The sequence below is a fragment of the Strongylocentrotus purpuratus genome, unplaced genomic scaffold (genome assembly GCF_000002235.5).
Source record: "Strongylocentrotus purpuratus isolate Spur 01 unplaced genomic scaffold, Spur_5.0 spur5_scaffold_6, whole genome shotgun sequence".
NCBI lineage: Eukaryota > Metazoa > Echinodermata > Echinoidea > Camarodonta > Strongylocentrotidae > Strongylocentrotus > Strongylocentrotus purpuratus.
Genome location: NW_022145612.1, coordinates 22,233,901 through 22,378,079, shown reverse-complemented (window position 1 = coordinate 22,378,079; position 144,179 = coordinate 22,233,901). Strand labels below are relative to the sequence as shown.

The following is a 144,179-nucleotide window of genomic DNA, read 5'->3' as shown; positions in this document are numbered from 1 at the left end:
GACTTTACGTGAAAACTGAAGTAAAACCAGACAAGAAGTCAAGGGTAATCTGTATTTTCATTTTTATTACACTTCTGAACTTCAAAATATCATATCAAGGCTAACATCAACACAAGTCAATGCAAAGCATAGCATCCCCTCGCGGGTACAAGTGGCCTACAATACGTAAGAACAAGTTACCTCCATAGACTATACTATTATGAGGGGATAATAAATGAAACAAGTTTTCTTTCATATACAGTTTTACTTCACATATAGACTGTTTAATTTTAACTACTAACTTAACCTCCACCAAATCTACATGACAAAAAGGGAAGTAACATGTTAATGTATTGGGAGTACATAATGAATGTACGAATATTGATTTAACCTGAATTGTATGTCATAAGGCAACTAAAAAATGTTCAGATGCTGTCATATTTGGTCCTAAAATACTGCCACTTGCTTAAAATTTAATTTCCAATTACGTTGGTCGAATGTGAACAAAATGTTGGTATACAGGTACAATGCAGTACAGTACCGGGTATTCAATAATAGAACAGAGTAACGTAAGCAAACACCAATTTGCTGTACATAATTTATCTATTTATAAGATGACATTTTTTGGGCTTGATATGGAATAGCATACATGTAAATACAATATTTACTTTAATCCATTTTTTCCCCTCATCAATATGTCTGATAGTGAAAACAGAACACAATGATGAATATTAAAGTCCAAAGATTGTTTCTTTTGATTCAGGCAAAAAGAACAAGATCAGTTTTCAATTTTCTTGATATTTAATGATTTACGCTCTAGTAATCTCTGATCTCAGAGGTGACTTTTCATTGTATCATGCATGTACTGGTATTCACAATCCTGCATACATGCATTTTATTGCACCCTTCTCTTCACTTCCAGACACAAAATAGATATTTACAGTTTTCAGATTTACAGGGGGTAAACAACCGATATAATGTCTGTACCTGGTTTAATTCACAAATAAACATTTGAATTTTAGAAAAGTGAAAATAACTGCAAAATATAGAAATTAGAATTCATTAAATTAAAGCAGCCACTCAACACTATCAAACACTTTTTCTTTTTACTGAAACAGAATTTAATACCCCATGTATGAATGTACTGTTAATCATGTACAGAAATGTATCAATTTAATTGTACCTCGGTTATAAATCTTTACAAAAATCAAAGTACTGTATTATTTCATTAGTAGATTTATACTCAATATATTATCTGAAAATGAAAGAAGGCAACATAAATGGAATAGTATGTCATCTAACTATTGACCTCATCTTAGCTGCTTTCTTACTCCATTATGCAGTGTGCTGAGATCGTACTTATAGACATTAGCATTTTTTTTTTTTTAATTGACACTATAAAAGAACCCAAAATAAATGGGGAGTAGTATGTCATCTAACTATTTGACCTCATCTTAGCTGCTCTTTCAAACTTCAATATGCAGTGTGCTGATATTGTACATACAGGCATTGGCATTAAAAAAACAAATTGACACTAAAGAAGAAGCCAAAATAAATGGAGTAGTATTCATCTAACTATTTGACCTCATCTTAGCTGCTCTTCAAAATTCAATATGCAGTGTGCTTAATATTGTACTTAAAGGCTTGGCATTTCATAAAAAAAATGTTACTATACATATACTTAATGTTCAATAGCAGTGATCTGAAACTTGCTCCGGCGACAATTTCTCTGGACTTTATTTGGTCAGAAGGACATGTATAAGGTTAGGCTAAGGATTACAATTTGATGTCAGGCTACATGTAGGTTCAAGATAAAAGGTTAGGGCGAGGTATATAGGAATCAGTTAGATCATGGAATTACGGCAGTGCAATTGTCACAGGAGCATACATCATACAACCACAATAACATATGAATAATAAATACATTCATATTAGCATATGAAAATGCATACCTTGCAAAATGCATACCTAGGTCCTATCTGAGGGACAACAATGTATATAATTGAAGAGTAATGCCTCATCCAGTAGCACAAATGCTATGATTTGGACTGGAACCCTCTCTGGAAACGTGACCACTGCTGTAATCATTGCACTGTCCTCATCTTCGCACCTTATATTTCCTAAGCCAGTGGCTTTTAATAAAACAATGCCCAAGTGTAAATTCATACATTTCAAGCTTAACATTCAACAATATTGACTTGCACTACATAGACCCAAAAAATTAGAAAAAAAATAAGAAAGAAATAATAATATAGCAGTTAACCGACACCAAATACACACTATTCAAAGACTTGTCACATCTATCACTATGATTTAGATGACAGCTTTTATGGTGAAAAATTCTTTTAGAAATACACAGGAAGTCAGGACATTTTGCTAAAGCAAGAATTGGAAGCACATTAATCTACCTGTAAAATATCAATTGGAAGAGGGAATCATGCTACTTTAACTTTGGTGCTTGTGGCAATGTTGATATCATTTGATAAACAAAAACGTGTGGCATACTTCTAGTAGAAAATGTCACAACTGCATGTAGAAAACTAAAGATACTTAAAAATAAGGTACATGTATATGCCATAATTTTAATCAAATATAATGAATTTTGCATTTTTGCACAAATAATACAGAAGACCTCAAATCATTCAATCTGCAAACATTGAAATTACAATGATTATTTTTCTAATATTTCTCATTTGGAAATAAAGTGTCATCAAAGAAGTTTGCATGCTCTATTAAAAACAGTTCAGCCTTCTGAAACTTCAATTTAAAATTTGTTGCTCACCATATGTAGCTATATAGACCTAAAATACATGCTTAACACATGTATGAGAAACACCTACATCACTGGTTTGCTTCTTTGACATCTTGTTTAATTACAACATTTTAAATTTTCACAAATAGTGACCGACTTGTATCTCTGATTTGCGCTTAAAAACTAAAGCAATTCCAACCAAGTTAAAGGCTTCTGAAATTATACATGTACTGTTAAGGTACTTGAAGACAAAGTTATAATTACACAAGCTATCATGTCTTATCAAAACTCAAAAGATGCCCCCCCCCCATGAAGAAAAAAAATATATATATGTAGAGGTAGATTTCAGAACCAACTAGATCATGTATTGAGCAGAAACTTAAAACAAACAGGTTACAAAACATTGAATGTAAGAGTGTCAAAGTCAAATCAATATTTGAAAGATTAGACATGTCAGTTGACTAGATCAGACACAAATTCACATTCCAAGCGACCCGAGCAAATGTGATACAATACATTACGATCAGGGGCGTACGCAGGATTTTTTCAAGGGGGGGGGGTTTGCTCCCGAAAATTTGAAAATCGCGCCGGCCGAAAAGTCGCTCAGTGGGGGGGGGGGGGGGGGGGGGGGGGGGGGGTAGGCGGACACTTTTTTTTTTTTTTGGGAGTCCAAAAAAAATCGCAACGACTCAGCCAGCCGAAAAGTCGCTCAGGGGGGGGTGGGGGGTAAGCGGACAATTTTTTTTTTTTTTTTTTGGGAGTCCAAAAAAAATCGCAACGACCCAGCCAGCCGAAAAGTCGCTCAGTGGGGGGTGGGGGGGGGGGGGGGGGGAGGGGGGGTAAGCAGTCACTTTTTTTTTTTTTTTTTTGGAGTCCAAAAAAAAAATTGCAACGACTCAGTCAGCCGTAAAGTCGCTCAGTGGGGGGGGGGGGGGGGGGGGGCAAGCGGACACTTTTTTTTTTTTTGGTCTCGAAATTCATAATTTGACATTTTCTTCGTTGGGGGGGGGGGGTAAGGTCACCTTTTTTAGGTTAACCGTGGGTATAATTATTTTTTTTTTTTTTTTTTTTTTTTTTTTAATAATTAAAAAAAAAAAAAAAAAAAAAAAAACCCAAAGGGGGGGGGGGGGGGGGGGGGTTTGGTTTTTTTAGGGGGGTTTACAACATAAAAATACCAAAGGGGGGGGTTTGAACCCCAAAACCCCCCCCCCTGCGTACGCCCCTGCATACGATACAATCGCTGACAAAATGTATCATAATTACAAATTTTTAATGTTGATAGCAGAAATTCTATAAACACTTGAGCGCTTCATCTTTTCAAATGCTCAAAACCAATATCACAAATTTATGGTTGAATCCATATTCATCCCATGTTATATCATTAATTGCATACAATATACTTGACCGGTAGGTCAGGTTTTTTGTTTGGTACCGGATAACAATACATGGCACTTGCCAACCAATATACATGTATGACAAACATACGGTATTACAATCACATTATTCACAAAATAACATCCATTTTAAATTGCAGGAGAGATGCTGCTGTGATGAAATTAATCTCTAAAAAAATGTCAGATGCCAATCTCTCATGATATCAATTTTAATTTCATTTGCATAAACAATAACATGTATATATGTTTATAAGAAAATACACATTTAACTACATTACAGCAACTTCACAATAATTACCACCTGGTTTACATGTACTGCTCACTGCACTGCACCATGGCTTATATTACAATATTTCTATGATTGCCGACTCGGAGCACATCCTTCGAGTGTTACAAAACTTCATCTTCTATAATGATAGTGATACTTTACAAATGCCTCTTGAAAGTAGAAACGAAGTGTAGGTTGTAAATTAAGTATCTTTTAATGACTCATTACACTTCAATAACTTCATAAAATCAACAGTGACATTCATCATCAGTTTTGTATCAGTTGCAAATTAATATACTGTATGTATGTATCAGCAAATTTTAATTTCGTTTGCAGAAGCATTGGGTTCTTCTCTTTCACCTTCTTTTAGGGATAATTCTTCAAAGGAACTTTCGCTTCCACTGCTTGCATCACTTCCATCTGATGATGTCATGGTACTATCATCCGGTATGGCAGATTCATTTCTTTTCCATCACTTTCTTGCAAGCTCTTAGCAATCTCCTCCTTGGCCTTTTTCGCTTCTTCTACGTAAAAATCCTCTTGCTTGGACAAGGTAGCATGTATTGGATCTCATCTCCCGTGTAGACTTCGATGGCTGGATGAGCACATAGCTTACGTTCCCTAGATGAAATAAAGGGGAAGAACAAAAAAACAATAGTGACAGGGGTCTCCTCACTCTCCTCTGATAAAAAATCTCTTAAATTGTTCCATAAGTTCCTTATATCAAAAAGTGTTTCAAGATAATGCGAGTTCGCCGTTTGCATGTATACGTGTAGATATGTATAGGTTTGTAGAACTCTTCTGTAAATGTGACATTAATTAGCATTTTTAATATCAACATGATGTAAAATAATTGCTGAGCAGAATATTTTCTACTAAAAAATTAACAATTGTATGAGTTGATTGTCAAAAGGAATGTAAAAAAAAGAAAAGATATGAATGAATTTTAAAATGGCTTGCACTTAGTACACTATAGTAGTTTTTACTTTGATTTCATACCTAAGTTTAAGATTTAAAGATTAAGTTCTTTCCTATCTCATTTACACAATGAATGTCTATAATTGAAACGTGATTACCTCTATGTATTCTCCTAATTGGGGCCATACTTTGGCAGTTGCAATTATAACTAGACAGGGTCCAGATAAATGGAAATGAGCAAATGACTGCATGGTCTACAGCTGGGAAGTTAGTTAGCTTGAACTCGTGCTCTACAAGTCGAGCTTCTACTTCTTGTCTACTTCACTGGTCCCCTCGCTGAGAATAGTGCCGACTATATAACGCTGGTTGTAAGATTCCCCTGTGGAAAGTTTGGAGAGGAAAAACATGTGTATATAATATTAACTTGATTTTATCAACTTTGAAAAATTCAGATCCTCATCTTCCTAATGTGAATTACTTACATGAATTTAATGAGGATCTTAGATTACAGTCGCTAAACTTCACACGCGCGCATGCCCATCTGCACATGTTCGTCGGTAAGATATGCAATGTGCAGCGGTTTGCCGTGAAACCTGTGAGAAAGTGTATAGGTCTACCGTATTATAATATTCAAGATTAAAGTTTTTTTATTGGACTGGACCTTGGGGAGCACCTATATTGATCATTATTTCATTTGACCGATGATTCTCTGCTTTGACTGACTGGATTCTTGAACTGACTGAGGAAATTTTGGACACATAGGATAAGTTCGGATTTACATTAATCAATTAACATTCGTACTAGACAATGAAGAAGAGCCTTTTTACTTGCACTGTACACTCGGCACTTGACAAACACAAGGTACGATAATACGCCAACGGCGGACTGTACTATACTGGAAGAAGAAGAAGTGCGATCGTGTTGGAACACAATCGAGAAGTCCGCAAAAAGTGAACGAGTGTCTTTGTTTGGGGAAGATACTCCAAAAGAGATAAGAAAATTGACATGAAACAGGAAAGAAACATTACAACTTATAAATTATAACCATTATTGAACAATTGATGAAGATTTAGACGTTTCTAGGCTAGTTCTTTTTTGGTAGACCCCTATATTTTACTTTTAGACTCTAGCTAGACTAGATTCTATTCTAGTTCCACGCCGGAGTTACGGTTCAAACTCTTGATACGAAAGTACATTAGCGCAAAGAAGATCGAGTGAGTCTGACTCTTTATATACCTTCTGTGGATCATCAAAGTACCACCAATGCAGCGCAGATCTGGAGCTAGACTGGCAACCTCTGAGAACATTGGTCCACAATCGCTGTATGGTCCCCTCGCAAACTTGTATGCTACACGTACATTGGCAATGGGAGGTCGGCCAGTGTTTACATCAACCTGCCGGAAGAATGCCTGTGTGCACAACCAGCAACGCGATGGTCAATATCAAAGCTATGACAAGTGCGATAATGCCAAGAAGTAGAGGATCCATGACTTCCTCCTTATCAGTTTGATCTTGATTATATCGTTCTTCAGACGACTGCCCTATGCTTTTTCATAGGTCATACAAGAAAAATGTTTTGTTATTTCTTTTCAGTGAGTTGGATGTAGATCTTAGGGTCTATTGTTGACGAAATAATGAGCTCCCCTGAAACTATACAAATATCCGGTTCGCATTTACGGTGTAGGTATCCGTAGTATTTACCGGTCCTAGTTTACTTCTCAGACCATTAATGGGATTGCGCGCGAGTACAGAAGCTAAATGTAAGATAATATAATTTTTCATTAACTTGTAGTCTTGTGTTTCAAGTAAATGTAGGCAAGCCTCCTTTCAGACTCGGTAATTTTGCTTCTTGTTTTGTTGTATTTTATTTGTTTGTATTTGTAATTTACCAGAGTTATTTGCAAAAAGATGCTCAACACAAAAGGCTGACTTATTACATTTTTATGTCGGTTGTTTTCCGGGGGAAGGTGTAAGCGGAATGTTGTAAGAGTGCAAACTATTTTTTAAAGTGGGAATGGGCGGCAAGCTTGTTAGCTAGAGCTAGGGCTAATGATTTGAAGGGGCAAACAACCTGGAAAGGTAGACAATCGGTAATTTGTACTAGGGGAGCCGGAAGTGGGGGGGGGGCAGGATGGCGATCGCCCCCAAACGAAAAACGTGTGGGGGGGGAAAGCGTTTTTCGCCCCCCCCCCCCAAAAAAAAAAAAAAAATAACAGTGTAAGAATACAAATTATTTGTATTTTTTTAACCGAAAAGAAAGGAAAAAAACACCCTGAATTGAATCACATAAAAAAATATATTCCATTCAAAGAAAAGGAGAGTAAACATGAAATAAATGTCTTAAACATTCGCATGCCCTTATATTTATCAATAGAGGATTTTATGATAGCGATACGCGTATATCAAGGAAAATGTAAAATGTGAAAGCGTGTCTATTTTTTATTATAGGTGTGAAAAGACATGAGCGTTTGTTTGAAAATATAAATTACCAAATTTACAGTTAGGCAAAAAATATGCTCATTTAGAATCCTCCTGTCAGCGCCAGTGAGCTTAGGGGGGCTCTAACCCTTTACCCCACCTAGGGCCCTAAGACGGGCCCCTGAATGCTCATCTGACCATAATTAAATGCCTAAAACCCCTGAGCTTCATGTGGGGAGTAGTGAGCACTATATTTTTTATTTATTTTTTGCTCCCGAAAATTCGCTCAGTGGGGGGGGGGGGGGGAGGGGGGTTGGGGAAGTGAGCACTTTTTTTGGGGTCCGGCCCCCCCCCCCCCCCTGATCCGCCACTGCCCCCAGGCCAATTTACGCTCCACTCGCTTCGCTTGCTTCGTTAATATTCCACAGTGAAAAACGTTCCGCGGGGCCCCTCCATGTAAGAGTGGTGGTGATGCAGATTTTTTCCGTCCCCCAAACGTTTTGGCTGTTTCGCACTGCCCCTGAAAGGTGAGCCCCTGAAATGTCTGCCTCTCCCACTCCCCCCCCCCCCATCCAAAACTGCTTCCGGCGCGCCTGCTGGTACCCCTCCACTCCCCCTCCCCCCCCCCCCCCCCCCCACTTGTTTAGGTTATAAATACTGATCTCGGTATGAAAGAATAGTGAAATGTTATAAAGATTTCCTGGGATAGACAATAAATGTGATCCTGTTTAATTTAGTGCAGGTAATCTTGGTTGGTATGGGTTATAATGCATTTTTCAGGTGTGAATTACTGCTTTGTTTATGCTACCGGAAGAGACTTAGAATGTTAAAAGAAACACAACCGTCCCGAGAAAAAAAAATCTTGATTTGATTCATTTTGATAATAGAGTGCATATTTTTGTTTAAATCACAAAATAATAACTCGCATTCAATAAGCGAGAGTCAAGGTACAAATTGCAAATCTAACTCCAAAACGGGGGGGGGGGGGGGGGGGTGTAGTAGGCCTAGCAAAAATATTATGCATCGTTTTCCTTTCGAGGAGGAGTCGGGCAGTACGTTATACTAAAAAATTCAATGTAATACACTATGTACCGTGGAACAGCGGCATTGTTTCAAGGTTTTACTAACTGGAACTGACGCTCCCACACAACTTTTCGCTCCCCCACCCCCCCCCCCCTCCCACCTGGGGCCTTCCCAATATTAAATTATTCTAAAACCGCACGTGGATATAGGCTCATAATAATTTAATCTCAATTGCCATTCATAAAGCTGAATAAGTTGATCTAGGAAGGAAAGTAAGAAGCAAAATGGAAACATGTCTATCGAAATTGATGGTTAGAGTTCTCTCTCTCTCCTCTGCCATGGCATTTCCTAATACCTCTAACATTTTTACCTCTGGCATTTTTATCCCTGGCTCCTGGAACTGAATTTTGATGGGGTGACACGTGTCCGTGCCCCACCACTCCCCTATGACTATATCCCCGCATTCTGTGGATTAAACGAGATAGAGCATGATAGGCGCGTACGCAGGGGGGGGGGGGGGGTTAACCTCCCCCTTGAGTTTTTTTTATGTGTATGTTTTGTGTACATTTTTGGCAACCCTCCCTTTTGAGTTTTTTTTTATACCAAAGGCTGACCTAAAAAAGGTGACCTTACCCCCCCCCCCCCCCCCCCGCTCATTCGGCGGAAGGCTGAGTCGTTGCGATTTTTTGGGACTCCGAAAAAAAAAGTGTCCTCTTACCCCCCCCCCCCCCCGCTTATTCAACGGCTGGCTGAGTCGTTGCTAATTTTTGGGTCCGATTTTACCCCCCCCCCCCCCTTGAAAAACTCCTGCGTACGCCACTGGAGCATGATATGTTTTGATCTATTCGTTCAATTTACCACAGTTCTTGACTGTAAGGACATGCTACACATCATGTGATACTAAAGGAAGACACTTTTTAAGAATTGAGGATTAACACACTCTTCCGTTTAGGATTTGATTCAGGGACAGTGGCGTAATGAGCAAAAACGTTTTTTTTTTTGGGGGGGGGGGGCTGACACACAAAAATCCGCACCACCCCACTCTTATAAATTATGCAGGCTCCGCTGAACGTTTTTCAAAATGGGGTCTAGCCAAAGCCCCGAAGGGGGTCAAAGGGCGGAACCCCCGAAGCTCAAGGTATGGGCATCAGTGGCGGATCCAGGAATTTCTTACCGGGGGGGGGGGGGGGCACAAAATGGCATGGGGTGAAATATATAAAAACGATAAAGCGACAGAGCGGAGCGACCAAGTGGGTGGGTCCTTACCCCCTCCCAGAGTATTTGCAATTTTAGAACCACTTACACGCATTTTGAGGCACTACTGGAGTAATATGACGTAAAACTGCTTTCTCCTACCCCCTCCAAGAGTAGGGATCTTTTGCAATTTGAGAACCACATTTGAGGGAACATTTGGCGCATCATGTCCAATGGCACTCTCGGAAACAAACGAGGCCTTCTGATTGGTTAGAAGTTAGAGAAAACTGCTTTGTTGCTGCACAAAAAGACGGTGGTCCGGTACTTCACCAGTAGTATCTGCAAGAATTAGAGGTGTTGTGGTCGAGTGGATACGTCACCGGACTGACGATCACAAGGTCCGCGGTTCGAGTCCCGCCGCGGCACTATGTCTTTTGGCAAGATATTGATCTACATTTTGTCACTCTCCACCCAGGTGTTAAATGGGTACCCGGTAGGATGCGAACGCCAATGTGGCATGCTTAGCAATTGAGCCTGCTCTTGTTGGAATGCTCCCCAGGGAGTGGAGAAAGTGCATACATTGTTTAGAAACTCGGATATTCCCGACGTATTAAGCGCTATGTAGTATTTTCCTCATTTCATCTTTCTTCATTTCCAAATTTCATTTGTTACTTTGTAAACCCAATTTGGGAGGACATTGCCCTCTGACTTATGCCAGGCACTGCCACCCTATGTGTCAACAAGTGTCAGCATAATGGCTTCAATGTCCCTGTACCTGGTAATCACCAGTGACTCATTCTCCTTCCCAGAATTTGGTATAAACTCTCTTTGTTTTATCCTGCCTCCCAAGAAGGATGAAAAACAACATCTTCTCTCTAACTTTCTTCACTACTACACTTCTCACAGGGAGGTGAGACTTTACGTCAATATGAGAATGTCACCTCTACCACAATTTGCTCCATGCATACACAAGGAGCAAATCCTTCTACATTATTCTAACCTCCTGCATTTCATTTCGAGAATTCTCTTCTGTGCCTATCACCTCTTGTATGCACATCACTCTTTCTCTGCCGTCTTCAAAGGACGAGCAGTCTTGCAGTGGAACGCTTAAATCAGGACCCAACATGGCACCTGATTCTCCGCTGGGAGCTTTCATTTTCTTCGTTCCGGTAGCTCTATTCACACACGAGCTCGATTCACTGATTGAATGGAAGTTGGCCGGATTCCAGCCGGAAAACCAATTTGAAGAATGTAAAAAGTATAAGGGTCTTAAATTAAAATTTCATTAATGCAACTAAATAAATTATTTATTAACCTGATTTAAACAAAAACGAATAGTTTGCAAAAATAATAAATTATATTATTTTTATATCAAAACTAGAAAAATTAAGGTTAAAATAGACGGTCATTTTCCTATAACTCTCTATGGGTCATTATGGAAAATTTGGAGGGGGGGGGGGGTAACTTTGGATCGGTCCGCTAGCGCTCAGAGAAAATACGTATTAAAGAGATTAATGGAGGTTCAAGATTAAGGTCTCATCTTTCGAAAAAATACTATTTTATCAAAAAGTAGATGGTTCTTCGATAGCGAACTAGTCTTCCTGCAGACAGTCATTTTCATAATTCTTCGTGTATAACATATGGAAAATTGGAGGGGGGGGGGGTAACTTTGGATCGGTCCGCTAGTGCTCAGAGAAAATACATTTAAAGAGATTAATGGAAGTTCAAGATTAAGGTCTCATCTTTCGAAAAAATGCTATTTTATTAAAAGTTAGATGGTTCTTCGATAGCGAACTAGCCTTCCTGCAGACAGTCATTTTCATAAGTCTACGTGTACAACATATGGAAAATTTGAGGGGGGGGGGGGGTAACTTTGGATCGGTCAGCTAGCGCTCAGAGAAAATACATATTAAAGAGATTAATGGAGGTTCAAGAACAAGGTCTAATCTTTCGAAAAAATGCTATTTTATCAAAAGTTAGATGGTTCTTCGATAGCGGACTAGTCTTCCTGCAGACAGTCATTTTCCTATCTCTAAGTGTACAACATATGGAAAATTGGAAGGGGATGGGGGGATAACTTTGGACCGGTCCGCTAGCGCTCAGAGAAAATACATATTAAAGAGATTAATGGAAGTTCAAGATTAAGGTCTCATCTTTCGAAAAAATGCTATTTCATCAAAAGTTAGATGGTTCTTCGATAGCGAACTAGTCTTCCTGCAGACAGTCATTTTCCTAACTCTAAGTGTACAACATATGGAAAATGGAAGGGGATGGGGGGATAACTTTGGATCGGTCTGCTAGCGCTCAGAGAAAATACATATTAAAGAGATTAATGGAGGTTCAAGAACAAGGTCTGATCTTTCGAAAAAATACTATTTTATCAAAAGTTAGATGGTTCTTCGATAGCGAACTAGTCTTCCTGCAGACAGTCATTTTCATAAGTCTACGTGTACAACATATGGAAAATTGGAAGGGGATGGGGGGATAACTTTGGATCGGTCCGCTAGCGCTCAGAGAAAATACGTATTAAAGAGATTAATGGAAGTTCAAGATTAAGGTCTCATCTTTCGAAAAAATGCTATTTTATTAAAAGTTAGATGGTTCTTCGATAGCGGACAAGTCTTCCTGCAAACAGTCATTTTCCTAACTCTACGTGTACAACATATGGAAAATTGGAGGGGGGGGGGGGGGTAACTTTGGATCGGTCCGCTAGCGCTCAGAGAAAATACGTATTAAAGAGATTAATGGAAGTTCAAGATTAAGGTCTCATCTTTCGAAAAAATGCTATTTTATCAAAAGTTAGATGGTTCTTCGATAGCGAACTAGTCTTCCTGCAGACAGTCATTTTCATAAGTCTACGTCTACAACATATGGAAAATTGGAAGGGGGTGGGGGTAACTTTGGATCGGTCCGCTAGTGCTCAGAGAAAATACGTATTAAAGAGATTAATGGAAGTTCAAGATTAAGGTCTGATCTTTCGAAAAAATGCTATTTTATCAAAAGTTAAATGGTTCTTCGATAGCGAACTAGTCTTCCTGCAGACAGTCATTTTCCTAACTCTAAGTGTACAACATATGGAAAATTGGAGGGGGGGGGTAACTTTGGATCGGTCCGCTAGCGCTCAGAGAAAATACGTACTAAAGGGATTAATGGAAGTTCAAGAACAAGGTCTAATCTTTCAAAAAAATGCTATTTTATCAAAAGTTAGATGGTTCTTCGATAGCGGACTAGTCTTCCTGCAGACAGTCATTTTCCTAACTCTAAGTGTACAACATATGGAAAATTGGAAGGGGATGGGGGGATAACTTTGGATCGGTCCGCTAGCGCTCAGAGAAAATACGTATTAAAGAGATTAATGGAAGTTCAAGATTAAGGTCTCATCTTTCGAAAAAATGTTATTTTATCAAAAGTTAGATGGTTCTTCGATAGCGAACTAGTCTTCCTGCAGACAGTCATTTTCCTAACTCTACGTGTACAACATATGGAAAATTGGAAGGGGGGGGGGGGTAACTTTGGATCGGTCCGCTAGCGCTCAGAAAAAATACGTATTAAAGAGATTAATGGAGGTTCAAGATTAAGGTCTGATCTTTCGAAAAAATAATATTTTATCAAAAGTTAGATGGTTCTTCGATAGCGAACTAGTCTTCCTGCAGACAGTCATTTTCATAAGTCTACGTGTACAACATATGGAAAATTTGAGGGGGGGGGGGATAACTTTGGATCGGTCCGCTAGCGCTCAGAGAAAATACGTATTAAAGAGATTAATGGAGGTTCAAGATTAAGGTCTGATCTTTCGAAAAAATACTATTTTATCAAAAGTTAGATGGTTCTTCGATAGCGAACTAGTCTTCCTGCAGACAGTCATTTTCATAAGTCTACGTGTACAACATATGGAAAATTGGAGGGGGGGGGGGATAACTTTGGATCGGTCCGCTAGCGCTCAGAGAAAATACATATTAAAGAGATTAATGGAGGTTCAAGAAAAAGGTCTAATCTTTCGAAAAAATACTATTTTATCAAAAGTTAGATGGTTCTTCGATAGCGAACTAGTCTTCCTGCAGACAGTCATTTCCTAACTCTACGTGTACAACATATGGAAAATTGGAGGGGGGGGGGTAACTTTGGATCGGTCCGCTAGCGCTCAGAGAAAATACATATTAAAGAGATTAATGGAGGTTCAAGAAAAAGGTCTAATCTTTCGAAAAAATACTATTTTATCAAAAGTTAGATGGTTCTTCGATAGCGAACTAGTCTTCCTGCAGACAGTCATTTTCCTAACTCTACGTGTACAACATATGGAAAATTGGGGGGGGGGGGGGGTAACTTTGGATCGGTCCGCTAGCGCTCAGAGAAAATACGTATTAAAGAGATTAATGGAAGTTCAAGAACAAGGTCTAATCTTTCGAAAAAATGCTATTTTATCAAAAGTTAGATGGTTCTTCGATAGCGGACTAGTCTTCCTGCAGACAGTCATTTTCCTATCTCTAAGTGTACAACATATGGAAAATTGGAAGGGGGGGGGGGATAACTTTGGATCGGTCCGCTAGCGCTCAGAGAAAATACATATTAAAGAGATTAATGGAAGTTCAAGATTAAGGTCTCATCTTTCGAAAAAATGCTATTTCATCAAAAGTTAGATGGTTCTTCGATAGCGGACTAGTCTTCCTGCAGACAGTCATTTTCCTAACTCTAAGTGTACAACATATGGAAAATTGGAAGGGGATGGGGGATAACTTTGGATCGGTCCGCTAGCGCTCAGAGAAAATACATATTAAAGAGATTAATGGAGGTTCAAGAACAAGGTCTGATCTTTCGAAAAAATACTATTTTATCAAAAGTTAGATGGTTCTTCGATAGCGAACTAGTCTTCCTGCAGACAGTCATTTTCATAAGTCTACGTGTACAACATATGGAAAATTGGAAGGGGATGGGGGGATAACTTTGGATCGGTCCGCTAGCGCTCAGAGAAAATACGTATTAAAGAGATTAATGGAAGTTCAAGATTAAGGTCTCATCTTTCGAAAAAATGCTATTTTATTAAAAGTTAGATGGTTCTTCGATAGCGGACTAGTCTTCCTGCAGACAGTCATTTTCCTAACTCTACGTGTACAACATATGGAAAATTGGAGGGGGGGGGGGGGTAACTTTGGATCGGTCCGCTAGCGCTCAGAGAAAATACGTATTAAAGAGATTAATGGAAGTTCAAGATTAAGGTCTTATCTTTCGAAAAAATGCTATTTTATCAAAAGTTAGATGGTTCTTCGATAGCGAACTAGTCTTCCTGCAGACAGTCATTTTCATAAGTCTACGTGTACAACATATGGAAAATTGGAAGGGGGTGGGGGTAACTTTGGATCGGTCCGCTAGCGCTCAGAGAAAATACGTATTAAAGAGATTAATGGAAGTTCAAGATTAAGGTCTGATCTTTCGAAAAAATGCTATTTTATCAAAAGTTAGATGGTTCTTCGATAGCGAACTAGTCTTCCTGCAGACAGTCATTTTCCTAACTCTAAGTGTACAACATATGGAAAATTGGAAGGGGATGGGGGGATAACTTTGGATCGGTCCGCTAGCGCTCAGAGAAAATACGTATTAAAGAGATTAATGGAAGTTCAAGATTAAGGTCTCATCTTTCGAAAAAATGTTATTTATCAAAAGTTAGATGGTTCTTCGATAGCGAACTAGTCTTCCTGCAGACAGTCATTTTCCTAACTCTACGTGTACAACATATGGAAAATTGGAAGGGGGGGGGGGTAACTTTGGATCGGTCCGCTAGCGCTCAGAAAAAATACGTATTAAAGAGATTAATGGAAGTTCAAGATTAAGGTCTGATCTTTCGAAAAAATATATTTTATCAAAAGTTAGATGGTTCTTCGATAGCGAACTAGTCTTCCTGCAGACAGTCATTTTCATAAGTCTACGTGTACAACATATGGAAAATTTGAGGGGGGGGGGGGATAACTTTGGATCGGTCCGCTAGCGCTCAGAGAAAATACATATTAAAGAGATTAATGGAAGTTCAAGATTAAGGTCTCATCTTTCGAAAAAATGCTATTTTATCAAAAGTTAGATGGTTCTTCGATAGCGGACTAGTCTTCCTGCAGACAGTCATTTCCTAACTCTAAGTGTACAACATATGGAAAATTGGAAGGGGATGGGGGGATAACTTTGGATCGGTCCGCTAGCGCTCAGAGAAAATACATATTAAAGAGATTAATGGAGGTTCAAGAACAAGGTCTGATCTTTCGAAAAAATACTATTTTATCAAAAGTTAGATGGTTCTTCGATAGCGAACTAGTCTTCCTGCAGACAGTCATTTTCCTAACTCTACGTGTACAACATATGGAAAATTGGAAGGGGATGGGGGGATAACTTTGGATCGGTCCGCTAGCGCTCAGAGAAAATACGTATTAAAGAGATTAATGGAAGTTCAAGATTAAGGTCTCATCTTTCGAAAAAATGCTATTTTATCAAAAGTTAGATGGTTCTTCGATAGCGGACAAGTCTTCCTGCAGACAGTCATTTTCCTAACTCTACGTGTACAACATATGGAAAATTGGAGGGGGGGGGGTAACTTTGGATCGGTCCGCTAGCGCTCAGAGAAAATACGTATTAAAGAGATTAATGGAAGTTCAAGATTAAGGTCTTATCTTTCGAAAAAATGCTATTTTATCAAAAGTTAGATGGTTCTTCGATAGCGAACTAGTCTTCCTGCAGACAGTCATTTTCATAAGTCTACGTGTACAACATATGGAAAATTGGAAGGGGGGGGGGTAACTTTGGATCGGTCCGCTAGCGCTCAGAGAAAATACGTATTAAAGAGATTAATGGAAGTTCAAGATTAAGGTCTGATCTTTCGAAAAATGCTATTTTATCAAAAGTTAGATGGTTCTTCGATAGCGAACTAGTCTTCCTGCAGACAGTCATTTTCCTAACTCTAAGTGTACAACATATGGAAAATTGGAGGGGGGGGGGGGTAACTTTGGATCGGTCCGCTAGCGCTCAGAGAAAATACGTATTAAAGAGATTAATGGAAGTTCAAGAACAAGGTCTAATCTTTCAAAAAAATGCTATTTTATCAAAAGTTAGATGGTTCTTCGATAGCGGACTAGTCTTCCTGCAGACAGTCATTTTCCTAACTCTAAGTGTACAACATATGGAAAATTGGAAGGGGATGGGGGGATAACTTTGGATCGGTCCGCTAGCGCTCAGAGAAAATACGTATTAAAGAGATTAATGGAAGTTCAAGATTAAGGTCTCATCTTTCGAAAAAATGCTATTTTATCAAAAGTTAGATGGTTCTTCGATAGCGAACTAGTCTTCCTGCAGACAGTCATTTTCCTAACTCTACGTGTACAACATATGGAAAATTGGAAGGGGGGGGGGGTAACTTTGGATCGGTCCGCTAGCGCTCAGAGAAAATACGTATTAAAGAGATTAATGGAAGTTCAAGATTAAGGTCTGATCTTTCGAAAAAATAATATTTTATCAAAAGTTAGATGGTTCTTCGATAGCGAACTAGTCTTCCTGCAGACAGTCATTTTCCTAACTCTACGTGTACAACATATGGAAAATTGGAGGGGGGGGGGATAACTTTGGATCGGTCCGCTAGCGCTCAGAGAAAATACGTATTAAAGAGATTAATGGAGGTTCAAGATTAAGGTCTGATCTTTCGAAAAAATACTATTTTATCAAAAGTTAGATGGTTCTTCGATAGCGAACTAGTCTTCCTGCAGACAGTCATTTTCATAAGTCTACGTGTACAACATATGGAAAATTGGAGGGGGAGGGGGATAACTTTGGATCGGTCCGCTAGCGCTCAGAGAAAATACATATTAAAGAGATTAATGGAGGTTCAAGAAAAAGGTCTAATCTTTCGAAAAATACTATTTTATCAAAAGTTAGATGGTTCTTCGATAGCGAACTAGTCTTCCTGCAGACAGTCATTTTCCTAACTCTACGTGTACAACATATGGAAAATTGGAGGGGGGGGGGTAACTTTGGATCGGTCCGCTAGCGCTCAGAGAAAATACGTATTAAAGAGATTAATGGAAGTTCAAGAACAAGGTCTAATCTTTCGAAAAAAATGCTATTTTATCAAAAGTTAGATGGTTCTTCGATAGCGGACTAGTCTTCCTGCAGACAGTCATTTTCCTAACTCTAAGTGTACAACATATGGAAAATTGGAAGGGGATGGGGGGATAACTTTGGATCGGTCCGCTAGCGCTCAGAGAAAATACGTATTAAAGAGATTAATGGAAGTTCAAGATTAAGGTCTATCTTTCGAAAAAATGCTATTTTATCAAAAGTTAGATGGTTCTTCGATAGCGAACTAGTCTTCCTGCAGACAGTCATTTTCCTAACTCTAAGTGTACAACATATGGAAAATTGGAAGGGGATGGGGGGATAACTTTGGATCGGTCCGCTAGCGCTCAGAGAAAATACGTATTAAAGAGATTAATGGAAGTTCAAGATTAAGGTCTGATCTTTCGAAAAAATGCTATTTTATCAAAAGTTAGATGGTTCTTCGATAGCGAACTAGTCTTCCTGCAGACAGTCATTTTCATAAGTCTACGTGTACAACATATGGAAAATTGGAGGGGGGGGGGGATAACTTTGGATCGGTCCGCTAGCGCTCAGAGAAAATACATATTAAAGAGATTAATGGAAGTTCAAGATTAAGGTCTCATCTTTCGAAAAAATGCTATTTCATCAAAAGTTAGATGGTTCTTCGATAGCGACTAGTCTTCCTGCAGACAGTCATTTTCCTAACTCTAAGTGTACAACATATGGAAAATTGGAAGGGGATGGGGGGATAACTTTGGATCGGTCCGCTAGCGCTCAGAGAAAATACATATTAAAGAGATTAATGGAGGTTCAAGAACAAGGTCTGATCTTTCGAAAAAATACTATTTTATCAAAAGTTAGATGGTTCTTCGATAGCGAACTAGTCTTCCTGCAGACAGTCATTTTCATAAGTCTACGTGTACAACATATGGAAAATTGGAAGGGGATGGGGGGATAACTTTGGATCGGTCCGCTAGCGCTCAGAGAAAATACGTATTAAAGAGATTAATGGAAGTTCAAGATTAAGGTCTCATCTTTCGAAAAAATGCTATTTTATTAAAAGTTAGATGGTTCTTCGATAGCGGACTAGTCTTCCTGCAGACAGTCATTTTCCTAACTCTACGTGTACAACATATGGAAAATTGGAGGGGGGGGGGGTAACTTTGGATCGGTCCGCTAGCGCTCAGAGAAAATACGTATTAAAGAGATTAATGGAAGTTCAAGATTAAGGTCTTATCTTTCGAAAAAATGCTATTTTATCAAAAGTTAGATGGTTCTTCGATAGCGAACTAGTCTTCCTGCAGACAGTCATTTTCATAACTCTACGTGTACAACATATGGAAAATTGGAAGGGGGTGGGGGTAACTTTGGATCGGTCCGCTAGCGCTCAGAGAAAATACGTATTAAAGAGATTAATGGAAGTTCAAGATTAAGGTCTGATCTTTCGAAAAAATGCTATTTTATCAAAAGTTAGATGGTTCTTCGATAGCGAACTAGTCTTCCTGCAGACAGTCATTTTCCTAACTCTAAGTGTACAACATATGGAAAATTGGAGGGGGGGGGGGTAACTTTGGATCGGTCCGCTAGCGCTCAGAGAAAATACGTATTAAAGAGATTAATGGAAGTTCAAGAACAAGGTCTAATCTTTCGAAAAAATGCTATTTTATCAAAAGTTAGATGGTTCTTCGATAGCGAACTAGTCTTCCTGCAGACAGTCATTTTCCTAACTCTAAGTGTACAACATATGGAAAATTGGAAGGGGATGGGGGGATAACTTTGGATCGGTCCGCTAGCGCTCAGAGAAAATACGTATTAAAGAGATTAATGGAAGTTCAAGATTAAGGTCTCATCTTTCGAAAAAATGCTATTTTATCAAAAGTTAGATGGTTCTTCGATAGCGAACTAGTCTTCCTGCAGACAGTCATTTTCCTAACTCTACGTGTACAACATATGGAAAATTGGAAGGGGGGGGGTAACTTTGGATCGGTCCGCTAGCGCTCAGAGAAAATACGTATTAAAGAGATTAATGGAAGTTCAAGATTAAGGTCTCATCTTTCGAAAAAATGCTATTTTATTAAAAGTTAGATGGTTCTTCGATAGCGAACTAGTCTTCCTGCAGACAGTCATTTTCATAAGTCTACGTGTACAACATATGGAAAATTGGAGGGGGGGGGGTAACTTTGGATCGGTCCGCTAGCGCTCAGAGAAAATACGTATTAAAGAGATTAATGGAGGTTCAAGATTAAGGTCTGATCTTTCGAAAAAATACTATTTTATCAAAAGTTAGATGGTTCTTCGATAGCGAACTAGTCTTCCTGCAGACAGTCATTTTCCTAAGTCTACGTGTACAACATATGGAAAATTGGAGGGGGAGGGGGATAACTTTGGATCGGTCCGCTAGCGCTCAGAGAAAATACGTATTAAAGAGATTAATGGAGGTTCAAGATTAAGGTCTCATCTTTCGAAAAAATGCTATTTTATCAAAAGTTAGATGGTTCTTCGATAGCGAACTAGTCTTCCTGCAGACAGTCATTTTCCTAACTCTACGTGTACAACATATGGAAAATTGGAGGGGGGGGGGTAACTTTGGATCGGTCCGCTAGCGCTCAGAGAAAATACGTATTAAAGAGATTAATGGAAGTTCAAGAACAAGGTCTAATCTTTCGAAAAAAATGCTATTTTATCAAAAGTTAGATGGTTCTTCGATAGCGAACTAGTCTTCCTGCAGACAGTCATTTTCATAAGTCTACGTGTACAACATATGGAAAATTTGAGGGGGGGGGGGATAACTTTGGATCGGTCCGCTAGCGCTCAGAGAAAATACGTATTAAAGAGATTAATGGAGGTTCAAGATTAAGGTCTCATCTTTCGAAAAAATACTATTTTATCAAAAGTTAGATGGTTCTTCGATAGCGAACTAGTCTTCCTGCAGACAGTCATTTTCATAAGTCTACGTGTACAACATATGGAAAATTGGAGGGGGGGGGGATAACTTTGGATCGGTCCGCTAGCGCTCAGAGAAAATACATATTAAAGAGATTAATGGAGGTTCAAGAAAAAGGTCTAATCTTTCGAAAAAATACTATTTTATCAAAAGTTAGATGGTTCTTCGATAGCGAACTAGTCTTCCTGCAGACAGTCATTTTCCTAACTCTACGTGTACAACATATGGAAAATTGGAGGGGGGGGTAACTTTGGATCGGTCCGCTAGCGCTCAGAGAAAATACGTATTAAAGAGATTAATGGAAGTTCAAGAACAAGGTCTAATCTTTCGAAAAAATGCTATTTTATCAAAAGTTAGATGGTTCTTCGATAGCGGACTAGTCTTCCTGCAGACAGTCATTTTCCTAACTCTAAGTGTACAACATATGGAAAATTGGAAGGGGATGGGGGGATAACTTTGGATCGGTCCGCTAGCGCTCAGAGAAAATACGTATTAAAGAGATTAATGGAAGTTCAAGATTAAGGTCTTATCTTTCGAAAAAATGCTATTTTATCAAAAGTTAGATGGTTCTTCGATAGCGAACTAGTCTTCCTGCAGACAGTCATTTTCCTAACTCTAAGTGTACAACATATGGAAAATTGGAAGGGGATGGGGGGATAACTTTGGATCGGTCCGCTAGCGCTCAGAGAAAATACGTATTAAAGAGATTAATGGAAGTTCAAGATTAAGGTCTTATCTTTCGAAAAAATGCTATTTTATCAAAAGTTAGATGGTTCTTCGATAGCGAACTAGTCTTTCTGCAGACAGTCATTTTCATAAGTCTACGTGTACAACGTATGGAAAATTGGAGGGGGGGGGATAACTTTGGATCGGTCCGCTAGCGCTCAGAGAAAATAAATATTAAAGAGATTAATGGAAGTTCAAGATTAAGGTCTCATCTTTCGAAAAAATGCTATTTTATCAAAAGTTAGATGGTTCTTCGATAGCGAACTAGTCTTCCTGCAGACAGTCATTTTCCTAACTCTAAGTGTACAACATATGGAAAATTATGGATTTGTCTTTGGGCTTTTCTTCGAAAAAAATCACCCAAATGACCCTTAAATGGGAAGGGGTTTCGAGGCTAATATGAGTACACCCCCCCCCCCCCTCTAAAGGAGTAAAAATTGTTTGTATTTTTTAACCAAAAAAAAAAAAAAATAATAATAATACCTGAATTTAATCATATAAAAGTTATATTCCATTCAAAGAAAAGGAAAGTAAACAGGAATTAAAAAAAATTCAAAGCATTCCGCATTCCCCTTTATTTATAAATGAAGGACTATATATATCGTGGAAATATTGTGAGAGGATGGGAAAGCGTGCGTATTTTTTCATTAAAGGGTCGATAAGACATGAGGCCCTATGCACTGGTGTACTGATTTTTCTCATTTTGGGGGTAAATTATGCGTTTTTATGCTTCTGTTTGAAAATTTCAAATTGCCTAACATACAGTCAGGAAAAAAATATGCCTATCGAGAAGCCTACATGTCAGGGACTGCAGAACGGGGGGCTCGGGGCTCGAGCCCCCCCCCCCAACCCCCACACTTAAACAAAAGTATGTTAAAAAGAAAAAGAAACAAAGAGAGAAACTAAGAATAAATGACCTGCCAGTGTCACAAAAAACCCTGAGCTTACGGGGGCTCGGCCCCCTGGACCCTACCAAGGGACTGAGGCGGGCCCCTGGATGCTCATCTGACCGTAATAATAGTACCTAAAGCCTCTGAGCTTCCGGGAGCTCTGCCCCTGGAGGAGGGACCCGGATGCTCATCTGATCGTCATTAAAATAATGCCTAAAATCCCTGAGCTTCATGGGGCTCGGCCCCCTGGACTACCCGCCATTAAGTGACCTGCCAGTGTCACAAAATATGGTATCTGAATATGCTTTACTGACCGTAATGTTATGCCTAAAAACCCTGAGCTTCCGGTGGATCCGTCCCCTGACCCTCGCCAGAGCGAGGCCACAAGCCTATGCAGGCTCGGGTCATTTCGCTCGCTACGCTCTACCGGATCATTAATACTCCACTCTGAAAAACGTTCCGCGTGGCCTGCATGTAACATGTAAGAGTGGTGGTGATGCATATTTTTCTTCTGCCCCCTAACGTTTTCGCTCATTACGCCTGGAAGGTGAGCCCCTCCCCCTGGAATATTTGCCCCCCCCCCCAATCCCAAAGTTCTTCCGGCGCGCCCGGCCATGCCCGCAAACTCAAGGGTATAAGACTTTAAATTACGGTCAGATGGGCAAATTTCTACCACTGTCAGGTCAATAGTTGGCGTGGAGTCCAGGGGGCAGAGCCTCTAGAAGCTCAGGGGTTTTAGGCATAAAATTATGGTCAGTTGAGCATATTTTGATACTTCATTTGTGATATTGGCAGGTCACCTTTCTTTCTTTCTATTTTCTTTAACATACTTTTTCAAAACAGTGAGGGGGGGGGGGGGGCTCGAGTCCCCAGGCACCGCTGTTCTGCGGACCCTGACATGTAGGCTTCGAAATAAGCATACTTTGGGCCTGACTGTACATTTGGGAATTTGTCATTTTCAAACAAACGCATAGAAAGTTTCGGCAACATTAATATTGTAAATCACTATAGTATAAATTGAAAATAAACCTCGATTGAATTTTATTTGAGACAACTGCCCCTGAGGCCTCCTCCCCCCCCCCCCCCATCAGTACGCAAGTGTGTATGTCCTTGTATATTTCGTTTCTTCCAAAATACAGACCAGGGGCCCCGTCTTATTGAGAGTTGTGATTATTTAAATCAATCGCAAGTCCTCCAAACAATCGCAATTTCAACCACTCTTCTGCAAGGTTCTAGATTGCATAAAAGTCAAGAGGTTATTGGTGTCTATTACCTGTAAATCCTGGCAAAGGCTATGCCCCTTATTCCCGTCATATAAGGTCTATGACGGGAATAAGGGGCATAGCCTTTGCCGGGATTTAGGCCCCTGGACCCTACCCGTTAGATTACAAGTGGTTCCCAAGACAACCCTTTATCCTATACAATTATCTTCATGAGAGCATAATTATGGTTGTAAGAGAGAGCGAGAGAGAAAAATAATCCGGTAGGGCCAGTGCAAATGTTGATGGATAGATTTCTATCGCTCAAGACGACTATCTTAAAGGTTCTGAATTGCTAATACTCAAGAGCAATAGCGGCACCGCCCGAAGACCCCTCCCGGAAAGGTTTTAGAGTACCTTGAGATCACACATCTTTGTCCCGTTAGGGATGGGTTAAGCAATTATTTTTTTTAATTTCGAAATGGGAAGGGAGATTTTCTAAATTTTCCTGGGAGAGCCGCCCCCAATTTCACTTGAACCGAAAACCCTGCATTTTGTTGCAAAACCTAGACGCTCTATTGGCAATCTATACCACTCGTGACGGCTATCGGGAAAGGTTATGAATTGTTATAACAGGGGGCTTCGCTCTCGGACCCCAGAAGGGGCTGCAACTCTCCATGGGGCTGCAGGTGGGCCCGCGAAACCCAAGACACTCAAGACAGCTATCATGAAGGTTCTGAATTGCTAAAAATCAAGAGCTTCAGGGGGCTCCATCCACTGGAGCTCCGGAATTGACTCTTCCCCTAATATAGACATGGGTAATAAACTTCTTTTTTTTGGGGGGGGGGGGGTGGGGGAAATGTTAAGCATTATCCAGGGGGAGCCGCCCTCCGTCCCCTTGAATGAATGCTTTATGAAGTTTTTGAAACCGAGAAAAGAGCCATTCCTTCCTTCTTCTTTTCTCCAGTTTTCTTTTCGTTTCTTCTAATTTTCTTTCCTTTTCCTCTCTCCTTTTTCTACCTTTTGTGTGTGTTGTGTGTGTTGTAAAGTTTGAGGGCAGTACGCAAGTTTTACAATTACCATAAACAGTTGGGAAGACCCTAAACCTACGCCCCCACCTCCAACAACCATGGCTTTGTTTCAAAAGAGCCGAACCATCAACAAGGAGAATAAAAAACAGTCCCTTATAGGTATATAGTGAGAGTTTTTTGTTTAAAGGGTTTTAGTATGAGTTTAAAAAACAAATGGCTTAATAAATCAAAGCAAACGAAGTGGAAGAGGGGGTAACCTCGCTATTCGTAAGGACCGCTATTCAAAATATAGGTTTTCGCGTTATGTATAGCGTACAAAGAGGTAATGCGATCCGAATATGAACCAAACATTTACATCCTTTTTGTTGGGATGTGGTTGGGGGTAGTGGACGTGTGGTCAGGGGCGTCGCTAAAAGGGGTGTGAGACACCCCCCTCCCCCTCCCCCCACTTGTCAAGATATTGTCGGTAAAATCGCGCTGCTGTCGGGAAAAATGAGAAAAGGGTAGGGGGAAATGAGAGGGAAAGGGAAAGAAAAGAAAAGAAAAAAAAAGGAAAAGAAAGAAAGGAAGAGAAGAGAAGAATGAAAGAGAAAATAAAACAAGTGGAAGGAGAGAAAACAAAGGAAAAGAAAGAAAAGAAAGAAAAGGAGAAAGGGAAAAAAGAGAAGAAAACAAACGGGGGATGAAAGAGAGGAGAGAGAGAGGAGGGGTGGAAGTAAGAGAGAGAGGGGATGTTTGGTGGAGTCGCCACGTCCAGAGATCAAGAATGATGCATACGCATAGATATGTTGCTGTGTGGGGTCCGCTGTTTCGGTATTAGGGACTTTTAGATTTGCGTGGACTAATACGTGTGACGTCCATTCAAGGCAGTGCTAAATAAGGACGTCGAGCGTAGCATAGACCTATTGTCTTCGTGCGAATCTAAAAGTCCCTATTCTTGCTCGATCCTCGTGTACTATATCAATGCAGAAGTTAATTCGGTGGGATGTATTATGTCGGTCGGCCGGCATTTTTTCCCCCTACGAACTGTGACTTTTCATCGGACAAAGAAACATTTTTGAAAATTCAGACAATGATTAAGAGTCGTGCAACGAATCGTCTTCTTTCTAAAATAATTTAATGAAACGTTAAAGCTTCCGCGCTTTGCGCGGGAGGGGGCAACCGAATTAAGACTAGGATTAGAAGTCGAGAACGGTACAACCAATCGTCTTCTTTCTCAATGATTTAATGAAGCGGCAAAACTTCCGCGCCTCGCGCCGTAGGGGGGAAACTGAATTCAGACAAGGATTAAGAATCGAAAACATTATAACGAATCCTCTTCTTTCTCTAATAATTTAGATAAGATAAGATAAGATAAGATTTTATTCGTCTTTCTTTCAAATGACATACAGAGCATAACATTGGAACATAACACATTTACAATGCAAAATAACAAATTATGGCAATGATAAAACAAAGTTAACTAAAAGAAAGGCGAGGAGACCCTGGTAAAAGCAGAGCTTGTAATTATTAGGGTCCCCTCTGAGCCGGATAAAACATGATGAATAGATATTTGTGACTACCTAAGAATACAATAGGGAAAAGGGGGTATAACAAAACAAGAAGTGTACACACACACAACAACAACAACAAAACGAGAGACGAGACTAGACAAGACGGGAGAAAATAGAAAATATGAGAAATAATAGAAGACTACAGGACATCGACAATAGGCACAGCACACAACGGGCACAAGACAACAGGGGGAGGGAATAAGAGGTTGACAATCTGAAAATATTCAGTTAGACACATATTAATATCAAGAAGAAAATTTACATTTATAGTAATACATAATATATCTTGGCACCATAATAACTACAAAAATGAACTACTCTATGAGTCACAGTATTTATCGAGAAGATAAACCTTAAGTTTACACTTAAATGAAGAGAGACTAACAGATTGCTTAACGCTAGAGCCTAGAGAGTTCCAAAATTTAGGTCCAGTAAAAACCAAAGTATTAAAAGTTAACTTTGTCCTTACTTGGGGTAAGTGAAACGCAGAGGCATTTCGTGTAGCATGGTCATGAACTTGACTATTTTTCTTAAAAATGCTGACTAGAGCCTGTGGAAGGACACCAGAATCGAAGTCGTACATTAAAGAACCCAGTTGAATTTAATGAAATGTCAAAGCTTCGCTCAGGAGGGGGGCAACTGAATTCATGCAGACTAGGATTAAGAGTCGAGAACGGTACAACGAATCGTCTTCTTTCTCTAATAATTTAATGAAATGTCAAAGCTTCAGCGCTTCGTGCGGGAGGGGGGAACTGAATTCAGTCTAGGATTAAGAATCAAGAACGGTACAACGAATCGTCTTCTTTCTCTAATAAATAAAAAAAAACGGCAAGGCGGAAGAGGCCGGGAACTGAATTCAGACAAGGATTAGGAATGGAAAACTGTACAACGAATCGTCTTCTCTTTCTAATAATTTAATGAACTGTCAAAGCTTCAGCGCTTCGCGCGGGAGAGGAGGGGGGGGGGGGTGAATTGAATTCAGACTAGGATTAAGAGTCGAGAACGCTACAACGAATCGTCTTCTTTCTCTAATAATTAAAAAAAGGCAAAGCGGAAGAGGCCGGGAACTGCGATTGAGAATTTCTTTCTCTAATAATTTAATGAAATGTCAAAGCTTCAGCGCTCCGCGTGGGAGGGGGAAAACTAAATTCAGAATAGGATTACGAGTCGGGAAAGGTATAACGAATCGTCTTCTTTCTTTAACAATTTAATGAAATGTCAAAGCTTTCGCACTGAAAAAAAAAAAGTAATGCGCACATATCCACCCCAAGAGAGACTCAAGGCGCCTAACAAGGTAAGTACATTGAACGAAAATAATTTAACATAATCAAATATAATTCAACAACGTTAATTACATCATATTTTGAAATACACTACGTCTTAACTAAGGAACTCAGACATTAGATAGGTTTTCAATTGTTTTTGGAACACATTTTGATTGGCTGACATTTTGATTGAATGGGGTAGGGAGTTCCATAACCGGGGTGCAGCAGCTGTAAAAGCTCTGTCTCCCCAACTCCTCTTTGTTCTTAATTGTGTTAAATTTGTTGAATTAGAGGAACGAATACCTGCACGAGAACTTAAAGAGATATTAAAAAGAGAGAAAATATATTCAGGGACTGATCCATTTAGTGAACGGTAGGTGAGTAGTAGAATTTTATATTTGATACGCTGTTCTATTGGAAGCCAGTGAAGTTTCTTGAGTATTTGAGTAGTATGGGTCGATCGTTTAGATTTAGTGACAAGGCGGGCAGCTGCGTTTTGAACCTTTTGTAGTTTGTGAATTTGGTATTTAGGAAGTCCATAAAGGAGAGAGTTACAGTTATCGAGATGAGATGTTACAAAAGCATGAATCAATTGTTGAGTGGTTTGGGGGGTTAAAAATTTCCTTATAGCGCGAAGATTACGAAGATGATAATTGGCAGCTTTCACACATTTTGAAATATGTGCATCAAGAGACATGCTTGTATCGAAAATGACACCAAGATTTCTTGCCTTATCTGAAGGAGCAATGTGCACAGAACCAACACGTATATGAGTTATAACAATCTTGGAAAGTTGTTGTCTGGAGCCTAACAAGAGAAATTCTGTTTTATCGTCATTTAGTTTGAGATAGCAATCATTCATCCATTTTCGTACATCATGAATACAACTTTCAAGATCTTTGACACGTTAATTTAGCTCTTAGCCCCGTGTTTATAGGGTGAAATGTGTTGATATTGGGACATTGGCATTAGTATATTTGTCGGTAATAATATTGGTGGCTAGTTTTGTCGATAATCGGTGGCCTCTACACCCCCCCCCCTCTCCGTCCCGTTGAAAAAAGGTCTAGCGACGCCTTGTGGTGATGGGTCAGAAGGTTTTGATAAGGTCTAGTGCGAAAAATAAATAAAAATAAATGCCGTGATGAATTTGTTTTTGTTTATAATTGGGGTGGGATATCTAGCCCTCCTCGTAGCAACAAGGGGGCAGGATATAATGATGAATACATAACAAACACACAAAAAAAACGGAATGTAAATACAAATGTGCATGCAGGTTCAGGAAAGTTAATATTAATTAATTCGAGACCTGATAAATCCTAAGCAACAGATAAAATACACGTATTAATTATTCAAATACACGTATGCATCCATACAGGTTCACACACAAAATATAAAGAGTCAATGACATTAAATAGCCAAAACAAAATAAAAAAATACAATAAAGGGAACAAAACAAACGAGGAGTAAGGCTGACGTGAATTGTCATTAAACAAGATAGATCATTATAAAACAAACACATCTACATTATGAAATATTTCCCCTCGCCTTCTACGCTTATGATGACGACTCGGACAGTCAGATGTCAGACATTCATATTTATTTATATGGGCCTGATGAGGTGGTTTGCTTGTAAACTATCTCGTCTTGTCACGAAAGTAAATTTTCATAATGTTTGCGACAAATATTCGGGGCCATGTGTCGCCCCCCCCCCCCAGAGCTACGCCACAGCCAACATTTCCCTTTCTTATCATTTTGTTTGCTATGTGATTTTTATGACTAGCAACCCTCTTCTCGTATTATGAATAGCGACCCTTATTTCGTATTATGAATAGGGACCCTTAGGCCTATGAATTTCGACCCGATTTTGTATTATAGCGAGTACGACCCTCTTCTCATAATTATGATGGCAACCCTCATTTTCGATTATGAATCGGGGTCATTAAATATGAATGATGACCCTTATGAATAATGACCGTTTTCTAAAATTAAGAATCAACAACAATATATCCAAAGAAATCTAAAGAAATCGGGAATACAAATAATAATGTTGATATTAGCAAGCTTGAAGTAAATATCGGAATTAGAAGAAGAACAAATATTAATACGTGCTATTTCTGTTTTTAGAATCCCCACTGTACTACTTGTAGCTAATTGGCCCTCTGGAGAGAAAACAACGCCTAAACGGTGCCCGTTGGTCACCCATGATCCACTTTTTGTTATGTTAATCGAGAGCTGAGTTGATGAGATAGCCACCTGTCAGTGACCACTCTGTGTGGTCTAACCCCCCCCCCCGGCCAAACTAGTACAGACGGGCTTTAACATCCTGACTAAAATGTCGCAAAGTTTTCCACATTATTTTGCGTGGCAGCCCAAAAGAGGCTGACTGAATTTAGAATGATGCAGTGACATTATTTTGTTTAGATCGAATTTGATAATGGTGCATACCGTGCAGGGGCGGCGATTTCCTTTCACGACCGGGGGGGGGGGGGGGCAAAATGCGAGGGACGAGGGAGCAGTGGCGTAATGAGGAAAAACGTTTGGGGGGGGGGCAGAAAAGAACCCGCATCACCATCACTCTTACATGTTACTCAGGTCCTGGCTAAAGTATTTACGATCAGGTAGATCAAGCCGAGCGAAGCAAGTGGACCGTAAGGTCCAGGGGGCAGAGCCCCCGGAAAGTCAGGGAAAATGCCATTTCAGCAACATTTGTAAATCACTGGTATCGAATTAGAAATAAACCACGTTTGAATGATTTTTTTTGAGGGGGGACTTCCCCAAAGCTCCCCCCCCCCCCATCAATATTGCGAGGGAGCATAGTGAATGAGAGGGACTACCCCTTACGGATTTTTGAAGTTTTGGTTTTATTAAAAAATTACATTTCTTAGCAAAACTATAGTATAAAAACAAGCAATAAACTTTTTTCACACTTCGTTTTGCTCAGTAGGCCTATTTACTTATACATTTAGAAGGTTATTATGCAAGGGAGCGTAGCTTCCGAGTGAAAAGATTTTTGCATTTTTATTTGTCTACACGCTGCACTTTTGGGCCCTCCAGAACCTAAGTTTGTTGCAGTCTTTAGTATTTGCTACCTTTTTCGGGGGCACATTTTCAAATTTTGAGGGGGGAGGGACGATCCCCCTTAAAAAAAAATGAGGGGAGACGTGTCCCCCCCAAAAAAAAAAACGTTCCCCGCCTCCACCCCCCCCCCCCCCCCACCGCCCAACGCCCCCCCCCCCCCCCGCCCCTGATACCGTGCATGAAGCCAGGATTTGTTTACTATTACAGCACTCGACCGATGTGTGTTTTGAGTTATTGGCGATTAGTCAGTGATTTGACTATTGTCGCCACAAATCCGAAAAATACTCTAACACTGAAGCAAACAAGAAAGGAAAAATTTAGAAACAAAAATATAATAATGACCCTGGATGAGAGACTACGTAACTTGTCCTGTAAAAAAAAATGAATATACTTCGGATACGTTTTTAGAATACTGCTCTTTCGCACCAGTGGGATTCGCATTCGGCGACAATCTCCATGCCTTTTACACTATAATGAATCGCTAGTTTCATAAAGTCGTCATTAAATTGGCACCGTTAAATTGGCCTTTTTCGGATACCAATAATCTACGTGATTCCGGCCAGGATCAACGCACGGATTCACTGTAGCTCGCCTGAACTTGCATCAACGAGTCCATCTCACTGCAACTCTGATGATTTCACTTCAAAGTCCAGCTCATCGATCCATCAAGCGACCCACTGCTCTTCACGATCACCACTATACCGGCTTTGATGTCTACATTTCAACCTGGGCCTCCGACATCGAGCGACTCACTGCCTTGTCGTCGAGCGCCACATTTCTTCTCTTCTCTTCTCGACCGAGCTCTACATTCATCACCATCATGAGCGTCGGCATCGACATCGCGTTCTTCTCGGTTCTTCAGCCACGTTAACGAGTCACGTCTCCATCATCAAGCCTCCGCACAATCATCGCGTGAGCCCCTTTCTTCGTTTCATCTCTCATCATCTTCATGGACTTTCGACGTCATTTCTACCATTGTCGTAAGCTCTGTTCATTCATCGCATTCAATTTATTCATGTCCATCTCATATGACCATTTAAACTCCGTGCAATATCCACGATCCTCATTAATGTGATTCTTATTCTGAATCATTTATTTGCTTGCATGACTACACTTTGCAAGTGTTGTGTCTGCAAATCAGTACCCAATAAAATAACGAAAAGGGAATACTTTTTATCAGGTATTTTATTGCCAGTGCAACCTTGTTTCCTCGTAGTTAAACTAAAAAGTGAGTTATGTTGTGTGATAAGTGAACACGCCTTTACCATATTCATCCACACACTAATAATTCCATAGCTATATAAGCAATAATATGATTATTATTATAATATTATTATAATATTATTATAATAATATTATTAAGAATTATCTCGAGTGTATAAACTGTGTTGTTATCAGGGGCGTCGCTAGATCTTTTTCAGTGGGGGAGGTGGGGGGGGGGGGGGAATGTAGAGACCACCGATTACCGACAAACCTATTAATGCCAATGTCCCAATGTCTACAAATTAAACCCTATAAACCGGGGCCAGCAGGAAGTAAGTAATTTTGAGTTTTCCCCCTCCCGCGCGAAGCGCGGAAGCTTTGACACTTCATTAGATTATTAGAGAAAGAAGACGATTCGTTGTATCGTGACCTTGTCTAGATTCAGTCCCCTCCCGCGCAAAGCGCGGAAGCTTTGACGTTTAGTTCAATTATTACTCTTAATTCTTGTCTGAAATCATTTCGCCCCTCCCGCGCGTAGCGCGGAAGCTTTCACGTTTCATTGAATTATTTGAGAAAGTAGACGATTCGTTGTACCGTTCTCGATCGACTCTTATTCCTAGTAGTGAGCATAATTTTGTTTCGTTTTTGCCCCCGGAAATTTGAAAATTGCGCAGACTGTTATTTTCGCTCAGTGGGGGCGGGGCGGGATGTGTGATCACTTACTAGAAAAAATATATATATATATATATATATATATATATATATATATATATATATATATATTTAAATTATTATTTAAACAAATATTTTTAAAAGTCGGGGGGGGGGGAGGGCGTGGATCCGCGCCTGGGTAGCTTGTTTTCTCCTGGCAGTGCTTATCGCAGTAGCTTCTGGAAAGGAATTTTCTACTAGTGTTACTGTAAGTTGTCACGAAAGCCCATTAGTGACTATAAAAAACATATGCTCTTCCTGGCTATTTGGGAATGTGTCACTTTGCAACAGAAATGTTGTTGAAAATCATGTGATATCACGAACATTTATAAATCACTTGTATGGAATTGAAAATAAGTCGAGGTTTCTTTTTTTTGGGGGGGGGGGCTAGTGCCCCAAGCCCCCCCCCCCCCCCCCCCCCCCCAACCAGTACGCCAGTGTTCAGGGGTGACGGCTGGGTTGTCTAGGGAGAGTAAGAGGTGGTGTTCGTTAAGAGAAATAATCTTTCTACTAGACAATACCTTTTGGAGTTGTCTACTAAAATCTGACACAATAAAGTAAGATATGGCTAAACGATTGCTAACCGGAGACAGATTTATTTGTTTAATATGCCGCTGCTCATGACTGTATAAAGGACATGTTACACATCATGACTTTTGTGATAATGAAGGAGGACACTTTTTAAGAATTGAGGATTAACACACTCTTCTGTTTAGTATTTCATTCAGGGGTGACAGATAAATTGTCTCGGGAGACCTATAAGTCTAGAGTTGGTGTTCGTTAATAGAAATAATCTTTCTACTAGACAATACCTTTTGGCATTGTCTGCTAAAGTCTGCCACAATGAAGTAAGAAATAAGGCTAAACGACGTTAATGAAGCCAGTGACCTCCCATAAAGGTAAAATGACCGGATGGAGTGGCCCTTTACATTTCGTCTGCTGAGAGCCAGGGCGTGACATCCTGAGGTGTTTTTTTTTTTGGGGGGGGGGGATATTTTGTTTGAACTAGGATGGAGGGAATGGATGAATAATATTATAAAGGAAGCCAGTGATGTTGAAACACCTGAAAATCCATCTCAGAAGTGCACTCTCATCCCAACCGTAATTGTATCTAGAACCATCCAGTAGACTTCATGGTTACAAACCAAACCATTTACAGCGAATGAGTTTTTTTGTTGTTGAAAGACAGGTCATTTCGTATTGATTGACATGACATCCTTGAAACCGTGAAAAGAAGGAAATGAAATTGGGCGGGCCACATCAGCCGTAGAAATTATAATCGCTGGAGTTCAGCAATCACTCACTGGACACCATAAGCAGGCGCGGATCCAGGATTTCTTAGGGGAGGGGGCCCAACTTTTTTTTTTTTTTGCTCCCGAAAATTTGAAAATCGCGCCGGCCGAAAAGTCGCTCAGTGGGGGGGGGGGGGGGGGGGGGGGGGGGCACAATTTTTTTTTTTTTTTTTTTTTTTTTTTTGATCCTCAAAAAAATTTCAATTTGCACCCCCCCCTTGAGCGCCAGGGGGGGGGGGCCAAACCCCCCAAAAAGGTAAAAATCACGTGATTTTACATGATTTTTTTTCTCAAGGGGGGGGGGGGGGCCCGGGCCCCCGGGCCCCCCCCCCTGGATCTGCCACTGACCATAAGTATGATATGAGGGAAAACGAAACAGGGGACGTCAAAGAAAAAGGAGCTGCAACAGTACTGGGGAAAGGTTAATTGGCACCAATAAGCACTAAACAGAGTCATTTGGAGACAGCATGCTGAGGCCTCCATTCTGCTGTGGATCGATAATGGCTGGAAAAAAAAATTAATAAAAAAAGACTGCATTTTCAGCTTCCATACAGTCATATACCCTTGAATGTTAATCCTAATGTTCGAGGATATTTCAGAATAAATCATTCCGGACTTCAGTTTGTATCCAAGGAGGAGGAACCTTATTTGTAGTGCATGGCGAGCCCTTCTTGTCTCGGCCCATGAGACAGACTATTTCGTCATACGGACTCTAATTGGAAGAGTTATGAGGGTTCGTGAGACTGATGGCGGGCCGCAAGACCGTGAGCCCAGGATGTTAACAATACCAGCCTCGCTGGCCTTTTGACAACTTCTCTTCTGGTACAAAAGACTGATACTGTCGGTATAGACTGTCGGTCTACGGGGATCTATCTTATTATCCTTCATTATTGACTTTTTGTTTAGTGCACTGCCGATGTTAGGTGAGAATCTATAGTATTAATATCATGTCATCAACGACGTTTTTACAACAGGTAATTCTTCCTGATTATAACAGAACACAATGGGGCCATCGTTCCTTCAAAAGGCATTAAAGCACTGGAATTGCCTCCCATAGAAGGCAGTGAACGTTATATACAACGCGAGTCAACAAGTTAATCATTCTCTAGTCATTTTGGTAAGATGAAAGAAGGAAAGAGAGATAAACACCTCGTATTTATACGGAGAGACAATGCAGTACAAGAGTGGTCTACACTCTTATTTCCACAGCGTCAAATTTCACTCTAAATGGCGTCAGCTGGGAGTCAACTCTATTCCTAGTTAAAGTGACACGGAAAAGGAGTCATCTTGACTCTGAATTGAGTCAATTCTCAGCTGATGCCACACAATCCGAGTCAAATTGATTCGGAATCCGTGTCACTTTAACTAGGAATAGAGTTGACTCCAAGCTGACGCCATTTAGAGTGAATTTTGACGCCGTGGAAATAAGAGTGTATATTGATAATCAACTCCTTTCAATATGTGCATCAACTGAAGAGAAATCGTGATGCGGTACTAGTTGGGGATTATCATAAAATCCTGATATCAAAGATATCAGGTGGGAAGCTTTCTAGAAATAAATACATGGAAACAAAAGCGAATAAACAAACAACAACAAAAACAAAAGTGTTATTTCACCACGGGCGACGCAACTCGTAAGTTACATACACGAAAATGTTGAGGGGGTGGTCCTTTACAAAATAATATCTCGCCCGTTTAGTTGCAACATTTCGCTGTCTCTCTCTCTCTCTCTCTCCCTCTCTCTGTCTCTGTCTGTGTCTGTGTCTGTCTCTCTCTCACGCTCTATCACCCTTCACACCTGCACCTCCACCGCCACCAGTCATGACATCGAAACCCGGGATATTAACATCAATTATAACAAGTCACATAAGCCATTTCACAGGAGTCCGATATCACTGTCAGCCACCCATTAATCTTTTATTGATCAATTTCATGACCAGAAGCGGATCTAGAGGGGGGGTTGGGGGGGTTGCAACCCCCCCAAAAAAAAAATCCGAGGACCATTTTTTTTAAATCTTATCTTTTTTTTTAAACTTGTAATTTTATTTTATTCTATTTCTTTGTATTTATTTCATTTATTATTATTATTATTATTATTATTATTATTATTATTATTATTATTTCTTTTTGGGGGAGGGGGGGGGGGGTTGGGCGAACAAATGTCACAGAGTCCCTTGCCCTCCCCCCCCCCCCCCCCATCAGCTTTTTTGAGGACACGGGCCACCGCCGAAGTGACAAGCTAGGCCAGCGTTGCCGATTCTCATCCCCAAAATCCCCACATTAAAACAAAAAAAAAAATTGGGGGATTGTTGAAGTCTTTGGGGATGAAAAATAAATATTTGGGAATAAAAATAATATTGAGTTTTATGAAAAACGAATTTGGGGATTTTCTGTCAAAATTTGGCAACTTTGGGGATATTTTAAGTGTCGTTTGGGTGGGGATTTTGTGAAGATTTAACCTGGCAACGCACGCTGAGCTGGGCTGCTCATTATGCTATTTACCTTCCGGTTCCGGAAATGAAAATGCCGATAATAATCTTTTATCATAAACAAAATACTCACAAAATACCAATGCCTAATAATATTTCAGACATATTAGTTCTAATCTAGTTATTTCCTTTTGCTCCATACCGTTCACGGACTGGAGCAAAAGAGATAATCGTTTTCTTAATCACTATCGCCTGAAATAAAAATAAATGGTAATAGACTTACATCTAGTGGCATCCTCCCACAGGCGCGGATCTACGGGGGGGGGGGGGGTTAGGGGGTTTAAACCCCCCTTGGGCGGCCCAAAAAAACAAACAAAAAAAAAAAAAAGGAAAAAAAAAAGGAGAAAAAAAAAAAAAGAAAGAAAGAAGAATGCACGCTGGAGAGAAACCCTTTCAAGCGCAAATATTGTGAGAAGATATTCAACTCATCTGGTAACTTTACCAAACACATGATAACTCTGGTTATAACTGTGTATTTAACTGTTACTTGATTTAAAAAGACGTTATCATGCACTGCTTTTTATGGTCTCCATTGTGTTAATAGATGCCAGGAAAACATCACTTACGAGGTTCAAATAAACACCCCAAAAAAAAATCGGCTCGCCGCTTCGCGGCTCGTGGACGATGCTCCGCATCGTCATTATTTTGGTCAACCCCCCCCCCTTAGCAAAAAGCTAGATCCGCCCCTGATGACGCATCCTAAAAAACATGCATTAAAGTACATTTGAATTCCTATTATCAGATTAGCGTCTATGGACTATTTTTTTATTATTTTATGGACGACTCCCAATGTAGTCTTATTATTAAGCTAACAAAAGTTGATCAGGAAATCTGACATTCTTCCGAGAAATAATAGTTCGGCCTCAGTAACGGCTCAGTAACCATACTATAGCACTGCGCGACTACTGTCTCACCTCCCTGGTTGTACTCATTCGAGCGGCAGAAACCTTCGGGTTATTTCACCCGCCTCTCGCTTGGGCCACAATGGTATGGAAGATATATTCGTCTATCATGGATTGGATAGCGGGTGATATGGTCCTCAAGTAGACTCGGACTAACCCCCTGCAAGTGGGTTTATCTCAAGATTTCCTGTTGGGATTTCCAGCCATCAACGAACAATTCTTTTTTTCATTTTCCTTCCACTCCACTTGGAAATGTTGTCATCTGAAGGAATTAGAATATCAGTCGTGACTTTCGTCATCCTTATTCTGTCTCAGGATTTTATACAGGTCCATTCGGCAGGTAAGTGGCTAGCAGTGTGATTTGTGATTCCTGTTTTTATGTTATTTCACTATTCTTTAAAGAAATACAACTCAAGTATTAGCAACAGCAAGCTTTTCTCTTTAGCCCTAGTGCCATTAAGATACTGGAAAGTCAATAATCGGGCGAGTGGCGTGAGCTACATCCCTCTGGCGAAAAATAATTATGACCCGTGCGGCGAATTATATTTACACCCGGCCCCCCCCCCCCCACTCAGTGTTATTTAGGGTACGCATATGCTCGTTCCCTCTTTTTGAAAGCACCCCCTATCTGAGGACTGCCAACATTTCCGAACCCCCCTTTCGCGGGCTTTTCGCGGGCTTTTCCTGCCCGTTGGAGACCCCCCTAAATCAGGAAAAATGCTCAATGTACCCCCTAAATTCTGAATAACTTCTCAGGAGTCCAAAGAGATGAGAGAAAAAAAGAAAAAAACACCCCTTTTTAAAGAAATCTCCGGGTGAAAAGTCAAATACAACCCTTTTTTTTACAATTCTCGGGCCGGACTTTGTCGCACGAAAAGCACCCTTTACCGGATATTTTGGCAACACGCATGCGGTCATTCGACCCCTGAGTGGGGGGCCGGGTATTTACACAAACCGAAAGAGAAGATGACTGCATGAAAATCAACAAGATAAAGGATGAAATAAAATAATAAGGGATAAACAGAGAGGCATAATCAAAGATAAAAAGGAAAGACAAAAGAAGGAAATCAGTAAAGCATTACATGCTGAACCATAGAAACAGTAGTGCACTGAGAAATCAAATAATTGCATGTAGAACGATGTTTTGAAATGGAAAATGCGCTGTATAGAAAAGGTTTGTCAAAGTAACAGAAAAAATATTAACAGGCAATGGAGGAAGGTTAATCAGGATATAAAAAACAAGGAAACCTTTGCAGATATGTGGATTAGAGAAAAAGAAAAACGAAAGAAGTGAAAAAAAGAAAAGAAAAAAAAAGAAGAAGAGATAAAAGTATGTGTTCATAAGGATACAACATGCATGGGAAGCATTGTGTAGCACTAGCAACCACTGCAGCGGGGAAGGGTATTCGAGTGTACACGAAGTAGAGCCTCTTCTCCGTAATACGAATATTGTGCACCTTTTGGTATAACAATAAATATTTGTCAATAAAACGACACCCTTGGAGTTATATCTTCATTATATTGTTTATGAGGAGAAATTTTTAGCTCTTCAGTAGTTTATAGTTTTAACTACCACATTATTTTTGATGACATAGGCATATGAACATCTGACTTAAAGGTATACATTTGCACTCTCGAATGGATGAGTTAGGCAGCGCTAAATAATCATTAATTTTATCAGACAATATTTGGTGATTTCCCATATTTTTTAAAGGGTTATCCCTTTCGCTCTTCACATGAAGAAAGGCATCCCGCCACTGGTATCGCCAATTCCGCATTTCGAGAAAGCGTAGCGACCGAGTGAGACGACCTTCTATTTTGACATTATAGCGAAACTTGGCAAAGAAACACTTCAGAGCCATGATAATGGGGCGGAGCTTAAGGTCCACTACAAAAAATAACTTACTTTCAATAGAAGCAGAAAAATCAGCCAAACCAACCAAAACAAGTTTAAGAAAGAACGGATAAATTAATAAGAAAGTTATGAATTTTTAATAACATAAAAAACTTTGAAAAATCATTAGACAAATTGGCAGCTCACTCATGAGTCTGTGACGTCATTGCCTCACTACCCGCTAATTGTTTTCGTTATATTGGTAATATAAATTTATAAAATGCACTAATATAGAGTAATAATTTTTCAGTTAAATCATGAAAAATGTGGATTTGATAAACTATTTATATAAAAATCACTGATTATGAATATACGATATTCAGAAAATAGTATCAATTATTCTTCAAAGTTCATAAAATATTTTGTGAAATTTCATGCACGCAATATGATACAAAACATATAAGCTGGGCAAAGGCATGGGGGAATCAAGTTTTTGGTGATAAAAAGGGAAATTAATGGGATCATAATATACATGTAATTATAAAGCAATTTATTAATATAGTGAGGCAATGTCACTAATGACGTCCTAAACTGATAACCAAATTGGCAATTTGTCTAGTGATTTTCTAAGTTCGATAGATTTTCATACTTGGTAACAAAGTCATAACTTCTTTATCCGATTTTACTTAAATTTAATTTGCCCTGTTTCTCTTGGTTTTCTGCATCTGTTCAAAGCAAATTATTTTTGGAGTGGTCTTAACCTTTAAGTCATTGCATTTTTTTCCCTTTATTTCTGGGTAGACGATCTTCCGAACAGGTTCCCCGGAGCGTAGTATATCACATCATTGTATGTGGATATGCATGCTGTGCCATCTGATGAGTTCTCTTGACAAATTAAAATGAGATTAAAATATGTTTAACCCTTGCCACACATGTCATGTCTAACAAAACGTACCAGAAGACATATTAAAAATCTATCAAATTGATGAATTATTTTGTACACAACTTGATGATAACAAAAACTTGCCGAACTGGATTCCTTTAGGAGATGGATTACTGCTCGACTGGAAATTAAGAAATTAAAAATACATGGTACGTTAAACTTCGTTTAATCCGTTATTTAAAAAACTATTAAAAATACTGACACAATTGGATGGTTGATAATGAATGTAAAATCCGGCGTCGATTTTATTTGTGTCGCTTTTTTTTTTTTGCGTAACACAAAGTGGTTGAACAGGGGCGGATCTAGCTTTTTGCTAAGGGGGGGTTGACCAAAATAATGACGATGCGGAGCATCGTCCACGAGCCGCGAAGCGGCGAGCCGATTTTTTTTTGGGTGTTTATTTGAACCTCGTAAGTGATGTTTTCCTGGCATCTATTAACACAATGGAGACCATAAAAAGCAGTGCATGATAACGTCTTTTTAAATCAAGTAACAGTTAAATACACTGTTATAACCAGAGTTATCATGTGTTTGGTTAAGTTACCAGATGAGTTGAATATCTTCTCACAATATTTGCGCTTGAAAGGGTTTCTCTCCAGCGTGCATTCTTTTTTCTTTCTTTTTTTTTTTTTTCTCCTTTTTTTTTTTTTGTTTGTTTTTTGGGCCGCCCAAGGGGGGGGGGGGTTAAACCCCCTAAACCCCCCCCCCGTAGATCCGCGCCTGTGGGAGGATGCCACTAGATGTAAGTCTATTACCATTTATTTTTATTTCAGGCGATAGTGATTAAGAAAACGATTATCTCTTTTGCTCCAGTCCGTGAACGGTATGGAGCAAAAGGAAATAACTAGATTAGAACTAATATGTCTGAAATATTATTAGGCATTGGTATTTTGTGAGTATTTTGTTTATGATAAAAGATTATTATCGGCATTTTCATTTCCGGAACCGGAAGGTAAATAGCATAATGAGCAGCCCAGCTCAGCGTGCGTTGCCAGGTTAAATCTTCACAAAATCCCCACCCAAACGACACTTAAAATATCCCCAAAGTTGCCAAATTTTGACAGAAAATCCCCAAATTCGTTTTTCATAAAACTCAATATTATTTTCATTCCCAAATATTTATTTTTCATCCCCAAAGACTTCAACAATCCCCCAATTTTTTTTTTTTTTTAATGTGGGGATTTTGGGGATGAGAATCGGCAACGCTGGCCTAGCTTGTCACTTCGGCGGTGGCCCGTGTCTTCAAAAAAGCTGATGGGGGGGGGGGGAGGGCAAGCGACTCTGTGACATTTGTTCGCCCAACCCCCCCCCCCCCTCCCCCCAAAAAGAAATAATAATAATAATAATAATAATAATAATAATAATAATAATAATAATAATAATAATAATAAATGAAATAAATACATAGAAATAGAATAAAATAAAATTACAAGTTTAAAAAAAAAGATAAGATTTAAAAAAATGGTCCTCGGATTTTTTTTTTGGGGGGTTGCAACCCCCCAACCCCCCTCTAGATCCGCTTCTGTTGAACGATCAGAGTACGAAAACACATTATCCACATTGATTATCATTATAGGCTCTGGAATTTACTGCATTCGATTCGATAGGATTAAAATAGATTCGTTTAATCTGTTATTTGATACTGATTTACTAAAAAATTGGTAGCTTTGCAAAATTGTAGAAACTCAGTTCGGAAATTTAGTACTAAAAAACGTATGATCCTGTTTATACGAATGTAATTAATCATTACAAAACTTGATTGAATATGGCTAAATTGATTAGACAGTTTAGAAATTGATTTCGTAGGACTCAGAGATTCTTTTTGAGAAAGTTAGGGTTGACTCCACTCAACCAGGTCAACCTTAATCCTCAACTTACTATTGCTTTGTCCATATAGAACAGGGATATAAAATATATTGGCAGGCAAACGCAAACAAGACGGTAACAAAGAATCCGAAGAAATGAACCAGAAAATGATGGTTTTAAAAAAATATGTATATTTTTCATTTCTATGCACTACTTCTAAGATCAAGATGCTGCTTGTAAGTGTCGGCTTGTATGGTGATGTAGATATACAGTAGGCTTGCGGGTGCACCATGTGAGAGAGAGAGACTACACTCCCCCAAGAAAGATTACCCAGTCAGAGTCCTTTCCAGGACTCCTCAACCCTCTCTCTCTCTCTCTCTCTCTCTCTCTCTTTCTCTCTCTCACGTGGTGCACCCGCAAGCCTACTGTATTTCTAAGATCAAGTTCTGTTACGATTTTCTCCCACCGTCATAAGAAAAAAAGGGGTGTAATTTTTGTTATGTAAAGCATAAGTATTGCCTTATGGTTCCAACTTTGATACCGGCATGAAATCCTTTAATACATGTAGTATAATAATTCAGTTTTGCAATCGGATTTAAACCACATGTTGTCATGCATAAAGGAAACAGCTAGTTGTATTCTCTTTCGTAGAATATACACAATTAATCAAGGTGACCCTCGATCTAGGATAAGCCACGTCAAACCTTGTAAACTTCTAAGTTTGGCTAAAGACGAAATATGTCAATATCCTACTTAAATCTAGACCAGACGATGGGTTTAAGCTCGGCCTTAAAATATTGAGTTTAACAAAGGAAGTTATATATAGACCGAGGTGTTCCCCCCCCCCCCCCCCACTCAGTGTTATTTAGGCTTCGCATATGCGTGTTCCCACCACCCCCCCCCCCCCCTTTTCAGCATAAGTCCGGTGTGTAAAGTCAATACGGGTAGACCTTTTTCTTTTGTTACGAGCCGGAGATTTTAGGAACACGCATGCGGTCCCTCCGTTCCCGGAGTGGAGGGGGCGGGGGCGGGGGCGGGGGTGTTGCCTAGTCTAAGTTTCTCCTTTGTTTCTAACTCGAGTCACCATATCGGGTTTAATCAGAAGACATACAGGGGAAAATGCAATCGTTATACAAACATATTTCAGGATTTGTCACCTTTGGTTTTGATAGCGTTCACACGACGTCATGAATAAGGGTTATTATAGTATTGCCAACTAGTTTCCTTCAAGATTTGTCATTTCTTCATGATTTAATTGAACGTACAAATAGCCCTAGTTTAATAAGTGAGGTTATACTATTCTACATTATCATTATCAATACCACTATAACACTGCATTACTTTAAATCAACGTCATTATTTTGATTAAACTGCCTTAAAATTATGTTTCAAATTGATTTGAGATCAATAATTTTTCCTCATTTTCCTCAGCCACTTTTATCGAAAGTCAAGAAGGATGGGCGACTGCCGAGTACTCGAACGTCACGCTATACTGCCGGGTGTTCATCTCTGGCGGAACCAGCCCCCACTTTTCATGTGCTACGATCAGCTTCACCAAGAATGAGACGATTATTGAAGAAAACCTGAAATATCTCCGATCTGGCCCGACTTTTGCCGATAACAAGGTCACTTGCACAATGACAATACTTCGTGTCGAATCGGAAGACTCCGGATTGTATGGTTGTTGCTTAACAGACAAGACAACAGGCTCGTGCTACAAGCATCCCACAAAAATGCTGAACGTCATATCACTTCCCACTACAGGTACTTGACAATTTACCTTTTAAGTTTCAAGTATTTTCTTTCAACTTGAAAAAGGAGTAAGAACTAAAAGAATGCACAATATTATTGTAGAAGTATAGCAGAAATATTGAGATGAAAGGAGAAAGACAGACATTAATATAAATGAGAAATAGTGAATTAAGATATTTGAATCTCCAACTAGTGCATGGGTAAAAATAAAACGGGGCAACTTGTCTCTAAATCTTTTATCAAACCTGACTGGGGTGGATAAGTTCCCTGTTGATGGTTTTAATCTCTTGTATTGATGAATAGATAGCTGTTTTCCATGGAATGCTTCATTAAGTTCACTGGGGAATAATAGGAAGACTTGCGGTCTGGAACGAACGATCCGGGGTTTCAAAGCGATTCCTATGCGCTGGAGGCCTTTAGACAGGATAGAGTAGGATTAAGAGACGTGATTTAATAAGTCGTTTTTCTGATTTAAAAAAAAAGGGGTAAACAAAAAAAGAGAGCTATGCGGACTACTAATAAATTTCAATTGAATAGGCTATGAGTAAGATTAAACCGTATTTGAGAAGTAAATAGCAGAAAAACGTCGAATATTAAGGAAATGGGGAAAATTAGAAAAAGAACTTTAAAGGAATGGCAAATGAAAACTAACATTTATTTATCAAACTTGAAAAAAATGGAAAATTAGGTAACGAAACATGAGGTCTTTATAATTGCAAGAAGATGTCTAACAAACTCTTTGCATACAAGACATAATATCTACCTGATCAAAGAGATATCATCTCGAAACTTAAAATGGTATTTCAATTGGGAAAGGGATACAAATCAGAGTCCCGCAACTCCTTCCTGCATGCCTATTGGATACGTGAACTTGAACAGCTAAATTGCATTCTCACTTGGTCTAAAATAAAGTTGAATATTTAAAATGCACTACTATGTTTTTGTAATAGCAGGTGCAAAAAAATCCTTTGAACGCCAGCACTCATTGAAATATAGGCAGGCGAAATAGTCAAATTTGCCAGAAAGTATATTGAAATATTTGTGTGAAACTATCCCTATAAAGTCTCGTTTCGTTTTAGTTTCTTACCATAAAATTTCTATGCCGCTCTCTTTCAATTCTTTTTAGTTCAAACCACATTAGAAGTTACGTCAACTGATGCAGCAACATCTGTTTCCACTACAACATTATTCACTGACAACCGTGTTAGCTCAGTGGGTGTGACATACAACAAAGTTACAGCCTCACCAGAAAATAATTCATCTTTATCGAGTAAGTATAAAGCGCACCCACACACGCGCACACACGCACACACCACGCACACAATGACCAACGCACATAAAACTCACGCACCCCGCACGTCCAACCCGCTCTGACAGATTCGTAAACATGGATTGTTGTACATGACGTATGTATTATAACGATGTGTGTGGGTGTGTTCGTAAGAGAGGGAGATGAGGGTTGGTGTGCGTGTGAACCTGTGGGCATTATATTATCACAATAGAAATGTAAAGAAAAATTAGAGGAAGGAGGATGAATATTGCTAAAATATTTCTTTTTAAAGCTTATCTGCCGTAGTTTACAGGAGGGATTAGACCGCCCTGCACGGTTACTGAACAGGTGGTTATCTCATTAACTCAGCTCTCAGTTAACATAAGAAAAAGAGGATCATGGGGGACCAATGGTCACCGATTAGGCATTGTTTGTTATATAGAGGGCGCAAGTAGCTATAAGTAGTGCAGTGGGCCTTTAAAGAGTAATAACCACTTTCCTTTGAACTTTAATGATTTTTCAGGATTGATTAGAAATGACGTCAATTTTCTTCTCACAAATAAAATTCATTGACAAATCGACAGGAGAAGCATTGTTACCATTTTTACCTACAGAACACATTGTACATATACGGCTACTATATTTTTGTATCATATAAATCAGAGAGAGAGAGAGAGAGAGAGAGAGAGAGAGAGAGAGAGAGAGAGCAATAGCAAAATGACAATGGCATTGCGCACTATGTGTACAAGTCAACTTTCCCTCATATTAAACTTCTAATAATAGAATGTGAAGATAAACACAGTTTGCCTTTGTCACAATAATATGATACAATTTTTCTTTATCGATCAAAACCTATATTCAATTTTGTTTTACTAAGCTAGTTGTCTTTCAGGGCTTAGGTGGTACCTAGCTAGTTACCATAGTTACCACTTATACGAAGGTAACTACCTCAATAATTAATTGAGAACTTTAGCTATTGTGTGCCTGCTGGTGGAGTAGACATGGGTGGTGAAATTAGAATTAAGTACAACATAGGCTGGAAGTTTACTAATTTACATAAGTCCTTGCGCAGCGCTGCCAGTCTATTTTTGTCAATCGATTTAATGTCAAATAGAGAATAGAATAAAGCGCTCTGGGGTTCCTTTTCTAGCTCTTTCTTTTTTCTGTTTTCCCTTTTTTTCCTATCTATTGTTTTTTTCTTTATTCGAAGAGCTCTATAGCCTTGTTAAAGTGTTTATAACACTACTTGTTGTCTTGTTGTGAATGTATGTTTCGTTGAAAAATGTGCAAGTACATGAATGCACTGTGCAAAATGTTGTTCGATACAAACTCTTCAATGGGGAGAGAGGATGAACAAAGTTGGAAAGGAAATGATTTTCAGAATGGCCACAAAAAGGTCTTTTATTTTTTATTTGGGGTTGAGATGACATTTATCGGGGAATCCGTAGCACTTAACTAGTCTGCATCATTTAGTGTGTCTGTGGGATTCCTCCTATCCTGAAATATATACCCTCTCTCTTCCCTTTTCGTGACAAAATTCTTCCAATTCTATGAGATCCTGACCACTCTTGCCCACAAGTAATGAGTTACCCTTTATCGACTCTAAATTTGGGGAGAGATTTAGTTGCCAACTGACCTAAGTCAGGTTTTATGAATACCAGTTTGATATAGTTGGCAACTAAAGTAGATTTAGTTGACAACTATAGGGGCCATTTAGCTACCAACTAGGATTCATGAACAGGGCCTATAGTTGCAAACTAAACTTAATGAGGTCTTATGATTACCTGCTAATTCTTAGATCACAACTAGAGAGCAATTCAGTTGCCAAATGGGCTTATAATGTTATGTGAATATGGGCCCTTGGTGTATTATTATTAAAACGGTTTATGATTTGATACTTATACAGATCATCGTTGAGACAATGAACGCAATCATTTTTCTTTCACCTTTTTCAGAATCGGAGAATATCGCTCGCGTCCAGCACACCAACGATTCACTCCATAAAACCATATGGCCGGTGCTTTTTGTGGCAGCATTGATTATTGGGGTAAGTAGTATTTTTGTTTTTAAAATAACGCCCAGCACATTTACAGAGAATGACGAGTTGTAGTTAAAGTGATAACTTGTTTGTGAGCGTTCTAATTTTATTATATTTCCGTTCACTATAATTATGTGGAAGACCGTCATTTTTTGCAATGTCAAATTAAACGAAGACTCAAAATTTATTAATGGCGAGAAATAATCTACAAAATAATGTGAATCAAATTTTGATTTTCATGACCTCATCATTTCCACTTTGAAGAGTTTAAACGCCATTTTTTTTCTTAATCAATTATTGTTCCCAATAATTTCAAGATACAGTTTCTTTCACACTTTGGTCACAATGGTCTAGTACTCGGCATGAATTTAATGTGTGCTACTTAGCGTAAAGATGATATAGAAATATGGGTTTAAACCTATCCAGCTGAGGCCATTGTGTATTCGACCAGCTTTTAGGCAATTTAGTATTCACCTTAAGGGATGTTTTGCCATCGCCTTTCACTCCGAATTGAGCAAACATCTACCAAGTTGGACACATAGTTTCCTAAAGGTTGATATGACTGTTGGGCTTTGAACTCGATCATTTTTCTACGTTTTAAAGGTGATGGACTGTGAAAATCGCGAGTCAGTCAGCTAGAGTGTGCGTCTATTCTGTTTTAATAAGCCTTTTAAGATTAAAAAAATAAAAAGACGTGTGTGTGCAATCTTATTCTTTTAACCACTTACCACGTACGATTGGATTTGGATTTTTTCTATAAGATGTAAAGCTAACTGTCTTTCCGGCTCATTGAATTAGATTAGTGTTCAGTGTCCCCCCCCCCCCTACCAACCTCGATCTGCACGGCGCCATTTTTATACAGACGCACATACAACAAAGGAGTTAACACAGGGCCTGACGCGGTATTTTAATCCAGGTAGATTAAAAAAGGAACAGGAAAAAAAGTTGCAAGACAGTGATTAACTTTTAGACGGGGGGGGGGGGGGTTCATGTACCGTACAAAAAAGAAAGAATCTAAGACCATGATGATGAGAACTTTTATAAATCCAAATAAGAGTAGCCGTAAATCAATCTGAAATGGACAACTGCGGATTTGCTCATGACTTTTGTAAGAAATTTGTCAATAATGCACTAAAATCACAGCTCTTAAAGTTGTGGAGTGAGGTCTTTATTTTTGAAGGTTAACTCCCCAGTCGTTTTGAAATTAAGTAAATCATTATGTGGTATATATAGGCTAGATGTAGATCATCCTTTGTCACCCCTAACATTCTTTTGTATTAACAAACATCTAATGGATTAATAATGTCTGAACCAGCTAGGTTACAGACAGTTATACTTAAAATTTTGCAAATTGGGATATAATACATTTGAATTAATGTCTTCGAGGACAGTTGACCGGCTCGTAATTAGCCCATGGTAGAAAAGAACCCCAAAATATTCACGGACCTTGTAAACATGAAGAGGTCCCACTTTGTGAATTTAAGAATAATCACTTTTAGAGTAATGGAGGTGCTCCACGAATAGCTTCGATATTTCCCCCTTTTGAAAAAAAGGTTCTATCACCCGTATACCATGGAATATAGGGGTAGGGCATGAATAAACCGATAATAAACATTAATGAGCACTAATTCAGTATTTTTTTTCAGTTGGTTTGTTAATAGACCGGTTACTAAGATATTCAAATGTATGGATCTTTCTTTCCTGGGGACCTAGTGATGATGAATAAATTACTGGACTGGATTCCAGTATTGTTACAATACTTGGAATCCAGTCCGCATACATTGCATGTTGATACGTCGGGCAAGCCTCGAACAAGCTTGCAGGTTGTCAAGAACAACCTTTGTATGAAAATATTCATAACATTTGAATATGTTGGTTAACCGGTCTGCATGTGCTTAGATTGTATTTCCAAACTGGCCTCTTGCGCACACTTTCCCTCACGCAGTTTACCCAAACAGGCCATGAATGACTCGTTGCGGAGAAGATGAAACTGGGCGTATTTTTATCCTCTTAACTTCTTATCAGGCTTACGCTATACTTAATAGTTCGTAAGCATATCAAGAATACAATACGTGGTAAAATATGTTGGGAGTTAGAATTGACAACGTTGAAAGGGGGCATATCCGTGATTATGATTAAATTATTCACAGGATCATGATTTAGGAAACCCCATTAGCCTTCTCAAGGGGGCCGTTACTCGAAACGGTCATAAGTCGAAGGGTACGTTTATCAACTCCTTTCTAGCATAATAACTCAGCGTTTTCAAACGTAATTCCGGCAAATTTGCATGTTGATAAACGCAGACACATTTAGGCATACGTCTTTATATAATTATGTGCATATTGAAACGCCGAAAAAGTGCGTTTTGATACCTACTATGAGCTAGAATGACGTTTCTGAGAGATGATTAAACGCAAAGCTGTTCAATATGTTTCGGACCTTCCCAGGCTAATTTCCGGTTCGGAGAAAAAGCGCGCGCCATGCGCTGTGTTGTATGCTTACGTCCATTGTTAACGTTTGTTTACGTATAATGCGATTCAATTCAATTCAATTTTATTTCTGTTTCCAACAAAATATTACAAATCAATTATAATCTTTACAACAATTAAGGAATGATTCAACTATATTGAGTGTATTGTCATCGCGTGCACATGCCAGCTATACGCTTAAAACTACAAGAAGATCGAAAAATCACGTTCGTTTACTGTGTTTCTATATACTTCATAATTATATGTATAGAAATGCTGTTTTTGAGTGGCAAAGTTGATAAACGCACCCTTAGTTCGTGGACTTCCCATAGAAACGCGTGTTTGTAAAATATTCTATAACACACATATCAATGGGAAGTCCAAGAAGTTAGAACTTTATGGGTTTCAAGTAACGGCCCACAGGCTCTCTCTGTTGGGTGAGAGAAAACACAATCACATAAGAATCCGCATATTTGCATTCAATAATTGGCTTCTGTATATAGTGCTCATAATTATCATCCACCACAAGAGGTATCAGAAGCCCTCTAATCTGACACTGGCTTACGACAAGCTACCGATATAAGTGCTCACAATATTCATAGAACTTCTTTATTACACCGTGGGGAAGAGTGGCAGATGGACATTAATGTCTTGCAAAAGGACATTAGTGCCGTACTGGGGCTCGAACCAACGACTTTACATAATCTATTCAAGTGTGACGACTATACGATTGACACCTCTACAGTTTTTGCTCTCGGGTTTATTACAAGCATGGACCTAGGTTTTTAAGTCCAAGGTTAAAGTTTGATTTCGGATATAAAGGACTGCGGGGGAGGGCAGTCATCTTGCCGTCTGCTATTCATAGAAAGAACATTAATTGTCCCACCAGAGATAAGAACGGTCGGCATCAATGACCATCAGACAGCACTTTGAGAATTCGGAACAACCAGGGAGGTCATCTTCCTGGAACGACACAACAGTGCGTGAGTAATATCATAGTCTTGGGTATCCCTTTATGCCCAAGTGGAGACGAATAAAGGGAGGCAGGGATAGGAGAGGGGACCCGTACAAAGGAAGAGTGAATAGTTACATAATCTAACTGGATCGACCAAATCAATTGATTCATAATATATGTATATGCAATATTTTTTCCCGTAACGTGAGAGTAATTTTAATAGTTTCATACTATTAATTAAATGTATTGTTAACTGTAACTGTATAATTGTTTTAAATGGGGGCACGCTACAAGAGTCCTATCTCGCACCCCGGGGCAACGTGTCTGACACGGCCGGTTGTAGCAACTACTCCGAAGATCAAGATTACAGTAATCTTGATCTAAGGAGACACGAACGAACGATTATATCCCCATCCCATTCCATGATTGACATGGGCATTCAATAGAATGTGTCCAAGCAGTTGTTTTCAAGATTCTAAGGATATTATGGTGATCTTACTCAGTGGCATACTAGTGTGGGAACATGTAGACTTATATTAAAGAGGCACCGGCACCTTGGTGGGGTGGTCTTCTTTGTGTGGATGATATGTAAATTAGAAGTTCATTCATTTATAAGGGTGGGGTGGTGTATAAAGGAGGTCATAGTGTCTTCTTTTCAGGTTCATTTTCTCTTTTAATCTCCCTTTTTTCTTTCTTCTTTTTTTTGTTGTTGTTGGGGGGGGGGTAGTTTGTGAGGGCTTAGTTCCCCTGCCCCTTTAACTACCTCAATGATCTTACTTTGTTTCGATCAGGATAGCCTGCCATGAGTGAATATCTTTTTTCGTGAAGAGAGCCTAAGTCCACTTTTATTCTCAGAATGATAAAAATGGCAACATTAGGGATTCATTCTGTAGGACCCTTCACAATCTGAGAGTTTCAAGGAGGATCGACAAAATGCTTAGAAACTTTGTGCATGTGTCAATAATTCCTTTCATTCTATAGTGCATCTCTTATCTTTTAAGTAATCCTGACGCCATTTACAAGTAAATATGAGGTTTGCACGTGTACGTTTTGCATGTGCGCCCAATAAATTAGACACATTTCCAAACGGAATCAATAATATGCCCAAGGAGATACATTAAAATGTACATGTTTCCTTCTGTGTCATAGAACATGCACACTGTTTAAAAAATGATGCGACAAAAATATAAAGTTTAAGGTAATAATGGATCACACTAATTTTTTGCAAATGCACGCCTACTTTATGCCAAACTCAAAGAAGAAGATATTTTGCCATTTTGTAGTACCATTAAGTAAACGATCATTATTATTAAGTTGGTCACAATCATAATTGCTTAAGTTGATCGGAAAAAACAGTTATAATTGTACTGGATACTTTCACGAATATTTTTTTTAACAATATATCAATAATATTCTGGGTTTATAAAGCGCTTAAAAGTAAAGATCAGTTTTGGAAACGCCCCCCTCTCAAAAAATAAATGGAAGCTCTTATTACCAATCATGTGAATGAATATGTTTTGACTAATAAGTGACGATAACATTTTGCCGGGAAACCGCCTACTAATTGATAAAATGGGTACATTATTATATAAATCCGGACTGGATAGATATAGGGTAGTCCCATATACATCTTTCTGTGTACAGTACAAGGGCGTCAATCAGGGGGGGGGGGGGGGGGAAAGGGGGACACGACCCCCACGATTTTTCCAAGGGGGACATCGTATCAAACGTCCTCGATGTTTTGTCAGAACAGAAGGGAGACCACCCATTTTGACCCCCATTTTGATTTTGATTTTGATTTTTTGTTTAACTTAGTGCTCACATTTACCCCCCCCCCCCCCCCCCCCCGCTTATTCATCGGCTGGCTGATTCCCCACTAAATATTTTCTCATTTTCTCACGAACTGGATAAAGAAAAGAAGAAAAAAAATAGTGCTCACTCTCCCCCCCCCCCCCGCTTAAACAAATTTGACTACTACTACTAATAATAATAATAATAATAATAGTGGGTTCTTGTATAGCGCTCATGTCAGTCAGATTTGACCCTCCTGGCGCTCCCGATTATTACCCTGGCTTTAGCACGGCTACCATACTCTAGCATTTCAAGGAATAAATTCCTACCAGGTACCCAGTTACTTCACCTGGATGGAGTGGGGCAAATGTAGATCAATGTCTTGCCAAAGGACATTAGTGCGGCAGTGGGACTCGAACCGCGGACCTTGTGATCGACAGTCCGGCGACGTATCCACTCGACCACAGCACCTCTACAACTAATTAGTTAATCAATAATAATAATAATATGAACAAAAACCCTGAAACAGAGTGCGTATACTTATATGAACAACAAACATTCCTAGGACCTACGCCACCTACCCTTCCCATCCCCTAGCTTAATTTAATTGTAGTTTTATTGATTGAAGGGTCCATTTTCATAAAATAAAATATACTTATAATACAGATTACAGTTAGACCTTTAAACTACATGATACATTTACTATTTTCTTGGTATATGGATTCATTGTTTACCAGGCGCGTAGCCAGGGGGCGGTGGGGGCGGTCGCCCCCCCCCCCCAAAAAAAAAAAAAAAAAACGCCGGCCAAAAAAAAAAAGAGAGAAAAAAAGAAGAAAGGAAGAGGACGTAGGAAGAAAAAGGATTAAGAGTCGAGAACGGTAGGCCTACAACGAATCGTCTTCTTTCTCTAATAATTTATGAAACGTCAAAGCTGGCCGCGGGAGGGGAGGGGGGGGGGGGAACTGAATTCAGACAAGGATTAAGAGTCGATCGAGAATGGTACAACGAATCTTCTTCTTTCTTTAATAATCTAATAAAACTTCAGAGCTTCCGTGCTACAGCTTCCGCGGAGGAAGGGGAACTTGATACAAAAAAAAGGATTAAGAGTCGAGGACGGTACAGCGAATCGTCTTCTTTCTCTAATGAAACGTCAAAAGAAACTGAAGGATTAAGAGTCGAGAATGGTACAACGAATCGTCTTCTTTCTTTAATAATCTAATAAAACTTCAGAGCTTCCGCGCTACGCGCGGAGGCAGGGGAACTTGATTCAAACAAAGATTAAGAGTCGAGGACGGTACAGCGAATCGTCTTCTTTCCCTAATGAAACGTCAACAGAAACTGAATTTACTAGGATTAAGATTCGAGAACGGTCCAACGAATCGTCTTCTTTCTCTTATAATTTGATGAAACCTCAAAGCTTTCGCGCTTCGCGCGGGAGGGGGGAAACTCCCTGCACCCTCCCCCTAGGGAGCGCGCTACGCGCGCTCTGTAAGTGATTCGCACGCTTCGCGTGCTCACTACCGCCCTCCCTAAAATGAAATCCTGGCTACGCGCTTGTTGTTTACTTCTTTGTTAAACAATCCAAAGTTATTTTCGAACATTAAAGGGCAAGTGATTATATAAATTTACCACCACGATATAGAAAAGTACGTTTGCAATTATGTGTATTCAGCCCAAAATATAGGTAGGTTCACCTTGATTATCTTTAGCAGCTTTCTTATCATTTAAAAATAATTTTCTCCTGCAAATAATGTACAGCATCATCGTGCAGAATGTTGTACATTAAATGAGATTAAGTATCCCACCCTAGAATATCATGAATTTCGTGCAAAGATCTATGTTCTAAAACACTTATTTTCCAAATAAGTGTTGTGTTGGGATCGGTTTATTTGTTATTGGCAGTAGGAGAGGTACATGAAATGAAGCAGCGAGGAGAGACTTGTAATTCCGGAGTCATATGAGAGTATTTATCATCTCCAACCTTTGGAGAATCAAATCAGTCACATCATTATGAACTTCCAAATTATGTAAAACACAAGATGAAGAGAGAGCTAGCTAGATAGAAAATCGTGCGGGCCGATATTTTGCTCAGTGGGTGGGGGGGGGGGGGGGGGAGGAGGGTGTGAGAACAATTTTTGTTTTTTTGAGGAGGGGTTAACCCCTAAAACACTCCCTGCTAAAGGTACAAAGACATGTGTGAGGGCCACCATCACAAAGGCATAAAGGATCCCGCCAGAAAATGGACTACTTGATAGTTTTATCTATGGGGCTTAAACATAATAGAGGTGGTCTTTCCTGAGAAGTGGATAGTGAATGCACTTGGTCTTTCTATGACGAAGGATTATACAGATATAAACTTGGCTTTTAAGTGCATCTCAAACTGGGCAGCTTGGCAGGGTATAAATAATTATGAGGGTACTCCATTTCCTAAATACTATCTGCGCATGGGCAGATAAAGGTCATTTCCGATAAAATTGTAAAACGCACAGAGATGAATACGTGCTCATGTTAGGTAATCATTAGGGACTTTTAGATTCTGCACGACGAGAGCGTGGACTGCAATGTGACGTCCTTTTAAGGCACTGACAGTGACGTCACATTGCCTTAAAAGGGCAGTCCGCGTTCTCGTCGTGCAGAATCTAAAAGTCCCTACTAGTCATGTGTGCACCTACGGTACATTATTATGATACAAGAGGACAAACAAAAGCTTTTCAGGAAGCACATACATGACTTTGGCATTGATTATTCTAAAATACACAAAGTGGAACTTCTCCATGAGTAAAAGATCTGTGGAAATTTGGGGTCATTTGACCCATGTGCTAACTACGAAATGGTCTATTAACTTGGTTTTGGGACAATATTACACGACATTTTTCTTCCAGCACGATTTTGTAATTTCGGAAACATGTTCAGCTGCGTTTTGCTCGCGGAGGACGATATCAATGGATAACAATTATCTATTTTAAAATCAATCTTCAGAATTATAATATATGAGTAAAATTCATAGTCTCATGTATATTGATAGCCACTCCTTCGCCGTGTCTATTACGATCTTTCCTAATCACACAATAATTATCAATTTTGATTTCTATCTCTTGAACACTATCATCAAATCTAGTCTCATTTTAAGCTATTAATGAATTTCTGGACAATTCTTACCTCATAAAAGTGTTTGAATAAACTGACAACATTTATAATTGGGTGCGATTAAGGCCATCATTTCCGAGGCATTCTAAATCAACTGATACACATTTTACATTTCTATCTCTCTATAGACTACTTCTGGTGAAGTAGTATAAATATTATTGTTTTTCATAATAAAAAGGTATATGAACCATTCAACATTGTCAACAAACCCAACCTGGAAAACATTCCGAAGGATCGTTGCATTGTTTATCTGTGACATCAGAACAAGAAGTATACGAGTCCATTTATTACAACTTGTACATTCCAGCCCTTTGTGTTTTGCCCTTGTAATACTTTACCACATAATCCCCTTTATGTTCCGCCCTTACTAGTTTACCACATAGTAATCATTTCCTCATTTTAAAAGTGAAAATAAAAATGGAACTATCATCACCAATTATCATCATCACCAATACCATCATTATAACTGATTACTTTCATTTCCCCCTCTTTTTTCAAAAATAGATTTTGGTGCTTTTCGGGATGCGTTACTTACGGAAGAAACGAGCAGACGAATCGTTACCCGAAAGCGTTACAGACGTCAACGTCTACCATTCGATCGATTCCGATAAGGAGGTGGAGAAGGGATGACGTCACAATTACCATCAGAACCATCCACAGTGAGCAGAGGTCCCTTCATTCATTTATAGGGTCACAAACATTTCAAACTCATCAGTTGCTGAATTGCCTGAGAAACTAAATTTTTCTGACTAACCGGGGATGTCATGATAGTTATGATATTTATTATATATATTATATATATATACACAACTGTGAATATATTTATTTCAAATTACAGCCCTATGCTTGACAATTGGTGATATTTGAAAATATTTGTGACAGTGTAAAAATCATATTAAGGAGTTTTAAAGAAGTTTTATCTATGTATGGATATTCATTCATTTAAGTTCAATATTAAAGGCAACATTTTGTTGTTCCTGCGTGCAAACTTTGTATTGAGTAATTGAATGTCATATCTGTGTATTGACTAAACAGTAATTACGTTTGTTACTGTCACAAGCTATTTTTTTTTTAAAGAGGCAACAACACTCGGAGAATTTTATTACAAATTACCTTTCATCCTCTCATTTGCTAAAAGATTATAGGAAGCAATTTTGTATACAGGGGAGATCAACAGATTGGAAAAGATCTAATGAAATTAACACAATATTTATATATAATTTAATCTTGTACTGTGATGAGAAACAGTCAAAGATTTTGGAAGTTGTTAACACTTTACGCCGAGTGACCATGGGCCATGGGTCTCTTTCGTGAAGAGTATGTAGAAATTGCTACAGATGCATGTCAAGGCAGAAATTGCAGTATGTTTTGTTAGCCATCGTTTGGTTTGAACACTTTTGATCCCTTGGCGAGTCACACACGAGGCGTCAGTCACTGACGTATAGTACTGCGTCAGTCAATAACGTAGCACTGCGTCAGTGACTGACGCTGTCCTTGGCGCGCCTTGTGAAAGTGGTATGACGCAAAGGGTGAATAGAAAGTGAACAGTGTTTGTTTACCATTGCATGCTGATCTGCACAACCAACACCATCACCACCGCCACCACCACCACTACCGTACTGCCACCAGGCATAACATAAACAAATGTTGTATTGCCCTTTAGGTGCCAAAACATGGGTCGGTCGGTCGGAAATCTTTTTTTTTTTAAGTTTTGTTTCCCCCTCTCTGGGCTGATATTTTTCATTTTTTTTCCTTTAAAGCCGATATTTTGGGGTCAGTCGTAAAGGGCAATACAACATTTTTAAAAATTTTATTTATTTATTTATTCATTTAAAAAAATTTTTTTTGGAGGGGGCCTTATCATGCACCACCACCATGCACAAGGGCCAACATCATAACCACAATCAAGCCACCCGTACCACCATGCACCAACATGCTCAATCATGCTCCACCAAAAATGCACCATCACCACCACCCCACCTCCATCACAACCGGCCATCATTACGCCACACTCATGCACCATCACCACCACCACCACCACCACCACCACCACCATTACTGAACGTATGTACACACACAAATATCATATTATCTCTTCTTTTGTCTTTTTTAAAACTTTACAAGCTTATTTTATTTCAAACAAAGACAATTAAATCGCCGATGACATTAACTATTTTGTTGGTAAAATTTACGCACATCGCACGGGCACATACAAAATAAACATCATAAAGTTTTACAGGAGAAAGGCATGAACTTTTGACATGATACATGATTGTTATTGACAAGAATTACTGTAGCAAGTACTGCCTTTTTTCAATGCCCCCATCTGCAGATCCTAAGAATTATTCTTTGCTGTTGCAAACAAACTCGAATTCTTCAATGACAGCTCATCATTTCAAAAAATGTTAACTAAGCGGTGTATGAAAAATGTGAAAAAAATAACAGTACTCTAATGACACCGTATTTTTTTATAATTGCTATACTTGCGTAAACTTGTTAACACGGTGCCCTGTTATGGCGGAGGTGTATTTAAGATATGTAACATAATATATACAAACATAATCAATGTTATGAATTTGTTTTTGAATTCTTTCTTGAAATAGTGTATCAAATTACACACTAGTGTATATGTTTATCCAAGTGTGTATGTATATCATTGTGTATATATCATAATCGATCAAAGAAATTTATCGTAACTATGATCGTCGAGAGCCTTCGCTGTCATGAGTTACATATAAGTCACTTTTTTTAGACGTAGTACAATACTGGCATTCATTGGACATGTTACTTAATAGACTATATTGGAGCATTTTACCTTAACTGGGTGAGTAAAAATAATTTTTAAAACGCCTCGATTGGCTAAAAGTTGTCAATGTGGTTGATATAGTGGTGAATAATTTAACTTCAGTTCTTTTTTTGAAACTGTGCGAGTTGCTTTAAAATACAAATTGTTCACTATAAGTCTATTAATTAAAAAAACACTGTCATAATACATTTTTTTACAACAAAAACTGCATTCAACATAAGTATGATTGTAAATCTAGTAATACTGAAGTGACAACGTGAATGATGTTCAAATTGTATTTTTTCCTGAAGAATAGGAAAATCATACACTTTCGCTCATTCGCCGACACCATGTATAAATTTTCCTCACGACAAATGTTCAAGTTCAAGTTTATTCTACATTTGGGAAGATAATTATGGTTTCGTAAATTGGAGAGCATTTAAAAAGGCGGTACACTGTTATTTTGCGCCATGTTTGGGAACCCTTGGTGCAGGGAGGATGTCACTTTACTCTAAAATAATGCAAGGAAGGTGATAATAAAACTTGTGTATACATCATATTTTTTTGAATGCTTATTTTGATAATCGCATCGAATAAACGGACGGCTCCTCGTCGTCGGGCAAGCGTTACCCAATAGAAGTGTGTTTCAATTGTGTTTAATATGTACGTATCAGGAGCTCTGTCGTAAGAATTAAAATGGGTAAACGGATTAGGAGAAAGTTGAAGAAATTATAGAAAAGACATGATGTCGGCTTGTGATTGCATAAAGTTGGTCTGTGGTCAGTTGTCATATTAAAGGTCGAATGGCTTTATGTAGTTTGACCAAGTTTAAGTTGATTTGTTTTTGAGTGCCTCAGGTACATAGTACGCGTCATTGTTGCTAAGTGGCATGTAGAATTTGGTCATCCCATCTCCGTAGATCTCAAAGCAAGGGCGGGCATTCAATCCTTCTTTCTATATCATAAACAAAATGGGCAAACAGAAAGAGTAAACAATTTAGTTAATACAGAAATCCCTTTGGCCACAATCATTCATTTGTAAAGAATTCAACTAGTCCTTTTACGGACTTCGCCTATATATAGGACTAAGTCTGGTCTTTATCCAGAAAGGCTTATCTCATTCATGCTCAAATCACCATGTCTCCTCCATCCAATTCACCTTCCTATTTCCATTTCCACTCGCTTGAAACTGATATAACCGAGAGACCGTGTAATCGTCTTACAACTGAACTTACAGTGAATTCGGTTCACTGATAACATGCAAGGGAAATATACAGTTCGAATACAAATAGTGTACCCAATTTTAGTAACTTCTAATTATAAAGTTAAAACGTATGTGACCTTGAATCATATATCAAGGTAAAGGGTAATTTATACCTTGTCTAATGATACCATAATCATAATTGTGCTGCCACGGATGACTGAGCAGTAGTCTTTTCAAAAAGTATTGTCAAAATCCTCTTGTATATACCGAGTTTGGGCTGAAGCAGTGAATGTGTGTTATCTCATTCCAGACACAATAATTGCTCACTTATTTACATCGACTATTGGGCAGTTATAAAGAAATGGTGTTGATATCAACTCAAACACAAGAAAATTCTTAGTACAAGCAAAATGTATGATATCTCTACACTATGATTACAATTCATTCGCATCTCTTGTTTCAATTAACCCTTCTCATTGCCATTGAGTGATACAAAATGGATAACGTTTATTTGGGATGTTATCTTTTTAAAAATGAAAGTCTACTGTCAATTTCTTTGATACTTATCATCGTGTTCTTTCTTGCATTGGGGTTTCGTTATTCCTTGAATTTTCAAAGGTTACGAAACCAGTGTTCGAGATAAACACTTTAGGCTCCTTGACAGCCAGTAAGCTTGCAGAAGGCTTGCTCGACATAGCAACACATAATGTATGCAGACTGGACTCCAAGTAATGGAATACCTCGTCAATATAGGTCCACGTGAAAGAAACATCAATACATTTGAATATGTCAATATCCTACAATGATCTACTTATTCTTAACTGCAACCACTATATAATCCTAACTCTTAATACAATTATCGTCTTACAACTGAAAAAGTGGAAAGTGGATTATATTCGGTTCTCTGATACACGCTCCGGTGACAATGTTGATCCGCGGTCAATATCCTACAATAACCAGATAACCTAATTCTCAACTGCAACCCTTGATCAAACACTATACCTAACCTAACCCTAGACCTAAACAAAAACACACTTTCAATCCTTACTGTATCTTTGCCGACGAAAAGGGAAAGAAGGACAAAGATTAAAAGAGAGAAAAGGCAATTAATGGAGAAATGGGTATAGACATTGTGGCAGGTTGCCTTGCGCTAAACAATAATATTTATCCGATAGTATATTTCTACTATAATTAAGGACGAGGAAATAAGACGATAGGACTGCCTCCCACACGCTCCCTCTAATCAGATCATCATCACGTGGCGGCCACAGCCGAGATGGAGCCCACTCTCTGACGCCAATCGCTCTTTTCAATCATGACTTCAGGAATGTCTTAATGTAACGTATACGAATACGATTGCAGAGAATTATATCCATTAAATTACGGGGGTGTACCTTTTTGAGCAGGGCAGCCTTCAGCTCTATGGCGCTAATCAGAGGTCTTGTACAAGTCATGATTAGCAATATAACTTTCCGAGTGAGACCGGTGCCTCCAATGCCCCCCCCCCCCCCCCCCCCCACTGGAATTATCACGCTACAAGACTGTTTGACGAAATAAAGCCCGGAGAAAATAGGCACAATGTCGGGCTGCCGTAAATCCTTCTTCGCAACACCAAATTATTTCAAGAACATGTCTGGGTTGCACGCCTGCCATCGATTAGAAATAGGTATAGGGGTATACTTCAAAATATACCTGGTTTTTAGTTTCATCATCATCATCCTTTTTTCTCCCCCATTTTTCAGGCATGTTTCACATTTTTTACACCTTCCTCCGTTACCAACGCCATAATCCTTATTTTCACGAAGTGACGGTAGTGAATGAAAATTGCATACAATTTGCGTGCGGATTTTCCTCACTACCGTCACTTCGTGAGTCTTTCCAGCTTTCTCACCTTGATCTTCCCATTAAGGGCTGGGTAAACCCTCCAGATAGCAAAGAAGACGGACAGCATCCAACGGAAAGGGAAATCGGTTCCGATGGCGTCGACGATGGCAGGGACCTCGATCACCCTAAAACCGTCATCTTCACACCGCTTCTGGAGCTCATCGTCCACTGCGTCATCGTGCTCGCTCAAGATCGTACCCACCATGTAACGCAGCTCACTCTCAGGGGTCTGATCGACCAAAGGAGAAGATGGATTTTAAAGATTATGTCGGCAAACATCAGGATAATGAGAAGTTCATTATGAGTATAAACCTGCTGAAATAATGATGATCCATTTATTGAAAATCAAATTAAAAGCTAATCTAAATCCATCCGGGTTTAAAAATGAAGAATGTTATAAACACAAGTTTAAAGGTAGATGTCCCATTTACAGGCCTAAAAAAATGAAAAGGTTAAATTCCAACGGCATTTGAAAGATAATACTAATTTAGAACTTCCCTAAAAAAAGGTGGGGCTTGAAAATGTCTTCAAGTGGGAAAATAACGACTATTAGTTGTCAAATCGACTTAGGAGCTATAGAGCCAATAAGTAATAGTCTTGATTTTTAGACTATTGCACTGAATGGTCTTACGTTTTGTGCTGCGCAAAGATTCAATCAGTTTAATTTTGGCCATCACAAAAAGTGGGTTATTGATGAAGACAAATGCTCATTAACCATTTACAGCTCACTGTATGTATGTTATAACCAAAACAGAAAAAACAACAATCAGTCACTCAATAGTGTCTGGCAGTGAAGTCTGGCAAGTAAACCGGTTTCCTTGCATAATTTGAATATTAGGACACTGCTAACGTTTAAATTTCACAGATAGGACATACATGACATATTCATAATTCCTGCAAAGTTCTAAAGAATTTTAGGTTGGCTGCAAAAGGGACATAGTACCTTCAAAGCCCCCTAAGTGTTGGGAGCCCCAAATTCGGCAAAAAAATTGATGGCAAAATTTCACTTAAATTGCATCATATTGTGAAATAGGATGTCATTAAGACACACATCTGCAAAGATTTACCCCAAAATGCGTTTGAAGACAAAATGACAGAATACATAATTTGGGTTTTCTGTTGTACGCAGAAAACTTAAATTGTGTATTCTTTCATCAATTCGACTTCACACACATTTGTTTTTGAAAATCCATGCAGAAATATATATTAAATTTGAAATCCTCTTTCAAAAAATGTTGCCATCATATTTGTTGGGCTCCCAACACTTAGAGGGTCTTTAAACACCTTCCTCAGCGCCAAAAAAATTGTAACCAAAAATTCGCGCGCGCACACACATAAAAAGAAGAAGTAAATAAATAGGGAATCATTTTTGATCTTCTGATACAATCAGGTATTAAACCTTGAGAGCATGGCACCCTGGGGATTAATTGTCGATTCGTAAGCCCCATTAATCCGATTATGAATGCTAAATGAGACAAGCCGTTCATTTTCTTTGTTTAACTTGCCTTCAACAACAATAGTCTTATTCCTAATGACATCATATAGGCTCGTCAATGTACGGCGAGGTTAAAGCCACAGAGTTTTCACGAACTAATGCGATTTGGCAGTTTCTTTTTACTTTTATCCTTCACTTTTTAATCCCTCTTCCTCCTCAGTCTCCCCCTTTATGTTTCTCTTCCTCTTCTTTTTTCTCCTCCTCCTCTCCTTTTCACTTTCTCCTGGTTCAATAATGAATGCCGAGGAAAACTGAACAGTGTCTACCGCCCAGCTGACTGAGGAATATTATCCTTGATTTTGATATTTTTGTGGTAAAGATTAAGGAGAGAGAAGAAAAAAAAAGGGGGGGGGGGCATTATGAACATGGCCCACCTAACATATACTTACCGTCTTTGGGTCATCGTAATAGATGCCCATACATCGCGCATGAGGCGACACACTATTCACCCGGCCGAAAAGCGGTCCGCAGTTTCGATATGGCCCCGTATTGTACAGATACGCCACTCGAAGCTTCCCAACAGGGTTAGATAGTTTCCTCACGACCACTCGGTGAAACAAACCGCTGTAAGCCAAGACGGAGACCAGAATCCACACTATGATTAAACTGGCTGCGATGCCAACACAATAACCACACAAGAAATCAGCCATTTTTCCTACTCTGAGCTTTCCAGCTTTTCCTACCACCTGTTGAAGCTCCCAAAGTCTGCAAATTATTTGTGGATCTGTATGTAGATGATAAGTTAAAATCGCGTGTGCGTGTCGGCCACAAGCAAGTTTAAGAACAATTCATATTTAGAAAATATTTGCCTTTGTGTGTAATAATAAGAGCCAGGTGAATGGTTGACTAGGTAAACATACAGACCAACCTTTGATCCCGCGTAAAATTCATATTGAAAGCGAGAGCTAGGTTTCAAAACGAATGATTTATGCGAGCTAGATGCACATGTAGTGTCCCGCTTAAAATTTATGAGTCGAAACCTAACGGTCATACTATGATATATTACGGGCCGTGTTCTAATTAAAGCAACACTTTTGTGGGTAATATTGTTTTGTATTTCAAGAAAATCAAAGCAATATACTTTCCCAAAGTTTATATATCATAATAAAAGTAAGCATATTGACAAAAATGAGGGCCTCTTCTTGCCGAGCCATATACGTTTACTTATGGGTATATAAGGTTGTTAGAAATGCTAACATTATATCGTTCAGATCCCTGAAATTTGACTTCTTTTTTGAACGATTTGAATAAAACGACACCTAAATTAGTTTTACTAACTGTCGTAGATGTTTTTTGTTTTTTTTATCGGCCCCGTTTTTTATCCTACTGTTTGTGAGGCAATGTTATGATAACTTTCCCATTTTATATTTTAGTATCCTCATGTCGTCATTACACATATAGTGCTATACTTCTTGAATCGGTTATATATCCAGTCACAAGAACATTACCCAATTAATCACATCTCCTATGTGCTTAAAAGGATGATTAAGATGATGAAGACGCGCCTATTATTGATTTTCGTTTTTAATGGTTCTGTCGGCTGTGCGGATGATATAAACTTTTATCATGAAATAATTTTGTGCATTCATATGGGATTTTCATCTTAATACGATATCGTTCGTATATGTGGCATACTACATAATTTACAAGATCAAAACATATATCTAAACAGAAGTATGTTCTAAATGCGTTTGATAGTATTACAACAGATTAGATATCTGTCCCTTTCTATTCATGTTTCTCTCCCTTAAAAATTAATATCAATTCATCTTTGTCTATACCGATTCATATTATTCCTTCTCTCTCTCTCTCTCTCTCTCTCCTCATTCTTCCATCTCTATTAATATCAATCCATCAATATGTATACTGATGTTATCATTCTCTCACTCTTCAGCTCTCCCTCTCTATGACAATCCATTTCCTTATTACATAACATGTTTCTTGTCTCTTCTCCTCTCCATTTCTATTTCTACCTCCCTCTTTTTTTCTCAATATTTTTCTCTCATTTCCTTGTGTCCTCTGCAAGGCTTCCATTCCTGCAGCTTCATGTTTCATCCTCCATCTCCCCTCTGTACTACCTCTGTCTCCACCTCTCTCTCTCTCTCTCTCTCTCTCTCCTCCTTCTCTTTCTTCACCTCTCTCTCCCTCTCTCTCCTCCCTCTCTTTCTTCACCTATCTCTCTCTCTCTCTTTCTTCACCTCTCTCTCTTTCTTCACCTCTCTCTCTTTCTTCACCTCCCTCTCTCTCTCTCTCTCCTCCCTCTCTTTCTTCACCTCCCTCTCTCTCTCTCTCTCTCTCTCCTCCCTCTCTTTCTTCACCTCTCTCTCTCCCTTTCTTTCTATCTTTCTCCCTTCTGGTCATCTCTCCTCCCACTCTCTCCTCAAACTCTTGACATGTCCTTACCCCTTCTTCTCTCCATGTGTTTCTACCTTTGTCTGCCTATCTCTTCATCGCTCTCTTGTCATCTCTAATCATAGTACTAAATGAATTCCAAAATGTGGTTTAACTCTGTACAACTTTATTCAAAAACTATACTCGTAACAAAGTGGAGTGGCAGATAAAAACGTAATAAAATCATGATGAATGACAAACATCACTTACAACAAAAGAAGTGAAACGTATTAATGACATTATTAAATACAATTAAAAAAACATTTACAAACTGGTGATTTCATTAAATGGTATAATAGACTTGCTTATACTTTATCTATTGGTTTTGTAACTTTTCACCCTCCAAACTAGAGCAAAGGATATTGCCTTGTATTTTGTATTCAAACTTTAATTCCAGAAAAAGAAAGGATATTTATTGGGATATGTCAATACAAAGTACATGTATATTGTTTCTTTATGAACAGATTGTGAACAATTGAAAATCATTCACACAAAAATCCAGGAATAAGATATTATCTCTATCAAATAAATGAAAATGATTTTTTTGTTGTAACTATGAAACGAGTTTTCATAATAAACACCAATTGATTCTATACATAGCATCAACTAAAAAGCAAATAGAGTGTGCAAGTATTTCTCCCAAAGACCAACATAGAACCCAACAAATTAGTATTCATTTTGCCTAAAGTTATATTAAATGATATACAGCCAAGTGGGATACGGTCTACACTGCAAACTACAAAAAAACATTTATGACATGGCGTGACATAAATGTGCATTTCTCATTCTCATGCTAGATCTTTACGTTTCTTTGTCCTGTATAAGAAGAGTTGATGATTTTGAAATATATAACTATTTAAAATATATTTACAAATATAAATATATACTTTACATTTGTTGAAATATTAACGATTGGAAAACATTTGATGCTGGTCTGTTTTCAAAACTTGGAAGAGTAACTAAAATTACGGACGGAATATACTCCTTGTATACCGGTAATTGAAAGACAAAGATATTTATAACGATAACAAACCCTTCTTGAAGATTTTGATTTGAACAGAATACCTTTGGATCAGAAACAACAGCAATCAATAAAACCATGTACTGATCCTGTACAATCTGATATGTAGTTCTAATAATGATGTAGGCAATATTAAGGATATGACAATGTAAAAAACAACAACAGTAAGCCTAACTTTTTTGTGACTCTCTATCCTACTATCATTCTGAACTATTTTGTCCTCTCTGTGATGTAGGTAACGAGCATATAGTGGTTTCCAACAGTGATCCAAATCATGTTTTTATATCTATGCTTTAAGACTATCATTTATATGTCTGACTTCCATCCTTGCTCAATGCTCATTTAGTTAAAAAACTGTGAAAATACATTGTCCTCAAATGTTTGTTCAGTATGCTGTTCTACGGTCCACTGAGCACCTTACTTCACAATAACATAATTTGGAAGGAATTCAATAAAAAGTACTTTCGTTATTTTATACAGCTGGCATCATCAACTCTTTCACAATGCTGTTTTGACACATTAAATCGACATTAAAGATTGTTGGGCTTTTCATAACATGAAGCTAATGGTATTTACATCACATTCCTCAATTCATGGCTGAATAATTTTGATTGTTAATCAAATTTATCTTCTTTACTAACAGCACCAAATGCTTCTTCACCTCCTCGTCTCCCCCAGTGTCTGCTATGTTCCTTTGGTGGCGGCTGTGGTAGCAGTGGATAGAACAGGCTTCCACAGGAACTCACTGCCATGAGCAAAATCAGCTCCTCCAAACAGCTGAATGGCTGGTTTGTGATCGTTGAGCGCCGTCATGGTCAGTGGTTCCCATTCAGGACCCTTGGTGCTCCTGGACCTGCGGCTCTGTCTTGTTCCTCCGGTTCCAGATGCCCTAGGAGTGGTACCGCCTGGTGAAGCCACTCCTGCTTTCAAAGTAGTTGCTGGTGCAGTGTGAGAGCGAACCTTTGACTTTCCTACAATGAAAAAGGCAGGGAGTTATAATCAAACATCGAACCATAAAACTTATATGGTCCAAAACACAAACATCTCTGTATGATTTTCAAGTGCTAGTATCAGAACTGTTTGATGCTAACCCTACAGGTTGGTGAAAAGTTAGGTTTGGAGTAAAAGATAAGGTTACGTTACTTACGTAAAGTGTTTGATTAACCCTATATATAGGGGGGGGGGGGGGGGGGGGGGGGGGGGGGGGGGGGGCTTAATAAGCCCCTCTCTACATTTTCACGATAATTTGTTATGTACTTGAAGAAAAAAAATCAGATCTACCGTTACAAAAGTTACGTGACCTTTTGTCTTTGCATGTCAGCCCGCAAATTGCACATTTTCGTAATTTGTGTACAAAACATATCATTTTTTCCAAAAAAGAGATAAAACGTTGATTATTTGGTCTCGATTACAGTTTAGGTGTTTGTTTTGGGGGTCAATATAGTTGAATTATAGAATTATATACAACAAAAACAATAAAATACATCAGTTACAAAAACAAAGAAATTAGTAAAACAATAGATAACATAAGGAATAACCTGGCTCTTCCAAATGTTGTTGTTGTATTATTATTCCAAATGGCCTGAAGAATATATGTTGAGAAAATGAATGTTTGAATATAAAGAATATATGATTTAGGGGTAAAAATGTAAATTTTATGACCTTAAATGCATAAATTACCATAGATATGCAAATGAGTGAATTTTTCAAAAAATTAAAATGACCACTTCACACTTCACTTGACATGCATGCATATTCTCGCAGCAATCGGCCAAGATCTTAGGGGAGGTCCCCCCCCCCCCCCCCCCCCCCCCCCCCCCCCCCCGGCTATGCAGTTTTAAAATAGGGTTAAGGGTTAAAATTAAAGTTTTAGCTAGTGTAAGAAAATGATTGTGGAGCAATTGTTAGTGGAGAATGTGTCGTACAACCCCTTCAACAACCAATTAAAGCATGTTTCTCACCACTTCTACTTGAACTTTGACCATCTCTTGGTGTCTTGGTCTCGGATGATGCAGCCTCTACACTAGCCCCTGTCACCATCTCCGATCTATTCTTCTCCTTGGCGGCAAGATTCTCCAGGAAACGTCCTTCACACGTTGCTTCCTTCTCAGTCAAGAAAACCAGTTGTTTTTTCTTCTCTTTCTTGACTCCCTCCAGATCTAGCCCACCACTACCAGTGTCGTCTGCTGCTGAACCCTGAGGAGGTACATGGTTGCTGGTGATTTGGTCCGGTCGGTCCTGGGTGGGTGGGATCCGAGGGTAACCCATGTCTTCGTCACCACCCAGGGCCATGTCAGGGAGGGAGAAAGAGGTGACGGAGCGATCACTCGTCTGGCCATCATCATAGTCCAGGACATCATTGAAGAATTGTTCATCATTGTCTGTTTCTTTATCCTCTTGATTGTTGGCATCTTGGACCATATCTGGTTTAAAATAAAATAAAAATAATAATTCCGCAAGTTACAATTGCCGTGACTAAAGAGATACCCTTTCTTTCCAAGATACTTTCCTTTTCTTCCACGAGTGATTTTCACATTTTGAAAAATGTCACAAATAAATCATAGCCCTTGCATTTCTAATCCAGATATAAGTGCGCACATGCATATCTCTGACAAATACAATCTATTGGTTATTATATAATCAATCACATGCATATCATTTCAAAATTAAATGGGAGATCCCCACTTAATGCTTCACAACCGTTCACACATCAATTAATTTGCATTAAAAATTGGTGATCTGATAAAACAAAATGTAATAAAACAAACATCAAACTACAGAGAGAGAAATCACACATCTATCAAAGCCTCTACTCAACATAATTGCTAAAATCAAATCCGTTTTGCAGTATTTACTTATTATAAATGTAAAGTTGGTACCTTTTTTAAAAATAAATAAAATGCAATCCCCATTGTAGATGTTTTATCTACATTATTAGGACAAGGTAGAAAGAAACAAAATCAACCTGGCAATGATCTGCATCATGCTTCTTCTTCTCCCGCTCAATCTACAGCATTCTTACCTATATCGTAACTTTCAAGGTTGTCTTCAAATCGTAGAGGTTCTATCTCCATATCCGAGGAGCTCAGTAGCCACTTCTTATAGCTCTTATCTTCCTCTGTGCCTTCCTCACTATCATCATCCTGCAAAAACACAAGGCATATAACTTACATTAGAGGGCTCTCTAGATTTATAGGCATCGTTTAAAAATGTTAAATCTGAGATGCATGGCCCTACGTGTTATCAGTGTTTATAAGATGATGACGTGGATCCTAATCAAATGATTGGTTGAAAGCGTACATGTTACCAAGCATTTATTTTGCCTAACGCGTAATTTGGATTATGACTGGTCATTATCCAATTCTAATGACCGGTCATTAGTAAAATCATGTGATAAAACATCATTTATGAAACAAATAAAACATAATCTTATAAAACAAATAATACACATTATTTTGTTCGGGCATTAGTAAAATTACCCACACTTGGTACCTCCAAAACGGTCCAAACAGTGTCAGACTGTTCCAAAGTGTGGGTAACTCTTACCAATGCCCTTACTGCTGTGTATTATTTGTATACTGTGATATGGTGCAATATTGAAGCCCTAAAAAATTGCGCTTCAAAATGATCATGAAGTGCCTCAAAAAAGTAAAAATCTTTGAGTGACCAGTTTTACCATAATTAGGCAAAAAAATGAAATTTTGATTTCCAATCATAAATATCTTGATAATCAGACAGGCGATCTGCTTGTAGAAGTCATGGGATTCCTGACTGACCTAAAGGTTTATAATTATGATTGCAACATGAGCTATATCCAGGATTCTTTGTTTCAGAATCTGAGGCAATGTTATTGAGTCACTTCAAGTGAATCAATCTTGTACTGTCACTGCAACAAAGTACCTTAACCCATAGATAGCGGTTTCATTTTCTCTAACACTATAGCATACATTTCTAATTGGAATGCATCTTGGCATGCTAGAGTTTAGTCTTCTACAAATCGATCATAGTAATAGAAAAGGAATTAAACTGTAAGATAACGCTACGATATAGAATGCCCAAACAGATGACTGAAATTCAAATAATATAAAGACCTTGGAAAAGTCAACATTTTGAGGAGCTGCAGGAGATTGAGCTTTACCTTTCATAAAATTGGAACCAACGCCCATTATAAATGTTGCAGGTCCATTTTTTAAAGATGCACAAGTTCATACATCAGATGAATCAAATCGCTCAGACAGTATGGCCTTTGAAGGTGGCATCACAAGCCAATGCCAGAGGCCACAAAAATGATTTCCATAATGTCATCAGCTGACAGCCAGAAAGGCTTAAAAACTTGTATATGTTTGAATGGAGTTAACGTCCCTCTGACTCTCAGCAGACGATATCCAGGATACAAGACTTTTATCTATGTATACATTGAAACCTGTATATAAAGACCGCTCAAGGGAGATAAGATAAGTTGTCTTTATAGGCAGGTGGATTTAATGTACAGGTTCCTTCAGTACACGTTTCCAGGAGAGACCATTTTCAAGGGAAACAAAAAATGTGGTCTTTTTATACAGGTGGTCGCTATTAAAAGCAGGTTTGACTGTACTTACCACTTGAAGCCAGGATGGGAGGTAGCGGAGAGGTCCTTCATGGCCTTCAAAGTTGTTGAAATCTGGCATGGGGTTGTTGTAGAGGAGCACACCGGTCTTGTCTTCGTTGGCCAGGGCAGCACGATACATGAGCTCCATACGACGCTGGGTCTCTTTGACTCGATCCTTGTAGCTGTTGTCTTGTAGCTTCTCACTCTCAGGTACCTGATCATGGATTCAAGGTCAGTCAAGGTTAGAGGTCAATTGAAAAGTTGTGTTTGAAAATAAATGTGATTTCTCATTCCTGCCAGACAGAGATTTTCAAAATATCATGCAATTTTACTGCATCATTACAGCTCTGCATTGTCACAAGTTATTAATCTTTACATGTATTAATAAATTGAGAAAGTGAAAAACTTGAACAATTTAGGGGTTAATTTTCCTTTTGTCAAGATTTATTTTATACTAAAGTCAGAGTCTCAGTCGATCTGATTTTCAAACTTTAAGCAATATCATATATTGAAGCAGATCATTAATTGTTGTAGTATCTAGGGATATTGCTTACATCTACAAGGTTTCTAAACAATTTATAGTTTACCTTATATTCCCCTAATATCACCCAATACAGTGAAGAATATAACATTAGAAACTGACATGTACTTCTTAAAATGGACTTCCTTCTTGCTTTAAAATCCTATCTCCATCAAACCTACCTCAGTCTCACTGTAGAAACTCCTCTTTGCTACTGTCTTGTTCTTCGTCAGGCATTCTCTCACGAACGCTCCGTAGGCATCCTTGAGTTCTAGTGGGATACGAGCATCAGCGAACTTGAGTTTGACCTGTGACCTGTCTCTCAATGTACTCCACAAGGTATGAGCTCCAGCTCTTCCTGCAATGATCAAAACAGGGATGCAAGTGATGTACACTATTGAAGAAAAAAAGGTAACTGTTCTTCATGTTTAAAAGTGCCTTTCAATGCACCCCTAACAACCATTACAGATAACAAGCCAGTCACTCAGCTCTTAGGAGAGGCCGGTTTTGTCCGACGTAGAAAGTTCTTTTGGAAGCTTGGGGCCCGTCTTATAAACAGATGCAATTAATCACAACTTATTTGCGATTGATATTGATTGCAACTATGTAAATAAGATATAGGAGACTGCACAAACTTGTGAGAGAAATAAAGTTCCTTCGTCTTGGGGCACTACTCAAAAAATATTATAGCTAGCATATTATTACAGGTCCTCTAAAAAGAATAGACCCTCCTAAGCCATGAAATTTTGAAAAATTTAATTTTTGGTCACTTTATAGGTTAGCACTACATCACATTGACATTACCGCTTCAGCCAATTCGAAATGCCTATACGTACAGTGATTACAACTTTCAAAAATTCATAAATTTCTTATATTTAGTCAGATCTAATTGAAACTTTCATCAGTTTGCTTCTCTGAATTTTCTGCTTTCGTTTAGAGTAGTTGTCTATTTCAGTTTTCCATTTCCATTTAATGAAATTCCCTATTGAATCTATCCTTACCTCCTAGCTGCTTGACAGCATTGGGAATTCTTATGACCTTCCTGCGCTCAGGTTCAATTCTTGGATGTAGGTAGTACTCGGCCTCCTCCTGACCAAAGAGGTTGTATAGCCGTTGCTTGTGAAGAGGCAGTTCATCAAAAAAGACCTAATCAGAAATAAAGGTTGGGGTGAACTTATAAGAAGGAGTAAAACTTAACATAACAATGAAGTTACTTTTATAGTCCGTGCTTCTTAGATCAAATAGACTATTTGACAGAATGTCTAAAGGTATATTACTACTACTACTACAACTACTGCTACTGAACTGTGCCTTTGTTACGCTAGAGACCATGAATTTCTAATCACAATTTAGAAATTCTGCATCTCATCATGTACCAGGAATTCAGGAATAATCACAATTAGTGTATCATATTTCCATTCATATAAGAAGGTATATTGGACTACCAGTGTTTGATATCATTTCTACATTTACATATCATGGATTTCTTAGCATTCCATGTCACATATCCTGGAAAAATCTGATCCAATTAAAATCAACCATCAACCCTTCATTTGTCAAGTAGTCCAATGATTGATGTGTCAGATGCACAGGCCATTTGATTAAAATACTGAAATCTGAAGTTAAATCGAATTTGAATTTGAAAAGGGGACATTACAGAACTGTATAAACACTGACATATCACTTTCATGGTATATCATACAATTATATGAGGGTACAAAGCTCACTGTTATATATTGGTAGATATTCTCAAATACTAATGGTAACAATGATGAGAAACATAAAGGCTTCAAACCTAACCTCTTCTTGGATGGCATCCTCGGTTTCTTCCTTGAGAATACCTGTGGCATCATGAGGCTCAAAGACACTATCCTCTGACATCCTTCTGTCTGATGACAATCTTCTGTCCATTGACAGCCTTCTGTCAGTGGACAGCCTTCTGCCTGGTCCCCACTGTCCTGGTCCGTGTGGGACATCGCCGCCACCGCCTCCCTCTACCCCAGCTTCTCCTCCGCCTTCAGCCTCCTCTTTGTCATCTTTCTGCTTTTTCCTCTCTGCTGCCCTCTCTTGGGCTCTTCTGGTCAGCTGCTCTTCCTTGTCTTTACCTGGAGAGCACACAGGGAAGTCAAGCATTGACGCATTAATAACTAGTCCATCGTGATGTGCAATATAGCTCTTGGATTAATAATATCAAGTGGTTGTATGATGTTTAGGCAATCTATATCTATTTGATATGCTTCGTGAAAATACATCTTGAAATCTTCCCAACAGTATGCTGATCTAACGGGATGTTGACTCATTTCTCATCCTGTTGCATCAAACCAAAGTAGTTTGCAACGTTTTGAAGAGCTGGTTATAGCTTTCCACGCTATCTAGAAAATCCTTGAATATACATAATGATTTTATCCTTTATCTAAAACAATGATACTTCTCTTTCACTGTAATTCTCATTTGATGTGGAATCCTATCCTCATAAAATTATACAGGAACTTTGTTGGAAATCTTTGAGCTGCTACAGACATTGTGGCAATATTGGTTATTATTAACAAATGCTTTCAATATATCTTTGAACTCTTTATATTTTCAGCCACAAAACATTTATATTTAAGAAAAAAGGAAAAGTAAACAGAAATAGATGACAGTAATAGAAAAGATTTTTTTTTTTTTACCTAGTTCTTCCTTGCATATTTGCGACAGAGCTTCTTCTGTTTCCTTCTTCTTTTGTAGCTCAGACTTCCTCAACTGGAAAATAAAAGAAGACAGAAAAAACACATTCAATATAAAGCCTACTATGAATGAAGATTCGGGAACATAAAATGGGCTAAAGAGCGGGAATGATGATATAACATTTACAACAAAAGTAATTAGCTTTGGCATACTACTAATATAAAACCTGTCATGCTATGGTAATGCATATATGCATCTAAAGGCAAAATAAAACAAATATGTTTTCCTATTCTCCTGTCTGTCATACAATTTTTAATTTTCCATTTGTTTATGCTTTATCCCTATCATTTTACATTTTTTTGTCTCCATCCTCCCTCCCCCCCCCCTCCCCCTCTCTCTCTCTCTCTCTCCCTCTCTCCCTCTCTCTCCCACTTTCTCCCACCGTTTCCCCGTGCCTTTCACCAGCTATCTCTGTTTTTTCCACAAGCCCCTTTTTCCTTTTCCCTTTTCTCCCCCTCTCTCTCTCTCCCACACTCTCTGTCCAAACAATACCATTCATTTGTATACTCAACGCTCTCAGGGTCGCCTATTCAGCTACAATCACTTAGGGAACCCTCTCCAATTGAGCAAACCAAATTGCCAACAAATTGGAAAATGGCGTTTGACAAATTCAGCCAATTCTAACCCCAATGAGTCCCTCTTTCCTAAACCACACATTCCTTTGACATATCTCTTTTAATCTAATAATGCCAATTTGTCAACTCGTGTCAACGATTAGGTTACTTTTCATACCTGGCCTCTAAATGTGTCACGTTTCCTCAAATTCTCTCACCCGTCCTACCCAATAGATGCCGACATCATTCTATTGACACCAATATACTGTCACAGGTCTTTCTCCCATTCAGGAAACCTGTTATCTATTTTTGCAGTAAATCCTTCCTATACATGTTTTGGGAGTGGTGTGGGTGATTTTATCCAAACATGATCGCGTGCTTTGGAGTTAAGGTTTACTAAGGTTATCAATGTGACATGGTGAATCAATATAGATAATCTGACAGCTCTGGGATGGATGATCTTCGTCTGTAACTGAGATGACATTCATGAGAACATGAACCAAAATTAAAGCACACTTCTGCTGATAGCTAATATAGGTCCCCACTGCAGACCCACCCCTGTTGATTCCATCTATACAGACTTTTTTAACATCCTCATATACTTTGGCCTCTCTCTCTCTTTCATCCATTTTTCTTGCCCCCTCCCCCTAGAATTTAGCTCTTCCACAATATTAGCATCATGTCCACTATTACGCTCTCTCTTACTCTATCTCTCTCTCTCTCTCTGCCTAGCTATTTCCTCCCCCTCTAAACAAGTCTTTCTTAAATTCTTTCTCTATCTTGCTCAATAAATCCTTCTGCGAAATCAAACATATACCCAGAGAATATAGTCTCCTACATGTATTGGTAAAAGCAGGTGGAAAAATAAAAAAACACTTATTGCCAACCAATGTCCTGGAAATTGTTAACCCTTTTTTTTCCTTTAGATGAATCTACAAAATTAAACGAAGAAGCTGAGATGTGTGTTTTTACTTCAATTAGTATGAGAAAAAATATTTGTTAAAGCAATTTAAACAAAAATATGTGACATTGACTATAAAATTCTGTATAAGTGCACAAAGCATTATAACTAAGTTAGATATGAAGTTATTTTCAATGTGCAAGTTAAATTGATCATCTATTACTAAGCAAATATAGGGACAAATGTGATGCAGCATTCACAAGTATTATTACTAGAAAATATATTAGATTAATTTGATGTCACAATATGATAACAAATGCAAGTCAAGTTAAGAAAAAAAAAAAAATGGAGGTGGCCTATGGAGATAGAACGTTAGAAGGGAAGATGGAACAAGTATGGAGTTAATAGTTTAAATGGCGAGAAAGATGTACAGTTATATTAAGGTTGGGAGAATGGTACAACTATAATGGTAGAACTAATAACGGTAAAAGCAACAGGGCCAACAAAACAAACAAAAAAACACTAGTATATTGATTTAGTAGGCCTGTAGCGCTCGAGCTACAGACTGGTATGAAAGACAACAGTCATACACAGTGTGCATGTCCAGTAGTGCGGTGGGGCATATATACACTCTACTTGTGGGAAAAGTAATGACGATGGATATATAAATGTGATCACAAGATATGAGATCAAAGGGAGAAATAAAATTATGATGTTGAATGTGGTCATAGTTGTGACATTGATAATTATAATGATTATGATGAAGTTGATGGTGATGATGATGATGAAGATAATGATGGTTGTTGTGGTACTGATGATGAGGCTGGCAGTGGATGATGGTGGTTATGATGGTGAGATGATTGTGGTATACCAAAAGTCATTATGGTGGCAGAAGTTAAGATAATAAATATGGTATTGGTGGTTATCATGAAGATGATAGGAGTTGTGGTTGAAATGATTGTGGTATGCTAAAAGTCACAGTTAATATTAAATATGGTGGATGGGGTTGAGACAATAATGGTATTGGTGGTTATCATGAAGATGATGATGGTAGTGGTGGTGTTGATTATAATGCTTGTTGTACTGATGATGTTCATAAATATACGCTGGTTTGATATGATTATGGTAGTGATATGGTAAATGGTGGTTAGGTTTGATAATGGTGATCGATGGTGCTAGGAGGGATGGTTATTTTGGGTTTGTTGGTATAGGGGGTAACAAAGGTGGCGGTAGTGATAAATAAGTAATACAGTGCCACAAGTGATACTGACTATGGGGTTAAATGGTTAACATGGGACAATATGATGGTGGTAACAAAAGCACTATTGGTGAGAATATGCAATAAGCATATGCTAATGGAACCACTTACACTTTCATTCTCTTCAGGATTCATTTTGCCACTTTATGTTAAATAAAATGGAAGAGCATGCAAAACAATGGAAGGTATTTGATCGTTATGGAGAAAGTGAAATGCATGAATAAAAATGGATATAATTGAAAATTATGTTGAAAAAATGAAACCTATGCAGGAAGTGTAAGATCATGTACATAAGTCATATGCAAAGCACTTGACTTAATTGAAGAGCCATGCATGAATCAGAAAATAATGTGACTCAAATGACATCATGGTATGGTGAATTTCTGTAAGTACTTTTGAAGTTGACGAACAGCAAGGTAAATTATCTGCAACTGCAGAAACAGTAGGCTACAATTAAAGCAGCTAGATGTAGATCTCCTGGTGGAAGTTTCATGAAGAAAGAAGATTGGGGTGTCTCACAAATACTGCTTTCTCATGGTGCTAGAAGAAGTAAAACAAGGACTCTATGCACCAATAGAAAACAGTAGATGTGATTACCACTCGTTGCTTGCCTGGCCTCCAAACTGCTATCTCTGAGTCTGTTTGGATTTATATCAATATTAAACCATATACATTTACAATGGTGATTGTAATCTTTTAATAAATAATAGAAATGTGTATTCTGCATGTGTATGCTGAGAAATGTGTTTTAGGTCAAACTTTGCCATTTTCTAAAATATATTTTTGCTATATCTTTAAGTGAAAGTGAACCTTGTTTTCCTCTTCACAATAAAATGATTTTTAAAAAAAAAGGGAATTTGAGAATTGTAACAAAAATTTACAGAAATACAGCAATAGTTTTTTTTTTTTCTTAAACCACAAAACCACCAAGAAATGATTAAACAGAGTCATTTACATGAACTAACTAAAAAAAAACTACATGTATTTACATAAATTTCAAATAACAATTACTTCATTATCTAGAGAATATCCCTTCACACATAAAACCACCAGGTTTTAACTGCAATAAAAACTGCATGAATATCACAATCCATGAATGATTAATCTGAGAGAGTCAAAAGGTCTGCATATCTCTACCCAGCCATCTATCAACACTCCAAAATGCATCAAATGTACTAAATGACTGATATGGGGATGAGAGAAAGGGAGAGAGAGGGGGGGGGGGGGGGGGGGGGGGGGGGGGGGGGGGGGGGGGGGGAGGAGAGGGAGGGGAGAGAGAGAGAGAGAGAGAGAGAGAGAGAGAGAGAGAGAGAGAGAGAGAGATGGGAAGGGATTTGAAGGGGAGAGGAGGTATGGTAGCTGATGATAGAGCAAAAGCAAGAGAGAAAGAGAAAGTGAGAGAAAGGGAGAGAGAAAAGGTGAGATAGAAAGAGAGTTGTGCCCCAGTCAGTAAGTGTTATTGTATTGACAGTACGCACACACACGCGCAGGAGCATGTAGACACTCGCCCGTTGTTGTCATGGTAACACAACCAAACATTTGATGTGTGCTGGGAGTTGGCTGCCTGACAGCTTTTTTTTCATTAATAAAAACGATATCATGGAACAAAAAATGGGATATATCCATTTCATACCGTATAGAGCCTACAAATGGGAACAAAAAAATATTCTGTAATAGTAATAATAATGTGAAATTGGTAACAAAATATAGGACATCTTTCCTAGTTTCCTTACAAGCCAGTCATTTCCAGCAATAAAAACAAAACAAAAACAGTTACATATAGATTACATATTTGTATATCCCCTAAAAGCAAAAATGCAAGAAATGATGTATTATGTTTATTCAGGAAGGTCTCTTATATCACCCAAGTAGCTTTTCATAATTCAAACAAAATTTGATACAAAGTCCAAGACCATTCACACACCCAATGCTGGCAATCCCAGTTGCAAATACCTTGTGAGCAAATTTGAGTTAACCAACAAATTGCTATTCACTTGGGTGTAGTTATAGTGAGATCACATGGATGTAAGAAAAGTGTTTGGCAGCTTCTTTTAGTGGTACACGGCATTCATATTTGCTCTGCTTTTTCAATATGTGCACATGTTGACAAGTCATATTCCCAAAGGTTTTCATATAATCCGTTGTGAGAAATGTCATCTTTAATTTATCTACGGGTATATTCCCGTGCCCATCATGAAACAAAATGGATATTCTACATCACATTAATACCATGTTACTTTTTTTTGCTGAACACTTTATAACAAAGAAATAGATATTCCCAATGGTAAGTCTTAACTTTATTTTTCTAAGCTCTCTTGAACCTTCAAAGCTCCTATTAAGGCTTGTTCACATATTCCACAGTTTACCCAAGCATATATGTGAACACACCTCTATGTGAATTTTTTTTTGCGCTACACACAGTATATTTATAACTACTGCAGGCCTACTTAAACTGCAAGTAGTACAATGATTTATAGTTGGTAGAGAAGGTATATATCATTGGATGATGACATTATCAGCTCTCGTCCAACTAGATGACACAGGGATGTTAATCATCACATGATGAGGGTCTTCCCCTACAGCTCTGATTTCAACTGGTGCTTAGATCGACTCTACAACAGAACACTATCCACCAGTTGCAACCAGGCAGTAGAGGAAGATTGGTATCCAAACTTTTACAGGTTCTCCATCAGCAACCGTTGAGGTCCTCTGTATATCATCGTACCACACTCGCTCTAGCAACAATCGCTCCACGGTCAATTTCAAACACAAACCAAATTCCTATAAAACTTTAACTCTGGACTACAATACCTAACTCTAAAACTTATACAAGAGTTAATCCATGGTTTAAAACCTTCATATGCATTGTATGCACCCAATATCTAATGAATGGATTCAAAATATGCTTGATGATCCTGCAATGACCGTTTTACCTGACTGCTAAGAAAGCATATGCTTGTAAGTAAACAACCAGGGGACTGATGGCTTTATCCCCCTGTCCACACACAACATTTTCCGTGATTAGCTATACCGTTTCGCGATAGTGATACCGTTTCGCGTTAGTTTTACGATGAAATTGTGTGTGTGGACGCTCACTAACGATACGTCGTATAACGAAACTAGTCTAACGAAACGCAGGTTTGGGCATCGTTTCGAACTGAAACTCAATAAAGAATCACGCCTAATCACGAATGTGTTGTGTGTGGACAGGGGGTAAGTCTTCTCCAAGGGACTTGGTAATGAGGATTATTGCCTTACCAAAGGGCACGAGTGCATCGACTTGGTTACAAAACCAGGGACCTCCCAGTTACGAGACCACTGCTCTACCACTAAGCCATCGGGCCTCCTCGACATTGTAGTCCAATGTGGAGGTTCAAACCATGGTTTAAATCTAGGTTTAAATCTATACCTCCTTTGTGAAGTATGGGCCTAACCCTGGCTTTAAGACCTGATACTTTACAGCAAACCAAGCTCTTACACTCTATCTCTGAAGAAGTAGCGTGGGGCAACTGTTGCTAGAGCAAATGTCTGATTACCATACTCCTAATATACTCCTAATATACTGACTCATTTGATTCACACATGGGTGTACATTCTCTTGTCCCCTGGGGGAAATGCTATTAGTAAATTGTGGTTGCTCAATGAAAATAGAGAATGCTAATAATTTTAATGAGCTACTGACTCAAAGGATATCATAGCCATTCATTGTCAATGGCAGTGGGCAGCTAATTAATGCCACTCTATTGCCTTTGCTAAGTATGTTAAAGGTATAGACCAGTTTTGGAAATGTCCCCCTCTCAAAAAATGAAATGGAAGCTCTTATTACCAATCATGTGAAAGAATATGTTTTGACTAATACATGATGATATGATGATATAAATTTTGGCGGGAAACCATGTACTGATTGATATATTTGGTCAATTATCATATCGATCCGGCCTATCATATATAGATAGATATATATAGATATCACATATGCACTTCAACATTGAACATTTGGGCATATATTTCTGCTTTTTTGCAAAATTAGTTTGAAGTATTGCCATCTATAACCTCTGAAGGTAATATTTAAACAATATTGAATGGATATTTTGCACCCAAAACCCTTGAATTGCAATTTTACCACTACTGGTCTATATCTTTAAAGAGCATATCTTTTTTTGCATATGATGTTTATATCATACATATATTTTCTGACTAAAAACTGAATATTAGGGAGACACAAATATTATCACCTTCTTCTTTTTTTGGAGGGAGGGGGGATGGTAGGAGTACCATGATGATATTTTTATCTTTGCTGAGAGTATCATCTTATGCAATTCAGTTGGTTCTAACATAAAATGACTGTTGTATTCTAAAACATTATCATGCATGCAAGCTCCTAAAATATGCTCTGCACCACATCCTCATAATTGACTGACAAATTACGAACATGACATTTAATATACCGGTAAGCTAATGTATGATAATGGACACTTCTCAACACTAAGATGTAACCTTCAACTAGAGGCATACTTTTCTGCCTCGTTACTGTACGCATATACCATATTACAGTAGAGCTCTACGCACATGCATCAAGGAATCGTCTTCATTGGTGCCCGATAATGGGACATGCACGCTAGTCATGAAAAGTGCATCATGTCTAGATTGTTCATGCTATACAGAAGACAATATACCCTTGAATTTCAAGTATACAAGACTGCTTGTGTGCAGTGTGCATGGAAATGACATGGACATGTATTTTTCGTACGATGTAATATATGGCAGATGTTTTCCTCATCTTCGTTCGATCAAACAAGGCTTATAGTATTCATGTATGGGTACATATCATTTCTTTGATTGGAGTAGTTATTTCAACATTGACGCATTGATAGATAACAGCTAGGAGGAGATGAGTAGCTATATAGCTAGGGGAGATTAAACATGAACATGAGAGTAATTCTCTTACCTCTTCAAGTTTTCTGTCAGTTTTAAGTCGTCTCTCTAGGAAGAGATCGTCGTAGGCTCGAATCAGCTCTCGTTGGAGTTCAACTTTCTGCTCCAAGTAGCTGTATTTGTCGTCTCGTTGTATGGCCTTAAACTCCTCCCACTTCCTATGGATGTCCTCTTGCCTCTGTGACATGAAAGAACAAAACAAAATACAGAAATGTTAAGACCTAGGTCTAGATTTACTAGACAAATCAATTAATTAAATCAATTAATGTCCATGGATGTACAAACCAAACTGACAACATGTTGATTGCAATTAGTGTTGATTGTTGAATCTTTGCTATATATATATAGGTGCAAATTTTATAAGAAAAATCAGTACTTCGGATATTATTATAATATATAATTTTAAATTGTACAGATTTGAGAATTAATGCATGATTTCAACCTTAGGGGATGGGCGGTTGCACAAAGGCTATTTCCACTTTTAGCCCTTCTCTTCACTCACATAATGCTTTGTTTAAATGTGTATTTTCTTTTCCATATTTGTTCATTGTTTATATAAGTGTTACCATGGTAGGTACTTAAGGTTTTTCCTTCTTCTAATGATGAGTGTGAAAAATGATCTTTGAAGGAATACCCCCATCCACTTTGGTATGAATCATACTTCAAGACTCTAACAGTACCGGTACATATAACTGTTTTTTTTTTCTTTCTCAAAATATGTATGAATACTGAATACGGGGAACAAACGCAAGCTAATGAATACAATATGGACGAAAATGAGCAAAACCCATACATGCATGAAGGCAGGTGGTCATTTGGCACAACTCCAATAACATTTGACTTTAGGTTTCACAATGCAAGAAATAAAAATGGGCTAGCTCTCCTCTTATCATAGGCTCGTTCCTACATGGGATATATATATATATAACTTTATTTTTCTCTCGTTTTAATATAATAGCCATGATATTATGATAAGGGGGTCAAAAATTCATCCAAACATGTCTTACTGAAATGAAAGCAATGTGAAGCTAAAGGAGACATACATGACTTTTCACTGCAATATTACAAATTTGAAGTGGGATATTTTTTGCTTCTACAAACAGAGATTATCACAAGTGCACATTATAACCAAGTCTTATTGAAATACACTGTAATGCAATAGTATTGACTTAGAGACATAATTAGTTTAGTCATTATTTACTGAACAGAGTCATGAAAGATAAACAAATTGACACTGGGTACCATGTATCAGCCAGTCAGCCCATAGTATAAAGTAAAATATGCAATTGACACAAATTCACTCAATGTCATTTTTCATAAACTCACAAACTCACATCAATCACAATAATCTGTGATTCGAGGTGCATGCATGGTTTATTTGAAGCACGCAATTTGGATTTCATAGAAGTTCTATTGCAGAGAAAGGATCAATTCTTCTATAGGAATAATTTAGACTTTGACATAAAGGGATACTTCTCAACCACACTATGGCATATGCTGTCAATACTTTGTCAGTTGTCATGCTGTGTTACTAAAAATGTCAAAATCAGGATTAAAGAGAAAATGTCTTGGGGTATTTCAGGAATTACATGATAATCCTGTCTTTAAACATGGCAATGTACTAGGGGGAAAAAATGGAATACTCAATCAATGCTTTTCTTTGGTCTTCATTTTGTCTTTCATGCATAATTCAGAATGGGATTATGAATCCATCACATTTGTTATTTTCAAGACAATTTAATTCCATCAGATCAAATGACAAGTACTAATATCATAATACCTTTTTGTCTATTACATCTCGATCTTAAATTCTGATGAGAAATAATCACAATTGATTACAAAATGCTTTTACAACTTGCAGTGGTGAAATAAACTAATTCAATGCGACTACAGAGAGCCTAGACTTTTTGGAATTCATGGTGAATATATTTTCTAGATTGAGTTCAATCTGAAAGATTATACATGTGCATTATTTAATGCCCATTCTTATTCTCCTCGGTGAATCTTGAAGGATTGAATCCAAACATAATCTTCTATTCATAGAGCATCTCTTCGGGTTCAAGGGCAGCTAGCTTCCCCTTGCAAATATGAGCATTACCTCATACTTCAATGCTCTCAAGACTTGATTGTGAAACTTGGCCATGCAAGCACAAAATTATGCCCTATCCACTGTTTCAAATGCCATTTAGCCGTTGGCATAGTACTGCATTTCCATGTGTATACTGTAATATACTTCACAACTGATGTAAATAGGCATTGCATATCAGTTGAAGTGAATTACATGTAGTTAGTTATCTAATATCCAGGAGAAAGGGTATTTTAATGTAGAATTGGAATGTTCAATTGTTACATTAAATAATGCTTTCAATGTCATCATATATCACTACAAAGAAGAAAACAAAAGATAGTAGATGAGATAGAAATAAATTTGATTTAAAGCAAATTACTTTGATTTCTGAAGGCCCAGTCTCGCATCTTGATAACAATAATCAACATTATAACTATCAACAAAGGTACTAATCTTGAGTACAACAAAAGAATGAAAGAAGAGAAAGCTCTTCTCAATCCACAATTACCTAGGCCTACACAATGATAGGTCAGTATTATAAGTTCTTCCAAATATAAATCTTGTAAGCTATCTACATGTTATCATCATCTATATATCTTATAGAAAAGTATTCATAGCCATTATATTTCTTTTTGTCATGAAGTCTTGTTATTCTTTTTCTTGCTTTTTCATCTAAAATATATACATTCAATAACTTAGAATTTGTACAAGCACCATCAGCTTCAATCCAATTTAAAAAAAATGAACTTCATGGTTTTATATAAAATCTGTAGGACTGTGGACAAATATGTTAGGAAAGCTTTTACCCCCAAAGGCCCAAATACATTATCTGAATCTGCAAATATCATCACTGTTTATCTGCAATCTCCATTTCTGCCCACTCTTGATAAATCAGAAGCAGCGTTTGCATTCACTGTTATTCCGTCCCTCAGGGATCTTTCAATCCAGTATCTGATATAATGGCCACTTAAGACTGTCTTCTGAATTGAATTAAGGAAGTAACACCAAGCAGACAGGGATACCAAAGTATTTAGGATACATGGCTATATCAATATCAAATTAATCACTCAACTATACTGTAACTTCAGTTCAATAATGCTTCCTTCTATAAAAAAAAAAGATTCAAACTGTTTTTGTAATATTGATTTATCAACAAATAGTTATTACAAATAGGAACCTGGTACAAAGAGCAGTTATATGAAAGACACACATGTGTATTTCTGTGATTGTTAGAGACATATTTGAACCAATATTATTCCATAATGGTATGCATTGGCAATTATTCTACCTTTAATTCCTAACAAATTGTATTAATCTTTAAAATATATCATCAGGTTGAAGAGATATTCCTATTTTGAAAGTGTGTAAAATTATTTATCGAAAGTTGGCTGTCCGTCTCCCTGTCTCTTTTTCTCTGAACTATCTCTTCACAATCATACATGTAATCAGACATACATACATAATAAATAATATGTCCTATTTTGTTTGTCATTCTTTCTGTTCTTTTAGTCTTACATCATCCCAATATTTTTACTTCTAATACACTATGTCTATCTTCCTCGCATTTTCGTATGATTATCCTCTACTAGTGCAAAAATATGAACATATGAATAGGAATACAGCACAGAGAAAGAGCGAACAAAAATAGAGCCTCGACCATGCACAGCTGTCCTTATTCAAGCTTGCCCTCGGAGTGTATTGATGCTAGTACAAAAGGTTTCCACACCTTTCCTTAGCAGCAAGGTTTGACTCCGGGTGCACAAAGTGTGAAATTTCTCATGAGAAAATCTGATGCATGAATATAACCTCGTTCCTTTCTTTCTGTTTATCTTGCTCTTTCTCCCTATTCGTATTTTCTTTTATTTCAATATTTTAACTCTAACCTTTATTTTGCAACACACATGTTTACTGGAAGTTGGCAACTGTTTTCGCCATGATAACGATCCAGCCACATTGATTTTACTCACAGACTCAGATCATATGCCCTGGAGTGTACATTGAATGTGCTAATAGTAGAAAATATTCTACTCCAAAACCCTATTTGCAAGAATAATGAGAATATATTCCTTGTTTTCATTGGAATCATGCATATTTGTTTTTTAATAGAAATGCTGATTTATAGATGATGCCAAACATATGTCTCTTTCATTTTTCAACATTGCTTAATAATTGTTAATTGAACAGCTTTTATAATTTATATATCACACACAGGTTCATGCCCTTTGGCAAACATTTTCCCCAGAGAGCTAATTTCAACTATTGATAAACGACACAATCCAAAATATTTTTGTAAACAGGCTAAACAACTATGAAACGGAAGGCTATTTGTTCAAGTATGTTCATGTTGTCCAAAAGATATAACATAAAATATTTTCAGAAGACTTAAAGCATATCTGTAGATGCAATAAGCAATATGTTTGGTTGGTATATTTAGAAAGCATGTGTATGCTTGTAAGTAAGCAAACAGGGGACTGACAGCTTTCAGTCCTCTCTGAGGGACTTGGTAATGAGAATCAACGCCTAACCCATGGGCACTAGTGCATCAAATTGGTTTTGAACCTAGGACCTCCATAGTTTGAGACCATTGCTCTACCACGGAGCCATTGCAATTGTATCAAATACCTTATCTTAGAAGTAACTGCTTTCTAATGCATGGTGAAACGTATACTTGTATAATACGCTCATGTTTGTGCACGTAAATGTAGGCCTACTGAAGGGAAATCTCAATAGTATGCAGGCTTCATTCATTCATGCAGGTATAGCCTGCCAGCCCTGAAGGGAGGTCTCTCTCTCTCTCTCTCTCTCCATCTCCCCCTCTCTCTCTCTCTCTCTCTCTCTCTCTCTTACTCTCCATCTCTCTCTTTGATCCAATCAACACAAAGCAATACACTTTGGTTAATCCTGTACTCTGGATTGAGATGGCTGTTGACCAAAGTACGATTCTGATACAAGCTTGTGGCACTGCAAAGGCTCAGTAGACAGGTCCCACTACTTTTTCTTGTCTAAAAAAGGGCCCACTTTACATACATTGTTATATTACTTTCTTTTTTAAATCAGTTTCACATTCATTTTTGTCTTGCTCACAGTTAAAGAAAAAGAAAAATCTTTCATAGCGTTGCGCCCTTGTAGTTTAATACGATGCTACAGTCATGTAACTGAATGACACATCATTCTACATAGATTTCAAGGTTTTTGCCCATAAGTAGGAAAGGTATATTTTCAATTATGTAAACTTAAAATTGCTATTAAGTGATTAAGTCCTGGGCATTCAGGGACACTCAAGGCAACCCACTTTATTCCAGCTTTAGATGGGTCATCAATTGCGAGGTTACAGCATTAAAGAAATCCCTTCCTACCAGTAGACAAGCACCCATTTTCTAATCCTAGATGAAGAGTGGCAAATGTGGATAATTTCTTTCTAAATGACATAGGTCCTGAGGCTGGGCTAAATCCTACAAAACCTGTATACGTAGTGCAGATTTTCAAACTACTTGACTAAGAAAAGCCTGCTTCACATAAACTTGTTTCCTGTCTTTCAATCATCAGCCTTTATGATGCAGTATTTGGTTTCTTCAAATACATGTATATCTGCTCGTACTAACTAGCTTTTTAAGGTATAGACACCTCCTATCCATCACTATATACCCCTCCCTGCTCTAACCAATGCCAATTGAGAGGGCCGGCCGGCCGGGTGCCCTAGTTCTAAGGGATTCCCTGTTCTCTCATCGCCCCACTCACTGGATGAGAACCCTGAGGCCTGAAGGGGGTCGTGGGATGGATGAATGTGGGATATCGCTGCACAAACACAGCTCCGGTTTCCTATATGTGTGTGTCTGAAATGTCAGACAGATCGCAGCAAAGTGGTCGTCAGAGGTTTTGTGTGGCCCCGCACATGAATAGCGAGCAGTGCCTATACCCAGAACCTGTACATCCGTCCAACGTTATGAAAGCTAGGGACCTGTCTCCAACAAAATCTCGTTATTCATTTATGTATTTCATACAGCAGTTAACAAGACAGTCTCTGTGCTGTTGTCCAAAGAGGATAATCAATCTCTCCTCAAGAAACAAAGTTTTGCAATGCCAAGGTACTAGTAGGTACTTTAATATTTTTCAAAACTACAGGTCTGGGGGGTGTTTCACAAAGATCCTAAGTCAAACTTAACTCTAAGTTGGACTTAAATATTATGGAGAGCCATTTGTAGCCTTAAAATAAAATATGTTTAAAGCAAAAATTCAAGTATTTTAGACTTTATATAAATTCTACATCACAAACAGGAATTCTCCTTGATAATAGAAAATTATGAATGATTTGAATCAACATTTTATGCCTCTTAAAAAAGCTTTTACAAAATAATTTCAAAGATGCTAACGGTTTTCCATAATTTGTAAGTCCAATTCAGAGATAAGTTCAACTTAGGATATTTGTGAAACACCCTCCTGGTGTATAAAAGACAATTACCTTGTTCTTCTTGTAACTTCATTTTCTCATGTTGGTCTAGAGTATACAGGAAAGAGGGCTACAAAAAAGTTACATCTTCTTGCTCTTTAAAACCCCAAAAGCTACATGTATTACTCTTGATAAAACTAAACCATTACTGTCTGATAATGGTGTCCTGAAGTCGAGTAGTATATTAGAGCTATCCTCAAGCAACTCTACTAAATAAATCAAGTATAAATCATACTACAATTGAAAAGTAATATCATATGAGAGAGTGAGAGAGTAAAACAGACGGAGTATTGAGTATTTTCACTCCTTCAGAAGAAAATTAAAATTCCTCCATCCCTAATATGATTGTTACATTGGGTAATAAACTGGCCGACTTTTCAGAAACACGTTTATTTTTGGGATGGCATCTCTAATCATCTTCACACCCAGGAGGTCTCATAGCAGTCAATCTTCTCACCATCTTCTAGTCTCACTTCATTTGTTGTTAGAGCCAATAATTGTCACATGCTACTTGCCTCTTCATCATGGGTTATAACTGCTGCCATAATGGTACCCCGGGGGCATGCAATTGTAATGGGACAAGGGTTGCGTCAAAATTGATTTACATTAGGCGGCATGATGAACGTACGCAAGCACGTGGGCAACCGGCGGTTAGAGGGGAAGATGACGGATGATGTGTTCAATCTTAAGGGCTTCTGGTAAGGACGTAGTGATTTGCTCAGTGTCGCTTTCTGCTAGATACAGATATCGTTTGACATCAAATCTGACAACTAGTTTGGGGTTCTTCTCGGTTTACACTCCACTAAAGATATCATTGATAAAATTGTTATTAAAGATACTGTCAAATGTTAATAAACCTAACAGCAGATCCTTTGCAAGCACTCTTACAGGAAAGAAATGTATAAATAATGACAGTGAAGAGTTTAAATGTTTGTCTAGAGTATGGAAGGAAAATCTAAATCCCATCAGTATCAAGACACCTAGAAGCACCCTATTTTTATTTAACTGTTTATTAAACTCTAGTCCCGATAGAATTCTCTCTTGCTCTGCAACTCAGCAACCATGCTTGTAAATGTGCCATTTTATAATTCCACTGTGTACAATTTAACTAAAAATTTGATCCCGTAAATTTCTGCTCAGTTAACATCTACTGATGATTACAGGACTAAGCTGCTATCTTATTGACCGGGGGAGGGGAAGGAGGGGTGGTGGAAAGGGGGAGTGAGCTTACCATATTTAGTACAAGGGCTTTAGAAAATATTTACTCCCCTGAGCCACCTCTTTGATAAAAACTATCTTTTTGGTAAAATGCATTATAAAAATTGATAATTTTAAAATCAAATGGTCTAGTAAGTCTCTCTTAAGTAAAACGAAGAATTTCTTAACCTCATAGGGCAAAATCTGGCTTCAAAATAGATTTCCAAAATTCTGCTCACATCCATTTGAATTCATATGTTTTTTGAATTAGGGTTTGTACTTCCTAGCATACTGAATGTGGAGCAATACACACTTGCACATCACTGTTTTCACACAATTGAGAGTCCACACTAAGTTTTGTTTTAATGCATTTTCCCACTACGAGAACCATCACCTCCACATTGCCTTGCATGTAAAAGCAGTCCAAAAGAGTAAAAGTGAGAACAGAAATGCTATGTCATAGGTAATGTATGCATATTACAACTACTCACAATGAATGAATGCATGACTAAACAATTTGTAAATGAATAGTTGATGCAAATTCAAGGCTTGTGATAGCCCCATTGCTGTCATAGGATAAAAATGAATGTGTCATCTAATGCACAATCATAGTGTCACACATAATTTGCGGAATTACAATCCATTATTTGTGTTGTGACCACAGGCTTTATTTTCTATTGTGCATTCAAGTTTACTTTTTCAAATACAAACATTTGCCATTATGCAAATCTATACCTCCATACTGTGAGTGGGTTGTTTCGGTTGTTTATTCAGCTTTGTGTAACACAAATACACTCAAAAAATCTAAACTCATCCATAACTATTAGTCAATGTCTGTGTTATATTATAAACAGTTTGCTTTAATGTATCATTCCATGAGAGGTAAAAGAAATATATTTCATACTTCATGCTTGTTTAATATTTGCAAAGTGATAACTGATGTTTGGTAGTCATACAAGTCTCGTTCATGATTTATATTCCACATATTCTCTGAATTACTGTAAAATTGTACTTGAATGTTATAACCACTACCTTAAAAATGAACTAAATCACTGAAATATGTTTTCAGTAAACAGCCTGCCTCGATGAATTAACCTTGACCAAATTTCTATACCATTTTGCAGGGTAATACACTTGGAACTAAAGCATGCAGCAAAAGAGTAATCTTTTAGGATATATCAATTCTAATTTCATCAGCTAAAAAAAAAGCAAACAGGATTGATTTCATGGAGGAGATAACTTCTGTCTATATATGCATACATACAGCGTGAATCTAAGAGTACAATAATATATATGTACATGTATGCAGGAAGACAGTCATGCACAGTCACACTCTCATCTCTGTCTGTCTGTCTGTCTCTCTCTCTCAATCTATCTCTCTCCCCCTCTCTCTCTAAATCTCTCGAACAGTTTCCCTCTTTCTCTGTCTCATGGTATATGTTTATCTCCCCCCCCCCCTCTCTCTCTCAATCTCTCTGACAGTTTACCTCTTTCTCTGTACGTCTCATGGTATACGTCAATCTCCACCCCCCCCCCCTCTCTCTCTCTCTCTCTCTCTCTCTCTCTCTCTTTCTCCCTCTGGCTTGTTTGCCTATGGACTAGGAGCTTGGGCACCGCATACATGATCCCTTATTACATTTCTTCTCCAGTCCTGGCATCACTCGAGCTCAATCCAATTGGACTGATACTTTAATCAATCCTAGCATGAGAGAAACGAAGGAACAGGGCTCCATTTTGGGAATCATCCTTTACCATCCCCGGCATGCATGCTTCATAGCCCAGATAATGAGAGGAATGAGGTAGATTCCTCACTTAAAGGTGGAAATCAACCTGGTAGCTAGTGCATCTGCTGCTTTAATAGTAAAGCATACTCTGGATTTGCATTATCTTCTGAAGCAATATCTAAGATGCATAGCATCAATACATCATTGCTTATGCTGTTTACTTTGTACTAGTATTACCAGTTCAACGTAATTTGAAGATGAAAGGAATCAAAATCTTACACAGATAGTTAGATATTTCCATCTTTACCACTGTTTTTAACATACACATTGTACCTATCATATAAATATGAAAACCAATGTATTGATGGTGTAGAACAGTAGCAATATACATGTAATTGTAATGTATCTCAGTACTTTTTGCAATTATTATTACTTATACACAGACTCATCACTTCTGTGACCATTATGGTCGACATAATGCTAAAAATAACTCATATTACTACAAGGCATGAAGGAAATTATGCATTTTTACAAGCAAACAGCCCATGCATCCTTCTCATGAAAGTGCAATAAACATAAAATTAGTGACTGACAACACAGTCATCTCATTACAATGTATGAATTGACTTGGTATGAAGCTCATCACCCACACAATAGGTTACTTTCTGTTGTTGGTAGATACAATGATCTACTGCAGGCAAACTATAAAACCTATTTTTCATTCCTGTTCAGGTTCCCTAACATAACATGCCAATCTGAAATTAATTGTCAAATAAAATGAGAGGGGTTCCGTACGACGGGGATTATCCATGGTGAACATAAAACGCAACAATTGCTTGAAATACCCATACATACGTGGGACAAACGATTAGCAGCACTATGCATGAATAGCATCAATCATACAAAACTCTCTCTCTTGATCTATTCCTTTCTCTTCAAGCTTGCACAAACATCAAATCAACACAAGTACCCTACCTGAATCCATCACAAATTAAGTGCCTGTATCCCATGGTTGGATCCACCTTTCCATCATTGCAGAGGAGAAAGATCAGGCCCCTAACGAGGAGCCCCTTGACAGAAGATCAAACTGTTTCCTATTCTGTCCTTCGCCCACAACACGAGTCGCACACACCGGGCTATTGTGCCCTCTAATTGATGGGAAAGCAATGGTGTATTATAGAGTGCCTCGCAGACAGAAAAATAGAGGGAAACTGGAGCTATTATTGACTGAGTAATATGTAGCTGTCATTAGCATAACAGTAGCAGGCTATTGTGTGGTACCACAATCTATGGAGTAGCGTAGAATGGAGTGGTAGGGGTGAAAGTGGATGACTGGTTGCTGGGGTGAGAGAGAGACACAGAGAGAAAAGAGAGAGACACAGAGAGAGACAGACAGAGAGTGGTGGGTATAGGGCTGTACTGTGTATGTTTGTATGGGAAGCCGGTGGTTTCTCCTAGGGTATCCCAGGACCTCTGTGTACTAGCACATGTAGGAGGTATTGGTCATCAGTAAAGATAAACTGGGATGTTTAATGTATCAGATCTTAGTAAGATAGAGAAACAGTCTTAGTAAGATAGAGAAACAGTCTTAGTAAGATACAGAAACAAACAGTCATGGAATATTTCTGTAATATTTGATGGGAAGAGTGGACAAATTTGATCAAGTGGGAAATATGAATTGCTCATGACTAAGCATATTAATGAATATTTCAATAATGATATTTACTATATTCATCATGTAGTGGACCCAGTAGCATTACATTTGTATGCACCATCAAATAATTTTTGGTTAAGAATTGTATATTTGGTACATATAGTAACTGAACTGTAAAAGTTGTTAGAAACAGAAAGATATGGCTGAGATATGACCAAACTTTCACGATGAAACCACATTAAAATTCAAACTTCTACTGCTTGAAGAGCAATTTCCCGATTTTCTACCTTGACTCGCTTAATTCTCTTGACTGACAGACCATATTGGATGCCCCATGACCTCAGACAACCACCGGTGCTAGGCCCTGCATGTCTAGGATAGGCCCTACAAAATTTCAATTAAATCATAAATGAATCAAATGGTCAAAAGCAAATCTAGAAAAATTAAGTGGCATATATGTACACTATAGATTTACATGATATCAACGTTTCAATTGAACCATGATATTTGAATGGATGCAGATAGGCAGAAATTCACAAACGAGAGTAATTAACAGCCTACTGTCTATACCCATTAGATCTATTTTGGGAAATTGGAGCAATAGATTGTCATAAAAGAAAAGGAATGCTGTACATGATGTTTCTACGGCAACATGCAAACATAATGGACTTCTACATAATTTTTCTCTTATCTTCTCTTCTCTTCTCTTTTTTTTTTCTCTCTCTCTGTCTCTGTCTGTCTCTCACTCTCTCTGCATATGTGTCTCCCACTTCCCTGTCTCCATACTGCTTCGTTCTAACTATATTTAGATGTCCCTGTGACAAGATTACCGGTATACTGAGTGGTCCTTAAACTGGGGAGATAAAGCATTATCAAATAAGAGATGCTCAACACTCTAGCAAACTCTTTCCTTTCAGCCAACCTGTACCACTAACAAAAAGAACTTGTAGGTATGCTGCCAAATCAACAAAGGCTATTGTCATCAGCTTCTCCACATTACAACCACTAAATCAATCCAAAGAGGAAGGCTGTATTCTCCTTCTGAATGTTTGCCAGTTACATGCAAATGATCTTAGCTGATAGCACCCTCCCATCTCTTCCCAATCTCACTGCGCAGGTAAATTGACACACTTAGCTCAGCTCTCCATTGAACCGCTGAAAGCGTAGCTGGAGGGAAGGTGTCTATTTTCAAAGTTTCTCTTTTGTTGATCAACAAAAAGCTGATTACCTGAAGATTGCATCCCACACTCTTCTTTAACGCTAGACTTAAAGTACACTCATCACTTTGCCAGTATTTGGAAGCCCTAAGAAAAACACTGCACACTATACAATATCAAATGCAACCTTCATTGAAAGCCCCGCATATAATATAACCTTTGTAAATATAGTTAAAATTTACTGTTACTTTGTATATTTTGATTTTTATATTGCGAAATAATTGAATTGAATTGAATTGAAATACATGCATAAAGTAAGATAACAGAAATATGGATCTTACCTACTAGTGCTGATAAACAGGGCTGAAGCCGGCATCATTATAAGGGAAGTAGTGAGCAATGCTCATCCGACTAATGCCACCTGCCTGTAGCTATTAGCTTGGCATATAGTGCTTTACAGACAACACGCAAGGATTCTACACCTAGATGCTCTCATCTTGTTAATGCCGTGTGACTGACTGGGAGAGAGAGAGAGATGAGAACGAGGGAGGGAGCGTGCTCTGTGCTAGGCCGGACGGCAAACACCACCAGGCACGCCTACGGTAACCAGCACTTCCCTGCAACATCCTCACTATATCCATCCTAAAAAACACTCTCTCCTCCTCATCGCCCTTCATCATCCGCTCCTGTAGCTATCACTCTAATGAGACAGACACACAGACACACCACTCATATACACCAGTCACTGGCCAATCATTATTATGAAATATACTATTCATTGTTGGCCCTCAATGGAGAGAGAGAGAGAAGAAAAAAATGGGAAAAATTCAATATCTAATAAGACTGCGCACATGTTGCTCCTCTGAGTATAATGCACAGACAATAGCTCTGCTCGGGCAGAAAATTGACATTGAATACGGCCAGTTGGAACCTAGTGTGACGTGGGATGCCTCTGGCTCGATCAGGGAAAGATGACGCCCCTAAAAACGCTTCCACCGACACCCTGGTATTGTGCCCACCACGACAACATGTGGTCTTAACATATTTTGCTTTGTAAATTAAACTGGCATAGAGGTACAATTAGAGGGAAAATCTAGTGTAAATGTTAGTAAAAGCGGGTGTGAAGCCTGAATACTGTTACAAATAGGAGACGCACCAAATGTGAATTTCAACTATAGAATTCTATTTTCCAGTTTATCTGTTCACAATAAGATTCATGAAAAATTAAAATAATCAAGGCTCTCTTTTGTCAACATTGATCAGGAAAAAGGGTTGGAACCCATTACATTAGCGAACTTACCATCATAGTTATAAACTTTAAGTTTCCGAAACCTCAAATTTATATAATAAACAACGATCCACTAACTACCACAAAGGTTCATGCAGGACGGAAACAATGAGTATTAAAAGTTAACTAAAAGCTGGGGATAGCATTCATTCTAACTACAAGCTGGCACAACCTCACAGTCCTTAATTGCATCCTCATGGCACATTACTTCAAGTGAGGACCCCCCCCCCCCTTTAAGATATGTTGTGGTTTGTAACGTCAAGTTAACTTAATGTTACGTAACCACGAGTGTGCCCGCACGGTCCCTATAAACTAAAAGATAATTTTGAAGTTTATAACCACAACCTTACTTCAAGTTAATGTACCTTCATGTGAACCTTCCTACAATGAATGATATCGATAGCATGTCTAACAGGAGGCTATACACATACAAAATTCCTGTATTAACCTGTGTATTTTCAAAAGGTAATGCTCATAATCTTACTTGGTTGTATTCATATCTTTCACAAAATGGTTTAGTAAAAGTAACAAGTTGAAGTTAGGATGTCTGTAATATAGCCTTTTGTATAAAATGGCTGAAACACTATCAAAATAGTGCTACAAGGAAGCCACATCTATGCACCTGAGTGCACCTGAGTACACCTGGATCAAAAGTACCCTATTTTGTGATCTAATATAAATAATAAACAAATGGATTGACAATCAATATTGATGGATTGGTGATGGATGAATGGTAGGGTGTTAGCTGCATCTATAAATTTTTAATTTTTATATTATGCCTGAACTTTCAACAAGGTCATGGATATTGAGAACTGAGAACAATATTCTATTTAGAGACTGTTTCTTGTGGACAATTAACCATAAATACATATATAGATTTAATATATTTTTATGGTGAAATTTGAAACAGAATTTATAGTTCAGAGTACTAGAAAAAAAAGGAGGAAATATAATATCCTGGGTGAAATAAGCATTCACTCCATTCACATTCCTATCTTATCAATACTTGTTTCACCTACACTCTTTGTACTATTCTCCACATTCAAAACAAGATAATGTCACTGCCGTGTAATATATCTGTGATGCAATCTACATCATGGATAATGAATTTACAAAGGTATGATATGCAACAATCAAATTGATTTCCTTTCTAGATTCGGTCTGCCATTGTCAGTACTAGGGGAGTCATGCATACACTACAATGGCATTTCATCAACAGACTTTATGACCATATATTCTTTACATTTTAATTACTACAGTATCTAAAGAAGTTGATATTTCTCTATTTACGGTTATATATTCTTGGCCCAGAAACAGAAGGATGAAAATAGAAGTATGAATGAAAGAAACCAAAAAGATTGTGTGTTCATGAATAGCAAGCAATTAACTACAGAGGTATACATAATAGCACCCCTGCAGGTAAGAACAGAATGGTTCATTCAACATGGCTCAGAATAATTAAAAGAGGACACGATAACATGAGGAATCAAAAGAAATAGAGATATTCTTCTCTCTCTCTCTCACTCAAAACAAATTGACTCTTGTTTAGCTACTTAATATTGCATGCTCTCATGAACAAGAAGCTGCAATAACACATAATGCGGCCTTGACTTTCTACTCTTCCCCCGTCGCCGCTCACTATTGGAAATCGTCAGTGCAGTTTACGGAAGGATGTACATAATGAAAATAGGGCTTGGATGCAGATCAATTAAGAAATGGTTACCTTGGCATCGGGAGAATGTAAACTTAACTAGAGTGGTCAATTCAGCTAGGCATGAGTGTGTTGGGAGGGAGGGAGAGAGTGGCCAGGATCTATATTCTCTTATCCTTCAATCTCCCCTCATTCAGGCAGTATCCAAATTCAATTGGGTATAACTAAAACCTGTTGATGAGTAAATTAAGTATCAAATAGATGCTGAATGGGGCTGACTGCTAAAGTAAATCATTTCATTAAGGTATACCTCTACATACAGGCAGCTTGCCTCCTTGATATACTGCTCTCTAGGATGTAACATAAGTATCCCATTTAAGCAGGTTAAGAGAGCTGGATGAGGAATGTCTCATTTACAGTTTTATAAATAGTTTCACATCACCACTAGAAAGTGTGTTGAAAATCGGAGTTGACGTTACAACAGCGCATCAACATATGAACAGTTTCATCCCCTCTAAACTGATTTTTATTTTTATTTTCTCCTATTGCACATCTGTGAGTAAAACAATAAAATTGTTAATTAATGTTCTATAATGCTAAAAAAAAAGGTTACAGTAGAGTATCAAAAAAGTCATTATCTATCTTCAACAACTTTCTTGCCAGTTGAATGCACATAACCACCCTGCACCACCATATTTATAATATTGTACTTTTAGTTTAAATTGTTAATTGGTAACATGAAATGAAGGTTGTTGCATGAGGGAATTTGGTTTGGAGCAATAACAAACTAATTGGAACAGTGTGGGAGAGCTTAATTTGTTGCAAATTTAATACCATTCAAGGTTTGCTTCATTAAGATGATTGAAAGGTGTGATTGGCTGTGACCCATTTTGGAAGGAAGGAAGAAGAAGAAGAAAAACAAAACAAAACAATCGACAACTGGGGTACCTACATGTATGAAAAGTATGCAGAGGTTCAACAACATTTCCTATCTCTTTCTTCTGAAAATCTGAAATTAATTCATGCAAATTTAAAGTACAGCATCACGTTGATTTAAAACGTATTGAAGAAGAGAGAGAGAGAGAGAAAGAAGAATAAAGAATAAATAGAGAAACAAAGGATCTTTTTAACAAAAGCTGAAGTATTTGTAGATACATATATGTTCTGCATCCATCTATGTCCATTTTTTCTTCTCTCAAACAGTTGAAAAACATTAGTTTCCTAGCTATCAGTAAATCTTGGTTCAAAAGTAGCAATATCTTAGTAGCCAATGGCTACTAAAATTGGAAAAGGACTGCTTAAATTTTTAAATGCACTAGTTAAGTTTGAAATTCAATGAATTTCAAAGGATAAGTAAGAATGACTAGTACCTAATTCTTGCAGTGCACGTGTGTATATCACCTGCAAGCTCTTGATGCTTAAAGGCAGAGCTGTTTTTATTTGTTTTTTTGTTGAAAAATCGTATTTTAAGAGGTGATATTGTATTATCGTATTCCACTCTTATTATCGTACTAAATACAATTAAATCGTACTGGTTGGCACCTCTGTAAAGGTCAAGCGCTACCCCTAAATTCAAACATAATCAAAGCTTTTATCAAATAAAAAAGACTTCTGTTACCTTTCTTCAACTGCATTTTAATGTTGGTGAATTTAAAATGCATTCAATATCACAGAAGGTCTGTCTAATAATGTGCAAGAACATGCTTACATTTCTTGACCAGGAAAACCCATGAGGTGTATACAGGCAGATCAATACCTCAACCACTATCACTAATCACAGTCATCATCAAACATACTCAACTTTAAAACAGATTATAGTATCAATAATCACCTTCAGTCAAGCCATAATTCCATGTAGTAATATCCTCATAATACAGAATAATATTCTTCAACAAGGTATTATCAATGCCCAAGAAGGCATTGATGTCCCAAGGAGACTACCGCATGGCGACAAATTCTCTACTAACCGACCAACGTAAAGAAATAGATAGACAAGGGCTTAATAAAGGAGTACAAAGTAGCTCATTGAACAATGGTTGTCAGTTAGGTTCAGACACAAGGATTAAATTCAAAAGTATTAAGCCTCTAACGGCAGCACAGTCTCAAGATGAGAATGAGGTTTTTAGATTTGAGTGATTATCCCTCTCTACAAGATTATCATAATAAAAATAATTGAGGAGATGATTTGTAAGATATGAGTTATTTAATCATTATTTACAAAATAAAATATAAAATGAACATATTTTCAAAGAAAACATGTACATTCATTGCAATAATTATTTCATTAATGATGCAGAGTTTTGATGCAAAATGTTAGAAATAAGTGTAATTCATACAAAGCTTCCTTTAACCTGTAATTAACAACTTAAAGGCCACTTTTCAAGATAAGATGTATTGATAATGGAAGAGAATGAAAGAATGAGGAAAGAGGAGGCTATCAAGGAAAAGAAAAAAAGGAATGAATGAAGTCATGCTTGGATGTATTTCTTTACCTTGGAATACCATGTCATCATTATTTTGGCAACCACATTCCATGAACAATTGTTGCATGGAAATGGATCACGGTCTCCATTATCTGGCTGGCCTTGCCTTATGTACCCACTTTATTCAATCAATTTCTTCTACTTTATAGTATAAACATGTAAACCACTGTATTCGCCAGCATTCCAAATTTACAAAATTAATTATTTTATTTTTTGGCAATTTGTTTCCAGAACTTCTGGTGATAATCTGAAAACAAAGTTTTAGTCTTTTGGACATGTATTTCATTCTATAATCAGGGATACCATTTTCTTCCAACATGTAAAATAGGTAGCAGAAGGTATGAATGCACTTATGCATTCCATATAAGCTTGTTGCATGTTAAAAGCAGTCTCAAGATGATAGACTCCTGGTATAGAAACAGCTTTCTACACAAATACAAGAAACTATAAGGAAAGCTTCCTTGAAAAAATATGAGAAGTATAGAACACAGAATTACACTAAAATGGACCACTTTGGACCCCACATTTTGTAAATCATTATTACCATTATATTTTCTATACAGATTCAAGCAATTTTCATGACCATTTGATAATTTCCTATTTACCACTAGTTAAATATGATGATGAACTCTTTTTATTTTGTTGTTTAATCAAATTCATTAAACTTTCATTCCCATACAACTCCCACTTCTTCAGTTCTCTTGGTTATTTACATATAACTGACAGTATTTGAAGCAGGAACAATCCTCAAGCTTTCCATAAACAGAACATGACATTTGCCACTTTCACTGAGATCATGCACACTTTGTGCAATATCCTCCCATAAAGGACTGTAAACTCAATCCTTCTTGGCAGCAGGAAGAACAGTTAGCTTTCAAGAACGTGAGCTCATAACACTCCCATAAGCTGATTATTAACGGAACATGGCAGTTTCTTGAATCAATTGAAGCAATCAATGATCTCAGGTCAAAATGAAACAGAATCCTTTTCACTTCTTTTGACTGTACTATCCTTGAGCAGAGAAAATTAATTTCAAGTTTGATTATAATACAGACAAAAAGGCTCCAGATAGTCTCTAGATTAAGACCGGTCACCCAATTTCATCAGTATTTCTGTTTATTCTCATCACCATTCTCTCATCAAATATTGTCTCATCTAACATTACACATTCCCTCATAAGTTTTCTTTTTCAGTATTGCAAGTTGATATTTCTTAGCAACATTTTGAATGTTTACACCACAAACGATTGGTAGAAAGAAGAAAGTAGAAGTAGAAAATGAAAATGACCAATACTCTTTTAGACACAAATGTAAAGTATAAAAGAAAGAAGAAAGTAGAAGTAGAAAATGATGATGAATGCTCTTTTAGACATAAATGCAAATATGTAAACCAAAACACTTTCAAAGATAGATAGCAGCTCAAGAAAGAGGGATAAAAATAAAGAGAGAGAGAGGGATAAAAATAGAGACAGAGAGACAGAGACAGAGAGCAGACAGATTACAAAAAGGAACAGCGACAGAAAGTAAGGAAGTGGAAGGATCGAGACGGAGAATGGTAGAGAGACAGGAGAGGAAATATCTTCCTTGATAAATGGGTGGACATCATTATTTGTCAATTCCTGTTTAGCCTTAGAAGGGCTTTAAGCTAAAACAACCTTGCGATGAAAGAGAATTGTGAGCTCAAATTAATCTCACTTCTGTGCTATTTGACATAGTGGTATACTGAAGAAGCCTTGGCGTGCATCTCCAACCTCAATAGTAGTTTGGGTATACACTGTAAAGAAGGGGTTCTCAAACAGAGCCCATCTGTCATTTGGAGAAAAGAAAAGTACTTCCACTTTACGTGACAGCAATGGTATATTCTAGGCCTGACAACCAAAAAAGACTTTTGAAAGAAGGAAGACACCTTAAAAATACGTTTAAAAAATATAAAGCTTATGAAAATCCTTCTTCCCAAATACTACTGGTAATGTAAAGAGATTAAAAATTAAACAAAAAAACTGACAATTTTGCACACAATATGCACAGAAGGAGAAGGAAAAAAAAGAAGAATACATATATGTTCATTAAAGTCTGAGCTAGATCTCCTTTCAAAAGAATCATTTGTATACTCTATACCTGTACTTTTTGAAGTAAATTGTAAAGTGCTTTGTAACTGCGAGGAAAATGTGCTACACTGTATACCTAATACTCTGTGGGTTGGATTAAAACAGAAACGACTAAAATTTCGCATTGGGTGTTTACCACTAGAGGATTTCTCAGAGCCTGATCTCTCATCCTGAGCTAAATGGTCGGCTTACATACGCACACTTAACATTTCGCACTTTACAGGATTTACATTCAAGTAGCTAGCTTAGGATACCATGCATAAGATGCGTATACTATTATATTGTGCATTCGTGTAGATCATTGAATCCTTTCCTTCAAGCATTTCTACATGTAAAAGACATGAAATTGTTGCAGTATGGAGAATCTAATTACTCTCATTCTTGATGAACTCTTGATCCTGCTTGTATACCAATGTATGGGTATTATATATATACTGTAAAGCTTTATGAAACAAAAGAACACAATAGCAAGAACTTCATTGGTACGTGCACAAACAAGATAGTGACTTGTTACAATGTTAAGCAATATTGTGTCTCAAGACATTAACCTACATATGCCATCCTCAATCCAGGTGTAGAATATGGGTACTTGATAAAAAGAAATTCATTGAAGGTTGAGTGCACTGAAATCTGTAGCCAGGTTAATTCTGGAGAACTTGGATTACCTTGAGTAGTGGTTCTATTAATATTAAGATATCTATGTTGAAGCTAATATATGGTGCTGTCAAGCAATCACAAGCTACGTACTCTACATTATGTAGATTTAAGTGATCTAAGTGGTGAAAGATATGTCACTGAATCATACCTGTTGCGATTCCTTTTTCGATGCGGTACTTGTGACACCCTCTCTTGTCTTGGTTGACCGTGCCCTGGGAGTAGAACCTTCCTTGTGGTTGATATGTCCAGAATCACCCTCTGGTCCAGGGGCTTGACCGGACCTAAAGTGTTGAAATATGCAAACATCATACGATTAGAAAACAAATACATACAAACAGCATGCAAGAAAACAAACTTCCACTAACAACACATAAGAATTATAATTATGAGACCCACACATCATAATTTTGATATGAAACATATTCAATAGAAGTATACATCATCATATCCTGATAAAATCATTTGTAAATCCAATTGCACAAAGCAAGCTATAATTAGAATTTAACAGATATCTTTGAGTAAACTTTATATGTAAATGCAAATGTGTATAAAGAACAGTTGTTGGCTGAAGATTTTTTCAATGCTTATTTTTCCCTTTCTTTTTACTTCATAAATATAAGTAATTGTATGGTTTATGGTATGGTATATCATAGAAAAAAATAACAAATGAACTATATGTCATGGCAGGTGTCATTAATGAAGGTGAATAATTCAGTATCTCTGCATCTCATCTCACAAAAAGGAACAATGAATGAATTAACAGTAAAATATGAGTACAAAGTACAAACTAGAATCTAAACTAGAGAAATCGCAGAGTATAGGAGCTAATCAGTTCTTTAACTTCCATTTCCAATCATGTCTCTTTCCCTGCCTCCATCATATTTATTCCTTTCTTATTACACTACCTCCTAGTAGCTCTGCTGTACTGCTTTTATAAAACACCATACAAGACATCATTTGTTCTTGTCATTCATAAGTAATAGGAGGTCTGATGACAGCTCAATGAATAACTGCTTTCAATTCACTTCATCACTCTGCGTCACAGCACACGGTAGTATTGTCTGGTCTCCATTATAAATCATTTTCAAGATCGTGCTCGATTCATATTGGTTTGTGTTTGGTGGTTTACCATTCAATTGTCCTTTCAAGTTAAAAGTACGAGTGGCCAAATCATGAGAAATCGGGTAAATTACTTTATGGATTTGGGTCGGCCACAATTGGGCTATATCACATTCTGTGGTCAACATTCATTATTCTATAGTTCCCATGGTGATAGTAATCAAAGAGTGGTTTTCAGAAGTGACTTTTTATTTTTCATTTTGTATTAAATCCCAAAAGTATTACAGTCACGGAGATAAAAAAAAGCACCTATCTAGAGAGAAGGTATCATTTGCTACATGAAAGGCTACATGCATGTACAACATGTGCAGTATGATACACTACATGTAGTTGATGAATTGAAAATGTACCCCTACCTTAAAAAGAGTGACCTTTTTCCAAGGTACTGTGAGATAAAATCAGCCATTAACGTTGCTGGAATTTAGGTTAAAAGAGCAATAAAGAATTCACTTTTAAAAAGTTAGTGTCTCTAAATTTTAGTTACTGAAACCATACTCCTGCTATTCAAATGATGACACATATCGCAACCTTTGTTTCAATTAAAAAACAATTCATTCTTGACAACTTATCAATTCGTCACTTGAAAAACTACTAGTGAACTTTTTTTTTTATTATTTTTTTTTTTTAAAGCAGTAATATCTTACTCAGAATCCCAAATTCCCACACATTTGATTTATCAGTGAGATAGAATTACCATGAGGGGAAAAGATTGAAACAGGAAACCAAATTTTCCTCTCCTGTGGCCTGGTTTTTTCTTCTTTTTTGCCCCCAAGAGGCTGGAGGGGCAAAGACTCTATTGCATCTTTAATGAATAATCCTAAAGACTGGAAATGAATTTTCATCAAGCCATTTTGTGAAGAGTGTTCAAGTAAAGTATATTGATCTGGTGGGCTCTAGAGGGTATGAATAATATCCCTAGGTGGTTTGCAAGTGTCAAATGATAATTCCTCTGTACACTCCCGGGAATTGCCTTCAACATATTATGGGAAGGTAAGGGGGATTCAGCCAAAATCAGCTGACTTCTTCCTCAATAATTGTACGTCCCACCACCAGTGTTGCCCATTTTAAAGTATAATCAATGGGTCAATCTGCACATTTCTAATTGTTTTTCTTCATACTTCAGTCAATTTTGAAAGCCACAGAGGGTGCAATGATCTAGACTACAAAATAAATTCACATATTCAACAAAAAATAAAGCAGGACAAATTGAGAATTAATCCTAATCATCTATTAGTATCAGTAAAATTTACTGTATTATTATTATTTCAGTAATTCAGTAATTATTAGCAATGTATATTTTAAACGCCTTGACAGAAATAGTGGGAGCGGGGAGCAGAAAGTGACGGAGAGAGAGGATGAACACAAAAAGTAGAGAGAGGAAGAGAAAGATAGAGATAGAAATGAGAAAAGTATCATGAGTTTGGCTGCGTTCATGCTTAAATTTTGAAGGCAGAATGAGCGATCTGAAACGCTCATCGTAAACGCTCATCGTGATCGCAGTTCCACGATGTAGTGTTCATGCTTACTTCTCTGGCTCCCCCAGGCAATTCTCAGTGTGTGGCCTTAATTGGTCTTCCAGCTGGATTCGCAAACCTTCACTGTGCATGCTACGTAGACCCACTAGAGGTCAGTGCGTTGACCCCATTTAAACGCGTTTACAAATTGTAAACGCATCTTTTTGTGAGTTTACGATCGGCGATCGTGATCGCCGTTTTTCGGTGATTCTACAAAAGTGAGCTAAGACGCAACCGTGTTTTAAACTAAACGCGTAACAGATGCCTGATTCTGGCCGTCAAAATCAAGCATGAACGCGCCCTTTGACATGTGAAGGGGGAATACAGGGGAGAGCAACAGAGAGGAGAGAAAGAAAATAAAACAAGAGACACGGTTATGGGAGGGAGTCGTTTGCTAAAGAAAGGATGAACGAAATGAGGATAAAACGAAAATCTAAAACATATAAAATGCATATATTGCACAAGTACATTTACATGGAGATGCAACCTCCGCCAACATGTTGAAAATTGATTTGATTCATTTGAAGAATTTCCTCTGGGAGAATTGTGGAGAGCATCATCAATAACATCTCTCTCCTAGCTATCCCTGTACGTTCATTGCAGCCTATAACCCTTTATACACGGGACCATCTCCAACTTTGCTCGATATATATTGACCTTTGGAGCTAGTCTGGCAGTCAAATTAATTCGATAAAATCATGAGCCAAACATGGCTCTTTCGTCAAACTATTTTTTTCTCCCCATCCATCCTACCCATCAATCCACTCCTCCATATAGGATCACCAAGTGCAAGTATACTCTAAAATACAAGCAGCACATGTGTAAAAATACTGGTTACATACATGCTACAAGCTTGTATGCATGATGTAGATTAATTTGCTAGGTAGCATGTAGTTAGTGAACTTTTACAAATTTGTCAAAATAACAAAGAAAATGTAAAAATCCCTTTTTTCCAGTTGTAATATTTCACTTCAAATTTGTTAATTCATCATTTTAATTATCAAAATGTTTAAGTTAGGGTATGGATAAATTACACAAATCATGCAGTTTTTCATAAAGGCAATTATGTTTAATGTAAAACTTTTTTTTCCTCATATTTTTTTTAAACAAAGAAAAACAAAATAAAAAATGTCCATTATTTTGGCCTTTTTAAACCTTTTCCCAATATTACTGACCAGACTTTATACCCCAGATTGACAACAGACAGGGCAAAAGTTACATTACCCTAACTGGCTAAACATTGGGAGCTGGTGAGGAGTCGGTTGGCAGTGTGAATGAAGTATAACCAGTATGAAATATGGGCAAAAGACATAATAGCCAAGAGCTCTAAATGAAGATTCTATTTCAAACCATTTTCCAAACTTTAGTCCTTTTAGTTTTAGAAATGAAGAGGTAAACAAGTGTAAAAGCTTGCCTAACATACATGGAACTACTCTAACCTACCTTTTCACTCTTTTAAATATGAATTAAATGCAACATGAACCATGCAATGTTACTTAAAACATTTAACACAATGAGACATGTGCATTTCTTATTTTCAAACCCAAATTCGCCCCTTGTATGTCAATAAGAGATAGAGCTAAAAAGGGTAGAAGCAAATTCAGGCAACTTAATATCTATAAATCAACTCTCATTGAAATGGAAAGTGATCGAGTTGCTTAATGTCACGCAGGTCCCAATTTTTAATGGGAGGCACCTTTCTGTATTACAAGGCTTCCTCATATGAAAGCAAACAAATTACCAGACTCAATCATCTAAATTGAAATAATATTTCTTTCCTATTCTGCTTTTATGTTGCCTCTTTCTCTCTCTCTCTCTCTCTCTCTCTCTCTCTCTCTCTCTCTCTCTCTTTCTATATAAATAATGTTGACCTTTAATTCAAGCTCGTCTGTTTGCTCTTCTTCGCAATTATTTATTGCACTGCTTATCATGAAATATCAGTTCGTATCCCAAATTTCTCTTTATGAGTTTATGATGAAAGGCTTTATGAATAATCTTCTTTTTTTTAAACAGTTTACCTGTATCACAATTATCTGATCACTTTTCACATTTTGATAGTTTTCATCATTTAATCACGCAAAATGAAACTGCATGAATATGCCAATTTGTCTCTCCCCGAATTCCTTGATTATTAAAGAGCTGTTCATAAATTATTTTAAGGGAAGAGTGATAAATCTAGAGAAATATTTGTTATTTTTCCACCATGATATATAAAATGACCAAAAATATACATTATTTTACCCAGTTTGATAGTCTTCATGTATCTCATCAATTAAAAAACAATTACAAAATAATAATAGATCAAAAGATTATTTTTTTCTCAAGACAATTAACCTAGATCATTTTGCATGAAACTTTCTGCATCTTAAGATTAAATACATTTTTCTCTTTAAAATTGTCAAAAGCATCTTCTCTTTTCCATATCATCAGCCCCCCCTTAACCTACATCATTGTACATTTACCATACACAACCTCCATTTCTTTCCTATCTCTCTCTCTCTCTCTCTCCTTTCCTACCATACTACAGTCTATTAAAGTTGCATTAGGAGTGCTTGGGATGGTAATAATGAATGCATATTGATCCAACCCCATTTCTTTTGATATTCCTTCCCTCTTTTGTTCTACCATGTGTGCACCCCGAGCCGTGCGATGACGATAGTAGTTCTATTGTTTGTAACCAGATGGGCGAGCCCTATTGGAGGACACCAGGGCGTCCCTAGTTCATGGTATTGATTGGTTCTCCGAGCGGTTGCTTGCTATAGATAAGAAGAAGACCTATCTATAGCTTGCATGTATCCAGAACTGGAAATTAACCAACCATTTTTTGTGAATAAAAGGTTACTAATGAATAATTCACACTGGTAGGTATGGATGATTGTAAGATGTATAATTTGGTTGAGAGTTTCAAACAATTCTTCTCTCTTTCAGTCTTTGGTATCTTCCCAACATGAAGAAGAGCCCATAGTTCCTCAAGATAACAATATCTTGAAATTATCCTTGCCCTTCTTCCCAGGGGGTGATACAAAATGCATTCCTTTCATCCATGGTATACAATACAAGGTTGGTGAATGTTTAATGTAATAGCAATCTCAAAGAAACAATGGTTAAATATAGGGAAAAAAATATGGGCGAATGAAAGAAAATGTACTGCAATGGTACATATAATTAGAGAAACATCTTCACATTCTAATCTTGTTCCAAATTACATTGGTGTTATTAAGCCATGTATATTTAACCCATTCATATACTTCTACATGTCCCATTTCCCATGACTGCATGATGTATAAAAGAAATAATGATGAATCTGTATCCTTATTTTTCATAGTAGATTTTAATCAAGCGCGTAGCCAGGATTTCATTTTAGGGGGGGCGGTAGTGAGCACGTGAAGCGTGCGAATCACTTAAAGAGCGCGCGAAGCGCGCTCCCTAGGGGGGTGGGTGCAGGGAGGGGGGAGTTTCCCCCCTCCCGCGCGAAGCGCAGAAGCTTTGAAAGAAGACGATTCGTTGTACCCTGCACGACTCATAATCCTTGTCTGAATTCAGTCCCTCCCCCCTCTCGCGCGAAGCTTTGACGTTTCATTAAAATATTAGAGAAAAGAAACGATTCGTTGTACCTAATTTCCCGACTCTTAATCCTTATCTGTACTCAGTCTCCTTCCCGCGCGAAGCGCGGAAGCTTTGAAAGATGACGATTCGTTGTCCCTTTCTCGACTGAATCCTTGTCTGAATTTAGTCCCTCCCCCCTCTCACGCGAAGCTTTGACGTTTTATTAAATTGTTAGAGAAAGAAGACGATTCGTTGTACCTTTCTCGACTCTAAATCCTTGTCTGAATTCTGTTCCCCCCCCCCCCTCTCGTGCGAAGTTTTGACGTTTCATTTAATTATTAGAGAAAGAAGACGATTCGTTGTTCCTTTCCCGACCCTTAATCATTGTCTGAAGTCTGTTCCCCCCCCCCCCCCTCTCGTGCGAAGTTTTGACGTTTCATTAAATTATTAGAGAAAGAAGATGATTCGTTGTACCTTTCCCGACCCTTAATCCTAAATTTGAACTCAGTTCCCCCCTTCCCGCGCGAAGCGCGGAAGCTTTGACGATTCGTTGTACCGTTCTCGACTCCTCTTCCCTTTTTCTTCCTACGTCTTCCTTTTTTTTCTTCTCCTCTTTCTCTCTCTTTTTTTTTTTTGGCCGGCGTTTTGGGGGGGGCGACTGCCCCCACCGCCCCCCCCTGGCTACGCGCCTGATTTTAATATATGCACCATTCTCTTTCAAAACAATAAACTATAGAACATCATGAGTAAACTGTGGTTAAAGAAAATGATGAAATTGTACAAACCACCATGTTTCAATACAATAAACATCAATAAAAAACATATATGATAGCAAAACAAGTTAAAGCAAGTATGCATTACTCCAGAAACTGTATATACTACAAAGCAAATGTTCCATTATCTGCTTGTGTAACAAACCATCCATGTCTTTTGTTAGAGTCTTTTACATGTACATGTATGTGTACTTCAAAAGTCAAATTATCATCATAATCAAAATTGTTATTAAAAGGAGTGATGATATTAAAACATTTTCAAACAAGCCGGATATTGGAAAGAGACCCCCCATTATCAAGCCTGCATAGAATAAGGTTACATCAAATTAAGAAAATAGCATGCACTTTACTGGTCTCTATATATGCCCTTCGTAAAATTGAAACATGTATGCATGTATGTTATAAGTGAATGGAATCAAGGACAGGTATAGTAAATACATGTATGTTTAAAAGGAAATGACAAAGAAGAAAAAAAAACTGAGAGAATGATTGAGCATGAACAATAGTGTTGGCATTTAATATTTTTATATTGTTTATTTGTCTAATATAAATGGTGGGAGTGGCAACATAGTTCTACAATTTTTGCCTTCATCATGGTGCATATCTATAGTGGTATATTCACTAACAAAAATGGTCTACAATGTTGTTTTCGTACTTGAATGTGAATGTATATCGATCTCACATGTTTTCAAAGAAAGAAACAAATTATAAGAAATCAAAAATTATGACAACATTACAGAAGTACTGTAGCTCCAATTCATAAATTCAATTAAATTCTGTGTAAATTTGTATGTAAAAGGAGTACTGTACACATAGATGGAGAAAAAAAAAATCTTCAGTACTGAGGTGACAGACAGGTTTAAGTGGCACACAGCTCCATAAAACTCTCTGATTTTTCCTTTTTGGAGTGCATGAACTCCAGGTTAATGCATCTCTTCTCATCCCTGATCCCTAGTACAGTTAGCCGCTCATCATTCCAAGGGATGGGTAAATGGGAGGGGTCATTCCACAGGCAGTGGCACTTGATTGGTCAATTAGGGTCCCCAACACCTCGGCACTCTCACGCACACACAGGCTTACACGTGGCAATGGCTGATGAGATGGGTGTGTGACCCAGGGAGGTGATGAATAGCAGAGCAGAGGGCTGCATTCACACAAAGTGTGCAACTTGTAGCTTACACTACATTAAATAAAACAGTGTGAACGTGGTAGAGGATAGCTCATGATTGTGTTCAGATTGCAAGCACTATGTGAAGAAGCTGCATGTATGCTAATAGCTGCATGATGATTAAACATGTAGGCCTTTGTGGCCCACCAGGTTTCCAAAAATAGTCATGGTGTTCTCACAAATTAGATTTCTCAATGAATTAGGCTAATCTCCTGATGTATTCAATGTAAATTTTAAGCCCATAATCTTGTTAAATGTATAGCGCATGGTTGGATTTGAAAAAAACATGCAACACTCTCACATCTCTCTCTCTCTCTCAGGCTATCAGCTCCAGATTTCACACTCATTCAAACTTTATGCCACTGGCCCATTGCCCCCTCCCTGCATAAATTAAATTTCCCTATGCCCTCTTTAATTCACTCCCCCCACTTTTCCTCATTTTCATAAGAATTTGTTTTTACCCAAATTCTGTAAGTCCATACATGTTTATCTTGCTGTATCACATACTGAGTCTACATCTACTAAAGATTGTAACATACATTTTTTGCAAATATTTGCAAATTTTACAAACAGTGTTACTGTGGGAGCAAATTACTTGTATCTACCAGTCAATGTAATACCTTTTATAACACCCTATAAAATTTGCTCACTAACTAATTTTAATTTGATCATTTTAAGAGACCGAGTACCAGTTTGTTCACAGTATTGCATTTTTTAACATATGATTACCTACAGGATCCCTGAAACCTTTTTGGGTTCAAGGTAAAGTCTTTTGGATTTGAAGGTCTAATAGAGTTGAATTTCAAATGAACAAATCAGTATGTACATATATATATATATATATATATATATATCGAGGCTGAACAGAATTTACTATGTCCTTCATTTACATAATTTGTAAAGAGCCTACTGCTATTTTTCCTTTAAAACAGGCAACGCTCGATGGAGAAGAAGTACAGAAAAACATGTAAATAGAAGATAGAAATAGCGACAGAGAGATAGAGAATAAGAGAGCAGAATGATGCTACAGGGTGATCTTATGCACATGGCAAAACAAATGAAGCTTTAAAATGTGAAAAATTCAGCCAAACTCTCATATAAAAATAATATATTACCAATAATTGATTCATGCTTCCAACTTAAATATATTATTATTTGCCTTCTCCTACTGCGGTGGCAAATAGGCAATGTGTGATTATATGCATGGTTTCTAATTCACATGCCTTTCCTATATAACAATTTGAGCTAATCCATTGATTCTTCCCAGGCAATTATTCAGGCATTTGGGAGATCAAACTCGATTCTGATTGATCCAAACTCGTCCCAAGGCCAATGTTCCCCATCCCTCAAGCAACAATTATTGAAATACGTGTCTGTATTTACTTAATAGTATTGGAAAAACACCAACAACAAGCAGCACCATGTGGCAAGAATTCCAGCCGCTTGAAAATTCAATGGCAACCTCACTAACCTGCCAATCAATACTAGGCCCAACCTACCTCTCATCCCAAGTTTTAATATTTTGCTCTTCTTTAGGAATTAAGGAATATATATTTTAACCCATGCATGTAACTGGGGCAGTTACACAACACAGGTAACATTAAACTATGATCATGATCTTTTACTTTAGTCTATACATAATACACTACCTTTATCCACATTTTTATTCTGTCTGAATTCCTCACTATCCATAGGAATTTAAGCCAGCATCAAAGTACAATGATTATGCTGCTGATGATGATGGTAACATTTGTACAGCACTTAACATTAATGTTTCTAATCGCTGTACTACTATTACCCCTGCATTAGCTGAGCGGCCCTGATAAGGCGCTCTGGCATTCAAGGAACTTCTTCCTACCATGTACTCATTTAATCACCTGGGTGGAGAGTGGTTAAGGCAGATTAATGCTTTGCCAAAGGACATTAGTGCCGCAGTGGGATTTAAACTGCCAACCATGTGATCCATAGTTCGAAGATGTACCCATTAGACCATAACACCTCTACAAGGCGCATGGCCACATGGAATACTTGAACTACATTACAGTAAATGCTAACAAGGAAAATAAAAATACAGTTATTCCTAATTCACTAATTGAAAGATACACCAAAAACCCAATGTCTACTTTGTTTTTAGAAGATTTCAATCCAAATATAAATGTTGCAAGGCGATAGCTGCTATTTGCTTTTTACTGCACCTAAAGCAAACAAACTTAAAATATTCAGGCACAGCAACTGACCTCGATCTCTCGATCTCTCGATCTCTCTCTTAAGAGGTACTTTACAGTAGAGATACACACAAACAGTTATTACGACCATCTTGCACAGGAATATCATATGGTATTCATAAAAATCTAATTTATGTATTTCTGGATTGATCAAGCATTGTGTGGGAGGAGTATTAAGTCTATAATACAATTTTAACTGCAGGAAACGTGTAAATATCACCATTTATGCCAAGCCCCTCCTATCCAATTAGCATCACAATTTAATCAATGGTGCCAGGAGAGTTGCAAAGAATGCTACATTGTACACAATTCTCCAATATTCAATGATGGCATCACTCATGGTATAGCACTTTAAAGGGGGACTAGACAATGAAATAATAAATCATCTATACACAGCCCTATTCACTAAGTAAATATGACCTAATTAATTTGGTATGAAATGGCAAATGGTGAAGTGCAAAAATTCGAAACATCCCATCTCTCTAAACGAGGTTTCAATTGAGCTCCGACCGGTCAAACAAATCATTAAAATTCAATTGTAGGCACATTGGCTCATGAGTTAAGCAAGCATTACAAATGCTTGCAACATACTATTACCCATCACTCTCAAATATGTGATACGTAATGAGCTCATAAAAATGTGATCTTGATTTGATGATATACAAATGGCACTTCACTTTTTTGTAACCATTGTAAACTATAAGTACCTACAATATCCATTTGAGAGATATAAAATACCAGTTGAGTACTGACTTAACAAGCTTTGAAAATAAAGAAAATTTTATCTGGTTTCTTATTCCTTACTTTGGATGATTTGTACATGTACTTCAAAAGTTAAAAGGCTCTTAGTGAAATGGCTCTTCGAAACAAGAAAGCCCTCCACAATAAGATTTAAAAGTAGTTGCACTGAATCAATCAGCTACTTGTTGGAGAAAACAAAATTATTATATCCATTTTTTTGAAGAACAATTTGTAATCATTTGTAAAAAATATAAAAAGTATGATGATAGGATCTAAGAATATTAAAAACCATATCCTCAAATTTCAAATAATCATCATTACTTCAGATGCAAATCTGATGAAATCAGAGGCCGATTTTAGCTCAATGCTTGCTATTATTCACATATGGTACATACTTAAAGCCATGATATAGATCTAGATATTAATTCATGTATGTTAAGTGGCCTGGATATACTCAATAAGCCCAGCATCACGATCGTACACAGCTGGCACACTTTAAGAATGGTGGGGCAAGGGACTGTTGATATGAAGCATGCATGGGAGCTAGAGAGAGAGAGAGAGAGAGAAAGAGAGAGAGAAAGAGACAGAGAGAGAGAGGTCTCTTCCAAGCCTAATCTTCAAGAGTGCCTGTCAACGCAGTGATAACACAATTACCCACTGTTCACACCAAGCTTCAATATCAGTTCTACATCATACACTCTGGCAACAATGCTCCATGGTCGAATTTCCTACACTAACCAATTCCTAACTTTCACTTTCACCTTGGACCCAACACTGTATTTTGTCCTAACATTAACCTAAACCAGGTACAAAATACCAAAACCCCAACTAAACCCTATGGCTCGAATTCACAAAGGAGGTTTAGATTCGACCCATAGTTTAAACCCTCATTAACCCATGGTTTAAGATAAGCGTAAAATAAGCGTGACACAAGTCAGAAATCCAATATTAGACGAGCGCAAGGCAAGGTACGCTTATTTTGCGCTAATTTTCAAACCATGGGTTAGGTATTTTGATCTCATTTGATATCATGTTACAATCACATTTTCTTTTATTAATTTCTTGTGATAGCAAGAAAACAACAGTAATCTTAACTTCAAAAACCATATCATACATTTAATCATAATTTCAGAAGTTTGAGCGGGTTATTACAGAACCTAAACAAATATAGAGGTAAGAGGAAATGTTTCACTTGAAATAGTTGTGCCCCACTGCCACAATGGACATGTTTTGCACCAATATTATACATTGAAGCTCATGACTGAACCCAGCATGTGCATATTGGCCAATCCATCTAAAAATAAAATAGATATCACTGTAACACTACATTGCACTTAAATAAGAAAAATGACAATTTTTACGAAAGGAGATCAAATTATGCTTGCTCAGTAAAACAATCTATAAGGATAATGTACATAGCTGTGGTTGAGTATTATTTGGAAAATAATGCTTTGATTTTGGCTCATTGTAAATTCACCAATATCTCGATGAAGTCATGTTGTGTGTATTCAGCTCTCATGTATGTGCACACAGAAGCTTTGCTGGAAACCTCAGAAATGTGCCAGCATGGATTGTATAACTTGATTCTTTCTCTACTCTATCCTGCAAATCATGCAAGGGTGCTTTTCTTTTAAGAATTATTTCGGAGTACCGGTAGTCCAAATAATCCATTCATGTGGTATAAACAATTTTATGGTTTATGAAATTAAGCATTATTCAATATGGATTAAATCTTATGGAGATGTTGAAATACCTGTTAAAAAATTATCTCCCATTCTTTGCCTAAATTAAGTCCCTGATTGATGCTGAATTTGAACATTCACATTTTATTTTGGGACAAATCAATTTTTCACAGAATTACAAAACTTGGTTAGGGTATGAACAATTTAGTTGTTAACTGTATACGATGGATTGGAAGGTTAAACGTTGAATCTTACCATTTTAGTGATGAGAAATAAAAGAACTTGATCCTAAAATCTATGTACGCTTTATTGCGCTGTATTTCAAATGAATAGGTCTATACATGTAATGAATCAAATAAAATACAACGACCTTCACAAGCTAATCATACCGGTACACACAATAAGATTGTGATGCAATATGCATTCAGTACTCAAACCTAGATAATAAGCACTATTGACTGGTCAATATCATCTGACTATTCTCTGCTTGCATGACAAAAGGTAACAAATATATTAAAATTGAGAGAAAGAGGGAGAAGAAAGGGGGCAGGATAGAGGCATACTCCATCTTTATTTGCATGGTTGTGTCTCTCTAAAGAGGCATGAAGCTCTGGCGGAATTGCAAATGTCAAACGTGCCTCGTAGTGGTATCACATTACGTCACTCAAATGATCATCGTTCATGATCTTCAGCGATATACAGTACAGTAGAGGCACATGCACACTCCCACTCCCCGGCCCTAATACACTGTTGTTGTGGCGAGCAAGGGAGGATCGCTGCGTGTGTATACATCAAGATTGATACTTTATTTAGAATGCTTCCTAAGCTGGGATGACACCTTCGATCAGTCAGATGGGCTTTCAGAATGGAAATCATTCACTGACTGCATATGAAGTCAAATTTATTACATAAACTGTATAGTCTCTTTTTATCAAAGTACATGCATGCACATGCACAATGTACACCAAGGGGATTATAAATAGCGTGAAAAAGCAGGCATCCCATATCTTACTATATGTTCATCCCATATTCTTTTGATTGTACTTAATTTTTGTTATGGTCCTGATAATGTTTTTAAAGGCATTGCTACAGATTTGCTTAATAATCATATATCTACTTCAAAGGGATCACAGTAATCTAGAATTAGTTTGCTCAAATATACCTTCAAACCTGAGATTATTTAGAATATAATGACTGTATACATGTCAAGTAAATACTAAAAATATGATGAGATAGTATTCAATTTCATAATAAAATAATTAAAAATGAGGAAGTAATATTTCAGAAGGAAAAACAAAATCAGTTTTTCATCAATTCAAAAAAATGAATGAAAATAAAATTCTTGGAAATCTGGGGATTCATGATCAGCCTTGAAACTTTATTACAATTTAAAGCCATATTCAAAACATGAAATGAAAACATAATCACAACTGGCTCTGCCATTAAAATGAGGTGTCAATGCCATACATTAGTTTTCAATAGAATGAATAATTGGCAAAACATTTTCTTTAAAATCTCATATCATTTGAGTATCTTGTAAACCTGATGGAACTAATCTGCATTTCAATGAGATGCCAGAAAAACGGAATCCATCAAAAGAATCATGGGTTGACACTCAACTGTAAAATTACCATCCAATGATAATTTGGAAAGATCTTCAGTTTATTATAGGGGATATTTACTCCTAATGGGAAAATATTAAGGTATGAAAAGAAATCCACTGCCAGCTTTATATTTCAAATCATATTGAAGAACACCTTTCAATGTTAATATCAATGCACTTTTACAATCTTCATGAAGCATGCATAGCACACATCGCCAAACAACACCGTCCATGTAATTCCATACCTGCTAACAACAACTCAACATGCAGGTGAGATGGGAAAGCTTTCATGTACATGACGAGAGAATGCAAACCCAGACACGACACTGGCATATGCTCACCACATCAAGTAGACAGGGAGACGAGATGAAATTTGACTTGGTGAATATGAGAAAGACAGATGGCTGGCTAGCTAGCCGCCACAATAAGGGATAGTACGGGATGTAAGGATGAAAGGAGAAGAGGACATTGGATGCGGTTCAATGATGGAACAATAATGCTTGTCAAGTGCACTCATGCGTGTCAAAATGGCCAAGTGGTTGGTAGGGCATGGGGCAACCCAAGAGAGTACCAGAAATTAGGTTGCCTTGAAGTCGTTACATTTGACCTTCATGGAGGTGCTCTCTATGACATAGCCTATATGTGAGCTGAAAGCCAAGTCAATTTTTCTATCATTACAGACCCTCATCAATTTGATGCATGCATATACAGGTACATTGTACATGTACAACAAGAATGCTGCCCGTAGATTAACGAAAGACAACATATATTCACAACAAAGAATTTTGATATTGTGGTGGGTATTTTTTCTAAGGGGTATTGAAAATGACTGATGTCTCTATTTTTTTTGTCAATACATAATAGTCTCTTCTGCAACATTGACAAACTTATCTATGTTGCTCTTTTTTGTCATCACAGTATATAATGCAGGATGAATCCCGATTTATTAAACTCAACTACTCAATACATCAACATCTCCAGAAGATAGTCGTTTACTTTTTAGACAGTTTCTCCAAAGCTAAGACATCTAGCGATGCAGTGTGTAACGCATTAAAGATAAACAGTATTTTATACATTTATAAGCAAACATTTAGTTGCAAGACATGACACAGATCTAATGACAAAAAGATATAGGTAAATGCAGATACATTTAATGTATCAGGAACAACATTAAACCACCTGACGTGTAAGAATTGAAAAAGGAAATCAGATAACAGGCTACATAAAATTGAGAGGAAGTATGTATTTCATTTAATTAGCAAGTGTATTTTCAACAATCTTGAGACCTGTCCATAGATTTTAAAATCCTAACAAAGATTGCCAAGATTTTAATAGATACTGTGAACTACCGGTATATAGTAGATGCTCAGCCTCAGCCTCCTCAGCCTCCTCATACACTCATACTGTGCAGTGATCTGATGCATCAAATCTACACTGCTTCTTCATAATTTGACAAATTAGATTTTGAGGAAAGTTCATGGCCACCTGGATCACGTTAAGTGTGAAATTTGGTTTCTGGCATGGGCAGATTACAGTCTAGCATTAGATTACTTCTATCAGATACTTCTTATGTAAGCCAAGGATCACCCTTTTTTTTCTCAGCAAAAAAATTACACAGATCCAATAGAAAATGTAAATTAACCAAATGGATTTTCCAGACTGTGACTGCATTTTTACTACAAAATTCATTTCTATAGAAATTATTAAAAAATGTTTCTGCAATAAAGGAGGCAACCTCTATCACTATTGCAATAAAGCAATCCAATTAGAATCTGTCTTAGCAAACACTAACATCTTGAGTATGAAATATGATCTGTAAATCTAATCGTGTACATATAAATCAAAGAGCGACTGAAAAAATATTGTAGATTCAAATTCAAACACATATCGATCTTGTAAAATATCAATATATATCTATGTGAAATTTAAGATTGTCCATTAATTTAGATTAATACAAAGGTCTAGATAATTTATTTTAGGAAACACAAATTTTTATTGCAAATTATGGAACATTATCATAGGTCATATATTTCCAAACTTGTTAAGATTCCACTCTAATAAGACCACATTTACAATTTGTTCGAAACTGCAAATGTGGACAATCTTCAGTGAAAAAATAAAGAAAAATAGGTTGTCACACGGCACAGATAAAATACAGTTGGCCTAGATCAAGTACAAGTAAATAAAGTATTAACTAAAACAGGCCACATACTGTATTATGGATGACGATAATGGCGTTACCCAGACAATAAATAAATCACACGAATACGCTCTCCTTTCCATATGGTCACATACGTACTCCAGTTTTCAGCCATATACTTACCAGTCACAAACAAGTAGCAACTTGGTATATCATACATCCTAATCACACTATAATTGCCCTCCAGTCCCATGTATTCATTTCCATGTTATGCAGATCTGGTATTGTGCCAGAGAGTCGCACTAGCTGCTAGAGCTGGATGGTGATGAGCAGTTCCATTTCCACTTGCACATCTAGCATTCATCACTCATCCAGCCTGCAGCTAACACCACACTGGCTTTGAATGGCTGTGATCAGGGAGACAGGATTAACATCATGGACCCCCCCCCCCCACCCTCCATCCTCCCTACCCCAGCAGCCATTTGCCATCGGATGGATGAGAAGTGCCAGAAAGGTCAAGGGACTCTCACAAAATCACATTATTCATGCTGACCAACTTCTTAAAAGACCCTGGTATAGATACTATATGATGTACCATGAAGGAAAAAAATGTCATATTTCCTTTCAGTTTAATATCGCCATGGTATATGTTACCATATACAGAAATGGCAATATGGATATCTGGGACGCAAATAAAGTCAGAAGACCAACAGCTACATGTAGACTGATGTCTAATACTGTGTATACTGAAATTAAAATGTATACATCAAACAAGTTATATCCAACTGAATACCTTACTTTATTGTAGAATTGATTTAATCAATGTTGACTTTAATGATTGCAAAATGTTCATCTGTATCCTTAAAAATGATGAGATTGTTATTTCCTTCAGAGAAGAAAATGCAGCACAAAGGATCCTGCTGTAAAAAAAGCACATTTCTTCCTTTCCTCCAAATTATTTCTTGAGTATCCCCCTCCTCTTTTCCTCTCTCTCCCTCTAACTGCTCTCTTTCTATTTCAACCCTTCCCTGTCTTTCCTCTCCTGCCACCCAACTCACTATATCCTGAATTCCTGATAAAATGTCACACACTTGAATTTATTCATGGGGCAACAATGTACCGGTATACTTTGCCAATGAATGCTAAAAGGTCTTTGTACTCTATACAAAGCCCAGGCTTCATAATTCTATTCTTTTTACCAAAAGTGCAATGTCTTGTCAGAATTCTAGCCCAACGCCATAGGCTATTTTCTTTCTCTATGGAGCAAAGGGCAAACATTCCTCATTATATTCAATCATATCATTTCCTTGTTCTCTACACTCTGTATATTACACAAGAGGTATCAAAATACCACTCCAACTCAAACACACAAAGAACAACTAACGAACAATAATTTTGATGTTTTACATTTGAAAGGAAAGTGTACAAATATGTCCATGTAGTGTATATAGTTGTAAAGCTGGCAGGCATTCATAGAATATTTTAGCAAAAGGGAAGTCTATACATGCACAGTAAATCCCCTAATCTTGTTAATGATCTCTTTCGTTTTTGTTACGTCTTCTTCCTTCATTATGACAATTATGACATGTCTGTACTCCACTAATATCCAATAAAACACTGGCAAAAACCTCCAGTATTCATTGGCAAATTAGTAGGACAATAGAAATGCTATATGCTTCACACAAAGTGACTACCAGTATCTACTATCCATGTTTATCAGACTGCCCTTACACCCTGATCCAATATCTTACTTTATCATGAATAGCTTTTCTTCTTCTTTCAAATAATGAGGTTATGGAGTAACATTTATTTTTGTATCTTTAATTGATAGCAAATACTCCAAATATTACCTTATAATCTGGAGCTACCAAATGTTATCAATTACATATTGATCAGATCCATTCAAAAGGTATAGTGCTGATTTGCAAGTAATCATTGAGATACATTAACTATTTCACTGCATCTGCTAAAGGTCAGCATTTACAATTTTGTTATCACAGAGTTCTTTCATCAATTTTTAGAGTCCCGTTCAAAGGTGTTGCATTTTCATTAAGGTATGGATATCTATGTCAACAATGAAATGAAACAAAATGAATGTATGTGTACAATAGCGATACATGCTATTGACACAATATATTATCTCACGCTGCATCTCATCAGGTACACCAAAGGGCTATCATATCAGTAAATGGAATATTGCTCTCTTACAGAGCCGGGTAAGAAGGGCAAAGTACTACATGAAGTATCTTCAATGACATGTATTCTAGGCACTGTGCAATATCTATAGTTTCGTTTAGCTTGTTTGAACAAAAGAGAGGGGAAAAAATTGAGTAAAGGTTTGAAACGGTAATTGAGGAACATATAAAAATCATGAATAATTTTGTGTCTACTTCCTTGTTTAAGTCAGTTCGATTTACAGCAATCATATTAAAATAGAATGATATAGATTCAAATGAGATGTGATTTAAGTATTGTTTCATTCTTTTCAAAGACATCTGATACAATCTACATGTATCTGATTATTTGTGCAAACACAATGCTCACTAAAGGTTTTTATTTTCCCTATACAGTAATTTTTATTTACTTTTCAATTAAACTTGATTTGTGTAAAAATGAAAATTATTGATCCCAAATTTCACAAAACAATGCAAATGCATCTCACTTTGAAACTCAACTTCAATCTGAAAATGAAGAATGAAGAATTACTAAATTAAATGTTCAGAGAAAAAGTACAATTCCATTACCCCAAAGCGAGCTATTGTCATGAATATCAATCAGAGGAGCCACGTGTCTGGGATAACCATAACGCACCATACATAATGACTTCCACCAATATACCCAACAATGTGACTTATCCTCACACTCTCTCTCTCTGTCTCTCTCTCTCAAATAAGATCAAATTCAGGTATTAATCCCTGCAAAAACCAACAAAGTAAAGTAACACTTACCCACTGACCACATGTTTTTATACAGCAAGCACGCGAGTGGAGTTGCAATTTGTCAGTGGTTGCTGAAGTGGGGTGAATAACAGCACGGTGGAGGGCCGATCAAAAAGAAGGACCGACGTGGAGCAAAGAGAAGAAAAGACCCGCCATTATTTGACCTTGGTGCAACGCATAAAAATCAGTGCGGTTGCACGGGACTACGCACCTGCCACACACGTAAAGCCCCAAGTAGAGCCTGGATCACGTCGCCTCACGAACTGATCAAACAGACTCCAAAGTCAAATACAAGCAGTCTACCTCTGTTTTGAGCTTCCTTCATTTTACTGATCATTCTCCTTGTATATGGAAAGAGATGTAAAAGAGAAATGATGCAAGTCTCGTGACTAGCATACAGACGTCATATGCACTTAACAGTCTAGTGTATATTGTATAAGTGTGAATGTGTGTTTGTGTGTAAGAGACGTCCTTATCCAAATATAAAGCTCTTCTCTGTGGAGGGCTTTTTTTCCCAATGTTTTTCATTCATTACCCCAACACAACTACCTGGTGGCAGTTCTACTTGACTAAATCTTTTGACTTGAATGGGAAATTGAAACCGCATTGAAATTGACAGTTAATAATAGCTTGTTAACCAGTTGGATATACAGAGGGTTTCAATGACAGCAGCCCAGTTTCCACTGCCCACTTCCTAAACCCACAGATTGACCAAGATATCACACCAATAAAAAAAGCATTAAGTAGTCCCCTTCAACAATTAAGCTACAGTTTGACAGGTCTAAGTTACAGTATGTCCAACCAATTATAATATTCAAATGTGTTACATTATTCCATCTGTGAATATAATTACAATTATATGTAATTGTGGAAACTTTTCTCTAGCTGGTGTCAAATATAACATTGAGACTGAAAAAAAAAAAAACAAGCAAGATCTTGTTTGACAATGTATACACGAAGAAGCAATTTGTATCCTTTACAAAGTTACAGGGTGAAAAATGTTTGTACTTTTAGATTATGTACATATACTGTACATGTATCTAGCTGGATGAGGTAGTCAAAAGCATATGACAGTTCTATTACATGAATAGTGCATGAAGCTGTACACAAGAGAACTGCATTTTTTTTTTTTTTTTAGCTGGTACAAAAAAAATGTATTTTTTACCTGAATTGCAATGGAATGCAATTGTTCATTAATCATGATTAATAGAGCATGACATAAATACTGTCAAAATAATTGCTCAATAATAATAGGTGTTTTGTACAAAAATATGCCTGACTGCATTTATCGTATCAAGGATAAGCTTGCTTTCTTTCAACTTATATTTTTGGCATATCTAAAGAATGCATTCACTATAAGTAATCAAACCTTTTTAAGTAATTTCCTCACCGCTAACCAGTGCAATATCAATATTCTTGTATAAACAGAAGAGAATGCAGACTTCCACTATAACAAAAACATATACCTGTAGATATAAATAAAGTTGAACTTGTCAAACATGTGAACAGTATAAATGCTTATAAGCAGGCTGACACTTTCCAATTTAAAAAATGATTATATTTCACAGTAATTGTGATGGGTTGGCATTTTGGTCATTTATATCATGGCTGCTGGTAAAAACCTAATTACTTTATTATTATGGAATTTCCCACCACCATTTTCAAAGTATTTTCTTTTACCTTTCCAATGCTTTATAGCGCATTCTTTCATAATTGCCAGAATGTGTACTTGCCAATCTGAGGCCCAATCACACCATCATGGAAATAATAGTTAATACCACCTTGAATACAGCATCTACAACAATTACGAAATTAACATTATCTCAGTACAGCATATTATTTCCAAAAGGTCATACTTTCAATAGAGACTTATCTTCAATAAATATACAATATATTTCAGTCAGAATATTGATTAGAATTGCATGAGCAATCTCTATTGTCTGAACTCTGGGAGGCAATATCTATACAAGACCATGTTACTGGGGGGTATTCATTGTCGGTACATGTATCATTTCATTTCATTTCATCCTTCCCATTTTGTGTACCGTATCTTACTGGGCTGTACATAAGCTTGAAAATGGAAGTATCTTACCTAGATGATTCTTCTTCACATGTCTTGTATCATATAACAGGGTAAAGGGGAAGGTCGATTATTCTATATGCTTGCATATCAAACAACCAAAATTTTCCCTTGCATTGTGTTCTCACAAATCACATCTGTAAACTACGGGTAATCTAAATATCAAGATCTAAATAACCCGGTATCCCCCCTCCCCAGTAGTACGTTAGTACTTGCTCCCAGTCAACAGGTAGGTAGCTGGCTCTCAATTTAATTAAAATTCAGAATAATGGTACAGCAATAGGCAATGAATCAGTCTGTTGGCGTCTCCCTATCATCACATGACATTTTCATAAAGTGATGGCAGCTTTGAAGTAATTACTCCTCGGATAGAGGCTGACCTCGTATGGCTCAGGCAGTATGAGAGAACAAGAGGGAGGGCGGGAACTTTTAATTTTAAAGACCCTCCTATCTCGCAATCTCCCTCCCTCTCTCTCTCTCTCTCTGTCTCTCTCTCTCTCTCTCTCTTTCTCTCTCTCTCTCTCTCCCTCACACACACTCTCTTTCTCTCTCTCTCATTTCTCTCTCTCTCTCTCTCTCTCTTTCTCTCTCCCTCACACACACATACACTCTCTCTTTCTCTCTCCCTCACACACACTCTCTTTCTCTCTCTCTCATTTTTTTTGTTCTCTCTCTCTCTCTCTCTCTGTGGGAGTATTTCCATGTAAGTATCTTTATACTGGGAATATTTCCATGTAAGTATCTTTAGAATAATTTATATTGTATATTCATTATTCAACTTGCTACAATACAACTATGATAACTATGATAACTGAAACTGTTTCAGTAATCATTCTCTACTGTTTCTATGCTTAAATCCTTTGGTATTTGTAAATTATATTTCCAAATTGCCATTGCCAAAATAAACAGTTCTTGTTGTAAAATGTAGCTCAATGGCTATAAAACAGCCACATTTTCTTATGTTGTACAATGTACATGTATTAATACACATACACACATCCTAGAGCAACTCATGTACACAGACGCAATGGTGAATCTACTTCCTTTTCAAATTCACTTGCGCCACAGTAAAACAATTAACACAACTTTTTGAAATTTACGCACGGCCATTTCTAAAACTGACATTTCATATTATAATGAATATTGAATAAGGCAGTCGATATTGACTTGGACAATAATAATGGTCAGTGCCTATTTGACTAATTAAGGTTCCTCATGCTTGAATAATTAGGACCGTGATGAAATTTGATTGCAAATTTCTCAGTCATACCAGTAAGGTGAACTCCGGTATTATTGAGTCATCAGTATTATCCCATGGCAGCTACTTTAGCACTATTAAGCCTCTTTCCTTGTCCCCCTAATATTGGAAATTATATACCTCACTTAAGAAATCCAGCCATCTGATTGGTCGAATTGCATTCATAAACTTCAACTGTTCCTGTAAAATTCTCGGTAACCATGCATAAAACATTTCAATATTTTTAATAACCATGGTTATTAAAAAAAGTTGGTCAGCGTCCATGGTTACCCCATAGGTTTACATGTTAAAAAATGGTTTGAGCGATGGAGGATGCCGTATGTGTGCGAAGGATTGGTTGGTAATTTCAATACAATTGAATCTCGATCGATCTTACCGACAATTTTATCTTGCATTGTTGACATGAAGACGAAAATAAACTTCCAAAAACAAAAAAACAACATCTGCCGATAGATCTTGATCTAAGTTCGTGCCAATATGCATTGCAAAAGTAAAAGAAGAGTCCGTATATGGAGCTTTTGCGAAGCATTCATCACACGCGAAGCCGGTTTCAATCCATTTTAATGTATATATTGGAGAAAACTGCCAAGCATGTTAACGGCGGGCCATAGCCGAGTGGTCTAAGCGTTGGTTTTCGGTACACCTTTTGTTGTACGCAAGAGTTCGAATCCCGTCTTCGACAAAAATGATAAATATTTTTAATTTTTCATTTTTTAGTCTATTTTTTTCGGCATATAAAAGTATTAATGACTGCTAGTATTAAAAACAACATCTGCCGATAGATCTTGATCTAAGTTCGTGCCAATATGCATTGCAAAAGTAAAAGAAGAGTCCGTATATGGAGCTTTTGCGAAGCATTCATCACACGCGAAGCCGGTTTCAATCCATTTTAATGTATATATCGGAGAAAACTGCCAAGCATGTTAACGGCGGGCCATAGCCGAGTGGTCTAAGCGTTGGTTTTCGGTACACCTCTTGTTGTACGCAAGAGTTCGAATCCCGTCTTCGGCAAAAATGATAAATATTTTTAATTTTTCATTTTTTTAGTCTATTTTTTTTCGGCATATAAAAGTATTAATGACTGCTTTAATATTCGAGAAATAGTTGTTTTCATACGCTCTCGGGAAGGTTAGAATTGGGCTATTCCCCTCGGCAAGCCTCGGGGAATAGCACAATTCTAACCTTCCCTTGAGCGTAATAAAACAACTATTTCTCTCAAAGCAGTCATTAATACTATAATATTGCTTCATTAGTTGGCAAATGGTCTGTATAAAAAATGATATACATGAACATTATAGATTTTCAATTATTTGTCCATTTTTAAAACAAAATAACATACAGTTATTTAAAGTGAATCGGTAACAGTGTTGAAGGTTGATGAAAAACCTGCGTGATTTTTTAATGAAATGTGGCTTATTATATTCCTTCTACTGTATTAACACTCTAACATGCAAAGAATCCTGGAAAAATTCTCAAACCACAAAGATATTTATGGTTTTCTTTGAAGGCATCGCTGTGCGACACCCTCTAACAGTTAATTCTCCCAACCAATTTTTCGACCTTCTTTCCATGAAAATAACACATAAAACAAGGGTTCAATACAAGCACATTATCCATATTTCCTATCATTATCCATACAAAATACCCCACCTCCTGTATGCTTGCTTATGTAGTTTCTTTCTTTTTGCATTATATGTCAGTATGCCTGTCCGTCTCTGTCAGTTTGTATATATATATATCTATATCTGTCTCTGTCTTCTCTCTTTTTCTCTCTCTCTCCCTCTCCGGTTTTCTCTCAATATCTCACTCCAAATACCACTATCCCTTAATCATTCCTTTATGTTTCCCCTTCTCTCCTCATCTTCCTTGCTCTAACTCTTCATCTATGCCTTCCCCCCCCCCCCCACTCTCTCTCTCTCTCTCGATCTCTCATTATCCATCTCTTCTCCATCCCCTTGTATACCAATCATTTACTCATCATGGCTCGCTGATGAAGACACTAAATATTTGTAGAATTCATAATGGTCATCCCCTGTTGATCATTGTGGCTACTCGATCAACTCGGTGGCCATCAACAATAGAGGCTTCAATTGAAGCTTGATGATGATTGCAGCATTCTGTTCAAACAGCACTCAAACTCCCATGCAACGGACAATACTGTTGTGTGTTTTTCAAATTTCCTTAGATTCTCAATGAATGACTACCCTAAGAATACAACAATCGAATGCACTCAGTGCCTTTAAATTAATTTCTTATTCTTTTTTCTAACAACGTTTGTAATATCTTTTGTTTCAGCTTTACATGAAGCAATCTTTATACATGAGATGTAAGGTTTTCAGCATCTCTACTGCAAAAGTGTGACTATCAAACTGGAAGGGAAAAAAAAGGCCCTTTTTGAAAATATTAATGAAAGTCAATAGGCCCTTTTAAAGGGAGTTTATACCTATTAGGACATTAATAAACAACATAAAAAGGGGGAAAAAACACCACTATGTATATTTAACCAGAAAAAAAATTAAAGCATAAACAGTTCATTATTGTACAGAAACAAATTCTCCCTCCCCATAAAATCAATAAAATTATCAGTATCAGTTTCTCTTCATTTTTGCATCTCTTTTGCCTCAAGAGGGCAGCAGTGTCTATAACAGCAAAATCTATTAGCTTCCATGTACTCATCCAGAAAAATTATAAATATGCACCAATGCCATGTTAGATCTATAATAATTTGACAAGAAATGCATCACAATGTCATCTATAGGTATTACAAAATATAGAATCATCATTCAAATATGGACTTTCATCAAGACCTCAGACGTGTAATAAAAGCAATTTCCAGCAAGAAAACTGGATAAAATCAGAAAATTAAGGAAAACGCCATTTAGTGAAAGTAAGTTAATTGTAATCACCCTGATATGACACTCTAAAAATCGGTGAATACCTGTAAGTCATTCAGCTCTGACGTATTAGGGGACATCTCTCCTAATTGTTGCTCATTAAAGTATCATTAATTTATGTTTTTCTGCTAGGTCTATTTTTGTTACACTGATCAGTACTTGAACTACATTACTGTAGGTCCTCCAAACATGCAACAAGATCCTACTGAGACATACATTTTGTAGAAAAAAAGCAATATTTCATTCATCTTATACATGTGTAAGAACAAAAGGGAGATTTTTTTGCCATATCATGATAGTGACATTGATTTTGCCAATTTTAAATTCCTATAGAGATTACACCTTATTTAAGCAATGAATTTATAACTTTCTAATCATTACCCTAATTTCATTCAACCATTCATTTTCTTTGATTTTTCTGCTTCCCTTCAAAGCAACTTGAAAATAAAGTTGGAGTTATTTTGATTTTGATTTTTGTTTTCTTTCTTAGGAAATACACTTTAAACTCTTGACTAAAGAAAATATACAGTCTAGCCATAGTGCCATAAAATGTAGGCTCAAACTCTACTAAGTTTCAACCCAACACTGCATTTCAGATCTTCTTAAAAATGGGGTTGAACAAAGAGTTAGTCTCAGATCCAAGTTTTCCCTTCTTAAACATGATCTTAGAACCAGGGTCGGCTTTAACTGAATTGGAAGAATACAGAGCATAAAGATAACTCCTTTCATAATGGAAAGTATGGCAAAATAAAAACCACCACATACAAATCCCTAAAACTGTTCAAGTCCGTAGTGGGCAAAAAGGTATTCAATAAACTTACCGGTACCGACACAAAAATAACACCTTCCATGAGTGTGACACCTCTGGAACTGCTAAGGTCACAAAATGGCAACGCCTACATGTAAGTGAACAAGTAAGATCCTCAGGTGTGTTTCTACTTCATGCATAGAGATGTGTGACAAGTTCGCGTAATCAGTCATAATCATCTTTTAATTGCTGGTAAATCTAGGCTCAACAAGCACTTGCGGATCAATCTTTACCACAATCCAATCTGCATTTGAGTTAATATTAGTCAATGTCTGTCTGACTGACACGCTCAAGAGCAAAGGGCATTAAGATTTTAGATGTGATAAGAAAGAGCTAAGAGCATCGATCGCGCTAAATATAAACCTAATATTCTCTTTTACTTCTCCTCTCTCTCTTGCTGTGTAATTCTTAGTCTCTTTTATTGCCAGTCCATGACTTCTATCAGCAATCACTATCAATGTGAACAAATGAATATATAAAGTCTGCTAGCACTCATGATAGACCTTCATCAAAAAAATGGGGTGATTTTAATATGATAAATTGCATATTAAAATCTCAAACAGACTGGAGCTGTGTTCCCACTTCAAATTCAATTTACAAGCAAAATCATCAAAAGCACATAATTTAATTCTCTAATTCTCATTATAATATGCCTAAATAAATCACAGAATAGACTCAAGAAAATTGAAGTTGAAAAATCAAGATTGAGAGAATATGAAATATTGTTTGTTTCAGAAGACTAACATCAGGTACATGTGACCATGCATGTTAAAACCGGGTCTCTATTTACCCAAGGAGCAGACTTTGGACATGTCATGTCATTGACAAAACCTGCCGGGAGAAGTTGTAATACTAATAGCAGTGTGTGATGTGTGTACATAATTAGTCATGTCACATTCACAATTGATTCAACATCCTCATTCAGAGACAAGTTGCAAGAAAAAAAGAAAAAGGGTACACTTTCCTACTTCTTGAAGCACACCCAGTTTCAATACGACTATCTTGTAGAGTTAGTAAACAAGTACACACCCGTAGTCATGCAACACAACATGCTTATACTTGTATACACACAAACTTACAAGGACACCTTTTTCTCTGATAAATCTCATGCCTCTATCTTGATGTAAAGAGCAGTCAGATGAATCTAAATGGTTGATATGATCTTCTTTTCAAAATAGGAACCAATTTTCTATGAATCTATCTGTACATTACCAGCTTTAGCCAAAACTTTTTTGTTTCTGCTTTCAGTTAACAGTTTTGTTGCATACAAGCATGTGTATAATATACTTACATGTATATCCAAGATTTTAATCTGATATCTTCTGTTACATTGTATATCAGTGATAAGAGTGAACATTTCAAATAATAACCATGAAAATACCAGTAGCAAAGTTTGGTTTGGGATTCTTGGCTGCTTGAATACTAACCAATATTTACTGATAACCTAACATAAGGAAGATAAATTGTTAAATTTTCTTCTTGTTCTTTTTTTCTTCCCCTTTTCAGTGATTTCATATGAAGTAGCAAATTAAATATAAATACCTCATTTACTGATATCAAGGAACATTTTTTTTTAAAGAAAACAAAGCAAATAGTCCATAAGCATGCCCAAACATGTTCATTTCAAGGAATATCTTAATTAAACACATGATCAAATACAGGCATTGTATGATTATTTACTATTCGTCCAATTCAGGTATTTTGTTGTTGATACATCTGTGTTCTCCACACACACACATCCTCCATCTTGAGCAGATACAAAAACACAACATAATAAATAACAAACTGTCCTTCATTGCTCACTAAGTATGTATTTAAGTCTACAAGACATCCATGTTCATCTCACTCTGATTTATTAGTTGTTCCTAGAACACAGTTTCTGAGGGATAATAATAATAATAATCAGAATTATATAGTGCTTAATAGGGAACACCGTCTCTAAATGCTTTACAGATATTATTATCCCAGTTATCGGAGCCATTCACACACAATGTGCACCATCTCCACTCCCTGGGGAGTATTCCTAACATATGGTCACCGTGAGGGCATAGGCAATTACTAACGCAAATGCTTTTGTCATCCTACCGTGTCCCCATTTCTCTTTTGGGTATAGAGTGGCAAATGTAGATTAATGCCTTGCCAAGGAACATTAGTGATGTGCCAGGGATCAAACCCAGGACCTTTGAATTGTGCTTAAACCACTTGATTACGACACATGTTCTCTCATGCATGCAACTCAATATCTGTAGAATAATTACCTCCCACATAAGATCCCTACATTACAGGCCCTCAGCAAATAAACAGCTGCTCTAAAAACATACCTTTATTCTAAGCAATGCCCTTGAATGACGAAAACATGCTGTAAATGTACTTTAGGTGGAGCTATTATTTATTCTGTAATTAAGATTTTGTACCGGTAACTCTTTTTAGTTTAGATTGGAAATTTATTATTGTAAATGCTTCGTAAAATGGACTTTTACATTAGTTTTAAGCTGATTTGTTTTGTAGAGCACCATGAGAATGCCTGTGCGGCTGTGCCATTATTACATATATATCCCATTATACTTTTCATGTTTGTGGGAATTTCAAGAATAATCCTCACACACATAATCCAAATCATACATGTATGCACTAATAAGTATTCTACTGGGTTATTGTTCTTTTTTTTAAAATCATAAATTAAGTTTTCTTATTAAAAACATAACCATCTATATACTTGGTGGCTATCTAAAGTAGATGATAAAATAGGGAAAATTTTGTTTTAAAATGAATTTTCAACAGAATTACAAAGGCCATGAACAAGTTTGTTCCCGCTTAGTCTTCAAAATGTTCATTCGATCATAAGCAAAGCGTAACTTTAAAAGTACATTGTACTTACACGTACTATAATTGCAAGACATTCTGGAATCGAAATATGCTTGGCAGAAAGTTGTCTCCTCATCCTGGCAAATGCTTCTTCACAAGACATCATAAACAGTCAATACATTATGCAAGATAGCTCAAGTGTAAGACAAGGCAAGACTACAGTACCATACATGTAGCTTACGATCAGCAGCCAGTCAACCCTGGGAGGCTAGATCACATGGTTACATTTCCCCCAAATGAATATATGTCTATAACACAAGTATTCCATCCACAGTCTTTTCTCCATGTTTGAAGTGCATACATGTGTACACTCTTTCATGCCTAATTTTCTTTCTCCTTGCTTCAACACGTTCACGTGATAAAGCATCCTGCTACTGTCTTGTGCATCGTTTTGAGACAGTGCTCTCTCTATCTCTCTCTCTGTCTCCCAGCATTTAAATTTCGTCTCTAAGGAAGCATGCAAAGACATGCATCTTGCACCCCAGCAATGAATACCTGTAATATGGTAGTACATGAAGCCATGCTTGGGGGCATATGGCACATATCCAGGCAAGCAGAGGAAATTGGTTGGGGTGAGGGCTAGCAGCTTACTCGGCAGTAAGCTACAAGCTACTGTAAAGTAATCTATGGCTTTCATTTTGGAAAAGTATTTCTTTATAGCTTTAAAGAATTTAAAGTCTGAATCAATACAAACAATCAGGTCCAAATATTCAAAATACGCTGGATATCCAGATCCTAATAAATCTTATCCCTCTCGTTTATTTTCCACATAGACATACTTGGAAATCAAAAGTCTTCCAACAACTCTGTGCTGCAACCCTAAGATCCATACCATGCTAGCATTTCTTGTTAAAGAAATTACAGCTTTATATTGCATTCAAATTTGCGGTAGAAGTATTCACTTCTAATGATCAAGCTATCCAACACAGATAGTTGTCAATATAATGATTAGCAATTAATCATGAAAAGTAAAAGGGTTGATGTACATGTATAATTTATGTGTAATTGAAGATGTGCATTATACATGTATATAAAGTGTTGTGAATAATTAATGGTCAATTGCACAATGAAGATGATGCGCTATTTGATATGACCTTGCCCCATCATTCGTAAAACATCATTAAAAGCTATTGATGCCCAGTGACTTCCCTCACATCTCATTCTGTTGACTTTCCACAGGGGTGTGTGTGGGGGTATATGTGTGTGTGTGTTTGTGTGTGAGTATGTATGCAGCGGAACCACTGAGAGGCACATTTCGTACGACGAACCCCTGTAGTTTCTAAAAGGTTGCATTCAGAAACACATGTAGTCTATGTTCAGATACAAATGTATCGGCTATGCTGGATATGGAATAACATTATTTTTGATGGGCCTACATGTTGGCTTTTAAAGAAGCTTTTGACATTTTTATTTTGGTAGAGAGTTTTGCTCTTTCCATCTACGTGTAGTCCATAAAGGAAGTTAGATGCATTGGTTAAAAAAACAAAAATCCCTATGCTACAAAGGACCAGTAAAACAATTTAATACACTATGTACAAGACATATTTGTTTCATCAGGTACATGTATTTTCATAGCAGCAACTTTGGTTTTTAACAGAATATGCTGAAGCAAGTACATGTATGCATCTCCATTATGAAGCATTTTTGCATAATTTCCTGTATTCATTAACTTGCTTCCCCCTCCCACATCTTCCGCCCTCCCTGTCCCCCCCCCCCCCCCCCCCTCCCCCCCCCCCTCCCTCCCTCCCTCTCTCTCTCTCTCTCCCTCCCTCCCTCCCTCCCTCCCTCCCTCCCTCCCTCCCTCCCTCCCTCCCTCCCTCTCTCCCTCCCTCCCCTCTCTCCCCTTTTATAACCTGAATTGTTTCAATTTTCTGCTCTTTTCCTCTCTACAACTTCCTCTTTCCTTTCCCCTCTTTATCAATGTTCATCCAACTTTATCATAACATAACTCTCTCTGTCTCTTGTTCCCATTCCCTTGTTTGTTCTGAATACGTCTATATGTATTACTCAGATACTTGATATATTGATGAAAATGAAATAAACTGAATTCTATTTGCATTGGACTCTTCAAAATCATAGAGAAATGGGCCCCATGCTTCATGCAAATTCAGAGATGTACAACTAAATGACATAAATAATTCACTTGAAATTCTTTCAAAAAGTGTGCAACTCCCAGAAGAGATATCAATCTCCTACTTTTATACAAGACATGCCTTAAAGGAGCTACACAAAGAAAATTTACTAACAACTGATAATTAGAACAAATTACATATGGATGGAAAAATTTTCTCTTGAAAAATACAAATAATTTGCTGAGAAATCATATAGATATCATGGAAAGGCGTAAAATGCAACATTTCAAGACCCTTCTTAGACCCCCAAGCGCCCCCGAACATAAGCCAAGCACACGAGCGTAGCGAGGTCTGAATAGTGACGTCACACCCTGGACAAACAGCTCGGTACCGGCCGCATACCGGAGTCGCGCGTGTATTAGTCTGCAGCTAGCCAGCCGTGTCCGGTGTGTGACGTCACAAATATTGACGCTCTACAAAGGACCGCTGAAGGCAGAAAATCTGGATCTCAAATCTAACATTTTTGAGAGTTGATTACTGCGGGCCTGAAACATATTTTGAAGAGGAGAGTTGTTGTATTTGATCAGTAAGGCTTCCCCTTCGCAATGATATGAGTTTCGCATCAATTAAAAACACTTTTGATTCTTCGTGTGTCTACTTTAAAGAGAAGGTCGAGTTCTGGGAAGAGGTGAAAAATTATTTGTGAGCGTTATCATTCTTATTATGCAAGTGTGGAAGAACATCAGATAAGACATGTTTCCTGAAAAGCATGGCTCTTCAGATGCCTTCATATTCTAAATATGTCATGTAACATCATAAAACTCGGGGGTAGGATTTTTACGCCACGTGTTTGTGTAGTCCCATCTTTCTGTGTACTGTGTTTGTAACTTTACCAAGACTTGGCCAAATTTCTTATCATTTTGATGATTCCAGAACCTTGCAATACACACAAATTCTTATATGCTAGATGATCAACCTTTTCGAGTCGATTCCACACAGTTTCTTTCACAATGCAATCGCATGACCAGAACTCAACTTCATCTTTAAACCAACAACAAAATTAATGTTACTGTTGTGGGCAACTGGGCATGCGTTATCTAGTTACATGTATTTAATGCAGAAATTCATGGCACCTACCATCTATGACTACAATTACAGCGGGAGGTATTCCAGGAGTCAATGATACTGAAAGCATATCTAATATGACCATGTTTTTATATACCCTTACCAGAATTAAAATACTTTGATCTGCTGGTCAACATCTTATCTTGTCATAAACTGCCTACTCTATATTAGTGATTGAAATAATGAAGACAGGGAATAATTTTCCTCAAATTTTTTGATTAGCAATTTCAGCCGATGGATAAATATTTCAAATGAAATTCTGTACATTTCTATGGAAGAAAACTGCTACACAAAAGATATTTTGTATAGCAGTCATGCAAAAATGCATAGCAAATTGCGATGCGATACCAGGAAAATTATTCCCTGGAAGATATTACATGATTTATTGGTTCATAAAATGGAAGAAAGTGATACTCTTTCAAAACCCTTTTTATCTTTCTATTTCATCCTGTAAAAGACTTTCAAAATATTAAATATAATATAATGCTGATGACATCAAAACCTATTTGATATTGAATACAATTGAAAAAAAATATAGTCTAATACATGTATAAGAAAATTCCCTTTAAACTGAATCTAATCTTATGAATGTATTTCCCACAAAGAACATGATTATAAATGTACCCAACATACATTGGATAGGCCTACATCCTTGATTTATAGCCTGCACCTCTTTTAATTCTGTTGACATAATGTAAAACATTAGCATATAGGGCAAACACAAAGCTCTGCCAACTCTACTTATGAATGTGTTCAAAGTTCACACCTACATGTACTCTCTCGTAAAAGAACCAATGCCCTTGTATGCATGTCCAAACATTGGGCACAGCATGGGACAAAAATAGTCCCTGTCATAAAACAGTGTATTATTTTTTTAGCTGAAGTACATGTACAGTATATGTTTAATAATGCAATAAATGTACTTCCACACATTTCACTTTTGTTTACCGGTAGAATGTGTTCCAAATCTTGGCAATCAGCTTATAAGGTTTTCAGATACATGGAAGAATGCAATACTTTTCTATTACGACACATTTAGATTTTGAAAATCATATATGGTGTAGTATGGAAGTCCATTTCAAGTGGAATCTCCCTATATCGCATATCAGTGATACTAGTCTAACTACTGCTATTAAATTATCCCTATAATAAACCAAGTTCACCCTTCGACTTCACAATGTGTAGATTGGTAAAAGTTAGTGTTTGTTAAAGTAATTCTCATAAAAATTAAATTTGTGCTTCTAATACCTGCAAATACTTCATTTTCAGTATACTTCTGTATGTGGCCAGAAATATATGTATTTCTGAACATAACAAATAAATTCCAATGAATAAAATGATGCTCATTTTCCCAAAGTCTGACACAAGAGGGCAGAAGACATGTTCACTGGCAATACACATTAACCAATATTTATACCATTGACCATAGTCACAAAACAGGCACACAATCAAAGTTCTGTAGGGAAGTGCATTAAATCATACATGTACTGTACATCATGTCTTCTGTGAGGGAGAATGCAACTGAGCACCAAAAAAATAAAAAAAGATTAACGTATCAAAACTTGACATTTTGATGCACGACAGAACTTTATTATGCAGTGTTACTAATCTTTAAACACAGAATATGAATTTGATGCCAGATCTAGATTATTTGGGGGCCAACAAAAAAAATACTTAGGAACGTAGAGGAAATTAGCCCTCTGTAAAGTTAAAGAGGCTTATAAAAATTTAAAAAGATGTCTGGCAAGAAAACAATTACTTAGATAGACTCTACATAATTATTATTTTTTTAATTAAAAGAGCTCCTGTGACACTTGTACATGTAAGACTTGTCTAGTTATAGTTTGATAGATCTAAAGGATAGATTTAATGTTAGACTCTAGACTCTAGATGATCTAAACTTTAATAAGTTAAATAAACATATGCATGTATCGTTATTTAACGTATAACCATCAAGCTCTTTGCTAATGATTGCCTCCTGTTTAGAAAGATCAGCAAAGATGAGGATGCCGAGGATCAGCAGAGAGACCTTCAAAAGTTGTACAAATGGACTGAAAAGTGGCAGATGCTATTCGATGTGAAGAAGTGCTACACCAATAACATGAGATTTCATTGCAAGCAACAACCTGTCATCCACAACTACACCATGGGAGATGACATGCTTGCCGTTGTTTCCAGCCAGCCTACTTGGGGATGGAGATCCATGAAAAACTTAGCTGGAACCTCACATCAAGGCAGTTGCAGCCAAAGCTAACAGAACCCTTGGATTCGTTCGAAAAAACCGCAGCCTATCCGCCACTAAGAAACAGGCCTACACAACACTACTAAGAACACAATTAGAATATGGGGCAGCAATATGGGATCCATACCGGCAAAACCAAATAGACAGCCTTGAGAAAGGTTAGGAGGAGGGAGATATGCTTCATCACAGGGAATCACAGCAGAGAAGACAGCGTCATGGTTATGCGATGGGACATCGGACTCCCAACTCTACAAGAGCGATGACTGCAACTATCAAACTTTTTTAAGATAGGTGTAATATCTGCTTCATGCCGGTCGGTGGGAATCACTCCTCGATCAAGAGAAGTTCGATCTAGAGTAGAGTGTAGACTGGAGTAAGCTTTAGGGCCAGCTCTTTAAGAAGTATTGCCAGTAACATGACAGGACCAGAAGGCCTGTGAACTTTCAGAGAGGAGTTTGAAGACACCAGCAGGAGAGATATTGATCTGCCTCATTGATGGATGAAGATTCCCTGTGTCCTTCAGGTTGTATTTGTTCTCATCGCTTGTGAAGACAGAAGCAAACTGTTGGTTGAGTACCGGTATGTTTGCTTTTGTGAGGCTATCAGGGTACCTGGAGCTACCCCAGAGGAATAGGTTTAATGTGGAATCTGGGCTTACAATGTCTGTGAGATAGTTGTCGTAAGCATGTTTGCAAGCTAGCCTTGTCTCCTTCTAAATGTAAAAGTAAGGATAAATACTTTGGCACAAATTCGCACAAGTCGTCCACCGTCGGCAGCAGAATCCTTGTCTAGATGCTGAACAGGCTTGGACCTCATACTGTAGGTGAACTTAACACATAATATTATGATTAGACTAACATTAAGGAAAGGCATATTTTCATACATGTGATGTTCCTACTTCTGTATGCAAGACTAAATCCTTCCAAATATTAGGGTGTCTGAACGATTTTTTCAATTTTCACTTTTGGATTGTTTTTCACCACTATGGTTGGATACTTGAAAAAATTTACTCAGAATTATACATTTCAAGTTTCAAGACTCATTGATATTTCTATCAAAAGATACAGCCCCAAAAAATCTAGGCAATATTCATCCAATTTTTGTTATTTTGTTTGCTAAACAGCTGCATCGCGCCATATGCAAGCGTATGCGTGTTGCTTAGCTGCAGCCCTACTTGAGCACTATCGTAAGCTCCACCTGAATATGCAAGAGGTTGAGAAGAGCTCTGTCTCTTCGATTCATGCATATTCAGCAGTTTCGAGTGAACAGTGCTCTATAATATGAATATTCATATTTGCTCTGCCGCTACTGCGCATGTGTACTTTCTCTTTGCCATGTTGAATCAAAGATACAACATGGACGAAGAATCACCCTTTTTCCCCGTCAAAGACTTCTTCAAATTATAATTTCAAGTGGTTGGAATGATGCCCAGAGTAAAAAAAAACATTGTTAATCAAAATTGTAATTACTTCCTCTTCGCATTTTGAAAAAATGTGACCTAACCCGCTGTTTGAATCGTTCTCCCGTACGAGCTCTGGAGCTCCAACGCCTTTGCCATCACGTCGGAGCTCCATGGATTTAATAACAACGTAGAGAGACAGAGAGAAATAAAAGAACTTCAATGTCACTCATTCATGATGGTCTACATGACTTTAATAACTTCTATAATGCACTTCTTCTTCTTCTTCTTCCGGTTAAGTACAGACCGCCGTTGGCGTATTATCGTAGACTAGTACTTGTGCTTGTCGAGTGCACTCAAGTAAATGTCACGAGTTCTTGAGATTGCGGCCCCAGCAATCATTCAAGTACCACTATACTCTACAAAGAGGAATGTACTCAATGAAAGAAGAAGAAGAATGTCAATTTGCAATGTGGTCTGTCTAAAGTAACAAATGCAGTCAATGTATTGTCTTACTTTTAACTCTTATTAAAATTATGACTCGTGCCATGCCCATGCCCATGGACCCATGGTAAAAAAAAAAAAATTAATCTAAAATTCTACCCAGCCTCTTTTTTGACAGTGTAGACTGGTGCTAATTGCTATCACATTATTTCTAATTCTACCAACCAAGTATTTTCAACTAATTCAATAATATTTTTTTAAAACTAAATCACTTAGATCTAGTCTACACTCTCAGTTTAATTTCTTTTACAGAAGTCTTGGAACACATAGATCTAGATCTAAGCTAACCGATTTTCTTACATGTGGGACTAATGTATCAATTATCAATGCTAATTCATTATGTATCGCACTATTTCACAAATCAAACAATCGTGTTTTACCGTTTACTTGAATGCATTTTCCATTCCAATCATGGTTGGATCTTACTGGATAAGAGTACTAATATTAATGATGTCAATGAAGCTGCAACAAAGAGTAGAATCTCGACATCGTCATGTTCTCAGCAGCAGCAGCACCATTACCACACGTCAATTATGTATCGTTATCGATAATGCGCCTGCATAGCAACGGCATACGCCCAGCGAACAGCCTACTACATGCAGTAGTATTATGTACCTGCGCTCGGTGCGCTTCACCTATGTACATAGTGCTGACAAGTGATTTAAAAATTTAAATTATTAATTAAATAATTATACACTTTTTCACAAAAGTAACTCTACTGGTATAAACGTGATGGGGAATCAAGGCTGGGCGCGGAGGCTCAGTAGTTTGTTTATTTGTTTAACCTGACTGCAAAAATAGCATTGTGTATAATGCTTGTATTTGTTCTAAGCAATCAGGGGACCAATGAATTTAAGTCCTCTCCGAGGGACTTGGTAGTAGGGATTAATGCCTCACCCAGGGGCACTAGCGCATCTACTTGGTTTCGAACCCAGGACCTTCGATCTGTTTTTATACGAGACCCGACAGCTAGGCGACCACCACTAGCTGAGCCATCGGGCCTCCTCCAAGCAGTACGTGCATGGTCTCGAAACATGAGGACCCTGGTTCGAAACCAAGTCAATGCCGCTCATGCCCTTTGATAAGGCATTAATCTTCATTACCAAGTCCCTCGGAGAGGTTAAAGCCGTCGGTCCTCTGGCTGTTACAAGCATATAGGCCTATAGTCTAATGATTTTTAGGCAGTCAGGTAAAACAATCATCACCATCACAACCACTTGACTGCGTAATTTGTCGGAATTAATTATGCCCCTACGAAATATACAATTACATAATGTAGCAGTGGCGGATCCAGGGGGGGGCCGAAACGGCCGCGGCCCCCCCTATTGGCGGCGCAAAAAAAAAGAGGAAAAAAAAGAAAGGAGAAGAGAAGAAAAAAAGGAGAAGAGAAAAGAAGGAGAAGAGAAAAGAAAAGAGAAGAGAAAAGTAAGAAGAGAGAGAGAGAGAGAGAAAGAAAAAAAGCAGAAGATTACCAGCGCTAAGTGACAGTAATGACAAATAAGTAAGAAACTGTAATCGGGAGATTTGGGGTCATTCCAGAAGGCTTGGGAAACGTTATTGAATAGAGGGGGCCGGGCCGGCCGCATAAAATCTTGAGCCACGGATTCAAAGTTAAACGTTACAAACAGCCCCTGCTTTTTGAAAAAATTGAAAAGGGCACAATATTTTGGATGTCTTTCAAATAGAAGCTATATACTAAACAGTCAAATTTTAAATTAACGGTAGGGCCGCTTCACAACTCTTATTTTGCCCTTCATTTGAATTCAGCTCATACCAAGTCGCTTGTGCTTATATTTGAACTCATGTTGGTAGTGATAATGGACAGCGGCGGCGATCCTGGGCCCGATAGAGGGACACGTCCCCCCGGAAATTTAGATATATAGCTAGAAAGAAATATACATGTAGCGGAAAGAACGTAAATATTGGCCTAAAGGATTTTCTAGAATGCATAATTTCAGCATTCTACATTGCAAAATCTCGCTTGGTCGCTACGCCCCGGCCCTCGCCCGATAACACAAAACTAAGATACGACGCTCCCGGTCGCGATTATTTCATGGTTGGTGTATAAATAGATCTTTTTCTCCCCTTTCATTTCTACTGACCTAAGTGTATGCTATCACAATCATGATTATTACATTTTACCTTTAAAGCATGCGTAGCTAGGGGCGGTAGGGGCAGTAAGAGGACATAGGACGAAAAAAGGAGCAGACAAAGAAACATTTTTGACAAGTCTAAAACGGTACAACAAATCATCTTCTTTCTCTAATAATTTAATGAAACGTTAAGCTTCTGCGCTTTGCGCTGGAGGGGGAAACTGAATTCAGAGAAGGATTAACCCTAATAGGGCCGGGCTATTTGAAGTCTTAGTAGGGCCGGGGGGGCATTATGGCCCCCCCCCCTTAAGATCTCGGCCGCGAAGCGGCCGATCGCCGCGAAAATTTGCACGCATGTCAAGTGAAGTGTAAAGAATAATATGATAATTTCAATTTTTTGAAAAATTCACTCATTTGCATATTTATGGTAATTTATTCAAATAAAGTCATAAAAATCACATTTTTACCCATGAATCATATATTATTCATATTTAAGCATTCTTTTTCACTAGATATATTCATTAGACCATTCTGAATAATAATACGACAAAAAATTTGGAAGAGCCAGCTTATTTCTTATGTTATCCCTTGTTATGTTAATTTCTTATGTATTTCATTGTTTTTTTAGCTTATGTATTTCATTGTTTTTGTTGTTTTATTTCATCTTTTACTACAATTCAACTATTTTGACTCCCAAAACAACCACCTAAACTTTAATCAAGACCCAATAACCCATGTTTGATCTGTTTTTAGGAAAAATGACTTTGCCATACGTTTTGTACACAAATCACGAAAATGAGCGATTTTGAGGCTGACATGCAAGGACAAAATGTCACGTGACCTTGTAACCCTAGGTCCGATTTTCATAAAAAATATTTTAAAAGTTGCGCAAGACTCGAAAGAAAAAAGTCAGCGAGCGGCGGGGCGCCATCCATATGCGTTCCCGAGCAATCAGAAAAATTGTGGAGGGGGGGGGGCCATAATGGCCCCCCCCCGGCCTTATTAGGGTTAAGAGTCGGGAATGGAACAACGAATTATCTTCTTTCTCTAATAATTGCATTAAACTATGAAAGGTCAAAGCTTCCTCGCTTCGCGCGGGAGGGGAAAACTGAATTCAGACAAGGAATAAGAGTCGAGAATGGTAACACAAATCATCTTCTTTCTCTAATAATTCAATGAAACGTCAAAGCTTCCGCGCTTTGCGCGGAGGGGGAAAACTGAATTCAGACAAGGAATAAGAGTCGAGAATGGTACAACAAATCATCTTCTTTCTCTAATAATTCAATGAATCGTCAAAGCTTCCGTGTTTTGCGCGGAGGGGGAAAACTAAATTCAGACAATGATTAAGAACCGAGAACGGAACAACGTATCGTCTTCTTTCTCTAATAATTTAATGAAACGTCAAAGCTTCTGCGCTTCGCGCGAGAGAGGGGGGGGGGAAACTCAATTCAGACAAGGACTAAGAGTCGAGAACGGTACTCTTTCTCTATTGATTGAATGAAACGTCAAAGCTTCCGCGCTTAGCACGGGAGGGGGTATGGAAACTGAATTCAGACAATGATTAACCGAGAACGGTACAACGAATCGTCTTCTTTCTCTAATAATTTAATGAAACGTCAAAGCTTCCGCGCTTCGCGCGGAGAGGGGGGGGGGGGGGAACTCAATTCAGACAAGGATTAAGAGTCGAGAACGGTACTCTTTCTCTAATGATTTAATGAAACGTCAAAGCTTCTGCGCTTCGCGCGGGAGGGGGTATGGAAACTGAATTCAGACAATGATTAAGAATCGAGAACGGTACAACGAATCGTCTTCTTTCTCTAATAATTTAATGAAACGTTAAGCTTCTGCGCTTTGCGCTGGAGGGGGGGGGGGATATGAATTCAGAGAAGGATTGAGGGTCGAGAATGGAACAACGAATTATCTTCTTTCTCTAATAATTTCATTAAACTATGAAAGGTCAATGCTTCAGCGCTTCGCGCGGAGGGGAAGACTGAATTAAGACAAGGAATAAGAGTCGAGAATGGTACAACAACTCGTCTTCTTTCTCTAATATCAATTAATGAAAGGTCAAAGCTTCCGCGCTTCGCGCGGGAGGGGAGGGGGAGAGCAGGGGGGGGGGGGAAAACTAAATTCAGACAAGGATTAGGACTCGAGAATGGTACAACGAATCCTCTTATTTCTCTAATAATTTCATGAAACATTAAAGCTTCTACGCTTCGCGCGTAATGGGGCGGGGGGGGGGGGGGAGGGAGGGGAACAGCGAGCTGCCCGAATATGAATTTGTTATATCTTTTCTCGTATATTTTGGTGATAAATAACACTTTCACAAAATACATATTATCCTCAAATTTTTGCTCGCTCGCTTCGCTCACTAGCCGAATTGTGAAACCAGAAAATAACTTTTTCGGGCAAGAGGCTTCAGCCCCCCCCCCCCCGATGAAAATGTCAAAAAAAATTACCGGTATGGTGCTTCTAATATGACCTTGTCAGTATTGGTATATTGAGTTGAAAAACGGTCTGCGCAATTTTCAAATTTCCGGCCCCCCCCTATCGGAAAATCCTGGATCCGCGCCTGATGTAGGCCTATAATTATAGGTCAACAAGAGTCTAGCATCTGCACTCTTTTTTAAGGCAAACGTCTTGCTTGTGAACATTAAATGTTGGGATTTGTAGTAGGCCCCTATAAATTCTCTCACTTTTGCCCATTATGACTCAACTTTTCTAGGTATCCCCCAAAAGTCCCTTTTTTTTTGTTTACATAGGACAAGTGGCCACTTTCTTTTCTAATAACTGTCCATTTAATGTCTTTTCATCTCTGGTGAGGACGTCTTTTCAGGTGCGGGAACTTCCCCTTTTCACCCCTGATATGTTTGCCCTCTTTAACTTTGACTCATGCCCCTTTTCCTTTTTTTAATAAGCTTACTTTTTCCTTCGTAATAAGTACCCCCCCTCCTTCCCTTTCTCTTGGCGCTTTTTCCCCTGGCGCTCAAGGGGGGGGGGGTGCAAATTTTTAAATTTTCAAAGGCCAAAAAAAAAAATGTGCTCACTACCCCCCCCCCCCCCCCCCCCCCCCCCCCCCCCCCCCCGCTTATTCAGCGGCTGGCTGAGTCGTTGCAATTTTTTGGGGGAGCAAATTTTCGGGAGCAAACCCTAAATGTTGCTTAATTAAGCAGTACCTTATATCACGTTAAGAAAGAAACAATATTGATGTAATCCCTGGTAGTGTAATCATAATCATGACGATGTAGGGGTATATTATATACCAATGTCTAAAAATGGTGTATGTTTTTTGAATGTTTTCCTTTGTAGGTGCCCCATTTTAATTGGTGCCCCCCCCCCCTTTTTTTGGAAGACGCTCCGCCGCCCCTGCATTATGCTACTTGGTGGAGATGCG

The 144,179-nt window shown here is 37.7% G+C and overlaps 3 protein-coding genes across 4 annotated transcripts; 1 reads left to right on the top strand and 2 right to left on the bottom strand.

Annotated features, from left to right (window-relative positions):
• Positions 1-31,567: 31,567 nt before the first annotated feature.
• LOC115919214 lies at positions 31,568-56,003 on the top strand. 2 transcript variants are annotated; one of them, XM_030972443.1, is made up of 5 exons: positions 31,568-31,679; positions 43,311-43,643; positions 44,758-44,901; positions 46,857-46,948; positions 55,805-56,003. In XM_030972443.1, the coding sequence occupies exons 1-5, from the start codon at positions 31,649-31,651 to the stop codon at positions 55,928-55,930; spliced, it is 726 nt and encodes a 241-aa protein (XP_030828303.1). In that variant the 5' UTR covers positions 31,568-31,648; the 3' UTR covers positions 55,931-56,003. The 2 variants fall into 2 exon arrangements, with proteins under 2 accessions (XP_030828303.1, XP_030828302.1); XM_030972442.1 differs by lacking the exon at positions 31,568-31,679 and adding an exon at positions 37,348-37,636.
• A 2,664-nt stretch (positions 56,004-58,667) lies between these two features.
• On the bottom strand, positions 58,668-63,530 carry LOC115919437 (testis-expressed protein 264-like). The gene is made up of 3 exons (XM_030973247.1): positions 63,057-63,530; positions 61,180-61,401; positions 58,668-59,039 (listed from the first exon to the last, which is right to left on the bottom strand). Exons 1-3 carry the CDS (start codon positions 63,315-63,317, stop codon positions 58,914-58,916), a joined length of 609 nt encoding a protein of 202 aa, XP_030829107.1. The 5' UTR covers positions 63,318-63,530; the 3' UTR covers positions 58,668-58,913.
• Positions 63,531-65,163: 1,633 nt separating this feature from the next.
• LOC115929849 lies at positions 65,164-105,401 on the bottom strand. Its single transcript, XM_030999922.1, has 11 exons — positions 105,382-105,401; positions 102,144-102,276; positions 81,576-81,740; positions 73,857-73,929; positions 72,988-73,292; positions 72,189-72,333; positions 71,370-71,545; positions 70,678-70,881; positions 69,102-69,222; positions 68,041-68,502; positions 65,164-67,050 (listed from the first exon to the last, which is right to left on the bottom strand). Exons 1-11 carry the CDS (start codon positions 105,399-105,401, stop codon positions 66,764-66,766), a joined length of 2,091 nt encoding a protein of 696 aa, XP_030855782.1. The 3' UTR covers positions 65,164-66,763.
• Positions 105,402-144,179: the final 38,778 nt, after the last annotated feature.

Bases quoted from the DNA above. Each gene is read 5' to 3' on its own strand.
- LOC115919214 (XM_030972442.1), top strand. From the start codon at position 37,549: ATGTTGTCATCTGAAGGAATTAGAATATCAGTCGTGACTTTCGTCATC. The intron at 43,644-44,757 runs GTACTTGACAAT...AATTCTTTTTAG, and splicing joins CATATCACTTCCCACTACAG to TTCAAACCACATTAGAAGTT. The intron at 46,949-55,804 runs GTAAGTAGTATT...TTTCAAAAATAG, and splicing joins TGGCAGCATTGATTATTGGG to ATTTTGGTGCTTTTCGGGAT.
- LOC115919437 (XM_030973247.1), bottom strand. From the start codon at position 63,317: ATGGCTGATTTCTTGTGTGGTTATTGTGTTGGCATCGCAGCCAGTTTA. The intron at 61,402-63,056 runs GTAAGTATATGT...TTGGTCGATCAG, and splicing joins ATTACGATGACCCAAAGACG to ACCCCTGAGAGTGAGCTGCG. The intron at 59,040-61,179 runs GTGAGAAAGCTG...TTTATGATATAG, and splicing joins CCCTTAATGGGAAGATCAAG to AAAGAAGGATTGAATGCCCG.
- LOC115929849 (XM_030999922.1), bottom strand. From the start codon at position 105,401: ATGGAGGAGTGGATTGATGG. The intron at 73,293-73,856 runs GTAAAAAAAAAA...TGTGCTCTCCAG, and splicing joins AATATGCAAGGAAGAACTAG to GTAAAGACAAGGAAGAGCAG. The intron at 70,882-71,369 runs GTAGGTTTGATG...ATCCATGATCAG, and splicing joins GTTTCTACAGTGAGACTGAG to GTACCTGAGAGTGAGAAGCT.